The sequence below is a fragment of the Hyperolius riggenbachi genome, chromosome 9 (genome assembly GCF_040937935.1).
Source record: "Hyperolius riggenbachi isolate aHypRig1 chromosome 9, aHypRig1.pri, whole genome shotgun sequence".
Taxonomy (NCBI): domain Eukaryota; kingdom Metazoa; phylum Chordata; class Amphibia; order Anura; family Hyperoliidae; genus Hyperolius; species Hyperolius riggenbachi.
The window spans coordinates 95,952,360-96,096,538 of record NC_090654.1 but is presented as its reverse complement, the minus strand read 5'-3'; the positions used below and the strand labels follow the sequence as shown (position 1 = coordinate 96,096,538).

The 144,179-nt window shown below is 44.4% G+C and overlaps 2 protein-coding genes across 2 annotated transcripts; both read left to right on the top strand.

Annotated features, from left to right (window-relative positions):
- The first annotated feature begins 52,982 nt into the window (after positions 1-52,982).
- LOC137533492 (collagen alpha-1(IV) chain-like) lies at positions 52,983-59,201 on the top strand. The gene is made up of 3 exons (XM_068254871.1): positions 52,983-53,607; positions 54,027-55,052; positions 58,555-59,201. Exons 1-3 carry the CDS (start codon positions 52,983-52,985, stop codon positions 59,199-59,201), a joined length of 2,298 nt encoding a protein of 765 aa, XP_068110972.1.
- Positions 59,202-79,485: 20,284 nt separating this feature from the next.
- Positions 79,486-143,073, top strand: VPS45 (vacuolar protein sorting 45 homolog). The gene is made up of 15 exons (XM_068253230.1): positions 79,486-79,668; positions 81,386-81,520; positions 83,904-83,964; positions 86,441-86,520; positions 90,800-90,868; positions 94,145-94,282; positions 98,515-98,625; positions 98,821-98,955; positions 103,345-103,458; positions 106,215-106,382; positions 118,614-118,772; positions 121,010-121,117; positions 123,447-123,568; positions 126,913-127,044; positions 141,587-143,073. Exons 1-15 carry the CDS (start codon positions 79,576-79,578, stop codon positions 141,672-141,674), a joined length of 1,713 nt encoding a protein of 570 aa, XP_068109331.1. The 5' UTR covers positions 79,486-79,575; the 3' UTR covers positions 141,675-143,073.
- Positions 143,074-144,179: the final 1,106 nt, after the last annotated feature.

Genomic DNA, 144,179 nt, shown 5'->3' with positions numbered 1-144,179 from the left:
GCCAATACAAGTGCCAAGCTAAATGGAATATTTAGCCAAGGGAGCCAGTTAAATCATGTGTGTATGATGATCTGCATATCTCATAGACTATCATTGCAATTTGCAGGAATGGATTTTTGGCAGGAACAGATCTTTTACAGATACTGATCTTTTGTGTCTGTACAGCATCTGTGTGTGCAGCATCTTGCAAAGATTTTTTTCTGATGGGGAGTTCAGCTCCTTTGAAAAGACTGTGTAGGTACGGCTCTCATACTACATGAAGGGTGGTAAGATTGGTCTGTGATCTTTCACTTTCCAAAGACTATAGTCTGATGTGTGTATGTACCTTGAGTCCCAGTCCCCCTGAATATCACATGGGTCAGAGCAACAACCCTGCTTCAATTCCCATAGACTCTGCCTGTGAAGAGACTTTAATGAATCAGAACAGTATTCCTGCTGTAATAGATCAGATCAATATCTCTGCTTTAATAAGTCAAAGCTACATCCCTGCTTCAAATGGTCAGATCAACATCCCTGCTTCAATGGGTCACAGCAACACCCCTGCTTCAATGGGTCATAGCAACACCCCTGCTTCAATGTGTCAGAGCAACACTTCAGCTTCCATGGGTTAGAGCAACACCCCTGCTTCAATGGGTCAGAGCAACACCCCTGCTTCAATGGGTCAGAGCAACACCCCTGCTTCAATGGGTCAGAGCAACACCCCTGCTTCAATGAGTCAGAGCAACACCCCTGCTTCAATGGGTAAGAGTAACACCCCTGCTTCAATGGGTCAGAGCAACACCCCTGCTTCAATGGGTCACAGCAACACCCCTGCTTCAATGAGTCAGAGCAACACCCCTGCTTCAATGGGTCAGAGCAACACCCCTGCTTCCATGGGTCAGAGCAACACCCCTGCTTCAATGAGTCAAAGCAACACCCCTGCTTTAATGGGTCAGACCAACGCCCCTGCCTCAATGAGTCAGAGCAACACCCCTGCTTCAATGGGTAAGAGCAACAACTTGTTTCAATTGGTCAGAGCAACACCCCTGCTTTAATGTATCAGTGCAACATCCCTGCTTCAATGGGTCAGAGCAATACTCCTGCTTCAATGGGCCAGAGCAACACTCCTGCTTCAATGGGTCAGAGTAACACCCCTGCGTCAATGGGTTAGAGCAACATCTCGCCCTCAATGAGTCAGAGCAACACCCCTGCTTCAATGGGTTACAGCAACACCCCTGCTTCAATGGGTCACAGCAACACCCCTGCTTCAATGGGTCAAAGAAAAATCACTGCTGTAACTGATCACTGCAACATTCCGGAAGATATTCCTGAGAAAGTTGAGTAAAGAAGTGTTTTTAGCTGTATGTTTGTATATAAAAGCTATCTGGGTATGATGATGAAAATCAAATTCCCATAGACTCTGCCTGTGAAGAGACTTTAATGGATCAGAACAGTATTCCTGCTGTAATAGATCAGATCAATATCTCTGCTTTAATAAGTCTAAGCTACATCCCTGCTTCAATGGGTCAGAGCAACATCCCTGCTTCAATGGGTCAGACCAACAGCCCTGCTTCAATGGGTCAGAGCAACATTCCTGCATTAATGGGTCAGAGCAACAACCCAGCTTCAATGGGTAAGAGCAACACTTCAGCTTCAATGGGTCAGAGCAACACCCCAGCTTCAATGGGTCAGAGCAACACTTCAGCTTCAATGGGTCAGAGCAACACCCCTGCTTCCATTGGTCAGAGCAACACCCCTGCTTCCATTGGTCAGAGCAACACCCCTGCTTCCATTGGTCAGAGCAACACTGCTGCTTCAGTGAGTCAAAGCAACACCCCTGCTTCCATGAGTCAAAGCAACACCCCTGCTTCCATGAGTCAGAGCAACACCCCAGCTTCAATGAGTCAGAGCAACACCCCTGCTTCAATGAGTCAGAGCAACACCCCTGCTTCAATGGGTCACAGCAACACCCCAGCTTCAATGGGTCACAGCAACACCCCTGCTTCAATGGGTCAAAGAAAAATCACTGCTGTAACTGATCACTGCAACGTTCCGGAAGATATTCCTGAGAAAGTTGAGTAAAGAAGTGTTTTTAGCTGTATGTTTGTATATAAAAGCTATCTGGGTATGATGATGAAAATCAAATTCCCATAGACTCTGCCTGTGAAGAGACTTTAATGGATCAGAACAGTATTCCTGCTGTAATAGATCAGATCAATATCTTTAATAAGTCAAAGCTACATCCCTGCTTCAATGGGTCAGAGCAACATCCCTGCTTTAATGAGTCAGACCAACACCCCTGCTTCAATGGGTCAGACCAACGCTCCTGCTTCAATGGGTCAGACCAACGCTCCTGCTTCAATGGGTCAGACCAACGCCCCTGCTTCAATGGGTCAGACCAACGCTCCTGCTTCAATGAGTCAGACCAACATCCCTGCTTCAATGGGTCAGACCAACACCCCTGCCTCAATGGGTCAGACCAACACCCCTGCTTCAATGGGTCAGAGCAACACCCCTGCTTCAATGGGTCAAAGAAAAATCACTGCTGTAACTGATCACTGCAACGTTCCGGAAGATATTCCTGAGAAAGTTGAGTAAAGAAGTGTTTTTAGCTGTATGTTTGTATATAACATCTATCTGGGTATGATGATGAAAATCCTATTACCATAGACTCTGCCTGTGAAGAGACTTTAATAGATCAGAACAGTATTCCTGCTGTAATAGATCAGATCAATATCTCTGCTTTAATAAGTCAAAGCTACATCCCTGCTTCAATGGGTCAGAGCAACATCCCTGCTTTAATGAGTCAGACCAACACCCCTGCTTCAATGGGTCAGACCAACGCTCCTGCTTCAATGGGTCAGACCAACGCCCCTGCTTCAATGGGTCAGACCAACGCTCCTGCTTCAATGAGTCAGACCAACGCTCCTGCTTCAATGAGTCAGACCAACATCCCTGCTTCAATGGGTCAGACCAACACCCCTGCCTCAATGGGTCAGACCAACACCCCTGCTTCAATGGGTCAGAGCAACACTCCTGCTTCAATGGGTCAGAGCAACACCCCTGCTTCAATGGATCAAAGAAAAATCACTGCTGTAACTGATCACTGCAGTGTTCCGGAAAATATTCCTGAGAAAGTTGAGTAAAGAAGTGTTTTTAGCTGTATGTTTGTATATAACATCTATCTGGGTATGATGATGAAAATCCTATTACCATAGACTCTGCCTGTGAAGAGACTTTAATAGATCAGAACAGTATTCCTGCTGTAATAGATCAGATCAATATCTCTGCTTTAATAAGTCAAAGCTACATCCCTGCTTCAAAGGGTCAGAGCAACACCCCTGCTTCAAAATGTCAGAGCAACACCCCTGCTTCAATGGGTCAGAGCAACACCCCTGCTTCAATGGGTCAGAGCAACACTTCAGCTTCAATGGGTCAGAACAACACCCCTGCTTCCATTGATCAGAGCAACACCGCTGCTTCCATTGGTCAGAGCAACACCGCTGCTTCAATGAGTCAAAGCAACACCCCTGCTTCAATGAGTCAGAGCAACACCCCTGCTTCAATGAGTCAGAGCAACACCCCTGCTTCAATGAGTCAGAGCAACACCCCTGCTTCAATGGGTCACAGCAACACCCCTGCTTCAATGAGTCAGAGCAACACCCCTGCTTCAATGGGTCAAAGAAAAATCACTGCTGTAACTGATCACCGCAACGTTCCGGAAGATATTCCTGAGAAAGTTGAGTAAAGAAGTGTTTTTAGCTGTATGTTTGTATATAAAAGCTATCGGGGTATGATGATGAAAATCAAATTCCCATAGACTCTGCCTGTGAAGAGACTTTAATGGATCAGAACAGTATTCCTGCTGTAATAGATCAGATCAATATCTCTGCTTTAATAAGTCAAAGCTACATCCCTGCTTCAATGAGTCAGAGCAACATCCCTGCTTCAATGGGTCAGAGCAACATCCCTGCTTCAATGTGTCAGAGCAACACCCCTGCTTCAATGGGTCAGACCAACGCCCCTGCTTCAATGGGTCAGAGCAACACCCCTGCATCAATGGGTCAGAGCAACACCCCTGCTTCAACGGGTCAGAGACACACCCATGCTTCAGTGGGTCAGAGCAACACCCCTGCTTCAATGGGTCAGACCAACGCCCCTACTTCAATGGGTCAGACCAACACCCCTGCTTCAATGGGTCAGACCAACACCCCTGCTTCAATGGGTCAGACCAACACCCCTGCTTCAATGGGTCAGACCAACACCACTGCTTCAATGGGTCAGAGCAACACTCCTGCTTCAATGGATCAGAGCAACACTCCTGCTTCAATGGGTCAGAGCAACACCCCTGCTTCAATGGGTCAAAGAAAAATCACTGCTGTAACTGATCACTGAAGTGTTCCGGAAGATATTCCTGGAAAAGTTGAGTAAAGAAGTGTTTTTAGCTGCATGTTTGTATATAACATCTATCTGGGTATGATGATGAAAATCCTATTACCATAGACTCTGCCTGTGAAGAGACTTTAATGGATCAGAACAGTATTCCTGCTGTAATAGATCAGATCAATATCTCTGCTTTAATAAGTCAAAGCTACATCCCTGCTTCAATGGGTCAGAGCAACACCCCTGCTTCAATGGGTAAGAGCAACACCCCTGCTTCAATGGGTCAGAGCAACACCCCTGCTTCAATGTGTCAGAGCAACACCCCTGCTTCAATGGGTCACAGCAACACCCCTGCTTCAATGAGTCAGAGCAACACCCCTGCTTCAATGGGTCAGAGCAACACCCCTGCTTCCATGGGTCAGAGCAACACCCCTGCTTCCATGGGTCAGAGCAACACCCCTGCTTCAATGAGTCAAAGCAACACCCCTGCTTTAATGGGTCAGACCAACGCCCCTGCCTCAATGAGTCAGAGCAACACCCCTGCTTCAATGAGTCAGAGCAACACCCCTGCTTCAATGGGTAAGAGCAACACCCTTGTTTCAATTGGTCAGAGCAACACCCCTGCTTTAATGTATCAGAGCAACATCCCTGCTTCAATGGGTCAGAGCAATACTCCTGCTTCAATGGGCCAGAGCAACACTCCTGCTTCAATGGGTCAGAGTAACACCCCTGCGTCAATGGGTTAGAGCAACATCTCGCCCTCAATGAGTCAGAGCAACACCCCTGCTTCAATGGGTCACAGCAACACCCCTGCTTCAATGGGTCACAGCAACACCCCTGCTTCAATGGGTCACAGCAACACCCCTGCTTCAATGGGTCAGAGATTCCTGAGAAAGTTGAGTAAAGAAGTGTTTTTAGCTGTATGTTTGTATATAAAAGCTATCTGGGTATGATGATGAAAATCAAATTCCCATAGACTCTGCCTGTGAAGAGACTTTAATGGATCAGAACAGCATTCCTGCTGTAATAGATCAGATCAATATCTCTGCTTTAATAAGTCTAAGCTACATCCCTGCTTCAATGGGTCAGAGCAACATCCCTGCTTCAATGGGTCAGACCAACAGCCCTGCTTCAATGGGTCAGAGCAACATTCCTGCATTAATGGGTCAGAGCAACACCCCAGCTTCAATGGGTAAGAGCAACACTTCAGCTTCAATGGGTCAGAGCAACACCCCAGCTTCAATGGGTCAGAGCAACACTTCAGCTTCAATGGGTCAGAGCAACACCCCTGCTTCCATTGGTCAGAGCAACACCCCTGCTTCCATTGGTCAGAGCAACACTGCTGCTTCAGTGAGTCAAAGCAACACCCCTGCTTCCATGAGTCAAAGCAACACCCCTGCTTCCATGAGTCAGAGCAACACCCCTGCTTCAATGAGTCAGAGCAACACCCCTGCTTCAATGAGTCAGAGCAACACCCCTGCTTCAATGGGTCACAGCAACACCCCAGCTTCAATGGGTCACAGCAACACCCCTGCTTCAATGGGTCAAAGAAAAATCACTGCTGTAACTGATCACTGCAACGTTCCGGAAGATATTCCTGAGAAAGTTCAGTAAATAAGTGTTTTTAGCTGTATGTTTGTATATAAAAGCTATCTGGGTATGATGATGAAAATCAAATTCCCATAGACTCTGCCTGTGAAGAGACTTTAATGGATCAGAACAGTATTCCTGCTGTAATAGATCAGATCAATATCTCTGCTTTAATAAGTCAAAGCTACATCCCTGCTTCAATGGGTCAGACCAACAGCCCTGCTTCAATGGGTCAGAGCAACATTCCTGCATTAATGGGTCAGAGCAACACCCCAGCTTCAATGGGTAAGAGCAACACTTCAGCTTCAATGGGTCAGAGCAACACTTCAGCTTCAATGGGTCAGAGCAACACCCCTGCTTCCATTGGTCAGAGCAACACCCCTGCTTCCATTGGTCAGAGCAACACTGCTGCTTCAGTGAGTCAAAGCAACACCCCTGCTTCCATGAGTCAAAGCAACACCCCTGCTTCCATGAGTCAGAGCAACACCCCTGCTTCAATGAGTCAGAGCAACACCCCTGCTTCAATGAGTCAGAGCAACACCCCTGCTTCAATGGGTCACAGCAACACCCCAGCTTCAATGGGTCACAGCAACACCCCTGCTTCAATGGGTCAAAGAAAAATCACTGCTGTAACTGATCACTGCAACGTTCCGGAAGATATTCCTGAGAAAGTTCAGTAAAGAAGTGTTTTTAGCTGTATGTTTGTATATAAAAGCTATCTGGGTATGATGATGAAAATCAAATTCCCATAGACTCTGCCTGTGAAGAGACTTTAATGGATCAGAACAGTATTCCTGCTGTAATAGATCAGATCAATATCTCTGCTTTAATAAGTCAAAGCTACATCCCTGCTTCAATGGGTCAGAGCAACATCCCTGCTTCAATGGATCAGAGCAACACCCCTGCTTTAATGAGTAAGACCAACGCTCCTGCTTCAATGGGTCAGACCAACGCCCCTGCTTCAATGGGTCAGACCAACGCTCCTGCTTCAATGAGTCAGACCAACGCCCCTGCTTCAATGGGTCAGACCAACATCCCTGCTTCAATGGGTCAGACCAACATCCCTGCTTCAATGGGTCAGACCAACACCCCTGCCTCAATGGGTCAGACCAACACCCCTGCCTCAATGGGTCAGACCAACACCCCTGCTTCAATGGGTCAGAGCAACACCCCTGCTTCAATGGATCAAAGAAAAATCACTGCTGTAACTGATCACTGCAGTGTTCCGGAAAATATTCCTGAGAAAGTTGAGTAAAGAAGTGTTTTTAGCTGTATGTTTGTATATAACATCTATCTGGGTATGATGATGAAAATCCTATTACCATAGACTCTGCCTGTGAAGAGACTTTAATAGATCAGAACAGTATTCCTGTTGTAATAGATCAGATCAATATCTCTGCTTTAATAAGTCAAAGCTACATCCCTGCTTCAAAGGGTCAGAGCAACACCCCTGCTTCAAAGGGTCAGAGCAACACTTCAGCTTCAATGGGTCAGAACAACACCCCTGCTTCCATTGGTCAGAGCAACATCGCTGCTTCCATTGGTCAGAGCAAAACCCCTGCTTCAATGAGTCAAAGCAACACCCCTGCTTCAATGAGTCAGAGCAACACCCCTGCTTCAATGAGTCAGAGCAACACCCCTGCTTCAATGAGTCAGAGCAACACCCCTGCTTCAATGGGTCACAGCAACACCCCTGCTTCAATGGGTCACAGCAACACCCCAGCTTCAATGGGTCAGAGCAACACCCCTGCTTCAATGAGTCAGAGCAACACCCCTGCTTCAATGGGTCAAAGAAAATTCACTGCTGTAACTGATCACCGCAACGTTCCGGAAGATATTTCTGAGAAAGTTGAGTAAAGAAGTGTTTTTAGCTGTATGTTTGTATATAAAAGCTATCTGGGTATGATGATGAAAATCAAATTCCCATAGACTCTGCCTGTGAAGAGACTTTAATGGATCAGAACAGTATTCCTGCTGTAATAGATCAGATCAATATCTCTGCTTTAATAAGTCTAAGCTACATCCCTGCTTCAATGGGTCAGAGCAACATCCCTGCTTCAATGTGTCAGAGCAACACCCCTGCTTCAATGGGTCAGACCAACGCCCCTGCTTCAATGGGTCAGACCAACACCCCTGCTTCAATGGGTCAGAGCAACACCCCTGCTTCAACGGGTCAGAGACACACCCCTGCTTCAATGGGTCAGACCAACGCCCGTGCTTCAATGGGTCAGACCAACACCCCTGCATCAATGGGTCAGAGCAACACCCCTGCTTCAACGGGTCAGAGACACACCCATGCTTCAGTGGGTCAGACCAACGCCCCTACTTCAATGGGTCAGACCAACACCCCTGCTTCAACGGGTCAGAGACACACCCCTGCTTCAATGGGTCAGACCAACGCCCGTGCTTCAATGGGTCAGACCAACACCCCTGCATCAATGGGTCAGAGCAACACCCCTGCTTCAACGGGTCAGAGACACACCCATGCTTCAATGGGTCAGACCAACGCCCCTACTTCAATGGGTCAGACCAACACCCCTGCTTCAATGGGTCAGACCAACACCCCTGCTTCAATGGGTCAGACCAACACCCCTGCTTCAATGGGTCAGACCAACACCCCTGCTTCAATGGGTCAGACCAACACCCCTGCTTCAATGGGTCAGAGCAACACCCCTGCTTCAATGGGTCAGAGCAACACTCCTGCTTCAATGGGTCAGAGCAACACCCCTGCTTCAATGGGTCAAAGAAAAATCACTGCTGTAACTGATCACTGAAGTGTTCCGGAAGATATTCCTGGAAAAGTTGAGTAAAGAAGTGTTTTTAGCTGCATGTTTGTATATAACATCTATCTGGGTATGATGATGAAAATCCTATTACCATAGACTCTGCCTGTGAAGAGACTTTAATGGATCAGAACAGTATTCCTGCTGTAATAGATCAGATCAATATCTCTGCTTTAATAAGTCAAAGCTACATCACTGCTTCAATGGGTCAGAGCAACACCCCTGCTTCAATGGGTAAGAGCAACACCCCTGCTTCAATGGGTCAGAGCAACACCCCTGCTTCAATGGGTCACAGCAACACCCCTGCTTCAATGGGTCACAGCAACACCCCTGCTTCAATGGGTCAGAGCAACACCCCTGCTTCCATGGGTCAGAGCAACACCCCTGCTTCAATGAGTCAGAGCAACACCCCTGCTTTAATGGGTCAGACCAACGCCCCTGCCTCAATGAGTCAGAGCAACACCCCTGCTTCAATGAGTCAGAGCAACACCCCTGCTTCAATGGGTAAGAGCAACACCCTTGTTTCAATTGGTCAGAGCAACACCCCTGCTTTAATGTATCAGAGCAACATCCCTGCTTCAATGGGTCAGAGCAATACTCCTGCTTCAATGGGCCAGAGCAACACTCCTGCTTCAATGGGTCAGAGTAACACCCCTGCGTCAATGGGTTAGAGCAACATCTCGCCCTCAATGAGTCAGAGCAACACCCCTGCTTCAATGGGTCACAGCAACACCCCTGCTTCAATGGGTCACAGCAACACCCCTGCTTCAATGGGTCAAAGAAAAATCACTGCTGTAACTGATCACTGCAACATTCCGGAAGATATTCCTGAGAAAGTTGAGTAAAGAAGTGTTTTTAGCTGTATGTTTGTATATAAAAGCTATCTGGGTATGATGAAGAAAATCAAATTCCCATAGACTCTGCCTGTGAAGAGACTTTAATGGATCAGAACAGTATTCCTGCTGTAATAGATCAGATCAATATCTCTGCTTTAATAAGTCTAAGCTACATCCCTGCTTCAATGGGTCAGAGCAACACCCCTGCTTCAATGGGTCAGAGCAACATTCCTGCATTAATGGGTCAGAGCAACATTCCTGCATTAATGGGTCAGAGCAACACCCCAGCTTCAATGGATAAGAGCAACACTTCAGCTTTAATGGGTCAGAGCAACACCCCAGCTTCAATGGGTCAGAGCATTACCCCAGCTTCAATGGGTCAGAGCAACACTTCAGCTTCAATGGGTCAGAACAACACCCCTGCTTCCATTGGTCAGAGCAACACCGCTGCTTAAATGAGTCAGAGCAACACCCCTGCTTCAGTGAGTCAAAGCAACACCCCTGCTTCAATGAGTCAGACCAACACCCCTGCCTCAATGGGTCAGACCAACACCCCTGCTTCAATGGGTCAGAGCAACACTCCTGCTTCAATGGGTCAGACCAACACCCCTGCTTCAATGGGTCAGACCAACACCCCTGCTTCAATGGGTCAGAGCAACACTCCTGCTTCAATGGGTCAGAGCAACACCCCTGCTTCAATGGGTCAGAGCAACACCCCTGCTTCAATGGGTCAGAGCAACACCCCTGCTTCAATGGGTCAGAGCAACACCCCTGCTTCAATGGGTCAGAGCAACACTTCAGCTTCAATGGGTCAAAACAACACCCCTGCTTCCATTGGTCAGAGCAACACCGCTGCTTCAATGAGTCAAAGCAACACCCCTGCTTTATTGAGTCAGAGCAACACCCCTGCTTCAATGGGTCAAAGAAAAATCACTGCTGTAACTGATCACCGCAACATTCCGGAAGATATTCCTGAGAAAGTTGAGTAAAGAAGTGTTTTTAGCTGTATGTTTGTATATAAAAGCTATCTGGGTATGATGATGGAAATCAAATTCCCATAGACTCTACCTGTGAAGAGACTTTAATGGATCAGAACAGTATTCCTGCTGTAATAGATCAGATCAATATCTCTGCTTTAATAAGTCAGAGCAACATCCCTGCTTCAATGGGTCAGAGCAACATCCCTGCTTCAATGTGTCAGAGCAACACCCCTGCTTCAATGGGTCAGACCAATGCCCCTGCTTCAATGGGTCAGAGCAACACCCCTGCTTCAATGGGTCAGAGCAACACCCCTGCTTCAATGGGTCAGAGCAACACCCCTGCTTCAATGGGTCAGAGCAACACCCCTGCTTCAACGGGTCAGAGACACACCCATGCTCCAGTGGGTCAGACCAACGCCCCTGCTTCAATGGGTCAGACCAACGCCCCTGCTTCAATGGGTCAGACCAACGCCCCTGCTTCAATGGGTCAGACCAACGCCCCTGCTTCAATGGGTCAGAGCAACACTCCTGCTTCAATGGGTCAGAGCAACACCCCTGCTTCAATGGGTCAGAGCAACACCCCTGCTTCAATGGGTCAGAGCAACACCCCTGCTTCAATGGGTCAGAGCAACACTTCAGCTTCAATGGGTCAAAACAACACCCCTGCTTCCATTGGTCAGAGCAACACCGCTGCTTCAATGAGTCAAAGCAACACCCCTGCTTTATTGAGTCAGACCAACGCCCCTGCTTCAATGGGTCAGATCAACGCCCCTGCTTCAATGGGTCAGAGCAACACCCCTGCTTCAATGGGTCAGACCAACACCCCTGCTTCAATGGGTCAGACCAACACCCCTGCTTCAATGGGTCAGAGCAACACTCCTGCTTCAATGGATCAGAGCAACACTCCTGCTTCAATGGGTCAGAGCAACACCCCTGCTTCAATGGGTCAGAGCAACACCCCTGCTTCAATGGGTCAGAGCAACAGCCATGCTTCAATGGGTCAGAGCAACACCCCTGCTTCAATGGGTCAGAGCAACACCCCTGCTTCAATGGGTCAGAGCAACACCCCTGCTTCAATGGGTCAGAGCAACACCCCTGCTTCAATGGGTCAGAGCAACACCCCTGCTTCAATGGGTCAGAGCAACACCCCTGCTTCAATGGGTCAGAGCAACATCCCTGCTTCAATGGGTCAGAGCAACATCCCTGCTTCAATGTGTCAGAGCAATGCCCCTGCTTCAATGGGTCAGACCAATGCCCCTGCTTCATTGGGTCAGAGCAACAACCCTGCTTCAATGGGTCAGAGCAACACCCCTGCTTCAATGGGTCAGAGCAACACCCCTGCTTCAATGGGTCAGAGCAACACCCCTGCTTCAATGGGTCAGAGCAACACCCCTGCTTCAATGGGTCAGAACAACGCCCCTGCTTCAATGGGTCAGACCAACGCCCCTGCTTCAATGGGTCAGACCAACGCCCCTGCTTCAATGGGTCAGACCAACGCCTTTGCTTCAATGGGTCAGACCAACGCCCCTGCTTCAATGGGTCAGACCAACACCCCTGCTTCAATGGGTCAGACCAACACCCCTGCTTCAATGGGTCAGACCAACACCCCTGCTTCAATGAGTCAGAGCAACACTCCTGCTTCAATGGATCAGAGCAACACTCCTGCTTCAATGGGTCAGAGCAACACCCCTGCTTCAATGGGTCAGAGCAACACCCCTGCTTCAATGGGTCAGAGCAACACCCCTGCTTCAATGGGTCAGAGCAACACCCCTGCTTCAATGGGTCACAGCAACACCCCTGCTTCAATGGGTCACAGCAACACCCCCTGCTTCAATGGGTCAAAGAAAAATCACTGCTGTAACTGATCACTGCAACATTCAGGAAGATATTCCTGAGAAAGTTGAGTAAAGAAGTGTTTTTAGCTGTATGTTTGTATATAAAAGCTATCTGGGTATGATGATGAAAATCAAATTCCCATAGACTCAGCCTGTGAAGAGACTTTAATGGATCAGAACAGTATTCCTGCTGTAATAGATCAGATCAATATCTCTGCTTTAATAAGTCTAAGCTACATCCCTGCTTCAATGGGTCAGAGCAACATCCCTGCTTCAATGTGTCAGAGCAACACCCCTGCTTCAATGGGTCAGACCAATGCCCCTGCTTCAATGGGTCAGAGCAACACCCCTGCTTCAATGGGTCAGAGCAACACCCCTGCTTCAATGGGTCAGAGCAACACCCCTGCTTCAATGGGTCAGAGCAACACCCCTGCTTCAACGGGTCAGAGACACACCCATGCTTCAGTGGGTCAGAGCAACACCCATGCTTCAATGGGTCAAACCAACGCCCCTGCTTCAATGGGTCAGACCAACGCCCCTGCTTCAATGGGTCAGACCAACGCCCCTGCTTCAATGGGTCAGACCAACGCCCCTGCTTCAATGGGTCAGACCAACGCCCCTGCTTCAATGGGTCAGACCAACGCCCCTGCTTCAATGGGTCAGACCAACGCCCCTGCTTCAATGGGTCAGACCAACACCCCTGCTTCAATGGGTCAGACCAACACCCCTGCTTCGATGGGTCAGAGCAACACTCCTGCTTCAATGGATCAGAGCAACACTCCTGCTTCAATGGGTCAGAGCAACACCCCTGCTTCAATGGGTCAGAGCAACAGCCATGCTTCAATTGGTCAGAGCAACACCCCTGCTTCAATGGGTCAGAGCAACACCCCTGCTTCAATGGGTCAGAGCAACACCCCTGCTTCAATGGGTCAGAGCAACACCCCTGCTTCAATGGGTTAGAGCAACACCCCTGCTTCAATGGGTCAGAGCAACACCCCTGCTTCAATGGGTCAGAGCAACACCCCCTGCTTCAATGGGTCAAAGAAAAATCACTGCTGTAACTGATCACTGCAACATTCCGGAAGATATTCCTGAGAAAGTTGAGTAAAGAAGTGTTTTTAGCTGTATGTTTGTATATAAAAGCTATCTGGGTATGATGATGACAATCAAATTCCCATAGACTCTGCCTGTGAAGAGACTTTAATGGATCAGAACAGTATTCCTGCTGTAATAGATCAGATCAATATCTCTGCTTTAATAAGTCAAAGCTACATCCCTGCTTCAATGGGTCAGAGCAACACCCCTGCTTCAATGGGTCAGAGCAACACCCCTGCTTCAATGGGTCAGAGCAACATTCCTGCATTAATGGGTCAGAGCAACACCCCAGCTTCAATGGGTAAGAGCAACACTTCAGCTTCAATGGGTCAGAGCATTACCCCAGCTTCAATGGGTCAGAGCATTACCCCAGCTTCAATAAGTTAGAGCAACACTTCAGCTTCAATGGGTCAGAGCAACACCCCTGCTTCCATTGGTCAGAGCAACACCCCTGCTTCAATGGGTCAGAGCAACACCCCTGCTTCAATGGATCAGAGCAACACTCCTGCTTCAATGGATCAGAGCAACACTCCTGCTTCAATGGGTCAGAGCAACACCCCTGCTTCAATGGGTCAGAGCAACATCCCTGCTTCAATGGGTCAGAGCAACAGCCATGCTTCAATGGGTCAGAGCAACACCCCTGCTTCAATGGGTCAGAGCAACACCCCTGCTTCAATGGGTCAGAGCAACACCCCTGCTTCAATGGGTCAGAGCAACACCCCTGCTTCAATGGGTCAGAGCAACACCCCTGCTTCAATGGGTCACAGCAACACCCCTGCTTCAATGGGTCACAGCAACACCCCCTGCTTCAATGGGTCAAAGAAAAATCACTGCTGTAACTGATCACTGCAACATTCCGGAAGATATTCCTGAGAAAGTTAAGTAAAGAAGTGTTTTTAGCTGTATGTTTGTATATAAAAGCTATCTGGGTATGATGATGAAAATCAAATTCCCATAGACTCTGCCTGTGAAGAGACTTTAATGGATCAGAACAGTATTCCTGCTGTAATAGATCAGATCAATATCTCTGCTTTAATAAGTCTAAGCTACATCCCTGCTTCAATGGGTCAGAGCAACAACCCTGCTTCAATGGGTCAGAGCAACACCCCTGCTTCAATGGGTCAGAGCAACACCCCTGCTTCAATAGGTCAGAGCAACACCCCTGCTTCAATGGGTCAGAGACACACCCATGCTTCAGTGGGTCAGAGCAACACCCCTGCTTCAATAGGTCAGAACAACGCCCCTGCTTCAATGGGTCAGACCAACGCCCCTGCTTCAATGGGTCAGACCACCGCCCCTGCTTCAATGGGTCAGACCAACGCCCCTGCTTCAATGGGTCAGACCAACGCCCCTGCTTCAATGGGTCAGACCAACACCCCTGCTTCAATGGGTCAGACCAACACCCCTGCTTCAATGGGTCAGACCAACACCCCTGCTTCAATGAGTCAGAGCAACACTCCTGCTTCAATGGATCAGAGCAACACTCCTGCTTCAATGGGTCAGAGCAACACCCCTGCTTCAATGGGTCAGAGCAACACCCCTGCTTCAATGGGTCAGAGCAACACCCCTGCTTCAATGGGTCAGAGCAACACCCCTGCTTCAATGGGTCAGAGCAACACCCCTGCTTCAATGGGTCAGAGCAACACCCCTGCTTCAATGGGTCAAAGAAAAATCACTGCTGTAACTGATCACTGCAACATTCCGGAAGATATTCCTGAGAAAGTTGAGTAAAGAAGTGTTTTTAGCTGTATGTTTGTATATAAAAGCTATCTGGGTATGATGATGAAAATCAAATTCCCATAGACTCTGCCTGTGAAGAGACTTTAATGGATCAGAACAGTATTCCTGCTGTAATAGATCAGATCAATATCTCTGCTTTAATAAGTCTAAGCTACATCCCTGCTTCAATGGGTCAGAGCAACATCCCTGCTTCAATGGGTCAGAGCAACACCCCTGCTTCAATGGGTCACAGCAACATTCCTGCTTCAATGGGTCAAAGAAAAATCACTGCTGTAACTGATCACCGCAATGTTCCGGAAGATATTCCTGAGAAAGTTGAGTAAAGAAGTGTTTTTAGCTGTATGTTTGTATATAAAAGCTATCTGGGTATGATGATGAAAATCAAATTCCCATAGACTCTACCTGTGAAGAGACTTTAATGGATCAGAACAGTATTCCTGCTGTAATAGATCAGATCAATATCTCTGCTTTAATAAGTCAGAGCAACATCCCTGCTTCAATGGGTCAGAGCAACATCCCTGCTTCAATGTGTCAGAGCAACACCCCTGCTTCAATGGGTCAGACCAATGCCCCTGTTTCAATGGGTCAGAGCAACACCCCTGCTTCAATGGGTCAGAGCAACACCCCTGCTTCAATGGGTCAGAGCAACACCCCTGCTTCAGTGGGTCAGAGCAACACACCCCTGCTTCAACGGGTCAGAGACACACCCATGCTTCAGTGGGTCAGAGCAACACCCATGCTTCAATGGGTCAAACCAACGCCCCTGCTTCAATGGGTCAGACCAACGCCCCTGCTTCAATGGGTCAGACCAACGCCCCTGCTTCAATGGGTCAGACCAACGCCCCTGCTTCAATGGGTCAGACCAACACCCCTGCTTCAATGGGTCAGACCAACACCCCTGCTTCAATGGGTCAGACCAACACCCCTGCTTCGATGGGTCAGAGCAACACTCCTGCTTCAATGGATCAGAGCAACACTCCTGCTTCAATGGGTCAGAGCAACACCCCTGCTTCAATGGGTCAGAGCAACACCCCTGCTTCAATGGGTCAGAGCAACACCCCTGCTTCAATGGGTCAGAGCAACACCCCTGCTTCAATGGGTCAGAGCAACACCCCTGCTTCAATGGGTCAGAGCAACACCCCTGCTTCAATGGGTCAGAGCAACACCCCTGCTTCAATGGGTCAGAGCAACACCCCCTGCTTCAATGGGTCAAAGAAAAATCACTGCTGTAACTGATCACTGCAACATTCCCGGAAGATATTCCTGAGAAAGTTGAGTAAAGAAGTGTTTTTAGCTGTATGTTTGTATATAAAAGCTATCTGGGTATGATGATGACAATCAAATTCCCATAGACTCTGCCTGTGAAGAGACTTTAATGGATCAGAACAGTATTCCTGCTGTAATAGATCAGATCAATATCTCTGCTTTAATAAGTCAAAGCTACATCCCTGCTTCAATGGGTCAGAGCAACACCCCTGCTTCAATGGGTCAGAGCAACATTCCTGCATTAATGGGTCAGAGCAACACCCCAGCTTCAATGGGTAAGAGCAACACTTCAGCTTCAATGGGTCAGAGCATTACCCCAGCTTCAATGGGTCAGAGCATTACCCCAGCTTCAATGGGTCAGAGCATTACCCCAGCTTCAATAAGTTAGAGCAACACTTCAGCTTCAATGGGTCAGAGCAACACCCCTGCTTCCATTGGTCAGAGCAACACCCCTGCTTCCATTGGTCAGAGCAACACCGCTGCTTAAATGAGTCAGAGCATCATCCCTGCTTCAATAAGTCAAAGCAACACCCCTGCTTCAATGAGTCATAGCAACACCCCTGCTTCAATGAGTCAGAGCAACACCCCTGCTTCAATGAGTCAGAGCAACACCCCTGCTGCAATGAGTCAGAGCAACACCCCTGCATCAATGAGTCAGAGCAACACCCCTGCTTCAATGGGTCACAGTACCACCCCAGCTTCAATGGGTCAGAGCAACACCCCTGCTTCAATGGGTCAGAGCAACACCCCTGCTTCAATGGGTCAGAGCAACACCCCTGCTTCAATGGGTCAGAGCAACACTTCAGCTTCAATGGGTCAGGGCAACACCCCAGCTTCAATGGGTCAGGGCAACACCCCTGCTTCAATGGGTCAGAGAAACACCCCTGCTTCCATTGGTCAGAGCAACACCGCTGCTTCCATTGGTCAGAGCAACACCGCTGCTTCAATGAGTCAGAGCAACACCCCTGCTTCAATGAGTCAGAGCAACACCCCTGCTTCAATGAGTCAGAGCAACACCCCTGCTTCAATGAGTCAGAGCAACACTCCTGCTTCAATGAGTCAGAGCAAGACCCCTGCTTCAATGAGTCAGAGCAACACCCCTGCTTCAATGGGTCACAGCAACACTCCTGCTTCAATGAGTCAGAGTAAAACCCCTGCTTCAATGGGTCAAAGAAAAATCACTGCTGTAACTGATCACTGCAACGTTCCGGAAGATATTCCTGAGAAAGTTGAGTAAAGAAGTGTTTTTAGCTGTATGTTTGTATATAAAAGCTATCTGGGTATGATGATGACAATCAAATTCCCATAGACTCTGCCTGTGAAGAGACTTTAATGGATCAGAACAGTATTCCTGCTGTAATAGATCAGATCAATATCTCTGCTTTAATAAGTCAAAGCTACATCCCTGCTTCAATGGGTCAGAGCAACACCCCTGCTTCAATGGGTCAGAGCAACACCCCTGCTTCAATGGGTCAGAGCAACACCCCTGCTTCAATGGGTCAGAGCAACACTTCAGCTTCAATGGGTCAGGGCAACACCCCAGCTTCAATGGGTCAGGGCAACACCCCAGCTTCAATGGGTCAGAGAAACACGCCAGCTTCAATGGGTCAGAGCAACACCCCTGCTTCCATTGGTCAGAGCAACACCGCTGCTTCAATGGGTCAGACCAACGCCCCTGCTTCAATGGGTCAGAGCAACACCGCTGCTTCAATGGGTCGGAGCAACACCCCTGCTTCAATGGGTCGGAGCAACACCCCTGCTTCAATGGGTCAGAGCAACACCCCTGCTTCAATGGGTCAGAGCAACACCCCTGCTTCAATGGGTCAGACCAACACCCCTGCTTCTATGGGTCAGAGCAACATTCCTGCATTAATGGGTCAGAGCAACACCCCAGCTTCAATGGGTAAGAGCAACACTTCAGCTTCAATGAGTCAGAGCAACACCCCTACTTCAATGAGTCAGACCAACGCCCCTGCTTCAATGGGTCAGACCAACACCCCTGCTTCAACGAGTCAGAGCAACACCCCTGCTTCAATGAGTCAGAGCAACACTCCTGCTTCAATGAGTCAGAGCAACACCCCTGCTTCAATGAGTCAGAGCAACACCCCTGCTTCAATGAGTCAGAGCAACACCCCTGCTTCAATGAGTCAGAGCAACACTCCTGCTTCAATGAGTCAGAGCAACACCCCTGCTTCAATGGGTCACAGCAACACTCCTGCTTCAATGAGTCAGAGCAACACCCCTGCTTCAATGGGTCACAGCAACACCCCTGCTTCAATGAGTCAGAGCAACACCCCTGCTTCAATGGGTCAGAGCAACACCCCTGCTTCAATGGATCAGAGCAACACCCCTGCTTCAATGGGTATGAGCAACACCCCTGCTTCAATGGGCCAGAGCAACACCCCTGCTTCAATGGGTCAGAGCAACACCCCAGCTTCAATGTGTCAGAGCAACACCCCCTGCTTCAATGGGTCAGAGCAACACCCCCTGCTTCAATGGGTCAAAGAAAAATCACTGCTGTAACTGATCACTGCAGTGTTCCGGAAGATATTCCTGAGAAAGTTGAGTAAAGAAGTGTTTTTAGCTGTATGTTTGCATATAACATCTATCTGGGTATGATGATGAAAATCCTATTACCATAGACTCTGCCTGTGAAGAGACTTTAATGGATCAGAACAGTATTCCTGCTGTAATAGATCATCTCAATATCTCTGCTTTAATAGGTCAAAGCTACATCTCTGCTTCAATGGGTCAGAGCAACATCCCTGCTTTAATAGTCAGAGCAACACCCTGCTTCAATGGGTCAGAGCAACACCCCTGCTTCAATGGGTCAGAGCAACACCCCTGCTTCAATGGGTCAGAGCAACACCCCTGCTTCAATGGATCAGAGCAACACCCCTGCTTCAATGGATCAGAGCAACACCCCTGCTTCAATGGGTAAGAGCAACACCCCTGCTTCAATGGGTCAGAGCAACACTTCAGCTTCAATGGGTCAGAACAACACCCCTGCTTCCATTGGTCAGAGCAACACCGCTGCTTCAATGAGTTAGAGCAACACCCCTGCTTCAATGAGTCAGAGCAACACCCCTGCTTCAATGAGTCAGAGCAACACCCCTGCTTCAATGGGTCACAGCAACACCCCAGCTTTAATGGGTCACAGCAACACCCCAGCTTTAATGGGTCAGAGCAACACCCCTGCTTCAATGGGTCAGAGCAACACCCCTGTTTCAATGGGTCAGAGAAAAATCACTGCTGTAACTGATCACTGCAACGCTCCGGAAGATATTCCTGAGAAAGTTGAGTAAAGAAGTGGTTTTAGCTGTATGTTTGTATATAACATCTATCTGGGTATGATGATGAAAATCCTATTACCATAGACTCTGCCTGTGAAGAGACTAATGGATCAGAACAGTATTCCTGCTGTAATAGATCAGATCAATATCTCTGCTTTAATAAGTCAAAGCTACATCCCTGCTTCAATGGGTCAGAGCAACACCCCTGCTTCAATGGGTCAGAGCAACACCCCTGCTTTAATGGGTCAGAGCAACACCCCTGCTTCAATGGGTCAGAGTACAACCCCTACTTCAATGAGTCAGAGCTTTAAGGAATTGTAAGCATATACACTGTCAGCCATTTTGTCTGCAAGCTGCCATGTTATATTCTTAGTTTTTAAGTCTCTAGCTACAGATGAAAAAATGTATCTTTCATGCACCACTTCACACATACTTCTGCTTTTCTTTCCCTCTCTGGGCATACAGGAAATTCTTAACCACATTGGCTTTGCGAAACCGATAGTAGCTTTGGGCGTTCGCCCTAAATGTCAGGACACCTGTAACATCTGTCACATGGTTTTATGGGGATTTTCCTCTGTAATTAGGTGAAAGGTTTTTATCATCTGCGCCTGTGCAAACTAACATGATTTTTGTATAAAAGATGCTGGGTTTTTTTCATTAAAGGAGAATATGATTTTCAACTACAAAACTGTCTGTGTGTCTCATTGTGGTTGATTCAGGTTCTAAACTGGTACCAGGTAGAAATCACACCCATCTTCAATGGGTCAGAGCAACACCCATCTTCAATGGGTCAGAGCAACACCCCTGCTTCAATGGGTCAAAGCAACGCCCCTGCTTCAATGGGTCAGAGCAACGCCCCTGTTTCAATGGGTCAGAGCAACGCCCCTGCTTCAATGGGTCAGAGCAACGCCCCTGCTTCAATGGGTCAGAGCAACGCCCCTGCTTCAATGGGTCAGAGCAACACCCCTGCTTCAATGGGTCAGAGTAAAACCCCTGCTTCAATGGGTCAGAGCAACACCCCTGATGCAAAGGGTCAAAGAAAAATCACTGCTTTAACTGATCACTGCTGTGTTCCGGAAGATATTTCTGAGAAAGTTGAGTAAAGAAGTGTTTTTAGCTGTATGTTTGTATATAAAAGCTATCTGGGTAGGATGATGAAAATCAAAATTCCCATAGACTCTGCCTGTGAAGAGACTTTAATGGATCAGAACAGCATTCCTGCTGTAATAGATCAGATCAATATCTCTGCTTTAATAAGTCAAAGCTACATCCCTGCTTCAATGGGTCAGAGCAACACCCCTGCTTCAATGAGTCAGAGCAACGCCCCTGCTTTAATGAGTCAGAGCAACGCCCCTGCTTTAATGAGTCAGAGCAACGCCCCTGCTTCAATGGGTCAGACCAACGCCCCTGCTTCAATGGGTCAGACCAACACCCCTGCTTCAATGGGTCAGACCAACACCCCTGCTTCAATGGGTCAGAGCAACACCCATGCTTCAATGGGTCAGAGCATCACCCATGCTTCAATGGGTCAGAGCAACAGCCATGCTTCAATGGGTCAGAGCAACACCCCTGCTTCAATGGGTCAGAGCAACACCCCTGCTTCAATGGGTCAGAGCAACACCCCTGCTTCAATGGGTCAGAGCAACACCCCTGCTTCAGTGGGTCAGAGCAACACCCCTGCTTCAGTGGGTCAGAGCAACACCCCTGCTTCAATGGGTCAGAGCAACACCCCTGCTTCAGTGGGTCAGAGCAACAACCCTGCTTCAGTGGGTCAGAGCAACACCCCTGCTTCAATGGGTCAGAGCAACACCACTGCTTCAATGGGTCAGAGCAACACCCCTGCTTCAATGGGTCAGAGCAACACCCCTGCTTCAATGGGTCAGAGCAACACTCCCTGCTTCAATGGGTCAAAGAAAAATCACTGCTGTAACTGATCACTGCAGTGTTCCGGAAGATATTCCTGAGAAAGTTGAGTAAAGAAGTGTTTTTAGCTGTATGTTTGTATATAACATCTATCTGGGTATGATGATGAAAATCCTATTACCATAAACTCTGCCTGTGAAGAGACTTTAATGGATCAGAACAGTATTCCTGCTGTAATAGATCAGATCAATATCTCTGCTTTAATAAGTCAAAGCTACCTCCCTGCTTCAATGGGTCAGAGCAACACCCCTGCTTCAATGGGTCAGAGCAACACCCCTGCTTCAATGGGTCAGAGCAACACCCCTGCTTCAATGGGTCAGAGCAACACCCCTGCTTCAGTGGGTCAGAGCAACACCCCTGCTTCAGTGGGTCAGAGCAACAACCCTGCTTCAGTGGGTCAGAGCAACACCCCTGCTTCAATGGGTCAGAGCAACACCACTGCTTCAATGGGTCAGACCAACACCCCTGCTTCAATGGGTCAGAGCAACACCCCTGCTTCAATGGGTCAGAGCAACACTCCCTGCTTCAATGGGTCAAAGAAAAATCACCGCTGTAACTGATCACTGCAGTGTTCCGGAAGATATTCCTGAGAAAGTTGAGTAAAGAAGTGTTTTTAGCTGTATGTTTGTATATAACATCTATCTGGGTATGATGATGAAAATCCTATTACCATAGACTCTGCCTGTGAAGAGACTTTAATAGATCAGAACAGTATTCCTGCTGTAATAGATCAGATCAATATCTCTGCTTTAATAAGTCAAAGCTACCTCCCTGCTTCAATGGGTCAGAGCAACACCCCTGCTTCAATGGGTTAGAGTACAACCCCTACTTCAATGAGTCAGAGCTTTAAGGAATTGTAAGCATATACACTGTCAGCCATTTTGTCTGCAAGCTGCCATGTTATATTCTTAGTTTTTAAGTCTCTAGCTACAGATGAAAAAATGTATCTTTCATGCACCACTTCACACATACTTCTGCTTTTCTTTCCCTCTCTGGGCATACAGGAAATTCTTAACCACATTGGCTTGGCGAAACCGAGAGTAGCTTTGGGCGTTCGCCCTAAATGTCATGACACCTGTAACATCTGTCACATGGTTTTATGGGGATTTTCCTCTGTAATTAGGTGAAAGGTTTTTATCATCTGCGCCTGTGCAAACTAACATGATTTTTGTATAAAAGATGCTATGTTTTTTCATTAAAGGAGAATATGATTTTCAACTACAAAACTGTCTGTGTGTCTCATTGTGGTTGATTCAGGTTCTACACTGGTACCAGGTAGAAATCACAGAACATATTTTCTAGGTCATTCCTGATGGTTAGTTAGTCCTGAAACTGACCAATCCTTTCAGCTGGGGGACTCGTCCGGAATTATTTGAACACTTCACTGCTTGAGGTGAGTTCTGTGTGTCTTTTTCTTCTGACTTCTAAAGAGGAATTGACTCTTATTTCTCACCTAAAGCTTGTGTGTGTCAAATCAGGTAAACCCAGGTTTGGATAATATTCAGACTTGGTGTCTAAATTTTTGATAGTATAATTTTAAGTATATAGACCTTAATTTGGGGGGAGGGAGGGGGGAAGGAAAAATAAGGTTGACTTTTGATAAGTCTAAATTTAAAATTTTTTCAGACTTTTAGGTAAAGTTTAAAACAAATTGGTTGTCAGATTTTTGGTAAATTTGACAAAATAAATTGTATGTGCCCAAGTCTGATCAGCTCAATAATACTTTCTTTTGGTAAGAGAGTTTCTTTAGATGAGAAATAATTCTTTTTGGTAAGGAATATAAGAAATAAGGGTTTGCTAGGCACCATAGTACATATTGGTTATGTAACTTTAATGGTCTGTGATTTCTATTGTGTTTTGTGGTGTCTATTATGTGGAATTTGTCTTAAAATTCTCTCATATATATATATATATATATATATATATTTGTGTCATTCTGTCTGTCTGGTTGTTTTGTAAATCTGTGTCAATAATAATTTGAGGAATTATAACGAATAGATTGAGTTTAGAAAGGATCCCTAGACTTGGATAATATATAAATTATCTTTTATTATCTAGATAAGAATTGTCTAGTGGTACGACAATTTCTTATATTTATGTTTGACACATAGGTTTAATAAAATGGCCAAGAAATTATATTACAAAACTGAAACTAGTCCAATGGGGCAGACTAGTGTTAACATGTTTCCTTCTCCTACCCCTATGATTTTTGAAACATGTATAGATTTTGTTACAAGAGTATCTGGAAAGGAATATTTTGTTCATTCTTGGTTAGAAAATATAGTAGATTGGACAGAAAAAATGAATTTTAGTCCACAATTTCCTTTAATTGGAAGTAATAGTCTAATCCATATGGAATTGATTAAAGACATGTTTAAAAGGTACAAAAGATTTGTCACATAATATAAATTGGGATAATCAGTATATGTGCAAAGGGGGTAAAAATTGGTTAGAATTTGCTCCTCATTATTATTACAGAATAGCATAAGTTCTTATATACTGTATGTATATTTGTTATCTATGTCCAAATTAAGATTGTCTGTCTTCTGTAACAGTGTGTTTTTATGTACGTATGTTATCTGAGGATTGGTTGCGCCAGCGATGATAAATTGTTATAGATCCTTACTGTATTTCTGAGAAAAATTTATTAGTAAAATATAAAGACACTCCTGAAATTCAGATAGAACAGTCACTTGGCAAGATCATCAGTATAAGTTCTATGTACATACAAACTGGTTTCAGATGCCACCTTTGAAAAATATCTGATTATACTGAGATTTGTAGAGATCGACCGTCAAAAGTATCTGAACAAATTAGGTGTGTCATCTTGTTTATGTCTATTTGTAAGTGAAAATCTCAGAAATAGAGTAATGTAATTAATTGTTGCAAACTTAGTTAATGTTCATAAGGATATAGAATAACATTTATTATAATGTATTCGTATGTGTTGTGTGTAAATTGAGAGTTGTATTGGGAAAAAGTTAAGTACATAATTGGGACAATTTGTATGTGGAAAATGCCTAAAGGAGTGTGATATGTGAGGTATGAAAGTATGTGTGAAGTGATGTTGAAATTGTGAGTATATTTGTCTCATAAAATAATACTTTTTCTCCCTCCTTATTAGAAGAGTGTTCCTTTAAACCCTTTATTCTCAAATAGTTAGTTAGACAGACACATGTTCCTTTGGGTAATGATTTTTGGATAAATGCAGATGTATTTTTGAAATAGGTAGAAATAAAAAAGTTGTTAATAGTTTTGATAGTGTCAGTTTCCTTTTTAAGTTAAGAAAGGTTAAAGATGCATTGGGACATGTCAGTTTCTGGCAAGGCATGATTTTTTTCTTTAGTGGTCTACGCCAAACATCTGTTTGTGAGAGAGAGAAATGAGGAAGTAAAAAAAGTTTGTCACTTTTAATCTAAAAAGAAAAATGTGTTGAACATTAAACATTAGATTCATTAAAAACCTATATGTATGTACATGTTTTGATAGATAGATAGATAGATAGATAGATAGATAGGAATATAGTATAGTAGGTCTACCAAAATCTATCTTGCATATAGAAGTAGATAGGAGTTCTATATGGGTTTTTTTTAATTTAGAAATGTCATAAAGTAACAAAATATTTAGGTAATTTTTTAGAATTTTGTAGGCTGATTAAGAAGTTAGAGTTTTTTTTATTCTTTCTTAAAATTCATATTATGGAAGTGGTTATTTAGGTAAGTTTTTGTAGTAGTTTTATTCCTATGGAGATTATTTGAAACCATGAATAGTCTATGTTTTTTGGTAAATTTTTTGAGATGTAAGTTGATTGTCATTTTTTTCTAACAACATCTTAGTTTTCTTTTCTTAGATAAATGTTAGAGGTTAGTAAATAATGAAATAATAGGTTTGGAAAAAATATCAGTATGTTTCCTTCTTAGTAGAATCATACTGTTAGTGAATATACCTGCTTCTGTGTTCACTACACATGTGACTATTTTTAAACAAGTCCAAGGTTTAGTGTATAGGAAGTTTTTTCTTTAAGAAGGGTTTTCTACAGTGTAGAATCTACACAACCTAATGCCCTTAATTTAAATTGGATTAATTAAGTAATGGCATTTGTCACCCAGATTTATACAAGTGAAAAGAGTTAAATTATTTCCCGCGTATTGGTAGTTTTCCATAAGTTTGATAGAGTAATGTTCATATTTGGACAGAATTTATATAGCTTGTAACTTTGAAGCATATAGATTCAAATGATTTACTCAATAGTTCTCCATGGATAGTTCCTTCTTGAATATTGTAACATAGTTGTTAGGCTGTATTTTTGCCAAATTCTGTTACAAATCGCAGCAGAAAAGGCATTTAATGTTGTTTGCAACTCATTGTTGAAATGTTACTTGTTCTTGTAACTAAGCCATGTCTGATTTTAATTCTTCACTGGCCTGGTCACCCAGTGTTAGAGATTTTCTCTGCCTCTGAGCCACACAGAGGTTAATAAAAGAACTGCTCCTCCTCCAAGCCACACTGATAAAGCACAGTTATTTTAACATCAATATTTCTAAATGCCATGCCACTACTGAAAAAAAATACATTGTATACTGTTTGTACTTATATTTTAGAGAGTATTGTAAAACTATGAAAGCCATATTCATCTGGGAAAAATGTATGGAAAAACATTGAGGTTACTAAATAGTCAGGACCGGTATACCGTTTTAGGTCAATTAAGGTCGCATGTATAGTTCTGGGTCACACTTGCTGTTTATTTCATATCACCCTTTGTATCCTTTATGAATTGGAATTATTTCCCAATATTGGGGGTTTGACCTTAATAACCCCTCTTCCCCTTAATATCTCCTCTTTGGTTGCCACAACATCTGTGTGTGTATGTAATTAATGACATGCATTAGCAGAGAGCCATTTAAGGCTGCACATTTATTACCCTAAGTCACTCTTGTTTTCATTTCCTGTTTTTAGTCAGTTTTAAAGGGAACCTAAACTGAGACGGATATGGATTTTTCCTTTTAAAATACCAGTTGCCTGACTCTCCTGCTGATCCTGTGTCTCTAATACTTTCAGCCACAGCCCTTCAACAAGCATGCAGATCAGGTGCTCTGACTGAAGTCAGACTGGATTAGCTGCATGCTTGTTTCAGGTGTGTGGTTCAGCCACTACTGCACTTAAAGAGATCAGCAGGGCTGCCAGGCAGCTGGTATTGTTTAAAAGGAAAAATCCATATCCCTCTCAGTTTAGGTTCCCTTTAAGAATGTATGTTTTTTTTGATAAGCCCAAAATCCCTACACTCAACATAGAAAAATAAGATATTCTAGTTCCCAGAAGCATAGTTTTTAGTTAGTTTAAAACTTATTTTTGATAACAGATAAATGATGCAAACTGCAAAATCATTTGATGTTGTTATGACAATTATACTGTAGATTTTCCACTGTTTTAAAGAAAGGGAAAAAGTTAGCCTCCAGAGAAAGACTGTCTAATTTTATAATGTGCTGATTAGAAACTATCTCTGACAGGATTTTAATTTTAGCTTTACTTGTTCTGTAGGCTAGTGCCTATTTATTTAGTAAGGAGATCTTGGGCTAGTCTCTCTAGTAGTGGTGTTCCTGCCTATAGAATGTGTCCCAGGGACTACTGCAGCTTTAGCATCTTGAGCCCACTGTGGGAAAAGAACACTATAAATGTTCTGTGTTTCATGTTTATTCGTATATGTTGACCTGGCTGAAATCCTGAAAGGGACCGAGTCCTACTATAGGATGACAGTACAGGGCCCAATTCATATTATCCCCCTCATAATTGTCTTTATAGTTTGTTACTAACTCTGACAAAATATTAAAGTAATATATGGTCAAAGGGGGGGGGGGGGAGACTGCGAGGGGGATTTTAGAATATGGGAACATTTTGTGAATATTTGGTGTGATTTTTGTTAATTTGTTGTCTATACACATGTCCTGTCTTTTCCAGGCCTATTGGTCTGTCATGTCATTCCATTTAGTGGTATAGTAAGAAGAGGTGTCGAGGTAGATATTGCATTAGAGCCACCCAAGCTCTTTAAATACATCACTATTTAGGGTTTGTAGTATGATTGTGGAATGTCAGGTATGATGGAATGAGAGTGTAATGAAAATGGATATGTGACTTGTAATGGAAGAATGAAAAATGGGAATTCATTATGGTGTAAAAATCCATTGGGAATGAATCCTCTCTGCCATGTATGGAGTCACATACTCGCACGGGTACAGCTACATCATAAGAACGGAGTATTGCGAGAGATCCGCTGGGATCATAGAAGATCCACTAAGTATGTTTTGAAGTTCATGGTGGAGAGTATGAATAATATTAGTATTACAAGAACTAGAAAAAAAAAAAGAATTTATTGGATTTTTGCAAAAAGTGAAATAAATGTTGCTCGCACTTTTTCTTTTCCTTTCTTCACAGAAACAACTTGCCAGACACCTATCCTGAGGAGGGTAAAAGCATCCAGAGGTAATCTGACCAGAGGGAGCCTGTCCAGAGGGATCCATCCAGAGGGAGTCTGACCAGAGGCTATCTTCAGGCTATCTTTACAGAGGGATATCCTATTGGATCCACAGGTAAGATTGGGTGAAGCAGGTCGACTAAGTCCTGAGTGATTGGAAAGAGACTTTTCATCAGGTGAACAGGGACAGCGCGCTAAGACGCATTCCCTGATAGAAGTTTCAAAAGTTGTTCGTGTCATCTATTGAAGAATGGAACAAGATCTGGAAACCAGGCTGACTCATATCCATCTGTGTAGCTGTCAACGCATAGCAATGAAGCCAAATGTTACCTACCCTGTGTTTTTGGAACATGTTTTGCATGGTTGATATTCATGGAAACTTTCCTTTTTTTGTTACAGATGTCTGAACGACAACATGAATATCCCCTTGATGAGGATCAGCTGTTCCAGTTCATTGAACTATATCATTCTTGTTTAGCATTGTAGAAGGTGAAAAGTGACGAGTACCGTGATCGCACCAAGAGAAATCAGCAGTACGAGTTGCTAGCACAGTATCTACGCACCATTCACCCACGTGCAACAGTTGCACTTGTAAAGAAAAAAATCGCAAACTTGCGATCAGTGTTTTCAAAGGAGACACACAGGTTGGAGGGACTCAAAGAGATCTGGGGTTGGTGTAGACAGTGCAATAAAGCCACGTTTAAAATACTATGAACAGCTGTCCTTCATCAGAGACCTGCACATCCCTCGGCCAGGACAATCCACAATTGCTCCAGCACATTTGGCAACGACTACGGCAACCTATGTGGCCCTTCCATCCCAATCAAACTGATGTTGAGTTGACCAGCAATAACTGTGAAAACAGCCCGGACGAAGATTTGGCGCTTGAAAGCAGCGGCATGGTAAGCTATTGTTTTAACACATTGTTGCTGATTGAATTCCCCTTGTATGTCATGCTACAGCATGGGCCAGCCCTACATTTTTTGCCACCGTGTTCAGACCCCCCCTAAAAGTAGTAGTAAGCACGGGCGTGGATGACTCATGACTCACCGCTTCTGCGTTCCATTGTTGACACTTCCTGCAATGCCGTCCACTTACAATACAGTGGGTCCAACCCCCCCTCCCCACTAAGAGGCCCGCTAACCCCTCACTGGCCGCTACCCCTTCCTGCCCGCTACCCCTCCAGGTCCGACCCCCCTCCCCGCTACAGGCCCAATACCCCCTTCCTGCCTGCTACCCCTCCCGCACCCCCCCCCCCCCCCCCCCGTGTTATGAAATAGTAGCACATGGTACAAAATACGCCAGCTGTATTAATAAGGGCCTATATGTTCATTTTAATGCTGGCTTCACCATTGTGAGTCAAAAAGCCACGTACACTTCCAGCGCACCAAGCGTATATATACTGTATGAGATTACCTACTTGCTGATGTTTGTTGTATTTCATTGCCACAGGTGGACAGCCAGGAGGAATTGGACATGACAACCCCGAATTTCCTGAGTGGTGAGACTTCTGCTGAAAGTGTGGCTCAGAACACCCTACCGCAAAGAAAAGCCAAGCGGAAACGCACAAGTGCAGCTGCAGCGCCAGAACAGTCTCCTTCCTGGCCATGGCCTCCAACCTCATTTCACAAAGAAATGACATTGAGGACTCTTTTGCCAGGCACATGGCGAATCAGATGTGCCGAATGAAGGAGGATCAAAGACTAATTTTCGAAATGCTTGTGCAAGAAAGTATGTACAAGGGGCTGCAGGGAACTTTAGTTGATGCAACCGCCAACGAGGTGAGCGTGGCTAATTGCGCACGCTGTCAACGCATGAGGTACAGCAGCTCTTTCAGCAAGGATTGCATCCCACCGTCTCAGAACGTTGAGTATTCGTACCACCAGCTATGACGCACCTAGCAACTGCATAAGCACCTGTTTTGTCAATTTTCACTTCCTTTTTTTTAATTTGTTGTTTATTTGAATATAGTATTGGTATTTTATAATACTAATAGTAAGTTATTGTTTCTAAATTCTTTTGAAATAAAGATATTTTTGATAAAGTACCATTACAGTTATTGTAAAAGTATTGTTATTTTATTGTATTAAGTTATTATTCTTCATTGATTATAAATTATTTTTCAATAAACTTTACATTGTACACAACATTTGCACTTTATTTGATGTATACTGGTCACCCACTGCATGGCTAGCATATATTTTATTATTGTTCACTTCCAAAGCGCCAACATATTCCGTGGCGGTGTAGAAACAAACATGGGGTACAATTGTGTGTGTGTATTCTACGCCATCCTGCTTCCCAAATATATATATGTTTGGGAGGAAAACTGAGTACCCGGAGGGAACCTACGGAGACACGGGGAGAACATACAAATTCCTTGTTGACCTGACTGGAATTCAAACCGGGGACCCAGTGCTGCAAGGCAAGAGCGCTAACCACTACGCTACTGTGATAGATATATATATATATACACACACACAGCATTCACAGCCATTCCATTCACAGCCAGTATTTCCATTCACAGCCAGTATTTCCATTCACAGCCATGTACTCTACTCTGTATACTACCACTGTAGATAAGGTGTAGAGTATGGGAAGGTTTATGTCAATGCTACTCGACCGTCTGGTCGAGGCAATAGATCGAAATGCGAAGAAAACGCTCGATTATGTGTATTTCGATCGACTATTTCCAACATGCTCGATTACATTTCGACCGATGAAATAATCGAATCCGTGGTACTTTTCAATTATATCTCTCGATTGCCAGCATGGATTTATCCTCGATTCGATCAATTTTATCGATCGAGCAAGAAATCGAGCGGCAAAACGCAGTGTGTATCCAGCTTTAGACCCAGGAAGATTGTATGGATTGTGGAACATCCTTATGTGTATTGGGCTCGTATGAAAGCTATTAATAGTAGCTATGGGGAAAATCTTGGTCTATCTAAAAATAACTTTTTGATTTATTGGTTCAGCACTAGAGGGATGGTTTGGAATATGTTTTTTGGTAGGGTTACTTCTTTAATGTGAAACTTTCCTCCACCAGACATTCTTATTTGTCATTTGGGTGGGAATGATGTGGGTAAAGCTAACACTATTGATTTGTTACACCGTATGAAATATGATTTCATGCGCATCCATGAGATTATCCCCCAATGTGTACTGATCTTTTCTGAAATCATTCCTAGACGGTTGTGGATTTTCCCCAGGATAGATTAAGGGTAATTAAGACATTTATTAATAGGGCATTATGTAGATCCCTGCCAGCTATAGGTGGATTTTCTTATTGGCACAATAAGTTTGAAAGTTCTCGGCCTAACTTTTTCCGCTCTGATAGGGTTCACTTGTCTGATCAAGGATTGGATATTTTTTATGCCGATCTTAGATTGATAATTGAGTCAGCCACTATGAGGGATGGGCTACGGTATTAAGGATATTATAGATTGGGAGTTATGGTAAGTCACATTATGGGTTAATGCTTTCTAATAGTAAAAGGTTTATTTCTATTATCTCATCCTTTAGGTAAAGATTGGGATGAGGGGTTTTTGTAAGTAAGATAATGGGTTGATATGTAATGAGCTGATATTTTTATAAGTAGTACCGTATATATATAGAGCAAATTTTGGGTAAGGTCAAAAATTAGGATCTCTTCTGAAGTATGTAATTATCAATTACTAAATAACGCCAAGTGCTGTTGATCCAGGGATTTTTTCTGATTGCCATTCTGGAGTCGGGAAGGAATTTTTCCCTTTCTGGGGCAAATTAGACTATGCCTTGTAAGGGTTTTCTCCTTCCTCTGGATCAGCAGTGAAATGGGCTGGTGTTGTACTTTGTTCTCTGGTTATACTTCATGTACACACATCTTCTTTCAACCCAAAAAACTATGAAACTGTATATTTATCAGACGGCAATACACATGTATCTGTGTTACTACACATATAATTCAACAGGCCTAATCTCAGTGGGAGATAGTCTCCTACTTTTTGATACCTTGGTCTTTAGTAGATTCAATTTGGCCATAATTGTTTGCTACTGTGGTTTTTTTTTATCCTGATTGTGAATAGTTGCTGAGTGTACAGATGGGTGATTAACAGAGTCCTTCTAGTATAGTTACATCTGAAGGTAGCCATCATTACAGTTGTCCTGCTAGTCCTGACCTTGCAAGAGTAACTATGGCAGCGGTTGCTATTAGTTACATCTTTTTCTGCTTTGATTTGTAGTGTCATTGTGGTAAAAAGTCTATTAGCTAGCAATCCCTTCCCATACTAAATCAGAGTTTATCTGTTTGTCTGAGCAAGCATAACAGGCTTTGGTCAGTATGATTGGTGTAATGGACTACAATTTCACAGCACCTTAGTTGCCCTGAGCAACCGGATTGGTATTTAATATGGGATAATTGGAAGGTCAGAGATGTTGATGGTCTTATGTAGCCTTGTTCCCTAGTCTAGGTGTTATCTTTCCACCCCCTGTTTTAACAGGAGTGTGTAACTTAAAGTAAAGACTATGGAAATAGATTGGAGTACAGTGGCTGATGGAAGGTGAGAAGTCTGCCATGCCTCACAATCAGTTTGTAAATTAAATTGTATAGTCAAGACCACTCTTTCTCAATCTCATATTTTGTTGCATAGCCACTTTATGCAGGGGTTAGTTGTTATCATAAGGATTTTTGGCCTTGGCCTATCTGAGGCTTAAGGTAGCCATACACTGGTCGATTTGCCATTAGATCGACCAGCTGACAGATCCCTATCTGATCGAATCTGATCAGAGAGGGATCGTATGGCTGCCTTTACTGCAAACAGATTGTGAATCGATTTCAGCCTGAAACCGATCACAATCTGTTGAGCTACTCCTGCCGCCTGTCCTCCCCCCCCCGTATACATTACCTGATGCTGGCTCCCGGGCATCTTCTCCGCGCTGCACGGCTCTGTTCCGGCTCCATCCCGGCGCTTCCTGTGTCGCTCCATGACCAGGAAGTTCAAATAGAGTGCCCTCTATTTGAACTTCCTGGTCACAGAGTGACACAGGAAGCGCCGGGATGGAGCCGGAACAGAGCCGTGCAGCGCGGAGAAGATGCCCGGGAGCCAGCTTCAGGTAATGTATACCTGATCGGATCGGCCGTCGCTAGCGACGCGCTCCCTACCCGCGGGCGATCGAGGGTAATTTCCCACACGGCGCGATCGACGGACCGATCCGATTTCGGGAGGAAATCGGATCGGCGGGTGCGTTTACCGCAAACGATTGGCAGCAGATTCGATCCCAGGATCTAATCTGCTGTCGAAACGGCCATGAATCGGGCCAGTGTATGGCCACCTATAGTATTCAGACAAGCCCTTTCTAAAATAGAGCAGATGGAAGTTTCTCTTAAAATAAGTGCTGAGATAAGAACGCTCATATTGGTCTGAGAGAAATATTCCTGCCGCGGACTAAGTTAAACACAGGAGTGCACATATGCAGCCTGCGTAAGATTTCTGTTAGATATATCAGGAGAAATAATTATTGGGTTTTTTTAAGTCATTTTTCTGATTAAATTTTGTCTGATTTTTCTGATTTGTTTGACCATGAGATTGGTCAACATTGTTTAAATGGTTGTTTAAGATTAGTTGGCTAATCATTTGCTTTGCTAGAGATATTTTCACAACTAACTTTTCAGGTTATGTCCATTATTTTATTAGGAGACTGTGACCAGAATCTCACCCACTGATATGCTAGTTCTGTGTAAAGCTAGATAATTGGCATTAGTATGTGTGAGAAATCGCGGAAAAGCTGCCACATGTGCTACTGAGCAGGCGGCTGATTCCGCTTCCAGTGCGGCGGTTTGCACGCGGAAGCGTGTGTTTGGTAGCAGGGCAGAACGCGGAAAAGCCGCCGCATGCAACAACAGTAAGGCGGCTGATTCCGCGTCCAGCGTGGCGGTTTGCACGCGGCAGCGTGTCTGGTGTGGCTGAGTCTGTTAGTGCACATAGACTTAGGAATGCGCGCGCGCTGAGAGGCAGAATTCTTATACTAAGCAGGAAGAGTCGGCTGACCACGCCGATCAGCTGACTCCTGAGCGGGATACTATTGGTTGAGCAATTAGGGGTGGTGCTGGAGAGCACTACTCCATATAGTTCCTGCTGGTCACTTGCAAGTGGTCTGCCGTTGCGATCAGTACGTGGAAGCACTCAGACCTAGTCAGATCCTCAGTGTGTTTGAACCAGGTGGACCTGGGAATACACACTTAGCCAGATTATTTGAACTAACTGACCCGCGGCGTAGTATACGCCGCATAAGAGGGTAGAGGGCAGGAAGGGGGTATTGGGCACAGCGGCGGGGAGGGGGGTTGGACCCCCCCTCAACTGGGTTCCCCATGTGTGCTCTACCTCCAGCTTAAGCTCAGCAGGAACCCCCCCTCACCTGAGCCCCCATGTGCGCTCCCCCCTCCTGCTTAAGCTCAGCAGGAACCCCCCTCACCTGGGTCCCCCATGTGCGCTCCCCCTCCTGCTTAAGCTCAGCAGGAACCCCCCCTCACCTGGGTCCCCCATGTGCTCTCCCCCTCCTGCTTAAGCACAGTAGCAGCCGCCACTATTAGTAAGAGGCAGCGGGTGGGGATGACTCACCTCTTCCGTGTTCCATCGTGCGTTCCACTGTCGTCACTTCCTGCAATGCCGCACACTGTATTGGCGTAATTTGCCTTTTTAAAACAGAAGGAAATCTGCAATAATTCAGCTTTAAGTGAACATTTGTGGTTACCCACAATGCACTGCTACTAAGTATGCAAATTATCCCTTTTCACCCTTAGTAAGCCAAGCAAGCATCCAGAACCGCTGGTGTATAGCAAGCCTATAGCTTTAAATTTTACACAGCCATATCAAACCCACATGTGACAGCTTGTTTCAGACTTTTGGTCCTCATCTGTACATGGCAAGGATTGATATGGCTGTATGAGAAAGGGCTTGGACCAGTACAACAGAGTAACCAAGCAGCTCAGGGTGACCCAAACCACTCGGAATGTATAGGTGGATAAAAGGGACCAAAAAGACCTGCTACTAAAAAAATCAAAGCTTGGTGTAATTTGCCTTCTTAAAACAGAAGAAAATCTGCAATAATTCAGCTATAAGTAAAACATTTGTAATTACCCACAGTGCACCACTACTAAATATGCAAATCATTCCTTTTCACCCTTAGTAAGTCAAGCAAGCCTATAGCTTTAAGTTTTACACAGCCATATCAAACCTACATGTGACAGCCTATTTCAGACTTTTGGTCCTCATCTGTACATGGCAAGGATTGATAAGGCTGTATGAGATAGGGCTTGGACCAGTACAACAGAGTAACCAAGCAGCTCAGGGTGACCCAAACCACTCGGAATGTATAGGTGGATAAAAGGGACCAAAAAGCCCTCCTACTAAAAAAAAGCAAAGCTTGGTGTAATTTTCCTTCTTAAAACAGAAGCAAATCTGCAATAATCCAGCTATAAGTGAACATTTGTGGTTACCCACAATGCACTGCTACTGATTATGCAAATAATCGCTCTTTGCCCTTCGTTTCATATGACACTACTTCTTGCTTGGACCAGCCCCTTCTTGCTTGGACCAGCCCTGGGGGCAGGACGCAACTTCTTCTTTTTGCTTGAAGGTTGATGCACTTACTCCATTATATATATAGATTGTATTCTGTTTATGCTTAAGCTAGTTCCAGGGTGTAGAGACCAAGGACCTCACACCCAGCTTAGGGAACTGTGTTATCTGTGTTATACTTCAGACTAGTTCCAGGGTGCTGAGACTACGGACCTCGCACCCGGTTTAGGGAAAACTATTATTATCTGTGTATTCTTCAGACTAGTTCCGGGGTGCTGAGACCAAGGACCTCCCACCCAGAATAGGCACTGTTTGATATATGTTATGACTTATAGCTTTTCTGACTACTCCTCTGTCTTCTGATTCGGTACCTCGTATATCTGATATTCCGTTGCCAGACCCTGCTCGACTTGGATACCGAATCAGCCTTCTGTCTTTGTACTTTATCTGTCAGTGTGTTGCCAACCCGGCGTGCCTGACCTCGAGAGCTCTCTTTTCCCTTCAAGAGATAGTCTCCAGAACAGATAGTGACATCCATCTTAGGTGTCACTCACTCCTAGGCCCTTCCCGTCTCCAGCCTGACTCCTCCCCACGGAGAGCCTCAGGCTGCTGGAAGGTTCCTGTGCTCCCAGAAGCAGTGTCTCTGTATTGTATATCGCCTGCTCAGCAGGTACATTACTCAAAGTATTACTGTTACACCACACACTCCCATATCCATAGGTGTCCAGAGGTTAGCAATATATCTGATTATCGGTGATACTGCAGATCATCAATGATCGGGTATATACTGTATCTGCATTCTTGGTGATACTGCAGATCATCAATGATCGGGTATATACTGTATCTGCATTCTTGGTGATACTGCAGATCACCAATAATCAGATTCTCTCTGCGTGCTGACACCAATCGTTACAGTGTGATTATCTTTTTCAGGGAGATACAATTAGATTGTATCAAGAGAAACATGAATTGGCATCTCTCTGTCCCTGATCTGTTTAGACATTAAATTAAATCATTAGTTTGTTAAAGGTATTCTACAGACACTTAACCATGTTTTTTGTCTACTACTTTGTATAACCTAATCATAATCTCACTTATTATGATGCTAGTTCCACTGGTAAGAGAACCAGTGGAGATAAGAGTCATAATTTCATCTCCCATGATGCTAATCCTGAGGGGACAACGCTAGTGTAGTCTGTGTAGCCATTTTTCCTTTGGAAAATGTCTAAAAAGGAGGGAATTGTAAGCATAAGCATATACACTGTCAGCCATTTTGTCTGCAAGCCGCCGTGTTATATTCTTAGTTTTTAAGTCTCTAGCTACAGATGAAAAAATGTATCTTTCATGCACCACTTCACACATACTTCTGCTTTTCTTTCCCTCTCTGGGCATACAGGAAATTCTTAACAACATTGGCTTGGCGAAACCGAGAGTAGCTTTGGGCATTCGCCCTAAATGTCATGACACCAGTAACAGCTGTCACATGGTTTTATGGGGATTTTCCTCTGTAATTAGGTGAAAGGTTTTTATCATCTGCGCCTGTGCAAACTAACATGATTTTTGTATAAAAGATGCTGGGTGTTTTTCATTTAAAGGAGAATATGATTTTCAACTACAAAACTGTGTCTCATTGTGGTTGATTCAGGTTCTAAACTGGTACCAGGTAGAAATCACAGAACATATTTTCAAGGTCATTCCTGATGGTCAGTTAGTCCTGAAACAGACCAATCCTTTCAAGAGCAACATCCCTGCTTCAATGGGTCAGAGCAACACCCCTGATTTAATGGGTCAGAGCATTACCCCTGCTACAATGGGTCACAGCAACACCCCTGCTTCAATGGGTCAGAGCAACACCCCTGCTTCAATGGGTCAGAGCAACACCCCTGCTTCAATGGGTCAGAGCAACACCCCTGCTTTAATGGGTCAGAGCAGCATCCCTGCTTCAATGGGTCAGAGCATTACCCCTGCTACAATGGGTCAGAGCATTACCCCTGCTACAATGGGTCAGAGCATTACCCCTGCTACAATGGGTCAGAGCATTACCCCTGCTACAATGGGTCAGAGCATTACCCCTGCTACAATGGGTCAGAGCATTACCCCTGCTACAATGGGTCAGAGCATTACCCCTGCTACAATGGGTCAGAAACAAATCCCTGTTTCAATGGGTCAGAGCAACCTCCCTGCTTCAATGGGTCATTGGGTCACAGAAAAATCCCTGCTGCAACTGATCAGTGCAGTGTTCCAGGAAGATATTCCTGAGAAAGGTGAGTAAAGAAGTGTTTTTAGCTGTATGTTTGTATATAACAGCTATCTGGGTATGATGAAAATCCAATTCCCATAGACTCTGCCTGGGAAGAGACTTTAATGGATCAGATCAATATCAATGCTTTATTAAGTCAAAGCTACACCCCTGCTTCAATGGGTCAGAGCAACACCCCTGCTTTAATGGGTGAGAGCAACACCCCTGCTTCAATGGGTCAGAGCAACACCCCTGCTTCAATAGGTCAGAGCAACACCCCTGCTTCAATAGGTCAGAGCAACACCCCTGCTTCAATAGGTCAGAGCAACACCCCTGCTTCAATAGGTCAGAGCAACACCCCTGCTTCAAAAGGTCAGAGCAACACCCCTGCTTCAATGGGTCAGAGCAACACCCCTGCTTCAATGGGTCAGAGCAACATCCCTGCTTCAATGGGTCAGAGCAACACCCCTGCTTTAATGGGTCAGAGCATTACCCCTGCTACAATGGGTCAGAGCAACACCCCTGCTTCAAAAGGTCAGAGCAACACCCCTGCTTCAATGGGTCAGAGCAACACTCCTGCTTCAATGGGTCAAAGCAACATCTCTGCTTCAATGGGTCAGAGCAACACCCCTGCTTTAATGGTACACAGCAACACCCCTGCTTCAATGAGTCAGAGCAACACCCCTGCTTCAATGGGTCACAGCAACAACCCTGCTTTAATGGGCCAGAGCAATACCCCTGCTTCAATGGTTCACAGCAACACCCCTGCTTCAATGGTTCACAGCAACACCCCTGCTTCAATGAGTCAGAGCAACACCCCTGCTTCAATGGGTCACAGCAACACCCCTGCTTTAATGGGCCAGAGCAATACCCCTGCTTCAATGGTTCACAGCAACACCCCTGCTTTAATAGGTCACAGCAACACCCCTGCTTCAATGGGTCAGAGCATTACCCCTGCTACAATGGGTCAGAGCATTACCCCTGCTACAATGGGTCAGAGCATTACCCCTGCTACAATGGGTCAGAGCATTACCCCTGCTACAATGGGTCAGAGCATTACCCCTGCTACAATGGGTCAGAAAAAAAAATCCCTGTTTCAATGGGTTAGAGCAACCTCCCTGCTTCAATGGGTCATTGGGTGACAGAAAAATCCCTGCTGTAACTGATCAGTGCAGTGTTCCAGGAAGATATTCCTGAGAAAGGTGAGTAAAGAAGTGTTTTTAGCTGTATGTTTGTATATAACAGCTATATGGGTATGATGAAAATCCAATTCCCATAGGCTCTGCCTGGGAAGAGACTTTAATGGATCAGATCAATATCAATGCTTTATTAAGTCAAAGCTACACCCCTGCTTCAATGGGTCAGAGCAACACCCCTGCTTCAATAGGTCAGAGCAACACCCCTGCTTTAATGGGTCAGAGCATTATCCCTGCTACAATGGGTCAGCGCAACGCACCTGTTTCAATGGGCCAGAGCAACACCCCTGCTTCAATGGGCCAGAGCAACACCCCTGCTTCAATGGGTCACAGCAACACCCCTGCTTCAATGGGCCAGAGCAACACCCCTGCTTCAATGGGTAACAGCAACAACCCTGCTTCAATAGGTCACAGCAACACCCCTGCTTCAATAGGTCAGAGCAACACCCCTGCTTCAATAGGTCAGAGCAACACCCCTGCTTCAAAAGGTCAGAGCAACACCCCTGCTTCAAAAGGTCAGAGCAACACCCCTGCTTTAATGGGTCAGAGCAACACCCCTGCTTCAATGGGTCAGAGCAACATCCCTGCTTCAGTTATATCAATAAGCAGCGCTCAGAGCCTCTAATCCCAGAACAAAACTGTGTGACCTTATATAAATTGACAAACAGTCCCCAGTCCACGTTTATCAAAGATGCAAATATCCAGGTTCTTTCGCCAGTTGTTCACATAGGGCCAACGCATTACATGCAAGAAGAGAGAGAAAAAAGACCAATAGCGTAACTCCGTCACTAACCAGGATCCACCACCACAGTATACACTAATGGCCAGCTGACCGTGGGATTAAAGTTACAATTGCACCTCTGGTGAGCACCCTGACACTCCCCCAAAATGTCCGCACTCACCCCGTCAACCTCCAATGATCTCCGGAGGTAGGATTAATCGTATGGGGGAATAAATCCACTTGGAGTCAGATCAGTAGTATCACTCTACAACTAAAATGACAGCTCATAGCGTAAAACCATTTAATAACAAAAGTTAAAAATATCAGATCCACTCACAAAGGAAGACTTGGGTAAGCGCATAAGTAACAGTTGGGTCCCGGGTGACCTTCCGTACAGCTGCAGCTTTAAGATCCCCGCGTCCTCTGTGCAAAAACGTTCCTTGCCAGCAGCGTCCGACGTAGCTCCGCCCTACGCGTTTCGTCAGAGGTTCTGACTCATCAGGGGCTTACGTCAGACGCTTATGCTGTCCTCTAAATACTCTATGCTTCCTTTACTTCCCATCACGTGGTGTGATACGCGCCACCCTCCGCGTCAAGCGCCTCTACGTCATGCGCCTCACTCCCCGGAAGGGCAGCCATCCCCATTCATTCCTCGGAAAGCCGATGCGTAGGCGCCGCACGTGACATCCATCACGTGTTGCCCAGGGCGTCATGCGCATCACTGTCAAAAACTAAAGCAATCCGTGGAGCGCAAACAGCGCGCACACTCCCATCATCATCACGTGGGTTGTATTCCCCCCTCTATTTACCCATCGCCTAGTAACCCGATCTATACATCTTTAGTTATCTGTCCTCATCTGCTGCATACGTACATATCGCAGCAGACATGGACAGTCCGCCCATGGCTCCTAGACAATACAGGAAGGGGATGTATTTAGACCTAAATGCTAGCCTCAAAAATAAAAAATTATATAAAAACACCAAAAAAGTGTAAAAACTATACATAAAATGATACATAAAAAACTTTTACACCCGTAAAACCGCGATCTCAAACTAACAGCTGACAGGAGAATCACTTACATCTTAGATATACACAAACATTGGACAGGAAAATGGTTTGTATCAGTACATCACATATAATACAAGACCCCTCATATTTACCTAACTACTAATCATCAATCATTTCTAATGAAACAATTTAAATCGAGGTCTACATTCAGTCCACATGGTACCAATGTATCCAGCTCAAAAATCCACCGTGTCTCTTTTTTTGAGATCTCCCTTACCCTATTCCCACCCCTCCATGCCAGTACCAACTTCTCAACTCCACAAAACCGCATACTTTTAGGGTTACATGAATGTTTTTGCTTAAAGTGCATAGAGACACTATGTGACTCAAAGCCCCTTTGGATGTTAGATATGTGCTCACTGATCCTTTCTTTTAGTGATCTGGTGGTGCGACCCACGTATTGCAGGCCGCACTCACACCAGATCACGTAGACCACACCCACTGTGGCACAGGTAATAAAATTACTTATCTTAAACATCCTCCCATTAGTTGCTGAACAAATACTTACCTGTTTTCCACTTCTGGTTTCAGTGCAGCCCCTACAACTTCTACACGGGAAAAAACCCGGAGTCTGCCACCCTACCAGTTGTCTTTGAGATGGGGGGGCTACACAACTAGGGGCTAGCACATTTTTCAGATTCGGGGCTTTCTTATAGATAAAGAGGGTTTTTCAGGTAATACTTCTCGCAATATATGGTCACTTTTTAAAAATACCCCAATGTCTCCCAAAAATACGTTCTACCTGTCTAAACTGAGTAGAAAATCCTGAGACAAATGCAAATGGCTTCACTTCCGTAGTTTGGGCCCGCTCTCCATACACTAATTGATATCTATCTGACTGTGCCACTTCCTCTCTAATTTTCTCCAGCCATAGTTTGTCATATCCCTTCTCTTCAAATCTGGTTTTAATCACATTAGACTGTTCATAAAAATCATCGTCAGAACAATTTCTCATAACGCGTGTAAATTGCCCTTTAGGGACCCCTTTCAACCACTGCGGATGATGGCAACTCGTGGTCTCAATGTATCGGTTGCGATCCGTCGGCTTAAAAAAACATTTTGTCTTAAACCCAGATTCCGTTCGAAAAATATCCAGATCGAGAAAGTGGATATGGCTTCTACTATATTCGGCTGTAACTTGGATATTAGATTTAAGGGCATTGATTGTTCCAATAAACTCTACAAAACTTACCTCATCGCCTTCCCAGAAGATCAGAAGGTCATCTATGTACCTTTTCCATAGACAAAGCTTATTACCCCCTATCTTAATCGCCTCCTCCTCCCACAAGGCCATGTACAGATTTGCCAGACTTGGGGCAAACGAAGCCCCCATTGCGCATCCGAAGGTCTGCCTGAAGAAATCCCCCTTGTGCCAAAAATAATTATTCTTTAGGGCAAACTCCAGTAGGTCCAAAACAAATTGGATAAGGATAGATGACAAGTTCACCTCATGATCAAGGTAGAAACGGACCGCCTCTATGCCTTCATCATGGGGGATATTGGTATAAAGCGAACTCACGTCAGCTGTCGCCAATAATATATCACCCTCTATCTGGAGTTGTTCCAGAATCTGCACCGTATGTTTAGTATCAGATAGTACGTGTGGGAGACCTTTTACACAGGGTTGGAGGAAGTGATCCACAAATTGTCCCAACCTATGAGTGATTGAGCCCACCCCACTTAGAATTGGACGACCCAGGGGGTTAACTGGATCTTTGTGTATTTTGGGTAGTTGGTACATAACTGGCACTCTGGGGGCCAAAGGCACCAAAAACCCCATTGTTGCTTTATCCACCAGACCATTAAACAGGCCCTCATCCAACATGAGGGTCAACTCCCGCTTAATTTTCAAGGTGGGGTCCGAAGATAACCTCTCATAAGTTCCTTCATCATACACCAACCTATCCAATTCTCTAAAATACTGATCTTTACTTAACACAACCACCCCCCCCCCCCCTTTTATCTGCTGAGCGAATGACCAAGTTCTTTTCTTTTGTTAGACTTTCTATGCTATTTATATCACATCTTTGTTTATTTATTTCCAAATTCTTCAAATCATGTATAACCCTATCCTTAAAAATCTCGACTGCATTCATATTCGACAGATCCTGTGGATTAAAAGTGGAGGCATTTCTAAATTTTGAAGGGAGGGGTATTGTATTCACCCTTGTTGTTGGTCCTTCCTTCTGTAGGAAATATTTTTTTACATTAAGCTTTCTTGTATATTAATGTATATCAATGAAAGTGTCAAATTTGTTTAAACTCCTCTTAGGGGCATATTTTAACCCGTGATCTAATAATAACAGTTCTTCCTTGTTTAACTCCACACCACTCAGGTTGAATACTCCCTTTCCCACTATTGCCTTCTTCTTTTGTTCCCTCTTCCCAGCTCTACACCCCCTTCTGGTCTTCTTTTTCTTGGGGTGTACCTTGGGTCGTCCCATGGATCTCCCTCCCCTCCTCTCCAATCCTCCCTCCAGGTGCAGGGGCGCGGGGCTAAAAAATGAGGCTGTTCCATATTTGAATTTTCTAACAGGGGTTGGAATCTATTATAATTATTAATTGGCGGTTGATATCTCACAGGGTCATTTCCCCCATTATAAGTGTTAATTGGCGGTTGATATCTCACAGGTTCATTTCCCCCATTATTCCATGGGCCCTGCCCTCTTGGTCCATTAATTCCTCTCATCCCACCCCCCCCCCCTCTCGCTCCCCTTTTGGGCAGTGGTTGAGGATTAGTTAGATGGGTAGGGTTCCCAGACCCCGCCCCACCTTGCCGATCCTGGTCAACGTTTGTAGTGGGATTACTTTGCATATTAGCAGTTTCAGCAGTTTTTGTTTTCTTTTCCTCAATACGCTTTGCAACTACTGGTTGCCATTTATACGCCAACTTTTTTCTATGTGCATCTAAATCTCTAGCAAATTTACGCTGTTTATCTACAATTATAATTTTTTCACTGTTACCCAACTGCTCTTTTAATTTCTTAGATTTGTTCTGATATACCTCACTATTTTTATGCTTCAATGGGTCAAAGCAACATCTCTGCTTCAATGGGTCAGAGTAACACCCCTGCTTTAATGGGTCAGAGCATTACCCCTGCTACAATGGGTCAGAGCAACGCACCTGTTTTAATGGGCCAGAGCAACACCCCTGCTGCAATGGGTCACAGCAACACCCCTGCTTCAATGGGTCACAGCAACACCCCTGCTTTAATGGGCCAGAGCAACACCCCTGCTTCAATGGTTCACAGCAACACCCCTGCTTTAATGGGTCACAGCAACACCCCTGCTTTAATGGGTCACAGCAACACCCCTGCTTCAATGGGTCACAGCAACACCCCTGCTTCAATGGGTCACAGCAACACCCCTGCTTCAATGGGTGAAAGAAAAATCACTGCTGTAACTGATCAATGCAGTTTAAGAATATTCCTGAGGAAGGGTCAGAGCATTACCCCTGCTACAATGGGTCAGAGCATTACCCCTGCTACAATGGGTCAGAGCATTACCCCTGCTACAATGGGTCAGAGCATTAACCCTGCTACAATGGGTTAGAAAAAAATCCCTGTTTCAATAAGTCAGAGCAACCTCCCTGCTTCAATGGGTCATTGGGTCACAGAAAAATCCCTGCTGTAACTGGTCAGTGCAGTGTTCCAGGAAGATATTCCTGAGAAAGGTGAGTAAAGAAGTGTTTTTAGCTGAATGTTTGTATATAACAGCTATCTGGGTATGATGAAAATCCAATTCCCATAGACTCTGCCTGGGAAGAGACTTTAATGGATCAGATCAATATCAATGCTTTATTAAGTCAAAGCTACACCCCTGCTTCAATGGGTCAGAGCAACACCCCTGCTTCAATTGGTCAGAGCAACACCCCTGCTTTGATGGGTCAGAGCATTACCCCTGCTACAATGGGTCAGAGCAACGCACCTGTTTTAATGGGCCAGAGCAACACCCCTGCTTCAATGGTTCACAGCAACACCCCTGCTTAAATGGTTCACAGCAACACCCCTGCTTAAATGGTTCACAGCAACACCCCTGCTTCAATGGGTCAGAGCAACACCCCTGCTTCAATGGGTCAGAGCAACACCCCTGCTTCAATGGGTCAGAGCAACACCCCTGCTTCAATGGGTCAGAGCATTACCCCTGCTACAATGGGTCAGAGCATTACCCCTGCTACAATGGGTCAGATCATTACCACTGCTACAATGGGTCAGAGCATTACCCCTGCTACAATGGGTGAGAGCAACACCCTTGCTTCAATGGGTCAGAGCAACACCCCTGCTTCAATAGGTCAGAGCAACACCCCTGTTTCAATGGGTCAGAGCAACATCCCTGCTTCAATGGGTCAGAGCAACACCCCTGCTTCAATGGGTCAGAGCAACACCCCTGCTTCAATGGGTCAGAGCAACACCCCTGCTTCAATGGGTCAGAGCAACACCCCTGCTTTAATGGGTCAGAGCAACACCCCTGCTTTAATGGGTCAGAGCAACACCCCTGCTTCAATGGGTCAGAGTAACATCCATGCTACAATGGGTCAGATCATTACCCCTGCTACAATGGGTCAGAGCAACACCCCTGCTTCAATGGGTAACAGCAACACCCCTGCTTCAATAGGTCACAGCAACACCCCTGCTTCAATAGGTCAGAGCAACACCCCTGCTTCAATGGGTCAAAGCAACATCTCTGCTTCAATGGGTCAGAGCAACACCCCTGCTTTAATGGGTCAGAGCATTACCCCTGCTACAATGGGTCAGAGCAACGCACCTGTTTTAATGGGCCAGAGCAACACCCCTGCTTTAATGGGTCAGAGCAACACCCCTGCTTCAATGGTTCACAGCAACACCCCTGCTTCAATGGGTCAGAGCAACACCCCTGCTTCAATGGGTCAGAGCAACACCCCTGCTTCAATGGGTCAGAGCAACACCCCTGCTTCAATGGGTCAGATCATTGCCACTGCTACAATGGGTCAGAGCATTACCCCTGCTACAATGGGTGAGAGCAACACCCTTGCTTCAATGGGTCAGAGCAACACCCCTGTTTCAATGGGTCAGAGCAACATCCCTGCTTCAATGGGTCAGAGCAACACCCCTGCTTCAATGGGTCAGAGCAACACCCCTGCTTCAATGGGTCAGAGGAACACCCCTGCTTCAATGGGTCAGAGCAACACCCCTGCTTTAATGGGTCAGAGCAACACCCCTGCTTTAATGGGTCAGAGCAACACCCCTGCTTTAATGGGTCAGAGCAACACCCCTGCTTTAATGGGTCAGAGCAACACCCCTGCTTTAATGGGTCAGAGCAACACCCCTGCTTCAATGGGTCAGAGTAACATCCATGCTACAATGGGTCAGATCATTACCCCTGCTACAATGGGTCAGATCATTACCCCTGCTACAATGGGTCAGAGCAACACCCTTGCTTCAATGGGTCAGAGCAACACCCCTGCTTCAATAGGTCACAGCAACACCCCTGCTTCAATAGGTCAGAGCAACACCCCTGCTTCAATGGGTCAAAGCAACATCTCTGCTTCAATGGGTCAGAGCAACACCCCTGCTTTAATGGGTCAGAGCATTACCCCTGCTACAATGGGTCAGAGCTACGCACCTGTTTTAATGGGCCAGAGCAACACCCCTGCTTCAATGGGTCAGAGCAACACCCCTGCTTCAATGGTTCACAGCAACACCCCTGCTTCAATGGGTCAGAGCAACACCCCTGCTTCAATGGGTCAGAGCAACACCCCTGCTTCAATGGGTCAGAGCATTACCCCTGCTACAATGGGTCAGATCATTACCACTGCTACAATGGGTCAGAGCATTACCCCTGCTACAATGGGTGAGAGCAACACCCTTGCTTCAATGGGTCAGAGCAACACCCCTGTTTCAATGGGTCAGAGCAACATCCCTGCTTCAATGGGTCAGAGCAACACCCCTGCTTCAATGGGTCAGAGCAACACCCCTGCTTCAATGGGTCAGAGCAACACCCCTGCTTCAATGGGTCAGAGCAACACCCCTGCTTTAATGGGTCAGAGCAACACCCCTGCTTTAATGGGTCAGAGCAACACCCCTGCTTTAATGGGTCAGAGCAACACCCCTGCTTTAATGGGTCAGAGCAACACCCCTGCTTCAATGGGTCAGAGTAACATCCATGCTACAATGGGTCAGATCATTACCCCTGCTACAATGGGTCAGAGCAACACCACTGCTTCAATGGGTAACAGCAACACCCCTGCTTCAATAGGTCACAGCAACACCCCTGCTTCAATAGGTCAGAGCAACACCCCTGCTTTAATGGGTCAGAGCATTATCCCTGCTACAATGGGTCAGAGCAACGCACCTGTTTTAATGGGCCAGAGCAACACCCCTGCTTCAATGGGTCACAGCAACACCCCTGCTTCAATGGTTCACAGCAACACCCCTGCTTCAATGAGTCAGAGCAACACCCCTGATTCAATTAGTCAGAGCAACACCCCTGCTTCAATGAGTCAGAGCAACACCCCTGCTTCAATGAGTCAGAGCAACACCCCTGCTTCAATGAGTCAGAGCAACACCCCTGCTTCAATGGTTCACAGCAACACACCTGCTTTAATGGGTCACAGCAACACCCCTGCTTTAATGGGTCACAACACCCCTGCTTTAATGGGTCACAACACCCCTGCTTTAATGGGTCACAACACCCCTGCTTCAATGGGTAACAGCAGCACCCCTGCTTCAATGGGTAACAGCAACACCCCTGCTTCAATGGGTAACAGCAACACCCCTGCTTCAATGGGTAACAGCAACACCCCTGCTTCAATGGGTAACAGCAACACCCCTGCTTCAATGGGTGAAAGAAAAATCACTGCTGTAACTATCAATGCAGTGTTTGAGAATATTCCTGAGGAAGGTGAATAAAGAAGTATTTTTAGCTGTATGTTTGTATATAATAAGCTATCTGGGTATGGTGATGAAAATCCTATTCCCAAAGACTCTGCCTGTGAAGAGACTTTTTGGATCAGAACAATATTCCTGCTGTAATAAATCAGATCAATATCTCTGCTTTAACAACTCAAAGCTACATCTCTGCTTCAATGGGTCAGAGCAACACCCCTGCTTCAATGGGTCAGAGCAACACCCCTGCTTCAATGGGTAAGAGCAACTCCCCTGCTTCAATGGGTAAGAGCAACTCCCCTGCTTCAATGGGTCAGAGCAACACCCCTGCTTCAGTGGGTCAGAGCAACACTCCTGCTTCAGTGGGTCAGAGCAACACCCCTGCTTCAGTGGGTCAGAGCAACACCCCTGCTTCATTGGGTCAGTGCAACATCCCTTCTTCAGTGGGTCAGAGCAGCATCCCTGCTTTAATGGGTCAGAGCAACACCCCTGCTTCAATGGGTCAGAGCAACACCCCTGCTTCAATGGGTCAGAGCAACACCCCTGCTTCAATGGGTCAGAGCAGCATCCCTGCTTCAATGGGTCAGAGCAGCATCCCTGCTTCAATGGGTTAGAGCAACACCCCTGCTTTAATGGGTCAGAGCAAAACCCCTGCTTCAATGGGTCAGAGCAACACCCCTGCTTCAATGGGTCAAAGCAACATCTCTGCTTCAATGGGTCAGAGCAACACCCCTGCTTCAATGGGTCAGAGCAACACCCCTGCTTCAATGGGTCAGAGCAACACCCCTGCTACAATGGGTCAGAGCAACACACTTGTTTTAATGGGCCAGAGCAACACCCCTGCTTCAATGGGCCAGAGCAACACCCCTGCTTCAATGGTTCACAGCAACACCCCTTCTTTAATGGGTCACAGCAACACCCCTGCTTCAATGGGTCACAGCAACACCCCTGCTTCAATGGGTCACAGCAACACCCTTGCTTCAATGGGTCAAAGAAAAATCACTGCTGTAACTGATCACTGCAGTGTTTGAGAATATTCCTGAGGAAGGTGAATAAAGAAGTATTTTTAGCTTTATGTTTGTATATAACAGCTATCTGGGTATGATGATGAAAATCTTATTCCCATAGACTCTGCCTGTGAAGAAACTTTTTGGATCAGAACAATATTCCTGCTGTAATAAATCAGATCAATATCTCTGCTTTAACAATTCAAAGCTACATCTCTGCTTCAATGGGTCAGAGCAACACCCCTGCTTCAATGGGTCAGAGCAACACCCCTGCTTCAATGGGTCAGAGCAATACCCCTGTTTCAATGGGTAAGAGCAACACCCCTGTTTCAATGGGTCAGAGCAACACCCCTGCTTCAATGGGTCAAAGCAACATCCCTTCTTCAGTGGGTCAGAGCAACATCCCTTCTTCAGTGGGTCAGAGCAGCATCCCTGCTTCAATGGGTCAGAGCAGCATCCCTGCTTCAATGGGTCAGAGCAGCATCCCTGCTTCAATGGGTCAGAGCAGCATCCCTGCTTCAATGGGTAAGAGCAGCATCCCTGCTTCAATGGGCCAGAGCAACACCCCTGCTTTAATGGGTCAGAGCATTACCCCTGCTACAATGGGTCAGAGCAACGCACCTGTTTTAATGGGTCAGAGCATTACCCCTGCTTCAATGGGCCAGAGCAACACCCCTGCTTCAATGGGCCAGAGCAACACCACTGCTTCAATGGGTCACAGCAACACCCCTGCTTCAATGGGTCACAGCAACACCCCTGCTTCAATGGGTCAAAGCAACACCCCTGCTTCAATGGGTCACAGCAACACCCTTGCTTCAATGGGTCAAAGAAAAATCACTGCTGTAACTGATCAGTGCAGTGTTTGAGAATATTCCTGAGGAAGGTGAATAAAGAAGTATTTTTAGCTGTATGTTTGTATATAATAGCTATCTGGGTATGATAATGACAAGCCTATTCCCATAGACTCTGCCTGTGAAGAGACTTTTTGGATCAGAACAATAATCCTGCTATAATAAATCAGATCAATATCTCTGCTTTAATAACTCAAAGCTACATCCTTGCTTCAATGGGTCAGAGCAACACCCCTGCTTCAATGGGTCAAAGCAACACCCCTGCTTCAATGGGTCAAAGCAACACCCCTGCTTCAATGGGTCAGAGCAACACCCCTGCTTCAATGGGTCAGAGCAAAATCCCTGCTTCAATGGGTCATAGCAACACCCCTGCTTCAATGGGTCAGAGCAACACCCCTGCTTCATTGGGTCAGAGCAACACCCCTGCTTCATTGGGTCAGAGCAACATCCCTGCTTCAATGGGTCAGAGCAACACCCCTGCTTCAATGGGTCAGAGCAACAAACCTGCTTCAATGGGTCAGAGCAACATCCCTGCTTCAATGGGTCAGAGCAACACCCCTGCTTCAATGGGTCAGAGCAACATCCCTGCTTCAATGGGTCAGAGCAACACCCCTGCTTCAATGGGTCAGAGAAACATCCCTGCATCAATGGGTCAGAGCAACATCCCTTCTTCAGTGGGTCAGAGCAGCATCCCTGCTTTAACGGGTCAGAGCAGCACCCCTGCTTCAATGGGTCAGAGCAACAACCCTGCTTCAGTGGGTCAGAGCAGCATCCCTGCTTTAATGGGTCAGAGCAGCATCCCTGCTTTAATGGGTCAGAGCAGCATCCCTGCTTTAATGGGTCAGAGCAGCATCCCTGCTTCAATGGGTCAGAGCAACACCCCTGCTTCAATGGGTCAGAGCAAAACCCCTGCTTCAATGGGTCAGAGCAACACCCCTGCTTCAATGGGTCAGAGCAACATCCCTGCTTCAATGGGTCAGAGCAACACCCCTGCTTCAATGGGTCAGAGCAACACCCCTGCTTCAATGGGTCAGAGCATTACCCCTGCTACAATGGGTCAGAGCAACCTCCCTGCTTCAATGGGTCAGAGCAACCTCCCTGCTTCAATGGGTCAGAGCAACCTCCCTGCTTCAATGGGTCATTGGGTCACAGAAAAATCACTGCTGTAACTGATCAGTGCAGTGTTCCGGGAAGATATTCCTGAGAAAGGTGAGTAAAGAAGTGTTTTTAGCTGTATGTTTGTATATAACAGCTATCTGGGAATGATAAAAATCCAATTCCCATAGATTCTGCCTGTGAAGAGACTTTAATAGATCAGATCAATATCTCTGCTTTATTAAGTCAAAGCTACACCCCTGCTTCAATGGGTCAGAGCAACACCCCTGCTTCAATGAGTCAGAGCAACACCCCTGCTTCAATAGGTCAGAGCAACACCCGTTTCAATAGGTCGGAGCAACACCCCTGCTTCAATGGGTCAGAGCAACACCCCTGCTTTAATGGGTCAAAGCAACACCCCTGCTTCAATGGGTCACAGCAACACACCTGCTTCAATGGTTCACAGCAACACCCCTGCTTCAATGAGTCAGAGCAACACCCCTGCTTCAATGGGTCACAGCAACACCCCTGCTTTAATGGGCCAGAGCAACACCCCTGCTTCAATGGGTCACAGCAACACCCCTGCTTCAAAAGGTCAGAGCAACACCCCTGCTTCAATGAGTGAGAGCAACATTCCTGCTTCAAAAGGTCAGAGCAACACCCCTGCTTCAATGGGTCAGAGCAACATCCCTGCTTCAATGGGTCAAAGCAAGATCCCTGCTTCAATGGGTCAGAGCCACACCCCTGCTTTAATGGGTCACAGCAACACCCCTGCTTCAATGGTTCACAGCAACACCCCTGCTTCAATGGTCCACAGCAACACCCCTGCTTTAATGGGCCAGAGCAACACCCCTGCTTCAATGGCTCACAGCAACACCCCTGCTTTAATGGTTCACACCAACACCCTTGCTTTAATGGGTCACAGCAACACCACTGCTTTAATGGGTCACAGCAACACCACTGCTTTAATGGGTCACAGCAACACCCCTGCTTTAATGGGTCACAGCAACACCCCTGCTTTAATGGGTCACAGCAACACCCCTGCTTTAATGGGTCACAGCAACACCCCTGCTTTAATGGGTCACAGCAACACCCCTGCTTTAATGGGTCACAGCAACACCCCTGCTTTAATGGGTCACAGCAACACCCCTGCTTTAATGGGTCACAGCAACACCCCTGCTTTAATGGGTCACAGCAACACCCCTGCTTTAATGGGTCACAGCAACACCCCTGCTTTAATGGGTCACAGCAACACCCCTGCTTTAATGGGTCACAGCAACACCCCTGCTTCAATGGGTAACAGCAACACCCCTGCTTCAATGGGTAACAGCAACACCCCTGCTTCAATGGGTAACAGCAACACCCCTGCCTCAATGGGTCAGAGCAACACCCCTGCTTCAATGGGTCAGAGCAACACCCCTGCTTCAATGGGTCAGAGCAACACCCCTGCTTCAATGAGTCAGAGCAACACCCCTGCTTCAATGAGTCAGAGCAACACCCCTGCTTCAATGGGTCACAGCAACACCCCTGCTTCAATGGTTCACAGCAACACCCCTGCTTCAATGGGTCACAGCAACACCCCTGCTTTAATGGTTCACAGCAACACCCCTGCTTTAATGGTTCACAGCAACACCCCTGCTTTAATGGGTCACAGCTACACCCCTGCTTTAATGGGTCACAACAACACCCCTGCTTTAATGGGTCACATCAACACCCCTGCTTCAATGGGTCACAGCAACACCCCTGCTTCAATGGGTAACAGCAACACCCCTGCTTCAATGGGTAACAGCAACACCCCTGCTTCAATGGGTCAGAGCAACATCCCTGCTTCAATGGGTCAGAGCAACACCCCTGCTTCAATGGGTCAGAGCAACGCCCCTGCTTCAATGGGTCAGAGCAACAACCCTGCTTCCATGGGTCAGAGCAACACTCCTGCTTCAATGGGTCAGAGCAACATCCCTGCTTCAATGGGTCAGAGCAACATCCCTGCTTCAATGGGTCAGAGCAACATCCCTGCTTCATTGGGTCAGAGCAACATCCCTGCTTCAATGGGTCAGAGCAAAATCCCTGCTTCAATGGGTCATAGCAACACCCCTGCTTCAATGGGTCAGAGCAACACCCCTGCTTCATTGGGTCAGAGCAACACCCCTGCTTCATTGGGTCAGAGCAACATCCCTGCTTCAATGGGTCAGAGCAACACCCCTGCTTCAATGGGTCAGAGCAACACCCCTGCTTCAATGGGTCAGAGCAACACCCCTGCTTCAATGGGTCAGAGCAACATCCCTGCTTCATCGGGTCAGAGCAACACCCCTGCTTCAATGGGTCAGAGCAACATCCCTGCTTCAATGGGTCAGAGCAACATCCCTGCTTCAATGGGTCAGAGCAACACCCCTGCTTCAATGGGTCAGAGAAACATCCCTGCATCAATGGGTCAGAGCAACATCCCTTCTTCAGTGGGTCAGAGCAGCATCCCTGCTTTAACGGGTCAGAGCAGCACCCCTGCTTCAATGGGTCAGAGCAACAACCCTGCTTCAGTGGGTCAGAGCAGCATCCCTGCTTTAATGGGTCAGAGCAGCATCCCTGCTTTAATGGGTCAGAGCAGCATCCCTGCTTCAATGGGTCAGAGCAAAACCCCTGCTTCAATGGGTCAGAGCAACACCCCTGCTTCAATGGGTCAGAGCAACATCCCTGCTTCAATGGGTCAGAGCAACAACCCTGCTTCAGTGGGTCAGAGCAGCATCCCTGCTTTAATGGGTCAGAGCAGCATCCCTGCTTTAATGGGTCAGAGCAACACCCCTGCTTCAATGGGTCAGAGCAAAACCCCTGCTTCAATGGGTCAGAGCAACACCCCTGCTTCAATGGGTCAGAGCAACACCCCTGCTTCAATGGGTCAGAGCAACATCCCTGCTTCAATGGGTCAGAGCAACATCCCTGCTTCAATGGGTCAGAGCAACACCCCTGCTTCAATGGGTCAGAGCAACACCCCTGCTTCAATGGGTCAGAGCATTACCCCTGCTACAATGGGTCAGAGCAACCTCCCTGCTTCAATGGGTCAGAGCAACCTCCCTGCTTCAATGGGTCAGAGCAACCTCCCTGCTTCAATGGGTCATTGGGTCACAGAAAAATCACTGCTGTAACTGATCAGTGCAGTGTTCCGGGAAGATATTCCTGAGAAAGGTGAGTAAAGAAGTGTTTTTAGCTGTATGTTTGTATATAACAGCTATCTGGGTATGATAAAAATCCAATTCCCATAGATTCTGCCTGTGAAGAGACTTTAATAGATCAGATCAATATCTCTGCTTTATTAAGTCAAAGCTACACCCCTGCTTCAATGGGTCAGAGCAACACCCCTGCTTCAATGAGTCAGAGCAACACCCCTGCTTCAATAGGTCAGAGCAACACCCCTGTTTCAATAGGTCGGAGCAACACCCCTGCTTCAATGAGTCAGAGCAACACCCCTGCTTCAATGGGTCACAGCAACACCCCTGCTTTAATGGGCCAGAGCAACACCCCTGCTTCAATGGGTCACAGCAACACCCCTGCTTCAATAGGTCAGAGCATCACCCCTGCTTCAATGAGTGAGAGCAACATTCCTGCTTCAATGGGTCAGAGCAACACCCCTGCTTCAATGGGTCAGAGCAACACCCCTGCTTCAATGGGTCAGAGCAACGCCCCTGCTTCAATGGGTCAGAGCAACGCCCCTGCTTCAATGGGTCAGAGCAACAACCCTGCTTCCATGGGTCAGAGCAACACTCCTGCTTCCATGGGTCAGAGCAACACTCCTGCTTCCATGGGTCAGAGCAACATCCCTGCTTCAATGGGTCAGAGCAACATCCCTGCTTCAATGGGTCAGAGCAACATCCCTGCTTCATTGGGTCAGAGCAACATCCCTGCTTCAATGGGTCAGAGCAACATCCCTGCTTCAATGGGTCAGAGCAACATCCCTTCTTCAGTGGGTAAGAGCAACACCCCTTCTTCAGTGGGTAAGAGCAACACCCCTGCTTCAATGGGTCAGAGCAGCATCCCTACTTCAATGGGTCAGAGCAACACCCCTGCTTCAATGGTTCACAGCAACACCCCTGCTTCAATGGGTCACAGCAACACCCCTGCTTTAATGGTTCACAGCAACACCCCTGCTTTAATGGTTCACAGCAACACCCCTGCTTTAATGGGTCACAGCTACACCCCTGCTTTAATGGGTCACAACAACACCCCTGCTTTAATGGGTCACAACAACACCCCTGCTTCAATGGGTCACAGCAACACCCCTGCTTCAATGGGTAACAGCAACACCCCTGCTTCAATGGGTCAGAGCAACATCCCTGCTTCAATGGGTCAGAGCAACACCCCTGCTTCAATGGGTCAGAGCAACGCCCCTGCTTCAATGGGTCAGAGCAACGCCCCTGCTTCAATGGGTCAGAGCAACGCCCCTGCTTCAATGGGTCAGAGCAACGCCCCTGCTTCAATGGGTCAGAGCAACAACCCTGCTTCCATGGGTCAGAGCAACACTCCTGCTTCCATGGGTCAGAGCAACACTCCTGCTTCAATGGGTCAGAGCAACATCCCTGCTTCAGTGGGTCAGAGCAACATCCCTGCTTCAATGGGTCAGAGCAACATCCCTGCTTCATTGGGTCAGAGCAACATCCCTGCTTCAATGGGTCAGAGCAACATCCCTGCTTCAATGGGTCAGAGCAACATCCCTTCTTCAGTGGGTAAGAGCAACATCCCTTCTTCAGTGGGTAAGAGCAACACCCCTGCTTCAATGGGTCAGAGCAGCATCCCTACTTCAATGGGTCAGAGCAACACCCCTGCTTCAATGGGTCAGAGCAACACCCCTGCTTCAATGGGTCAGAGCATTACCCCTGCAACAATGGGTCAGAGCATTACCCCTGCTACAATGGGTCAGAAAAAAATCCCTGTTTCAATGGGTCAGAGCAACCTCCCTGCTTCAATGGGTCATTGGGTCACAGAAAAATCACTGCTGTAACTGATCAGTGCAGTGTTCCGGGAAGATATTCCTGAGAAAGGTAAGTAAAGAAGTGTTTTTAGCTGTATGTTTGTATATAACAGCTATCTGGGTATGATGAAAATCCAATTCTCATAGACTCTGCCTGTGAAGAGACTTGGAAGATTAGATCAGATCAATATCTCTGCTTTATTAAGTCAAAGCTACACCCCTGCTTCAATGGGTCAGAGCAACACCCCTGCTTCAATGGGTCAGAGAAACACCCCTGCTTCAATGGGTCAGAACAACACCCCTGCTTCAATCGGTCAGAGCAACACCCCTGCTTCAATCGGTCAGAGCAACATCTCTGCTTCAATGGGTAAGAGCAACACCCCTGCTTCAGTGGGTCAGAGCAACATCCCTTCTTCAGTGGGTCAGAGCAGCATCCCTGCTTTAATGGGTCAGAGCAGCATCCCTGCTTCAATGGGTCAGAGCACCACCCCTGCTTCAATGGGTCAGAGCAACACCCCTGCTTCAATGGGTCAGAGCAACACCCCTGCTTTAATGGGTCAGAGCAACACCCCTGCTTTAATGGGTCAGAGCAACACCCCTGCTTTAAAGGGTCAGAGCAACACCCCTGCTTCAATGGGTCAGAGCAACACCCCTGCTTCAATGGGTCAGAGCAAAACCCCTGCTTCAATGGTTCACAGCAACGCACCTGCTTCAATGGTTCACAGCAACGCACCTGCTTCAATGGGTCAGAGCAACGCACCTGCTTCAATGGGTCAGAGCATTACCCCTGCTACAATGGGTCAGAGCAACTCACCTGCTTCAATGGGTCAGAGAAACATGCTTTCTTCAATGGGTCAGAGCAACATCCCTTCTTCAATGGGTCAGAGCAACATCCCTTCTTTAATGGGTCAGAGCAACACCCCTGCTTCAATGGGTCAGAGCAACACCCCTGCTTCAATGGGTCAGAGCAACACCCCTTCTTCAATGGGTCAGAGCAACACCCCTGCTTCAGTGGGTCAGAGCAGCATCCCTGCTTCAATGGGTCAGAGCAGCATCCCTGCTTCAATGGGTCAGAGCAGCATCCCTGCTTCAATGGGTCAGAGCAACACCCCTGCTTCAATGGGTCAGAGCAACACCCCTGCTTCAATGGGTCAGAGAAAAAACCCCTGCTTCAATGGGTCAGAGCAACACCCCTGCTTCAATGAGTGAGAGCAACACCCCTGCTTCAATGGGTCAGAGCAACATCCCTGCTTCAATGGGTCAGAGCAACACCCCTGCTTCAATGGGTCAGAGCATTACCCCTGCCACAATGGGTCAGAGCATTACCCCTGCCACAATGGGTCAGAAGAAAATCCCTGTTTCAATGGGTCAGAGCAACCTCCCTGCTTCAATGGGTCATTGGGTCACAGAAAAATCACTGCTGTAACTGATCAGTGCAGTGTTCCGGGAAGATATTCCTGAGAAAGGTGAGTAAAGAAGTGTTTTTAGCTGTATGTTTGTATATAACAGCTATCTGGGTATGATGAAAATCCAATTCCCATAGAATCTGCCTGTGAAGAGACTTTAATAGATCAGATCAATATCTCTGCTTTATTAACCTCCCTGGCGGTTAATTTTTTTGCCAAATTGGCAAAAAACCTTTTTTTAAAATTTTTTTTTTTTTGTTTCATGTAAAGCTACCAGAGTGGTAGCTACTTGAAACACCACTAGAGGGCGCATGTGTCCCTCTAGTGCGATCGTCGCCGGCATCTATAGCAAACAGGGGAACGCGTATATAACTGTTTGGCTTCTCCTGTCGCCATGGCGACGATCGGGATGACGTCATGGACGTCAGCCGACGTCCTGACGTCAGACATCTCCGATCCAGCCCATAGCGCTGCCCGGAACTCATTGGTCCGGGCAGCGCAGGGCTCTGGCGGGGGGGGGCCCTCTTTCGCTGCTGCGTGAGGCCGATCGCCGCAGTGCGGCGGCGATCAAGCTGTGCGCGCGGCTAGCAAAGTGCTGGCTGCGCGCACAGCAATTTACAGCATAAAAATCGCCCCACCAGGGGCTGAGATCTCCCCCTGCGCGGCATAGCCCGAGCTCAGCTCAGGCTTACCGCCAGGGAGGTTAAGTCAAAGCTACACCCCTGCTTCAATGGGTCAGAGCAACACCCCTGCTTCAATGGGTCAGAGCAACACCCCTGCTTCAATGGGTCAGAGCAACATCCCTGCTTCAATGGGTCACAGCAACACCCCTGCTTCAATGGTTCACATCAACACCCCTGCTTCAATGAGTCAGAGCAACACCCCTGCTTCAATGGGTCAGAGCAACACCCCTGCTTCAATAGGTCAGAGCAACACCCCTGCTTCAATGAGTGAGAGCAACATTCCTGCTTCAAAAGGTCAGAGCAACACCCCTGCTTCAATGGGTCAGAGCAACACCCCTGCTTCAATGGGTCAGAGCAACATCCCTGCTTCAATGGGTCACAACAACACCCCTGATTTAATGGGTCACAACAACACCCCTGCTTCAATGGGTCACAACAACACCCCTGCTTCAATGGGTAACAGCAACACCCCTGCTTCAATGGGTCATAGCAACACCCCTGCTTCAATGGGTCAGAGCAACACCCCTGCTTCAATGGGTGAAAGAAAAATCACTGCTGTAACTGATCAATGCAGTGTTTGAGAATATTCCTGAGGAAGGTGAATAAAGAAGTATTTTTAGCTGTATGTTTGTATATAATAGCTATCTGGGTATGGTGATGAAAATCCTATTCCCATAGACTCTGCCTGTGAAGAGACTTTTTGGATCAGAACAATATTCCTGCTGTAATAAATCAGATCAATATCCCTGCTTCAATGGGTCAGAGCAACATCCCTGCTTCAATGGGTCAGAGCAACATCCCTGCTTCAACGGGTCAGAGCAACACCCCTGCTTCAATGGGTCAGAGCAACACCCCTGCTTCAATGGGTCAGAGCAACACCCCTGCTTCAATGGGTCAGAGCAACACCCCTGCTTCAATGGGTCAGAGCAACACCCCTGCTTCAATGGTCAGAGCAACATCCCTGCTTCAATGGGTCAGAGCAACATCCCTGCTTCAATGGGTCAGAGCAACATCCCTGCTTTAATGGGTCAGAGCAACATCCCTGCTTTAATGGGTCAGAGCAACATCCCTTCTTCAGTGGGTAAGAGCAGCATCCCTGCTTCAATGGGTCAGAGCAGCATCCTTGCTTCAATGGGTCAGAGCAACACCCCTGCTTCAATGGGTCAGAGCAACACCCCTGGTTCAATGGGTCAGAGCATTACCCCTGCTACAATGGGTCAGAGCATTACCCCTGCTACAATGGGTCAGAGCATTACCCCTGCTACAATGGGTCAGAGCATTACCCCTGCTACAATGGGTCAGAAAAAAATCCCTGTTTCAATGGGTCAGAGCAACCTCCCTGCTTCAATGGGTCATTGGGTCACAGAAAAATCACTGCTGTAACTGATCAGTGCAGTGTTCCGGGAAGATATTCCTGAGAAAGGTGAGTAAAGAAGTGTTTTTAGCTGTATGTTTGTATATAACAGCTATCTGGGTATGATGAAAATCCAATTCCCATAGACTCTGCCTGTGAAGAGACTTGGAAGAATGGATCAGATCAATATCTCTGCTTTACTAAGTCAAAGCTACACCCCTGCTTCAATGGGTCAGAGCAACACCCCTGCTTCAATGGGTCAGAGCAACACCCCTGCTTCAATGAGTGAGAGCAACACCCCTGCTTCAATGAGTGAGAGCAACACCCCTGCTTTAATGGGTCAGAGCAACACCCCTGCTTCAATGGGTCATAGCAACACCCTTGCTTCAATGGGTCAAAGCAACATCTCTGCTTCAATGGGTCAGAGCAACATCCCTTCTTCAGTGGGTCAGAGCAACATCCCTTCTTCAGTGGGTCAGAGCAGCATCCCTGCTTTAATGGGTCAGAGCAGCATCCCTGCTTCAATGGGTCAGAGCACCACCCCTGCTTTAATGGGTCAGAGCAACACCCCTGCTACAATGGGTCAGAGCAACACCCCTGCTTCAATGGTTCACAGCAACACCCCTGCTTCAATGAGTCAGAGCAACACCCCTGCTTTAAAATCAAAAAAACAATATCAGCGCAGCCAAGCAAATCTTAACATGTGGAACACTACATATATCGCAGCCAAAGTCCAACGTCTCAGCAAAACGTCTTCAATTAACATAAATAGTACACTTCAGCGCGAATTCACTTGTGTCCACCACCGAAAACACCATAAAGGTAATACGCTTACCAGATTATCACAGACCTTAACTACAGGGTCTGCAATATGGCTTAATGAGGTCAGCAGCAGGTATCTTCGCAGCCGGCCTCCTCTCCAGACAAGCCGAGCAATCTAATCCTCAATTGCAGTGTTTCACCAAAAATGAGGCATGCAAAGAGACAAACGCACATCTAAGCGTATCTACAGCGATTTTAATATCATTAAAAAAACATAAAAGTTTTTAAAAAGTCACTCACATCTGGGCCCTTATGACAGGGACCCACAAGGAAAAACAGCACTTAAAACATAGGACGCCGTCCAGCCACACGTCCGCCTCGTCCGACCGGTTTCACTGTCAGAGTTTCATCAGGGACTAAAAGACAAAGTGGCTGGATATACCCTTTTATAGTATTTACCTTAATTAGGTTGCAAGTGTGCAGGGGAAGCCGCTCCGGAGAACGCCATCAGCACTTCCAGGAAGATGGTGGTGCGCTCCACGCACCATCACTTCCGTTTCCGCCTCCCTATGGGAGCAATACGTATTTCCGGAAATTAGTTACATTCCGTATACAGATACAACCCGTACTTCCGGATGTCTATGTATCCGTATATGGCAAACCTCCAAGTTAGTGGGTGTATATAAAATAAAGGATTACACCAAAAGTTACATTTAAAAACTGCCATCCTGTAAGAATGATCTTTATAAAGTAATCATTCCCTTATTTCTAACTTGAATAAACTCATTATTATTATAACGGCGGAATCGTGGGGATGAACGGCGTCCCATTTACAATATTCAAGGCATTTCTTATCCAACACTGCCATCTCCTGGTGGCATAAATTCATTACATATTGAAAAACATTTCATGTGTAAAATCAGTCCATTTCTTGTCCTACACTACCCTCTACTGGTGATAAAATTTCATTACATGCTGGAAAAAAGATTACACATTGGAAATTCAATCACTCTCCAATGTACAATCCAACACTCCCATCTAATGGTTAAAAATTATACTGATGAACTCATCCATAACATCATATATTAGAAATAAAACAGTTCAAATCTAACTCAACATTTAATCCTTGTGGTACCATACAATTCAACTCATATATCCATTTCGTCTCTAATTTTGACACTTCTCTTATCTTATTGGAACCTCTCCAATTCCCCAGATATTTCTGGATACCACAGAAAACCAATCCCGAGGGATCTTTATTGTGTTTTATTCTGAAATGGTCAGACACTGAATGTCCCTCAAATCCGTTCTTTATATTATTAATATGTTCCCCCAGACACCCCTGCTTTAATGGGTCACAGCAACACCCCTGCTTCAATGGGTCACAGCAACACCCCTGCTTCAATGGGTCACAGCAACACCCCTGCTTCAATGGGTCAAATAAAAATCACTGCAGTAACTGATCAGTGCAGTGTTTGAGAATATTCCTGAGGAAGGTGAATAAAGAAGTATTTTTAGCTGTATGTTTGTATATAATAGCTATCTGGGTATGATGATGAAAATCCTATTCCCATAGACTCTGCCTGTGAAGAGACTTTTTGGATCAGAACAATATTCCTGCTATAATAAATCAGATCAATATCTCTGCTTTAATAACTCAAAGCTACATCCCTGCTTCAATGGGTCATAACAACACCCCTGCTTCAATGGGTCATAGCAACACCCCTGCTTCAATGGGTCATAGCAACACCCCTGCTTCAATGGGTCAGAGCAACATCCCTGCTTCAATGGGTCAGAGCAACATCCCTGCTTCAAAGGGTCAGAGCAACACCCCTGCTTCAATGGGTCAGAGCAACACCCCTGCTTCAATGGGTCAGAGCAACACCCCTGCTTCAATGGGTCAGAGCAACACCCCTGCTTCAATGGGTCAGAGCAACACCCCTGCTTCAATGGGTCAGAGCAACACCCCTGCTTCAATGGGTCAGAGCAGCATCCCTGCTTCAATGGGTCAGAGCAACATCCCTTCTTCAGTGGGTCAGAGCAGCATCCCTGCTTCAATGGGTCAGAGCAGCATCCCTGCTTCAATGGGTCAGAGCAGCATCCCTGCTTCAATGGGTCAGAGCAGCATCCCTGCTTCAATGGGTCAGAGCAGCATCCCTGCTTCAATGGGTCAGAGCAGCATCCCTGCTTCAATGGGTCAGAGCAGCATCCCTGCTTCAATGGGTCAGAGCAGCATCCCTGCTTCAATGGGTCAGAGCATCATCCCTGCTTCAATGGGTCAGAGCAGCATCCCTGCTTCAATGGGTCAGAGCAGCATCCCTGCTTCAATGGGTCAGAGCAGCATCCCTGCTTCAATGGGTCAGAGCAGCATCCCTGCTTCAATGGGTCAGAGCAGCATCCCTGCTTCAATGGGTCAGAGCAGCATCCCTGCTTCAATGGGTCAGAGCAACACCCGTTTCAATGGGTCAGAGCAACACCCCTGCTTCAATGGGTCAGAGCATTACCCCTGCTACAACGGGTCAGAGCATTACCCCTGCTACAATGGGTCAGAGCATTACCCCTGCTACAATGGGTCAGAGCATTACCCCTGCTACAATGGGTCAGAGCATTACCCCTGCTACAATGGGTCAGATCATTACCCCTGCTACAATGGGTCAGAAAAAAATCCCTGTTTCAATGGGTCAGAGCAACCTCCCTGCTTCAATGGGTCATTGGGTCACAGAAAAATCACTGCTGTAACTGATCAGTGCAGTGTTCCGGGAAGATATTCCTGAGAAAGGTGAGTAAAGAAGTGTTTTTAGCTGTATGTTTGTATATAACAGCTATCTGGGCATGATGAAAATCCAATTCCCATAGACTCTGCCTGTGAAGAGACTTGGAAGAATGGATCAGATCAATATCTCTGCTTTATTAAGTCAAAGCTACACCCCTGCTTAAATGGGTCAGAACAACACCCCTGCTTCAATGGGTCAGAACAACACCCCTGCTTCAATGGGTCAGAGCAACACCCCTGCTTCAATCGGTCAGAGCAACACCCCTGCTTCAATGAATGAGAGCAACACCCCTGCTTCAATGGGTCAGAGCAACACCCCTGCTTCAATGGGTCATAGCAACACCCTTGCTTCAATGGGTCAAAGCAACATCTCTGCTTCAATGGGTCAGAGCAGCACCCCTGCTTCAGTGGGTCAGAGCAACATCCCTTCTTCAGTGGGTCAGAACAACACCCCTGCTTCAATGGGTCAGAGCAACGCACCTGCTTCAATGGGCCAGAGCAACACCCCTGCTTCAATGGTTCACAGCAACACCCCTGCTTCAATGAGTCAGAGCAACACCCCTGCTTCAATGAGTCAGAGCAACACCCCTGCTTTAATGGGTCACAGCAACACCCCTGCTTTAATGGGTCACAGCAACACCCCTGCTTTAATGGGTCACAGCAACACCCCTGCTTTAATGGGTCACAGCAACACCCCTGCTTCAATGGGTCAAAGAAAAATCACTGCTGTAACTGATCAGTGCAGTGTTTGAGAATATTCCTGAGGAAGGTGAATAAAGAAGTATTTGTAGCTGTATGTTTGTATATAATAGCTATCTGGGTATGATGATGAAAATCCTATTCCCATAGACTCTTCCTGTGAAGAGACTTTTTGGATCAGAACAATATTCCTGCTATAATAAATCAGATCAATATCTCTGCTTTAATAACTCAAAGCTACATCCCTGCTTCAATGGGTCAGAGCAACACCCCTGCTTCAATGGGTCATAGCAACACCCCTGCTTCAATAGGTCATAGCAACACACCTGCTTCAATGGGTCATAGCAACACCCCTGCTTCAATGGGTCAGAGCAACATCCCTGCTTCAATGGGTCAGAGCAACACCTCTGCTTCAATGGGCCAGAGCAACACCCCTGCTTCAATGGGTCAGAGCAACACCCCTGCTTCAATGGGTCAGAGCAACACCCCTGCTTCAATGGGTCAGAGCAACACTCCTGCTTCAATGGGTCAGAGCAATATCCCTGCTTCAATGGTTCAGAGCAACATCCCTGCTTCAATGGTTCAGAGCAACATCCCTGCTTCAATGGTTCAGAGCAACACCCCTGCTTCAATGGGTCAGAGATAAATCACTGCTGTAACTGATCAGTGCAATGTTCCGAAACATATTCCTGAAGAAGGTGAGTAAAGAAGTGTTTTTAGCTGTATGTTTTCATATAAAAGCTATTTGGGTATGATGATGAAAATCCAATTCCCATAGCCTGTGAAGATACTTTGGACTTTGCTGCAATTTATCAGATCAATATGTCTGCTTCAATAAGTAAAAGCTACATCCCAGCTTCAAGGAGTCAGAGCAACATCCCTGCTTTAATGGGTCAGTGGAAAATCCCTGCTTCAATGGGTCAGAGCAACATCCCTGCTTCAATGGGTCAGAGAAAAATCACTGCTGTAACTAACGTGTAGGAAGTTTTCCTTGCCTTTCCTGTTCTGAATGTCAGCATTTCGATAAAGGGATCTACCTTTGGAAATGGGTATAAGATCAGATTTCATCTAACCTGCCAGAGCTCCTATGTTGTTTATTTGCTGCAATGCCCCTGTGGTCTTTAAATAACAAACGGTTTCCCATCCCCTTCTTGCACCTCTGACACTGCAGTTGCCATTGGCAGGTTTTGGTGCGCCGTATTAATTGTTATGTATAAAGTGCTTGGGGGGACCCCATTGCAAAACTTGCATCGGGGCCCACAGCTCCTTAGCTACGCCACTGAGAATGACATTAATATAAGAGGGGTAGAGATAGGAAATGAAAACATAACAATATTGGTATATGCCGATGACTTGTTAACACTGAGAGACCCAAATTTTTCCCTAAAAATATGCCAGGATATACTTGACAGCTATGGTATTGGTTCAACTTCAAGATCAATAAAGAAAAGAAGTGTCATTCTGGATCTGGGCTGCAAGAATAAAACTAAGGAAATAAAAAAAAATGAATAATTTTGAATGGAAGGACACCCTTAAATATTTAAGTAAAATATTAAGCGGCAAAATCAATAAACTTTATGATTTACACTTCAAAGGTATGATTCAAGAGAGTAAATGTAAACGGAAAGGTTGGGATTGTGTGTTCTTAAGCCCCTTAGGAAGAGTAGCAATAATCAAAATGTTCATTTTGAGTAAAAGAGTACAACATAGAAGTAGATTTAGGTGTCTAGATCATTCTAGTAGAACAATGCTGTATAGCCCAGATAAGGTTTGCATAGTTATTACATTCAATGCATTTTGCATAACGTTCCCAAAGAAATAGCCGATGGTTAATCAATGGCCATATGATTTCAATCATTGAAAAACTCTCCTAATGTATAAAATTCAATATCATTTCTAATTAAAGAATCAAAATGATGTTAAAAAATATCTTATTTTAAAGTAGCATTTAATAATTCCTATTAATGTAACTATTCAATGTTATGCTTTCATTAACACTATTTAAAACTGTTTTGTGCCTAACTGCAACATATTTGATAATTCTCAATTATGACCAATTATATGCAAATATATTTACATCAATTTGCATGTCATCTGCATGTGCATATCATTGATTCCTAATTATTAGTACACTGGAAAAAAAACTAACTACTACGTAGCTCCGTGTCAATACATCTCCCAGTGTGGGGGCCCTTCTGTATGCTATCCTTGGAGGTTCCGAAAAGACCTTCTGGAGAGCCGGGTCCCTCATGATCACTGACCAGTGCTTCCTAATGGTTTGCATCAAAATCTTGGACATTGGGGTATAAGTAATGGAAAAGGTAAGTGGGCCCTTGTCCCTGACTTTTGGGTTCCGGGACAGGAGGGATGGGCCAATGGCGGCGATGCTGAGCGTGGCCTATCGGCTTTTCTTGGAAGCCGAGCGCGCCACCGCTGACCCAAGGACTTCAGAGCATGTGAGCAAGCGCCACACTGGAGTGAAACGGCTGTTGTGCCATCCTACATCCCCTGGTCACCGTCTTTCCCACCAACCCTTCACCACCTGGTACTGCAGGTCAGACAAATCTTGCAACCCTTGAATGTATGGAAGTTTTTGTGCTAAGTGATTCCTAATTATGACACAGTTGAAAGAGTGAATTCAATCTTGTACAGGATTCATCTGGGCGACAACCATGTGAAAAAGTGAATTCAAAACATAATATAAAAGGGATGACTGGCGAAAGCTTTCCTTTCTTCTAGATTAACTAGCCAGATAAATACAATGTTATAGAACCGACACCTTCCGCAGTAATAGTCTTAATAGTCTTGCCACTAACTGTCCCTCAGAGAGGCTCACTATCTTAATGCTGGGAATACACCATGGGATATTTTGGCAGATAGATGGTTCAATAGATAATTTCCGACAGGTCCGATTTTATTTTCGTTCATTTTTCTGATCGATTACTCATAGAAATGAATGGAAATCGATTGGAAAATTGATAGAACAGTAAATCTGCTGAAAAATGTCATTGTGTATTCTCAGCATAACCCTAACATAGTCATATGTCCATCATAATCTAGGGCCAATTTTAGGGGGAAGCTAATTGGCTTGTCTCTGTTTTGGGGATGTGGAAGAAAACCCACGCAGACATGGGGAGAACATACATATTCCGTGCATAAAAGAAAAGTACAATCCTGTACAGTTATGTTGGTTCTATTGTTTTATCTATTGACATATAGAGCCTTATGGAATTCAATTTTCCTCTTAAAGGATACCCGAGGTGACATGTGACATGAGATAGACGTGTATGTACAGTGCTTAGCACACAAATAACTAGGCTGTGTTCCCTTTTTTCTTTATCTGCCTGAAAGAGTTAAATATCAGGTAAGTAAGTGGCTGAGTGACTACAGTGTGACCCTCACTGATAAGAAATTCCATCTATAAAACACTTTCCTAGCAAGAAATGGCTTCAGAGAGCAGGGAAGAGATAAAAAGGGTCAGTAGTTCATAAATCTTAGCTCTGGCATACTTCAATGAACGTGTAATTGAGCAAAAACAATAAAATGGTTAAAACTTAAAAAGCAGATTTAAACAAAATAAACCTGGAATATCTTAAGTCATTTTTAGGATGCAATTGTTTATTTCATTAGTTTATTTTTGCCTTTAAGTTTTCTCCTAGGTTATCATTTTTCATATTCTCTTTAAAATAATTTTCAGCACTTCACAATTGAAAATGTACCAAAAGTAGTAGAAAAAGTACTGTCAAAATTATTCTAAGTATTTTCTTGCTTTCTGGGAGGTTAAAATATATTATTGACAAGGTGTGAAAATATCAACTTAAAGAAAACTAAGGAGAAAAAGTGAATTGCATATGGGCCATAGTCTGTGCAAAGCAATGTTATCTTGTGTTCGTATATGTACATGTTTTGTAAAAGATTGCTAATAAAACATTTTAATTAAATAAATTAAAAAAAAAAGTACAACTGAATGCGCATTTGACCCACTGAGCTGATTCAGGTGTCTAGATCATTTTGGTAGTACAATGCTGTACAGCCCAGATAAGGTTTGCATAGTTATTACCATTTGTTGCACTTTGAAAATGTAGCCATTAAAGGGATACTGTAGGGGGGGTCAGGGGAAGATGAGTTGAACTTACCCGGGGCTTCTAACGGTCCCCCGCAGACATCCTGTGTTGGCGCAGCCACTCACCGATGCTCCGGCCCCGCCTCCGGTTCACTTCTGGAATTTCAAACTTTAAAGTCTGAAAACCACTGTGCCTGTGTTGCCGTGTCTTCGATCCCGCTGATGTCATCAAGAGCGCACAGCGCAGGCCCAGTATGGTCTGTGTCTGCGCAGTACACTCCTGGTGACCTCAGCGGGAGCGAGGACACGGGCGTGCAGGCGCAGTGGTTTTCTGACTTTAAAGTCAGAAATTCCAGAAGTGAACTGGAGGCGGGGCCGGAGCATCGGTGAGTGGCTGCGCCAACACAGGATGTCTGCGGGGGACCATTAGAAGCCCCGGGTAAGTTCAGCTCATTTTCCCCCCACCCCCCCTACAGTATCCCTTTAAATACAAAGAACCCATATTAATAACTTATAATGAATAATTTAAGAGATGAAATAATTGATTAATGGCCATATGATTTCAGTGACTGTAAAAATGGTTGCAACAAATTGAATTGTAGAAAAAATATTTCTAATTACAGTTAAGAATTACAAATTAGTTGAATAATCTGTGTGTTTTGATTCAAGTTAATTCAAATTTATAAAATAAAGGGATGAAAAAAAACAACCTAATTTCTTCAGGATTAAATAGCCAGAATAAAACGATGTATAAAGTATACTGTATATATATATATATATATATATATATATATATATATATATATATAATATATATATATATATATATATATTATATTATTTAGTATTTATATAGAGCCAACTTCTGTAGCGCCATACAGACAGAGAATATAACCTTGTCACTAAACTGTGCCTCAGAACGACCCACAGTCTAATCCTTACCATAGTAATAGCAAGAAGTTTTAAAGCAGTATTGTCACCATAAAAATCAAATTTCAACAGCAACTGGTCTGAGTGTATTAAGTGATAAAGATGCTAATCCTTCATTCAAAACTTTTTTCTGCTGTTATGGTTTGGAGTTATTACATACTATAGGAGCACTGGCCCTAGTGCCAAATAGTTGAATGCTGGGAGTTCTTTTGAATGTTGGGAGTTCTTTTTATCCATTATATATCCCTCCTCTTCCATTTATTTCCCTGCCTAGCTGATCACTTGTGTTTACAAGCAAGGCTGAGGTGACTCAGTGAATGGATGTGTAAATAAAAAAAAAAAGACTCTAGGAGGGGGGCAGCTAATGAATACACAACGGGCAAGAGAAGGGAGGGGGGGAAACAAGAGTCAGGGAGGATATGATGTCAGCATTAGTTTGGCAAGATGGCCACTGCCTAAAAATAAAAATGTACCGCACTTTCCTGGTTTTTAGTTGGCCAATAAATTGTATCATCCTGATTTAAAACTTCTTGCTTTTACTGATGGCTAACATGGTACAATACCCTACTGCTACTACCATAGTGATATGTTCATCATAGTGTAGCCCAATTTTAGCAGGAGGCGAATTAATTTATCTTTTGGATTTTGGGCTGTGGGAGGAAACCGGAGTGCTTGATGGAAACTTATGTAAACATGGGGAGCATACACAAAACTGTGCAGATAGTGCACATAGTGCACCCACTATGCCATTGTGCCGTCCATATATATTTTATATATACAGTGCTGCCCATGATTATTCACACCCCTGGGAAATTTTGACTTAAAGTTACTTTTATTCAACCAGCAAGTAATTTTTTGATGGGAAATGACGTAGGTGTCTCCAAAAAGATAAGACAATGTACAAAAGGCATTATTGAGTAAAAAAAATTCTCAGTTATTCAAATTTGAGCAAAAAGTGTCCAGTCCAACATTATTCAGACCCTTCACAAACTGTCAGTCTATAGGAAAATCCTAAGTTCTATACCATTCCAAATAGTCCAAGCTGTTCTCAAGCATCCCAATTACCCTGATTAATTGGGAACAGCTGTTTTAATCAATTCAACAGGTGACAAAGAGCAGCTCTCTGCTGTTGGTTTGTGGACAGTCATGGCTAAGACAAAGGAGCTCAGTGAGGACCTGCGGCTGCGCACAAGTCAGGAAAGGGCAACCAAGCCATTTCTTAATATCCAGTTCCAGTGCAAAGTATTATTAAAAAATACAAGATGTTCTGCACTGAGGAAAAACTCAGAGGATGTGATCAGAAGCCAAAAGTGACACCTGTGCTGCCCAGGAGGATAGTGAGAGAGGTGATAAAGAATCCAAGGATCCCCACCAAGGCCATCCTGGTGAATCTGGGCTCTGCTGGTGGCAATGTCTCAAGGGAGACAATCCAAGGGACAGTGCACACCGTTGAGTTCCACTGATGCAGAACAAGGACGCCACTCCAGATAAGGCACACAAAAGCTCGCTTGGCCTTTGCAAATGCTAATCTGAACAAAGAAGAAGACTTCTGGTCTTCCGTGAAACAAAAATTGAATTGTTTGGTCACAATGATGTTTCCTTCATTTGGCGTGAGAAAGGAGAAGGCTTCAACTCAAAGAACATCATCCACGCTGTCAAACATGGTGGTAGGAACCTAATGCTTTGAGGTTCTTTTTTCAGCCAATGGACCAGGTAGTGTAATCACAGTAAACGGCACCATGAAAAAAAGAGTAATACATGAGGATTCTCAATGACAACATCAGGTAGTCTGCAGAGAAACTTGGCCTTGGCCACCAATGGACATTTCAGCATGACTATGACCCAAAACTCACAGCAAGTGGAGAAATGGTTAGCAGACAACAACATTAACGTTTTGGAGTGGCCCAGCCAGAGTCCTGACTTGAACCCAATTGAGAATCTGTGGAGGGAGCTAAAGATCAGAGTGATGGCAAGAAGACCCTCCAACCTGAAAAATTTGGAGCTCATTTCTAAAGATGAATGGGAAAAATAGCAGTGGAGACATGCAAAAAGCTGGTCTACAATTATAGGAAGCGTTTGATTGCTGTAATAGCTAATAAAGGCTTTTCTATTGATTATTGAGAAGGATATGAATAATTTTGGACTGGCCACTTTTTGCTCAAATGTAATTAGAAGCTGAGAAATGTTTTTCATTTCCATTATTATTCCTCTTGTACATTGTCTTATTATCTTTTGGGAGACACCTATGTCATTTCCCGTCAAAAATGTATTTTCCAGGGGTATGAATAATTATGGGCAGCACTGTATGTATATATAGTGGGATGCGAATGTTTAGGTAATCTTGTTAATCGTCATGATTTTTCTGTATAAATCGTTAGTTGTTACGATAAAAAAAAGTCAGTCAAACATATCATATAGGAGACACACAGTGATATTTGAGAAGTGAAATGAAGTGTATTGTATTTACAGAAAGCGCGCAATAATTGTTTAAATAAAATTAGGCAGGTGCATAAATTTGGGTGTTGTCATTTTATTCATTCCAAAACCTTTAGAACTAATTATTGTAACTCAAATTGGCTTGGTTGGCTTGGTAAGCTCAGTGACTGCTGACCTACATACACAGGTGAATTCAATGAGAAAGTGTATTTAAGGGGGTCATTGTAAGTTTCCCTCTTTTAATTTTCTCTGAAGAGTAGCAACATGGGGGTCTCAAAGCAACTCAAATGACCTGAAGACAAAGATTGTTCGCCATCATGGTTTAGGGGTAGGATAGAGAAAGCTGTCTCAGAGATGTCAGCTGTCTGTTTCCACAGTTAGGAACATATTGAGGAAATGGAAGACCACAGGCTAAGTTCCAGTTAAGGCTCAAAGTGGCTGACCAAGGAAAAAAAAAAAAAAAAAATTATATATATATATATATATATATATATATATATATATATATATATATATATATATATATATATATATATATATATATATATTTACCTGTAGATTGTGCCAACATCTTCTGCAGCACTTTCTAAAGTACATAGTTATGTTTGTAACTGTCCCTCAGAGGAGCTCGCAATCTGATCCCTGCCACAGTCATGTGCCCATTATAGTGTAGGGACAATTTTAGGGGAAAGCCGATTAACTTATCTGTATGTTTTCGGGATGTAGGAGGAAACCCACGGAGACATGGTGAGAACATACATACTCCATGCAGATAGTGCCCTGGCTTTGATTCAACCCAAGGACTCAGTGTTGTAAGGCGAGATTGCCATTTACAACGCCACCCTGCTGCCCATATACTGTAAATATAGATTTACAGTTTCCATTTTAATAATTGTTTTACACTTTAAAAAATACAGGGGAACCTTGGTTTGCGAACATAATTTGTTCCGGAAGCATACTTGTAATCCAAAGCACTCGTATCAAAGCAAATTTCCACATAAGAATTAATGGAAATTCAGATAATTTGTTCCACAGTCCAAAAAGTTATAATAAAATTGTATAACATAAAAAATAAAAATGTAAATATTTATTGTTAAAAAAAAAAACTTAAATAAGACTTTCACTACAACTAACAGAATGATTGCCATCTGTTGGCTCACCACAACCTTTTTTGTTGTTGTGTGGCTTTAAAGCGGGATTGTCACCATAAAAATCACATTTTAGCAGCGACTGGTCTGAGTGTATGAAGTGATAAAGATGCTAATCCTGCATTCAAAACTTTCAAAACCTTTTCTACTGGTATGGTTTGGCGTTATCACATACCTTAGGAGCACTTGCCATTTCCATTGGCTGGCAAAACAGTTGCATGCTGGGGGGTCTTTTTATCTATAATATATTCCTCCTCTTCCCTTTATTTCCCCCTCCTTCTAATGAGATAAGACAGTGCACTTCCTAGTATAGACCTCAGTGGGAGTGTCTGAAGACTCTGGGAGCATGGCGGGTAATGAATACATAATTAGTATGTACATAATTAGAGTGAGGGAAGAAATGATGCAGGATTAGCTTCATTCAAAAGGTAACCAAGATGGAAACTGTCTAGAATAGGATTATCTGCTTTTCCTTTATGAAATTCACAGGAATCATAATGTGGACAGTGCAATTCATCTGTTATGTGCGTATATGCTCTTTGCTTGTATATCAAGTCAAAATTTAATTAAAATGTTTGTTTGTATTTCAAAGCGCTCTTAAACCAAGGTTTTACTGTAATATTAGTAACAGATTAAAATATATTGAATTTCATTGTATATGCCTATAAACCGCATGATCACTAATCCTCTTGTGAAATATGATAATTAAAATAGGAATACTAAATGCATAAATGGAAAAATTACAATTTGTTTGCATTATAAGATTCATTTTATCTTTATTCTATTTTGAACAGGTGACCGTGGATGCACAATGCAAATATGATTACGTATGTAATTTGGTAATCCAAAACAAAGGAAAAACATTACAGTACAAGTGATAAAATAACAATACAATTGAAAGTACATTTGGCCTGTACAGCCAAAGGTTTGTTAAGTTAGCATTTGCTGCATTTTGCACAATTTTTGGGTCATGCAACACCATCAATGGCTCACAAGTGCCACACGTTTATGGGAAATTCTACAACAGAGTTGGGAAGAACTTTCTAAATACTTGATTTCCTTTGTAGAAAGAAAGAAAGGGGAAAATTATATATATATATATATATATATATATATATATATATATATTTATTTAATAAACGGATTAACTATCAAAGTGAACTAAGATTCTAAATGTCACAGATATTTCTAGTAAATAGCAATACAAAGGCTTTTTGTTCATCTTTTCATTTTTTATGTGAAGAAAATGCCATTTACAGAAAACAGTTTTCACTGTGGGCATTACTATAGAGGACTGTGTCCAGCACATCCAGCATACAGAAACAATTGTCACTGGCTCTAATACTGTAAGTCAAATGTGTTCAGAATAATAGAAAGCAGAATATAGCTTCAAATGTGTGTAAATAATCATCAGCTGCAGCTCTGTGTGCTCCTGTCTCTCACTATCTGCCACACAGTCTAAAGTAAACAGTATCTCTATGCATCTCTCCAGTGGCTGCTGGAGATATATGAATAGCGCACTTCACTTGCGTCAGAGTGGCCGCAACTGGCAGAAGTTACGGGACCCGGTACCGGAGCTGAGGGCAGCAGAGGACAGCGGTGCGGGAGCGATCCGTGCCCATGGGGCTGGAGGAAGTCCCAGGTATGTATAAAAAAAGGTAAGCATGTCTCACCTCTGGTTGCCTTTAAAGGATACATCTGGGAATTAACCAGTCCCCCCCCCCCCCCCCCGCTGTACTGTGTATCTACGCCCCTGTGGAATTCACTTCAGAACCCTACTGTTCTACCTATACACATCCTCCATTGGCAAGGTTATCTCCTCCAGGGGTGCAGATACATGTACTGCTGTGTTTACAGCAACAACCCCCCCCCCCCCCCGCAGCTATTGCGAACCCCCTCGTGTCTATCAGGATTCACCCCCCCCAGATTACTGATTAGTACTCACCGAACACTGTCCCAGCAGTGAATCATCTTCTGGTCTCAATGAAATGCCATTGTGATTCACATCTTTTCACAACTTCCTGTGTACCATTCAGCACACAGGATAGCATGGGAACATCTAGTGGCCAAAAATAAAAACACACCTACAAATGTTCCTTAAAGGGGAACTTCAGCCTAAACAAACATACTGTCATTAAGTTACATTAGTTATGTTAATTAGAATAGATACTCACTTACTCTTACTCACCCTGTTTTAAAAGAACAGGAAAATGTTTGTGATTCATGGGGGCTGCCATCTTTTTGGTTGAAAGGAGGTGACAGGGAGCAGGAGACACAGTTCCAACTGCCCTGTGTCCTGATAACCCCTCCCAGCTGCACACACTAGGCTTCAAATGTCAAATTCAAAATGTAAGAAAAAAAATTTGCACCAAAACAGCAGAACGAGAGCAACAACATCAGAAATCCCATCATGCTTTGCCCAGCATCAGGGAAAAAATGCCCGGGCAGTTTTCTTCTGTGCATCTAAAAATGAGGCTTGTATAAGAGAAACAAAGTTCTGATGCTGTGAAACTGTTAAAGAAACACCAGGCCTTTTCAGTGCTGCTGAGTCGATTTTTAGTCTGGAGGTTCACTTTAATACACCTACAGATGTCTATTAATAAAAAAAAATTACACACAATTTTAACCCCTTATTTCCCCCTCCTGTCTGCATAACTATAGTTATTGTGATTGAAAAAAAAAGTGATAGTATAACAACAACAACAAAAAATTTACTTTAGGGGCTTTTTTTTAATATGCATATCACTATTACTTTTGCAAATTAGAACTTGTAATGATTAATCTAGTATAAAGAAATGCAAACGGAAAAAATCCACCTTCATTTCCAAATAAAATATTGTCACTATACATTGTACTGGGGACACAGTTTAAAACGTAATAACCAGGACAAATGGGAAAATAAAACATGTCAGTTTTATCTATCTCAGTACATTTTAATATTATAATGGCTTAAAACTGAGAAATTATTTTTTTTACATTTTTATCTTATTGCTCCTTTTAAAATTCAGCTAAAATAAAATAATTCTTAGCAAGAAGTACCACCCAAAGAAAGCTTAATTTGTGGCAAAAAAAACAAACAATATATAGATCATTTTGGTGTCGTAAGTGGCAATAAAGTTATTGGTGAATGAATGGGAGTGCTCTACTCAGTTCAAGTCTCTCTAAACTGCGGAAGCGCAATGCACTCCCCGCACCCAAGCATGCACAGGAGATCCCAACCCGGCCGCAATTTTACGGAGGGTGAACTGGAGGCCTAGCTCAGAGTGGAACTGCACCGTGGGACCTAACAGACTTCTGGGGCTGGAAGAAGCCCCAGGTGTGCAAAAAATTTTTTTTTTAATTTCCGGATGTATCTTTTAAGCAGAATTTGTATGTACGTTGGAACACTGTGCCATCCTGTGTCTCCAGTGCCTCCCTCTGCCTGCAGTGTGCCACTTGTTCACCACTGAAAATGTCTCATGCAGCTCCGACATGCTCTTCTTCTCTTTCAACGTGGAAGTGACATCATTATGACAGGTGTGCCCCTTATATCAGCCTTTTTTTGTATTATCATGTTGACCCTCCTGATTGTATATGCTACTGTGGATCTTTGCAATGTGAGTTTTTCTTGACCCACACTGTCAACTGTGTTTTGTTGCAGTTCTTAAAATAATTAAAAAAAAAAAAAGTTTGCCCTATCTTACAGCCATTTTGCATTTTTGGTGGCAGGGAGACCACTGCTATTCATGCATTCGACTGTTATATTTATGTATCAATCTTTCGGATCCGCTTCCTACCTGCCCATCAGTGTACAATAGACTGCAACACTGCCACTTACATAAGCTACACCAATTATGGTCTCAGGGGGCATTCAGAGGGAAAGATATTGTGCTCTTAAGCCCACGCTGTGCAAATGTGCCAAAAGTATACCTGTCCACTACCCATGTTAACCAACCACAACAGATGGGAAGGGTGCACACAATTAAAAATGTATGTGCGCGCACATACGTCGGCTATGGCCGTGGTAAAGACTCCACATACGGATGTTGACAGGGGGGTATATAGGGTAGAATTATTAAAAAAAAAAAGAAAAACAGATTATATTTGAGACTGATTCCTTGGGGAGTTAATATGTACTGCTGACTATGATGTATATACTGTTTATCAGCTAATATCCGCTGGTTGGCATCTAAAGTGCACATCGCCACTCTTATTGCAAAGTCTAATCTCCTCAAGCTTAAAGAGAACCCAAGGTGGATTTTATAAATCATATTGTGACACAGGGGCACGTTCTGTATACAATAACCAGCCTCTGTGTCCTTCCAGCGTTTCTCTAGACCCCCCCAGGCTCTGCTCTCCCCCATTAAAAAAAGCACCAGGCTTGCGACACGCAGATTGTCGCTAGCCTGTTATTTACTTCTGCCTGTCATTCACCCGCCGCTCCCCCAGCTCTAGCGACAATCTGCCAGGGGGGGCACAGGAATTTTGATCAGAACGTATATGGTCTAATTATGATGGAGTTAATACTCTGACTCCTTTAAGCATTGGTGGAATAATAACCTTTGTAATGCTTTGCGTGTGCTGGGGAGGAGGGGCGGCAGCATGGGGGCCTACTCTTCCTCCCCATTTATCAGAGTAACGCAGAGAGCAGTGCATCCTTTAGCTGCTTCCAGCCCTGCAGGTCTCCTCCGTGCTTTATGGACGCTATTCACACTACGCTGCTATTCCTCCTTTCATAACTTTCCCTGGTGGCCAAGTGGGTTCCTAGTGGTCCCCCTCCCCCCAACACAGCTTTCCCTATTGGACTAGTGCTCACTCCTATAAAGCTTTCTCTACTGGACTGCGAATCTGCCCACATTGCTTTTCCTGGGGGTCTAGTGGTCCTCCTCTCCCCCTCTGTATGACTTTCCGTGATGTGGTCTAGTGTTCCCATCCCCCTCTACTAGCTTTGCCTGGTGGTTTTGTGTTCCCCCTTGTATAGGTTTCCCTGGTAGTCCGCCTTGCATTGCATTCCCTAATGGACTAGTGGTTCCCTCCCCTTTATAATTTCCCTGGTGGACTAAGGCCCACCCTATTTAGCCAGGACAGTTGAGCCGCTACACTACTGAAGACTCTGCAAGGGCCCCAGGGACCATAGGCAAGGAAGGATGGAGAGTGAGAGCTAACAACTGGGAGGACCTGGGGAAAATTTAGTAAAAATAAAGGGGGCACTAGTCTAGTTGTGGGGACCCAGCAGGAAACATAATAGGCTGCAAACAATTTTGGTTGGGTAAATTAATTTGTAAGAAATAGGGACCCAGTGGAAACACTGAGGGCCTATCTCCAATCATTTTTTTCTGCATAAGTTGTCTAAGGGCTCTTTCACATTAGGGCAGATTTTCTGCGTTTCAACGCAAAGGATAAAGTTTGCGTTACCCAAGGTGAAATGAAAGTCCATAGACTTTCATTTTAGCTTTCACATATAACGCAGCCTTTTTGTGCGTTGCGTTCCACTGCACCCAGGCGCAGTTTTTTGGCCAACGCTAGCTTTATGCGTTACAATGTTAGTCAATGTAAAACGCACACTATGCGCGTTTTTAATCCGTTAACGCAGGCAATCAGTCCCAGAATGCAACAGAGGAACAATGTAGAAAGTTGACAACTAAAGAAAAAAAAAATTACCTGCGTTTTTCTATGTGCAGTAACGCATTGAAAACGGATTAAAAACGCACACTCACTGCAGTGCAACGCATATCAAAACGCAGTAAAAGGCATACAACAAAACGTATGCTTTGAGCGTTCTCCAACGCAAGCTCTGATGTGAAAGAGCCCTAAAGGTTTTGCATTGCTGTCAATTGTTTTTTCTGCATGTGAAAAAATGCATACAAGTGTGAACTAGCACATCGATTAACACTGGTTGCAGATTTCCTGTGCAGAAAATGCACAGAAATGTTCCTATGAGACTATGGCCCATATGCAATTCACTTTTCCACCTGTGTTTTTTCCTAGGAGATATTGTTTCATCTTGTATTTAAAATTATTGTTCACACTTTGCAATTGAAGTACATGAAAAGGTACTATCAAAAGTATGTTGAGAATTTTTTTGCTTGCTGGTGGTTTAAAAGACATTTATTGTTAAAGGGAACCTGAACTGAGTAAAATTATGTAAAATAAACATCCGAGATAACTTCAAATGAACATTACATAGTTGCGTTGCCATCAGTTCCTCTCAGAAGCTCACCACTTTCTTCTGACATCAATCCTTTCCAGTTCTGACAAAAATTTGTCAGAACTGAAATATATCAGTTGCTGTCAGTTATATATCAATTGCTGTCAGTTATGGCCGAGAGGACAACTGACAGGACAGGTAATGTCCATGTTTCCCTATGGCTCAAGTGGGCGATGTTACAGTTTCACAGTGTGCTGACCAGAAAGCTGTTATGGGGTAAAGGCCATTTTCAGAATAGAGGACAGAGAATTCCCTTGATCACAGTGGACAAATGGGATGCAGGACAGGAGAAATAGATTGAGTAGTCTACACAGGAGGTAAGTATGACTTGTGTATGTTTATTTTGACTTTTAATTTTCACTTCAGGTTTTCTTTAAATTTTGAAAAGATCACCTAAGAAAAAAATAAGGTGAAAACTTTTTCACTGGAGTTTTCTCCTAGGAGGTAATTGTTCAACTTCTATTTAAAATAACTTTTCAGCATTTTTTAATCTAACACATACCAAAAGGTAAATAAGAAGTATTATCAAAATTATTTTCAGTATTTTCTTGCTTGCTGGTGGTTTTGAAGGTATTTTATGACAAGGTGTGAAAATGTCAGCTTGGAGAAAATTATGAAGTAAAAGTGAATTGCATATGTCTTGCACTTTTCGCATGAGCTAATTTGTGATGCATCACTAATGCTTACATGCTGTAATTGTTTACTTTGTGCTGATTATTCTCATGTAAAATTTTCAACTTAAAGTATTTAAAATAAAATACAAAATGCACAGAAAAAGAGTAGAGACAGGCCCTAATGTTAAAATTGCACACCAGAATTTTCCACTGCTGAGTTTTGGGCACAGCACTTGCTTCTGTTACCACCTCTGCTTGTGCAACCTTAATTTCTAAATTCTAAACCTAATTTGGTTGATGGCATGGACAGCGTTTCCTTCTCTGTACCCCATTTCTTAAAAATGTGTGCTTACGACCAAATAGCCATGGACAGTTACGGGGCCCCTCAACAAGACTAGTGCGTGAAAGGGCCCATAATGCAACTTTAAGCAACAGGGCCCTCATGTTTATTTTTTTCGGGGCCCGTTGCACCTAGAACCAGCCTGGTTGTCTACTAGTATCCCTTCCAAAGCTTTGCTTGACCGTCTCCCTCCCTTTCCAAGCAGAGATCCCCAGAAAGAAAGCGACGCTGGGTAAGAATCGTACGATCCCAGCGTCTCCTGCCTGCGCTGGCTGCACCGTTGTCCGAGCTTTCCTTCCCTATCTAGCCTGCGTCTCCCATCTGCACTCCAGCGCGCCTACTAGTGACGTGTGCGGCGGTCACATGACTTTGACGACGTCACTAAGGTCCTTTCACCCATCAGGAACTAACATTTACTATAGTGGTTGTAGTGGGGGAGATCTGAGCAATCATGAATGTGGTGCTGGCAGTGAAGCAGTATGTGTCCAGGATGATAGAGGACAGCGGACCTGGCATGAAGGTGCTGCTGATGGACAAGGAGACGGTAAGAGGCAGCACCTCTCATCAGGTGTATGTGTGTGGTACAGGGGGTGATGATGTGTGTAGGGGGGAATCAGGTGTAGTATGTGGGTTGGGTGTGTCTGCAGTATAGTACAGGGGGTGAGTGTGTGGGAGGGGGAGGAATCAGGTGTTTCTGTAGTATGTGATGGGGTTATCTCAGGTGTGTCTGTGGGACAGGGGGTGATTGTGTGTGTCAGATCAGGTGTTTCTGTAGTATGTGATGGGGTTGCCTGAGGCGTACCTCCCATTTTTGAGATAAGAAAGAGTGAAATTTAAAGGGCAACTGAAGCAAAAGGGATATGGAGGCTGACATTTATTTCCTTTTTAACAATGCACATTGCCTGGCTGTCTTGCTGATTTTCTGCCTCTATTACTTTTAGTCATAGAGCCTGAGCAAGAATGCAGCAGATCTGGTGTTTCTGACATTGTCAGATCTGACAAGATTAGCTGTGTGCTATCTTGTGGTGTGATTCAGACACTACTGCAGCCTAATAGAGCAGCAGGGCTGCCATGCAACTGGTATTGTTTAAAAGGAAATAAATATGGCAGCCTCCATATTCTTTTCACTTCAGTTCCCCTTTAAGACCTGCCTCTGCCACACCCTTAATCACGCCCCCAACACACCCTTAGTCACACATACCATAAAGGTTTCATAAGAAAAATATGTTGTTTTGTAATTCAAACCACACAGGTCCATTATCCTTCATATTAGCATTTGAACATAAGAACTATATATTTAAAGCATGGAAATAAGGTTTAGAGTCAATCAACTCATTTTTCAGTAGATAAATTACATATATTTATATAGATCTGTACATCAGTCCTGAAAGAGGGACAAATGATGAAGAAAGGACAGTGGGACATGGCTCCCAAAGAGGGACTGTCCCTCTAAAAGAGGGACAGTTGGGAGCTATGCCTGAGGTGTGCCTGTGGGACCCCCTGTCCCACAGGCACACAGTTTATGTATGTGTCTCATATCTTACAAGATTTCACGAAAAGACATTGACAGAATGGGCTCTATTCATAAAACTGTTCTGCAAGTTTTCCGCTCTAAACAGATGACTTTCCGGACCATTTAGCACAGTGTGCATTCTTAACAGCTGTTTCTGCAAGAAAAGTTACAATTCCCCAGCAGAGCGATAAATTTCCGCCTTGTGCAGTGATTTTCTAGATTTATCTAGAAAAGGTAGCAAAATGTCCATTCATAAAGATTAGAAGAAGCGGTATGTGGACGGGAAATACCGCTTCCTCTGATGTAGCGAGAAGCGTGCAGAATACATACAAGTGAATGGGACAGACCTCCCAAGCAGCAGCAGAGAGCGCATCGCACGGAGGGACTCTGCCTGCTTCTGTGTTTCCGACAGCCTACCGCCAGCCTACAGCGGGCAATCTCTGCACTCTATCGCAGCTGTCAAGATTTTTTATGAATAACCACCCAGAAGTCTAAAATACTGATGCGGTATTTTCCCTCCACTAATTTTTTCGCCCCAAAGGTTTTATGAATAGAGGCCTTTGACATAAAGTAGATCATTTTTCTATGCAGTCTATGCTGAAACAAATGGCTCAAGAATTTACTATACTGGGAATAAAAATACATTATAGACAATTGTTTGGCTATGGCAGCTCTGGTATTTTCTTTTTATTCTAATTTTAAAATGTATTTCTATGCACAATGGTGACTATGACCCATCTTCCGGTAGACAAGCTTTGTCAGCATGGTATACACGCAGTCAGAGATCCTACAGAAAGAAGTCTATCTGTTTGAGCGCATTGACTCAGCTAACCGGGAGAGCATGAAGCACCTCAAAGCTATCTGTTTCCTCAGACCCACCAAGGTAAGTGTCACGCCGCAGATTCCCCAATCATTACTGCTTGCATATAGTACATAGAGATAGCTATTAATTACAGCTTCCATGGAAATGTAATCAAAGTTGTATTGCAGTATGGGATTGGGCCTTGTTGATTACTACTGTGGCTTAACAGCATTCTAGAAATATCATATATATGTTTATGTGGTGTGTCCAGCTGTTTATCCTGAATTCTTCTGTAAAGCAGAACTACAGTGTAATTTAACATCCAGTTAAAGTTAACCTGTGAGGGAAAAAAGGCTGAGTTAGATACTTACCTCCATAAAGGGATCCTCCCGAGGCTCCTTTGATCCTTCTCGAGCCCACTGGTGGTTGCACGGACCATCTCCTTTGCTGCCTTGCTCCAGTCCATGACCGAGAGCAGCACCACTGATGATCGCGCGGACCAAGCCACTTGTGCACAAGCCGCTCCTCACTACTGCACAGGCTGTCATGCGCATGCACATTGAGGCCGTGCCCGGTCATGAAAAGGAACCTATTTACAAGCCTTTGACGAATAGGTTCAGAGGGTCCCAGCGTTGGAATGGTTAGCTCGAGGGAGATGGTGGAAGACTGGATTATCCTCTACTAAGGTAAGTATCTAACTTAGGCCATTTTTTCTCTACAGGTACACTTTTTAAGAACCTGTACCGTAACATCTTGTTGTCTATATAGTTATTGTACCTGCCTGTGGTTCAAACTAATGTCATCTCTGTTAATATCACAATTGCTCTCCCTGCCCCCATCCCATAGTCAGCATGTAGGATACAACCATCTTGCATAATAATGTAATATACCATTCAATCCAAAAGCTTTGGGGAATGGAAAAGTGAGGAGAATGGAATCCAAAAGTGAGGGGAATGGAATTACAATAAGTGTAGCTTGCACATAAAAGCTGGATAAGACACACAACATGAGGATGTCCCCCTGGGGGATTTAAACATATCTGCAACATAACTGTAGCTGCTTCTACAAAACATTTACAGAGGTCTAACATCATATTAAGACATTTACAGATGTATAAGGGCCTGTTTCCACTACACGTAGATTGGATACAGAATGGATGCAGAACAACTGACTCCAATGAATGCCTATGGGAAAATCTGCATCAGAAAAATCGCATTTAGTGGAACCAGGCCCATAGGCAATCATTGGAGTCAGTTTTTCTGCATCCAATCTGCGTGTAGTGGAAACAGGCCCTAACATATTATATATTGTACCTACGCTCCTTTTGACATCTTTTCCCCACCAGGAGCGTAGATACACGCACCCACCGCCGCTGACCGCGATCGTGCACGCCGCCTGGAGATCAATAAACAGGAAAACTGTCCCCGTTCGTTGATCTAACTCCCTACAGCAATGATCGGCAAGCTTTCGTGAGAAGCTGCGCGATCATTGTAAAAAAAAAAAAAGTTTCCCAGCTTCATAACACTTCCTGTAAGCGTACTTCCTACGCTTACAGGACGTATTCACAAAAAAGTACTGTGGCCATCTTGTGGCCAAATAGTAAAACTACATCCAAAAACATTTTTCATATACAAATACCTAGTTTTACATTATAAATTAACTCATTACCTCCCACACTCCCCAATTAATTTTTTTTTTTTTTTTGTAATAAAAAAGAAAAAAAATTACAATAAAAAAAATACATAAATAGTTACCTTAGGGACTGAACTCTTTAAATATTTATGTCAAGATGGTATAACACTGTTACTTTATAAATTATGGGCTTGTAATTAGGGATGGACGCAAAACTGAAAAAATGCACCTTTATTTCCAAATAAAATATTGGCGCCAAACATTGTGATAGGGACATCATTTAAACGGTGTAATAACCGGGACAAATGGGCAAATACATTTCATGGATTTGAATTACAGTAGCATGCATTATTTAAAAACTATAATGGTCGAAAACTGAAAAAAGAAATTTCCCACATTTTTTCCTATTTTTCCATTAAAACACATTTAGAATAAAATAATTCTTGGCATAATGTTCCATCTAAAGAAAGCCTAATTGGTGGCGAAAAAAACAAGATATAGTTCATTTCATTGCGATAAGTAATGATAAAGTTATAGACAAATGGAAGGAGCGTTGAAAGGCGAAAATTGCTCCGGTGCTCAAGGGGTAAAACCCCTCAGTTGTGAAGTGAAGTGCACTTACACATACCAGCCTGCTAATCAATGTAAGCATCCATATTATGGAGTATGACTTGGTAGCATTTTTTAAAACCTAGACTTCTAGTTAGAATGGTTTGACAAATCTGTTGGCACAAAATAATTTTAAATGCAATTGCAGTCTAAACACATTGCCAAGCCTGATGCATGCTAGGCAATCTTGATTTCTAGTGTAATGTTTGTTTCTTTCGACTAGGAAAATGTGGAATATTTGATAAAGGAGCTTCGCAGACCCAAGTACAGCGTCTACTTCCTCTGTAAGTACAGCTACGTATCATTTGGAAGAGGTGATACTCCTAATAGTTCATAACCATACATTGATTTGTTTGCTTCTGGTCACGTGTATGACTCTTCTTAACCAGTTACCATTGTATCCTAACATAGTTGTGGCTCTCACACCTTATCACTATCTCCATAGGAAATATACTGTAGATTTTGCCACCTTAAAGAGGAGCTGTTAGGTATAGGGTTTTAGAGAAAAAAAACATATATCAGTAGCTAAAGATTGGCTGTACTTACATTACATATGCATTTCACTGTCCACGTTTGGATTTCACAGAATTTTTATATAGTTTTTGCAGAGAATGATGCTCCTGACAGCTCATGGCAGGTTCCATGTTTGTCTGTCTCCAATGAAGCCAAATGTGTCGTCATGTCCTCCTTGCTTCCTGATGATTCGACTCAGAAAAAAGACAACACTACTGTGCAGTGAATATTAATTAGCCATGTGGCTAGGAACAATAGCGGACTCATGCAGTATACTCTGCCCCGAGATTTTTCAGTGCTGTGAGCTGGACTGCTTTGTAACATGAGCCTGTAACTTCTCACTAGCAGCCGAGGGGAGGGCCCCAGAATGCTTTGCAGTATGGTATGCGGCTCTCGGCCTCTAAGAGCTTGGGTCTAACAGCCTTGCTGTTTAGCACACATCAAAAGTAAGAGAGATTTTTAACTTCAGTATTGCCTTTTTGGCTTCCTTCTAAACTGTTCAACACAGGAGAATAGAGGTTTAAATTAGCTTTTGCAGCCTGACAGTTACTCTTTAAAGTTAATGTAAAGGCAAAAAGGAAAAAACAAGTCAGATACTTACCTATGGACTGTGAAGGCCCTGGATCCTATAGAGCTTTCCCTGTCTTCTCTTGCTCCCCTTGTTCCTGCGTTGTTGCCCCCATTGTGCACTCGACCAAATAGTCAAATACATGTCTGTGAGCCTTTGGGAGGCTTCAGAAGCACTCCTGTCGCCAAGTGCTTCCGAAGATGGCGGCTCCGTACTACACATGCGTGAGCGCTCTTCCGCACTCCGTGGTACAGAGCTGTTCGTCTTCAGAAGCACTCGGGGACATGAGTGCATCCAAAGCATCCCGGGGCGGCAATTTAAACGGGGATGATGGCGCTGGATCAAGGGGTGCAAAAGAGGAACAGGGAAGGCTCTGCAGGTTTCAGATCCTTCCCTGTCCATAGGTAAGTATCTGACTTTTTTTTTATTAGGCCTTCACATTTACTTTAACACAGAAGTTATCTGCAATAGTTTAGATATGAATGATTATGCTTTGCTGACTATGCACAGTTGGCCAACTATTAATATTTGCATGCTGATTTTATTTTCAAAGGCTGGTGGTAGTTGGATGTGTTTTGCTGCTGTTCAATACTTTGCCGTAAGTAGCATTATCAGAAGGGAGTCAGTGTTGGCTCTTGCTGTGCTTCTCAATTCATGCATCAGTCGTGTCTGTGTCACATACAGTAAGCAAGCATTCAGCAACTCCAGTCAAACTTTATGTAAAAATGTAATGTGCAAGCCTACACAACGTCTATGGCTTAAAGCAGTGTTCCCCAACCCTGTCCTCATGGCCCACCAACAGTACATGTTTTGTGGAAACCACAGAGGTAGTTAATCAGCTCTGCTGAGACACAAATTACCTCACCTGTACATGTTTGTGGTTTTCTGCAATACATGTACTGTTGGTGGGCCTTGAGGACAGGGTTGGGGAACTAGGGCTTAAAGGATAACTGTACTGAGAGGGATATGGAGGCAGCCACATTTATTTCCTTTTACACAGTACCAGTTGCCTGACTGTCCTGCTGATCCTCTGCCTCTAATATTTTTAGCTATAGACCCTGAACAAGCATATGCAGATCAGGTGTTTCTGACATTGTCAGATCTGACAAGATTAGCTGCGTGCTTGTTTCTGGTTTTGTGTTGCAGACACTACTGCAGTCAAATAGATCAGCAGGACTGCCAGGCAACTGGTATTGTTTAAAAGGAAATAAGTAAGGCAACCTTCATATCCTTCTCGTAACAGTTGTCCTTTAAGCCATCGAACCTGAACAGGCTTGCAGATCAAATGTTTGCGTAACGTTTGACTAGATTTGCTGCATGCTTGCTTCCTTGTCTTTGTTTAAAAGGAAATAAATATGGCAGCCTCCATATCCCTCTCACCCTGAGTTCACTTCAAGTTCTTTGTTTGGGACATGATTTCTTCCCAAATGCAACCTTTTAGGAATCGGAGGGCTGCCGTAATAAACTGCAAGAAGTTCAGGTCTGCACTGCAGAGTTCCTTGCGCCAAGTGGAAATGGAATTCTTACTTCTTTCTTAATAACAAAATGGATATTTGGTGTGGATGTATACAGTTTTCTACTTTGCTAACAACTCTCTTTTTAAGAATAGACTTCAGTGTGGTTGCTGTCTTTGCTGTGTTTTCTTAATAACTCTCCCTTTCCTGTTCTGTCTTTGGCAGACTTTAGCAATGTGATCAGCAAGAGTGATGTTAAGTCTCTTGCAGAGGCTGATGAGCAGGAAGTGGTGGCTGAAGTCCAGGTAAGACCATTTATGGTTTATGGCTTATTAACATTAGATTACCTTTGTTGTAGAAAATAACTATGGGATAATGCACTGCAGGAGATAAATAAGGTTCCTGATAAATACTAACTCCACCCTAGAGGAGCACTATAGCAAAAAAAAAAATATTTTCTGAAAACTTTACTAACACAAACATAGGAATGGCATTCCTCTTTCAGCAGAATTTTGTGTTTATACGTTTTGTAGAGGTGATTTACAATGTATGACCGCTGTTCTACCATCAGTAAGGTGGCTTCATGACTTGGAGTCTCCTCCCCACTTGGTTTGCTTTAACTTCTTTTTGTATTTCTTTACTGAGTACATGTAATTCTCTCTTCTACCTAAAGTCCTTCTCTCTAACGGGCATAAGCCAATGTCTAGAGGTAGAAAATCTGCCTCTGAAGCACAAGGTTGTGAGTTCAAATACAAAGAAATTTTAGCTGCCTGCTTACTTACAAATGGATACAGTTTTCAACAATAAATGCACAGCATACTCGCAGAGCCCTGGGTGGGGGGAGGCAGTCATGTGGCAAATGGCTGCTATTGTTTTGTAAAGAGACACAGAAAGCAGTTAGAGCAAACCAATGGGGTTGGAGACCCCACGTCTGTAATCAACCTTACTGATAAGAGAGCAGCTGTCATATATTGAAAATCAGCATTTCTTCAATACATACTGTATATAAAGAAAACTCTGCAAAAAAAAAAAAAAATATAGGGCCTTTCCTACTATGTATATTTTAGTAGAGTTATCAAAAAAAAATGTTTTTTCCCGCCATAGTGCCCCTTTAAATGGTACCAGAGCTGATAACCTATACAAGTTTTATAAGTACCTGGGGCTTCCTCCAGCCCCATAAGCTCGGATCGCTCCCATGTAAGAGAAGTGGGCTCTTTGCATATATCTCCAGCAGCTGGAGAGATACGTAGGAGTGCACACTTCACTTGCGCAGACTGGCTGCGATTGGAGGAAGTAACGGGACCCGGTACCGAAGAGGGGGAAGACTGAGGACGCCGGCGTGGGAGCGATCCGCGCTTATGGGGCTGGAGGAAGCACCAGGTATGTATAAGATATACATATCTTATCAGCTCTGGTTTCCTTTAAAGCGGATCCGAGATGAAAAATTAACTATATCAAGTAAATTATCTATATATCTTATCTAAAGTTTAGATCGTTTACATAGCAAATCTAGCTGCAAACAGCTTCAATAGTTTATGATTATTTATCTCTGTGATACAATGAGGGCAGCCATGTTCTGTTTGTCACAGGCTGAGGGCTGGAGATGCTATCCGTTTGCCTGTGTGTAAATTCAGTCCCCCCTCCTCCTCCCCTCTGCCTATGAAATCAATGGCTAGTAACCTCCTCCTGCCCAGACTGAGCTCCCATAAGCCCTTGCTACAGTGCCAAGGCACTGTAAAAAGCTGTGGGCGAGGCTTGTTTAGTTTGTAGGAAATTAGAGTATTAAAACAAAACAAAAAAAGTATTTGGCTTGAGGAATGCCCCATAAATTATATGAAAGGAACTTAACTATGCAGTGAGTAAAAGTTTATCTCGGATCCACTCTAAGCACATTTCTACTTGTGTTGTGAAAAACTGAGATCCCGTTTCCACTATCGCGAATCTGCATGCAGATTCGCATAACCAATACAAGTGGATGGGCCTCTTTCCACTTGTCAGAAATCCTGAGCGTTTTTCTGTGCAGAAAAAATCTGCACGGCAGAGCCATCAGAATTTGTGTACCACTTTGCGATTCGCATACAATGTATTTAATAGGAAATTCGCATGCGGTTTTGGTATGCAAATTTTCATGCAAATCCGCATACGATTTCGCATAGAAACAATGGAAAAGCACACAGGCACTGCCATGTTTAAATTTGCATACATAGTCATTCATGCGAAATCGTATGCGAATTTGCATGAAAATTCGAATGCAACCGCATGCGAAATTCGCATTCTCATGCAAGTTTTTTTCTGCAGCGATTCCCACCGCACAAGTGGAAATGGGCCCTGAATGTTTTGGCTCTATATTTTGTAAATATTAAAGTGGAAGTATAGTATGTTATAACATGCAATTAAGAACCTGTCTTTCAACTCCTTGTGACCTATATAGTTATCCTACTTGTCTTTGGGCCCAAATTAATGTCTTTCTCACCATCACATTCAGCTAATGAAGAAGCTGAGATCTTTCATAATAATGTAATATCCGATTCGATCTGTAAGCACAACACTGCCGGTTTTCAGACTGTCTGGCTTTTTTTTTTTTTTTTTTTTTGTAGCTTGCATGCTGAAGCCCACTCTATTCTTATCTTCTACATTTAGAGAAGAAGGAACAGTTGGCGGCCTGGAGAGCTCAGTGCTGTAGCTCCGTGCCTCCCAACTTGGTGATTAGGAAACTAAAATGATTGACTCTTTCAGACACTTAAATCAAGTTTGTTCTTAGAATGTATAATGGTGTGGTTAAAGCGGATCCGAGATGAAAAACGAACTATAACAAGTAACTTGTCTATATATCTTATCTAAAGTTTAGATGGTTTATACAGCAAATCTAGCTGCAAACAGCTTTAATAGAATATGATTATTTATTCCTGTGATACAATGACAGCCGCCATGTTGTTTGTAAACATTACACAGAGGCAGGCTTATCTGTATCTTGAGCCATCAGCCTAATCCCCTCTCCTCCTCCCTCCTCCTCTCTGCCTCTGAAATCAATGGCTAGTAACACCTCCCCCTCCTCCTACCCAGACTGAGCTCCCATGAGCCCTTGCTACTGCCAAGGCTCTCTGAAACCCTGTGGGCGTGGCTTTTTTAGTTTATAGGGAATTAGAGTATTAAAAAAAACCTAAAAAGTATTTGGCTTGAGGAATGCTCTATAAACAATAGGAAAGGAACACCATTATGCAATATGTAAAAGTTCACCTCGGATCCACTTTAATCTATAGGTGCAGAGAGGAAACTTTGACTGTAGTTCCGCATTAATGGCAAACATTTTTATGCTTTTTTGTGTGTGTATATAAAGCACAGTTCATTTTACCATTTGTTTCTAACAAATGGTATTTGATAGGAGTGTCAATGTTTGCTGCCAGCCAGTGGATTAATGCCAGTGTTGAAATAAAGCTTTATGCCATTTATACCCAAGAAGATGGGCACTTGGACAACAAGTACAGTAATCTATTTTTTCTGATCTGAAATCCATCTTTGAGTAGCTTCCATTTTATTGCCTTTCACCACTTGATTTTGATTAGATTTGCATTGATCAATCCAGTACAAAGCTATACAGGTTTTGAACGCCCACTCCATGTGGGAGGAAACTGGAGTACACCTAAGAAAACCACACAGATATGGGAAACCGTGCAGGGTGATGCACCTGGCTTTGTACCTAGGGTTTCAGAACTTGTTTGTAAATACCAGTATTTTGATTTGCCTTACCCTTGATATTTTAAGGCACTTAAAATTGTTTATTCTAGTTAGGGAGAGTTCACATTTGTTAACACAGCGTACCTGTTACGGACATTTTTTAACCTCTGCTCAGGTGCAGGAGCGGATCCTAATGTTAAAAATAGGATCCATTACCACTTGTACAAAAAAAAAAAAACCTCATCCGTTTGCTGCATTGCAGTACAGTATATGCTGTTGTTGGAGATGTTTAAAGGGTCCATGCCCAGAAACGGTGGGGGCGAGGAAGTTCTATACTTACCTAGGTAGAGAGAAGCCTCTGGACAGTCTAGACTAGAGCACACATGTCAAAATCTGGCCCTCAGAGCCATTAAATTTGGCCCTCAAGTGGTTTCCCCACTTTGCATTATGTTTGGCCCACTCTAGACCACCAGGGAAGCTATATTGCAGGTCAAGCCCTAGAACACCAGTGAAGCCATATGGAGAAGGTAGGGGAAAGCACTAAACACCAGGGAACTGTATAGGGTAGGGTGGGTGCCTGTAGACACCAAGGAACTGTATAGGGGGGTGGGGGGGAGGGTTCACTACACACCAGGGAACTGTATTTGGGCTGCAGGGAGGCCATTAGACACCTGCAAATTTATAAGGGAGGAAGGTGGCCAGTAGACATTGAGGTTGGCCCACGACTAGTTTCCAGTGTACAGTTTCGTCCCACTTTGTATTTGAGTTTGACACCCCTGGTCTAGAGGCTTCCCTCTACCTAGGTAAGCATCTAACTTTTTGGAGGGGCTGCCTCAGGTTCGCTTTAAAAGTAGGTTCTACTTTTTTGGGACTTGAACTTACTAACTATACTTTTATTTTTTATTTCAGGAATTTTATGGAGATTACATAGCTGTGAATCCCCATGTCTTCTCCTTAAACATAATGGGTTGCTATCAGGTAAGATGCCCCTTATTTTCCCCTGAGTGCATAGTAGCTGAGCATACAGTCAGGACATTAACGGTAATTCAGTGATTATTATTAGCAACAGAACCTAATCAGCACTAGAAATGATCCATAAATTGCATGTTTTTCCAACCTACTGCAATTTTTTTTTTTTTTTTATTTTTTTTTTTTTCGGTCCGTCCAAATGCTTTTTCTACCAATTTGGATCGGTCTAGGTTCTATCTGCTTACAAATTGCAACAAAAATTAGCATCAAGTCAGAAGGATTATTATCTCTAATCAGCACTTGTACATAAAAGAAAGTTTCACATTGTGAACTTACGCTGGAGGTCTGATTTAAAGAGGAACTGCAGTAAAAATATCGTAATGAAAAAAGTGCTTAGTTTTTATAATAATTATTTACAGGGCTGTGGAGTCGGTACAAAAATCATCCGACTCCAACTCCTCAGTTTATGAAACCTCCAACTCCTACTCCAGGTACCCAAAATTGCTCCGACTCCTTGACTCCGACTCCACAGCCCTGATTATTTATAAATGATTCTTAGCATTTGCCCATTGTAAAATCTTTCCTCTCCATGATTTACTTTCTGAAATGTATCACATGGCGATATCTTTACTGCTGGCAGGTGAGGTCCATGGAAGGAGATGCTGCTTCTTTGGCAGTTGGAAACAGCTGATATGTCCCACAATGCAGCAAGGCTCCCACAGTGTGAAGTCAGTACCTAGGTGCTGACATCACACTGTGGGAGGGGTTTCACCACAATTTAAGCCATACAGAGCCCCCTGATGATTCGTTTGAGAAAAGGTTAAGATTTCTAGTGGGAAAGGGGGTATTGGCTACTGATTGGGATGTTACAGTTCATTTTTAAGGAAGCTTATGCTCTGTCTACATTATGACATGCTGTGCATGTTGATGACATATGCCCTTTCACTGCCCACAGCTTGCACCCCTTGTTTAGTGTCTCTGTTTTGTCTGTTGTATTGAATATGTCATACTTTAAATTGCTATTATGAAACTTCTGACTTTGTCCGGTATCTGTAAAATCCTGATGACTGGGACATTGCATTCCAGATGGAGCAGATGTTTTGGTAAACTGAGCCTATATCCAACATGTCTTTTTGTCCAGTGTGATGTGTTCCTTGATTTGGACAGTTCTGTGCTCGAGTGGGAACCAAGCCTTTTTCTTTATTCCTATCAAGGCTTCCATGAGCTCTGCTCAACATACCTTATATCACTTAACTGTTTACTGCAAGATTTATGGTGGATACTATGTGTGGGCAATTGGGCCGTGGCGTCTGTACAAAAATCCTCCGACTCCGCAGGTTAGGATTCCTCCGACTCCTCTAATTTGCATATTACAATTTTGTTGATTGAAAGTATTTAACATGAAATACATCTCTTAACTGCCAACGCTTAGGAATTTTAAAATACAACTGAAATGAGAGGGATATGGAGGCTGCCATATTTATTCCCTTTTAAACAATACCAGTTACATGGCTAGCCGGCTGATCTTCTGCCTCTTATACTTTTTGTCATAGACTAAAACAAGTCCTTGGTAAGAGTACTTGTAGAAGACAGGAACAAAGAACATCTATCAGGCCCTAGGCAATGTAACTGTGGGTACATGTAAGAGTGATGTGCAGGTACTCTGCAGGGGAATAAGAATATTCTTCCTCTATTACGCATTCTTCATGCACAATCTGAACCAGGTTTATGGGTGATAGACAACACCTCTGTGTTCAATGTGCACAACATTCTCAGTGGATTCCCTGCAGCTCTGTGGAGAGAGCATATGTAGAGTATAGTACTACTGTGTAACAAAGTAAACCTGAGGCAGATGAAATTAAAGTTTTATACATACATGGAGCTTCCTCCAGCCCCCTTCAGGCTCATCAGTCCCTCGCTGTCCTCCTCTGCCACCTGGATCTTCTGCTATGGGTCCAGATACTTGAGCCAGTCGGGCGTAGTGCGCATGCACACACTCATGCGCTGGGAGCGTACTACACCTGCGCAGCACTATTGCGCAGGTGCAGAATGTTCCTGGCTGTGAGAGCAGCACATGGCCGGACTGCGCTGACTGGACTGGATTAGCCTAAAGAGGGCAGGAGGAAGCCCCAGGTATGTTTTTCTTTTTATCCGTCTAGGTTACCCTTTAATTCGTAGGCCCAAACCAAATTTTAACAACCTATCAAATTACTTGATTTCATGAGCAAAGAGCGTGCATACATTTGCATAAATCAGAATCAACGCAGAATTATTTCCATCTGATTGACCATCTCTATTAGTGACACAGCTACACATCAGGCTTTATTCTTATAGCATAGATGTTATTTAGTGTATATATGAGATTCCTGTGTACACATCATATATACTGTACAGTCACAATCAGATATGTATAGCTGACTTTAAAAATATGGGGACTGCTTTATTGAAGCAGCACAAGTAACTAATTTTTGATTGGTTTATTTCATTTTTGTGGACTAAGCACAGCTATTACTGTATATATATAAATTATTTATGATGACTATTATCTAAGAAATAGAACATTTTATTATATTTTCTATTTTAATTACAGTTTAAATTCATTAGGAGTCAGTCGGTGCATTTTCTCCCGGCTCCGGGTACCCAAAAATTGCCCCGACTTCGACTCCACAGCCCTGTATTTAATGTATATAAACTCCCTACATGTATGCATCTGTGGTGTCAGACATACTGACTGTGTACTGGACAGGGTACTGGTTAAGGGCTCTGCCTCTGACAAAGCACTGCTACTGCCTACTGAGCACTCCCTAGTGGCTGCAGTTCTGGCTCTTTCAATCCAACTGGAGAAAAGCGTGATATTAATGTTCTGTGTCTGTGTCTTACTATATTTAAATGCAGTTATTTTTACAGCATGTTTTATATGAATCTATAGAATTAAAGGGAACCTAAACTGAGGCAGCAAAAACATTTTTCACTTACCTGGGGTTTCCACCAGCTCCCTGCAGACGTCCTGTGTTCCTGTGCCATCACTCACCGATCACCCGGTCGCCCGCCGTGCCTCAGTTTAGTTTTTGCAGTGCGCCTGCGCGGCCCTGGTTGTGCGCGTCCTCAATCGCGCTCTCGTCCGTGTGACCGTCCTGTGCATGTGCAGTATTATTAAGTAATGTAAAAAATAAGTCGTTTTATTCATAACGTTATTTTCAGTACAGTTCCTCTATAAGAACACATTCGCTGCACAAACGTTTTGGCATATAGATCTGGTCACTTACGCTGGTTGCTTTGTTTCAGGGTCGGAACTGGGATCCTTTCCAGCTGTCTAGAGCTACACAAGGCCTGACGGCTTTGCTGCTGTCCCTGAAAAAATGTCCCATGATTCGATATCAGCTCTCCTCCGACATGGCCAAGAGGCTGGCAGAGGGCGTTAAGGTGAGCAAGCTTTTATGGTGGATTCTGCTATGTCTGTCCTTTTTTTTTTTTTTTTTTTCTCTTTTTTCTTTTTTGACTAGTTATGTATTTATATAGTGCCAGCATACAGTGATGTGAAAAACTATTTGCCCCCTTCCTGGTTTCTTATTCTTTTGCATGTTTGTCACACTTAAATGTTTCTGCTCATCAAAAACCGTTAACCATTAGTCAAAGATAACATCATTAAACACAAAATGCAGTTTTAAATGATGGTTTTTATTATTTAGTGAGAAAAATAACTCCAAACCTACATGGCCCTGTGTGAAAAAGAAATTACCCCCTGAACCTAATAACTGGTTGGGCCACCCTTCGCAGCAATAACTGCAATCAAGCGTTTGCGATAACTTGCAACGAGTCTTTCACAGCACTCTGGAGGAATTTTGGCCCACTTATCTTTGCAGAATTGTTGTAATTCAGCTTTATTTGAGGGTTTTCTAGCATGAACCGCCTTTTTAAGGTCATGCCACAACATCTCAATAGGATTCAGGTCAGGACTTTGACTAGGCCACTCCAAAGTCTTCATTTTGTTTTTCTTCAGCCATTCAGAGGTGGATTTGCTGGTGTGTTTTGGGTCATTGTCCTGCTGCAGCACCCAAGATCGCTTCAGCTTGAGTTGACGAATAGATGGCCGGACATTCTCCTTCAGGATTTTTTGGTAGACAGTAGAATTCATGGTTCCATCTATCACAGCAGGCCTTCCAGGTCCTGGAGCAGCAAAACAACCCCAGACCATCCACATACCACCACCATATTTTACTGTTGGTATGCTGAAATGCTGTTACTTCTACACCAGATGTAACGGGACACACACCTTCCAAAAAGTTCAACTTTTGTCTCGTTGGTCCACAAGGTATTTTCCCAAAAGTCTTGGCAATCATTGAGATGTTTTTTAGCAAAATTGAGACGAGCCTTAATGTTCTTTTTGCTTAAAAGGGGTTTGCGCCTTGGATATCTGCCATGCAGGCCATTTTTTCCCAGTCTCTTTCTTATGGTGGAGTCGTGAACACTGACCTTAATTGAGGCATGTGAGGCCTGCAGTTCTTTAGATGTTGTTGTCCTGGGGTCTTTTGTGGCCTCTCGGATGAGTTTTCTCTGCCCTCTTGGGGTAATTTTGGTCGGCCGGCCACTCCTGGGAAGGTTCATCACTGTTCCATGTTTTTGCCATTTGTGGATAATGGCTCTCACTGTGGTTCGCTGGAGTCCCAAAGCTTTAGAAATGGCTTTATAACCTTTACCAGACTGATAGATCTCAATTACTTTTGTTTACATTTGTTCCTGAATTTCTTTGGATCTTGGCATGATGTCTAGCTTTTGAGGTGCTTTTGGTCTACTTCTCTGTGTCAGATGGCTCCTATTTAAGTGATTTCTTGATTGAAACAGGTGTGGCAGTAATCAGGCCTGGGGGTGACTACAGAAATTGCACTCAGGTGTGATAAACCACAGTTAAGTAATTTTTTTTAACAAGGGGGGCAATCACTTTTTCACACAGGGCCATGTAGATTTGGAGTTTTTTTCTCTCACTAAATAATAAAAACCATCATTTAAAACTGCATTTTGTGTTCAATTATGTTATCTTTGATTAATAGTTAATGGTTTTTGATGAGCAGAAACATTTAAGTGTGACAAACATGCAAAAGAATGAGGGCTCGTTTCCACTATTGCGGTGCGGAATCACCTGGATTTCACCGCTGATGAAATCGCATGCGGATGCGATTCCGCATGCGTTTTTTGCCGCGAATTCGCATAGGTGAGTGTATATGCGATTTTAACCATGTCACTGCCTGTGTGAATTAACATTGGTACCTATGCGAATTCGCTGCAAAAACGCATGGACACGCATGCGATTTCCCTATTAAATACATTGTGTGCGATTCGCCTGCATTCCACACGCAGGCGAATTCTGAGGGCTCTGCCGTGCAGAAAAATCCTGCACAGAAAAACGCACAGCAAAACTGACAAGTGGAAACGGCGCCATCCACTTGTATTGGCTGTGCGAATCTGCATGCAGGAAACGCATGCAGATTCGCGATAGTGGAAACGGGCCCTCAGAAATCAGGAAGGGGCAAATAGTTTTTCACATCACTGTATATGACACTCTATAGACTACATGGGACCAGTCACATTTGTTCATGTTTTCAAAAGGGCTTATAAACTAACAGTAGGGAGGATCTGGTCAGATGGCAGTTTTGTAGGAGGAAAGCAGACACCCCCAAAAAATGAACGTTTTGTATTTATTGCTGATTTTAGGCATTATATGTCTGTCTTTCAGGCCTTGTTTACACAGATGGGTTTTATAGTGCTTAAAGTGTACATTGGGTGACACGTCACATTAGAAAGATGTGTATATACAGTGCCAAGCATACTAATAAGTAGGCTGTGTTCCTTTTTTCTTTTTCTGCCTGAAAGAGCTAAACATACCGGTATACAAGTGACAGTTTCTCTCCAGCTGGGACCTTGTTAGACTACAGCATAATTACAGCCATAAAACTCTTGCCTGGCAGAGACCAGCTTCTGAGTGCAGGGGTAGATTTAAAAAAAAGTCAATAGTTCATAGTTTGGGACTCTGTACTGTGTCAGAATGTGTGCAAGGCTGTATCAGTCATATGTATCATACATGTATCATTCAAGGCTGTATGAAACATTAAACCCATGTTTTTAGCTTTTAAAAATAAAATCCTGGGATTCTTTAAAAAAAAAAAAAAAAAAAAAGTCATTTTCAGGAGTAGGATGATAGATACAGTCTATCTCATCAGTTTATTTTCACCAAAGGTTTCCTTACTTTGTCCACCCCTTAACTGTGCATGTGTGAAATCTCCAGTTGTCAGGGTGCTACTATACACAAGAGAGGTGGCTGCAGGCAGTGCCAGCATAAGCTAAATCCTGACACAGCCATCCTGACACTGCAGCTTTCACACACTTCTGCCACCCAAGGGGCCTGATTCACAAAGCGGTGAAAACTGTTTGCACGGCAATGAAAAGCCCTTTATCACGCCTAAACTCAGTTTAGGCGTGATAAGAAGAAACTCGCGCAAAATTCCCGCGCGCAGCCGCACAGCGCGATGCGCGAAAGCGCCCATTAAACCCTATGGGCGCTGCACGCGCAAAACTTTGCACGCGATAACCAGCACAAATCGGTGCTAACTCAACGGTGCAAAGGTTATCACGCCTAAAGTCTTTTAGGCGTGATAACTGAGTTATCACCGCTTTGTGAATCGGGCCCATGGAACAATGGCTGCCAGCACTGTACATTATTTCCTGTACTCTCCACAATTCAGTGCACAGGAAGTTATTTTGCATATTAATAGTATTCCTCATGCACCGTAATGTGCTATTTAACCACAGTCAGTGAGCTACATACAATGTGTGCATTTTTGAAGTTTTTTTTTTGTTTTTTTTTATAAAAAAAATCCATATAAACAAAGCCTTAGGACTCTTTCACATAAGACAACGCGTGCAGGAGCCATTTCCTGCATGCGTTGAATAGCCTGCGGCGTGTCGTCGGGAATCTGCGGTGCGACGCAATCAGCGGTGGTAGTGATTAACTCGATGGGAAAACGCCGGTTCCCGACAATAAAAAGCTCCCGGGTGTGTCGTACTGCAACACATCGAAATGCAGCGCCGGGTGTGAAAATGAAAGTCTATGGGCTCGATTGATAAGAGGGTGCTAACTCAGTTAGCACGGGTAAAAGCTTTGGGCGTGCTAGCTAGGGTGCTTAGCAGCTAGCACGGCCAAAGCTTTTATTGATCACGCGCAAAGTTTAGCGGTGCGCGTGAAAAGTCGCACCGGGTGCTACTAAAACGGTGCACCAGGTGCCCCTAAAATGTTGCACCTGGTGCGCCCCAAATGTGGCACAGTGCGCCGTTTCGGGCACACCAGGTGCAACGTTTTAGGGGCACCCGGTGCGATGTTTCGCACGCAACGCTAAACTTGCTATGGCATGCTAAGGGGCTTTTAGGCATGCTAACTAAGTTAGCACCCTTTTGTGAATCAATACTTTCATTTTACCTTGGTTAACGCAAAGTATCAACTTTTGTGTTTGAACGCAGAAAAAGGGCTCTAATGTGAAAGAGGCCTTAGACCTCTGACTATAATGAACAGAAATGTAATTGTTTTCTGTTATTTTACTAATAAGTTTCCTCTGTCTCCACCGGTAATTGTATTAATCTTTCTTCTGTAATCATCTATTTTCCAGCAAGTTATTACGAAGGAGTATGAGCTGTTTGAGTTCCGCCGTACTGAGGTACCACCCTTACTCCTCATCCTGGACCGCACTGATGATGCTATTACACCCCTGCTTAATCAGGTGGGTGTAACTATGTTTTACCAACAGAGACAATGTGCAGACATTGGGAATTGCAGCCAAGGCCCTGGTGATGCAAGAGCACAGTACTACATTTTAAAATCATCTTGTAAACGTTATTTAATTTGGTTATGGAAATGTAAAGCAAGAGCTGCAGCATTGATTTGTCTATCTCATCTTGAACTTTTGTGATTCCAGTGGACGTACCAGGCCATGGTGCACGAGCTGCTGGGCATCAATAACAATCGCATAGACTTGTCCCGGGTGCCGGGCATCAGTAAGGATCTGAAGGAGGTGGTGCTCACTGCAGAGAATGATGAATTCTATGCTAATGTAAGTATTGACAACAGGGAGGAATGACACTGGGCATCACAAGGGAGACTACACTATAAGAAAACCAAGTGCATTTCTTCACCCTAATCATTTTAAAAGAATATTTAGCTTTATTTATTTATTTTTGATGTATAGAATGGTCTAAAGCAGGGGTCTCAAACTCCATTTACCTGGGGGCCGCAGGAGGCAAAGTCAGGATGAGGCTGGGCCGCATAAGGAATTTCACAATCGCGGCGCATCGCCACCTCTGCCCGCCCCTCTCACTCTTCCTTTACAGAGAGGGGCGGGGAGAGGCGGCGATCCGTGCGGCGATTGACGTCAGGAGGGGCAGAGCTGAAGCTGAAAGCTCTGCCCCTTCCAGGAAATGCCGGCGGATTGCCCCCCGGGCGATTTGGGGGCTCTGCAGCCCTCGTTTAGCGGCGGGGATGCGGCGGATTACTTGGGAGCACTGAACCGAACTATAAGGAAGCTTTTGCCGGCGAGGGCCACAAAATATTGTATCGAGGGCCGCAAATGGCCCGCGGGCCGCGAGTTTGAGACCCCTGGTCTAAAGTAAGATTTTATTTTTAATCTGAGAGTTAAAATATTACCAATGAATATATTCATTATTTCTAAGCCATCAGGTGGTGAAGTTGCTAACACTCTCTGTAAGCTGGATAGCGGTCTGGTTTTACTATTGGTGTACTGTTTTTTTTTTTGGGGGGGGGGGGTTTGTGTTGTTTTTTTTTTTTTTACTTTTGTAATTCTCGCATTACTAAAATGGTAAAATGGCTTTGATTCGGTGAAAAATAAACAAGCAAAGTGGAGCTATAGTCTCCAAATAAAATTTCCGCACAATGTTCTGCTATCTTTCTCTCTTGTCACCTCTTCTCACTTCCGCTTACAAGACTTCTCTTGATCCTCTCCCCTCTTCTGGAACACCCTACCCTCAACACATCTACCACTCACCCACACTTAGGGCCCTTTTTCACTAGCAATCGCTAGCGTTCACGCTGAACGCTAGCGATTGCTGAATCGCAATTACCGGCGATTCCCCGACGTTCACGGCCGCGATTTTGCTATGCTATGCACTGCATAGCAAAATCACGGCAAATATCGCTCCGCCGCGCGTTCGCGTTCCCGGCAAAAACGAATCGCGGTAGTGGAAATGACCTACCGCGATTCCTATGTTAAAAAGCAAACCGTAGCGATTGTAAAATCGCTAGCGGTTTGCGTTTTTGCGATTCAGCCAGCGCTGGTGGAAAAGGGCCCTATTTACACTTAGGCACAACCCGAAGGTTTACCTATTCAGGCAAGCATACTCTCCTACCTAGGACACTTCGGCCACTGACCACCATTTATACCATCTCGTGCACAACTTCCTTCTACCTCTTAAACCTTTAGACTATAGGGCCTTTTGGCCAGGGCTCTCTTCCCCTTTAGTCTCACAATGCTGTGTAATTTGTGTGCATTCCTCCATACAGGGGTGTGCAACAATCTGTAGATCTGTTCACTGCATCAGCGGTAATCCACCATTGTCTTGTATTGTTAACTGTTGTGTTGTTTGTTTTGTTCTAGCTGATGGCCCGTGTTGCCTAGGTATGTATTTGGCTGGTGTTGGCTGCGCCCACTTTTCTAACCCTAACACTCAATTACTCAATGACTAAGTTTGTGAGTTTTGCCATCTTTGGCATCAGTAATTTTGCATTGAAATGAAACAAATCTGATTGCCTGTTTGTGGCTTCACCCCTGTTTCTGAATTTGAACCCCAGTCACCCAATGACCAAATGTACCAGGTTTGCACCGTTAATGGCATAAGCCTCAAACTTGGTACAGTTGGTCATTGGGTTATTTCAGTGGGAAAATAAAAATGATTGATGCCACGGACCCCAAAGTTACAGACCTTAGTCATTGAAAGTTTGTGCGTTATGGTTAGAAACAGCGGGCAGAGCCAACAGCAGCCAAATATATACCCAGGCAATGCCAGGTTATCAGCTAGTTTATAATATTAGTGAGATTAATATACCCTGTATTCTGTTGTACAGTACCACGGAAGATGCTGGCACTATATACAGTAAATTAATAATACTAATAATAGTCCCCAAATACAACAGAAATCATGCTTTAGTACAGTGGGAAGCTCTGAATAAAACGTCTGATTGAACAAGCCAGTAATGGGGACAGGGGTTGTCTACAGTGTAAAAACAATCTCCATGCAGAAATAACTAGCAGGAAATAGTAAAGGTGTCAATACATTGGCAGATGGCCAGCAGGTATGACCATTAGATTGAATTTGATTGAATTTGATCAGAGAAGGATCTACTACCTGCCACACACTGCAGACAGATTTCCAATTTATTTTAGCATGAAATCTATTGGAAATCTGTGGTGCTGTCTCCACCTGCCAGACCCCCCAGGTCTCCCCATCTATTGTATGTGCTTCCCGACACTGATGGAGAGAAGACACAGGAGGAGGCTAGCCAGCAGATAGGCGAGTGTATGCTCTGCTGCAGGGGCTGTGCTGAGTGTTGCAGCAGAACGTACGCTCACCTATCTGCTGGCGAGCCTCCTCCTGTGTGACTATGCACATGTCATCTGGTCACAGGGAACAGGCGCCCTGACGGTGACAAGACACAGTAGGAGCTTGCCAGGTGATAGGTCTAAACTTCTCTGCAACACTCGCCACGGGTCTGGGGGTTACACCTTTGAGATGGGGAGACACCAGCTGGGGGTTCAACGGTCATCTCAAAATTGAAACGTCACTACTGCTGCCGCACAACTGACTTTTCCCTTTCGAGTGAAATCTGTGAGGTTGAAAATTCTGATTTGGGTGGCCATGTTGCAGCATTGATCTCTGCTAGCAACTGCCGGGAAAATGGAGTAATGGGCACTTTAACTGCAACCAGATATCAGCGAGGCTTGACCAGGGCTTCTGTCCCCGGATATTGAGTCCGCACAATTGAGGCAAGTAGATAAAGCCATCCAGATTTCTGTGATTGCGGTAGGCATTCAGATTTAAACCAGAATCGCATCTGTAATGTCCTCATTTGTGCTACTGTTTATCTTTGACCTATGATGTTATTTTGAAGTGTGTATAGAAATGCTTTTTTGGACAATTCTTCACCATCCTTTCACTGCTCAGTCATGGTGTAGTAAGCTGGCAGATATCACAGGAAGCTGCCAAAGCAAAACAGGAAACAGTGCAGTTGTCTAGCTAGCTTTACTGTGTAGCAGGACTCCAGAAATCACAAGACTAGCCAGACATTATACAGATACTTCAGTAAGTAAAGAAGATGATTTAGTAAGCGTGTAGTTAGCTGTTTGGATCGCCACCTGTGCCACTGCCTGGGTATGCATGCTCTTTGCCTTTGCTGGGACCGCCACCAATGTGACCGCCGGGGTATGCATGCTCCTTGCCATTGCTGAGAACGCCACCAGTGTCACTGCCAGGGTATGCCTGCTCCTTGCCTTTGCTGGACTTGCTACTCATGCAGTGCATGGCTTCCTCTGATTTTTTTCTCTTCTGACACCAGGTCAATCACTGAGAACCCAAATAGCTTCCTCCATGATTGGGCATTAGATTGAATGAGGCAGTATTGAGTGGAAGCTGCATATCTGGTACATAGCTGAACAGGAAGGAAGGAGCATTATGTGGCATGGATCAGATGAGCAACTCACAGGTGGAAACGTGTCACTGGCAATCACACAGGCAGTCTCCATTTATCCCAATAGTTCAAGGTGGCCCTGCCATTCTCCTAGCAGTGGCAGGAGGCCCCTCATTATCACAATTTCCAGTTTCAAGTGAGACTTCAGGCATTACTATATGAATGACCCCAAATGTTTCTACACCAATACAGGTAAGAAATAAGGTGGTTGTCTTAATTTTAATTCTAAGAAAAGCATCGCTTCCTGCCATTTTAGGAGTATGACTTGGATCCCAACCTGACTGATGGGCCGAGCTAACGATGGAGAAACGGCCCCCACTCTTTTCCATTATAGGGTCCCAAATAACCTCTAAATCGCAAATATACATTATATAGCCATTAAGATCCATATTGATTATTTTTTTTCTAGCCAATTCCATCACTGTGCTGAATCTATTGCTCCCAGCATATCCGGTCAGTTGACTTTTTTGAAATATTTTGGGCAGTTTACAGATTGGATATATTGGTAAAAATCCCAAGCAGGCAAGGGAGGAGTGATGAGGATGAATACACTGCATTGGGCGCTAGAACGCTTGCAGATCTAGTAGTAAAATGCCATTCGATTTTAGCTTGACCGTGTTGGTAGCTGTACTGTCCCATTCGAGTGGGTGGAGATACATTTGGGATCATCCATAATTAGGATATAGGCAATCCTGTTGTCTTGCATAACACAGTAATCCGTATATTACTTGTTTGTCCCTCACAGAACATGTACATGAATTTTGGAGAGATTGGCACCAATATAAAGAACCTGATGGAAGATTTTCAAAAGAAGAAACCTAAAGAACAACAGAAACTGGAGTCTATTGGAGACATGAAGGTAGACCCATTAAGGCCACTGTAGTAACATGGGAGAGAGCAGCACACAAGTGTCACAGAGCAGCAGCCAAACACTGGGCAGCCTGTTTTAGGGTCAGAGTATGTAGAGTTCCCCTTTACTCTTTATGCACTTCATGTCCCAGCTTTTGTATTGGAAACTAGATTCGACCTGGAGACATAAGTCCATGTACACTGCCAACAGCAGTCAATTCCATGCTAAACTGCTGTTAAATGGAACTCAGAGGTCTATGTACATTAGCCCTTAAAGCGCACCTAAACTGAGTGGGAAATGGAGACTGACATATTTATTTCCTTGTAAACAATGCACATTGCGTGGCATCCTGCTGATCCTCTGTCTGATAGTCTTAGCCATAGACCCTTGTTTCATGTGTGTGATTCAGACACTACTGATGTCAAAGAGATCGGCAGGGCTGCCAGGCAAATATTTTTTGTTTAAAAGGAAATAAATATGGCATCCACTATATCCCTCTCACTTCTGGTGTGCTTTAATGCGAGCAATCTTTCACATGATCAATCAGTGAGAATGATCAGAAGATAAATTTGATTGATTATTTCCATTAAACATAATCATTTTTCATTTGTTCTGGTCAATGCTTTGAAGACAGATGATCCATTAACCGATTATTCAATATTGGTTAGGATATTTTTTATTTTTTATTAGATTGAGTGATCAATACGATCACATCATTGAATTAATCGTACTGTGAGACCGTTAACTTGTGTTGTGTATGGCCACCTTTAGACTGATAACTTGACAGGTCTGCAACGGCATAATACAGTGGGGTATACTCACCAAAGCTCAGTAAATCAATGTGTGCAGACAGCAGGTGTAATGTTTTCCAGGCTTTATGCAATGTTCTTAGCAAGTGGCGTAAATTACGTAAAGCCTGCTAGACCAGCTATGTAGGCACTGCATGCATAACGTGAGTTCTACTATTTGTTTAACTCTCTACATAGGCCTTAATTCACTAAGCTTAACTCCTGTCTTTAATAACTCTTCAGAGCTGTTTTACAGTTATTACAATTATATCACCATGGTGATAACTGTAAAACAGCTCAGAAGAGTTATTAAAGACAGGAGTTAAGCTTAGTGAATTGAGGCCATAGAGTGTGTAAAGCCTGTAAACTTTACGTGTGCGGTCAGCACATTTGTGATTATTCCCCAGTGTAAGCTGTATGAGATGGGAATGATTACTTATACATATAGCTTCTCTGTCTGGGGGGCCTATTTTGGAAGATCCTGATCTATATAGTCTGTAAAGCACTGCAGAAGCTATAAGCACTATGTAAAAACACAATAATAATTATATTTATACATACAAAATTCTTGTACCTCTCATCCTTCTTGAATTGACCTCAACATGTTTTGCAGCTGCGCAGTCTTTATTTCTGCCACTAGATGGCAGATGTTTCCTTGCTAATATCCATCTAACTATTTGCACTACTGAAACCTACAGGAATGTTGAATACTTGTTGGAGAGAACATAGGATGGCTATGGCCATGGGTAAAGGGGTATATGGGGTGATGTCTCTTCTTATTTTGTCCATTTTATCAGTGAAATATGTGGCAGTGTCTTTCGCTGATCAGGGGGCGTGGTTGATTACGCACAGCTGCTATGTGACATTTCATGTCGTGGTTTACTATGTTTTATTAAATCTATTATTGCTTTACTCTCATCTCCATGTTAACATGAGGTTTGCACTACCTCATTCATGTCCAAAGTCTGGCCCATTGGCCAAATGTGGCCCACTGAGTCTTTTTTATGGTGGCCCCCAAAGCTCTCTACAGTTAATTCCATGGGGCCCGCAGGCCATAGCTGCAGTGTCGCATGCAGTGGGCCACCTTGTGTTGCGGCTCTGCCTCCGCCTTTGGTTACCTGTATCTTATTAGCCTCCACTGTAACAATAGCAGTAACAGCCACTGTGTCGGCAGCAGTAAGGGCCTGAGCCAACTGACGCGGTTTTATCCGCTTTTCGGCATCTCTAACATGATGTGTAAGGGAAAAGCGGACACTACTGCATAAGTGGGTTCAGGCCCTAACAGACCACTGATTAGCAGCTGCCCCTGTGGTAACTACATACAGTATATGGGCTACTTCCAATGGATATGTTTTATTTGACAAAATGTCACAGGCATAGTGTACATAATGGCAATCAGCAAATACTGTGTTTAATTTCGCTAGTTTGGCCCCCTATCACTCTCAAGAATGGAGATATGGCCCTTGGCCTGAAAGGTTTGGACACTCCTGCTCTCAGAGATGGATTAAGATGTAATGGGGCCCTAGGTAGTAGATATGGGGCCCCCTTGTGGTCCTTTTGGTAGGCTGCAGTGGAGAGAGATCAGAGAAGGTGGCTGGTGTGCGCCTTGACACCCACTAGGTCCCAAACACCTGCCTAGGTTGCCTGGTGGATGATCCTGCTCTACATGCTGGACTACTCCCGAACAGCTCCATTATATGGAATTACATGAAATTGTGTTTTATGCCAGCTTTATTTGGTTCATTTGACTTCACAGTGTTTTAGTCATGGCTTCTATCATCATGGTTATGGTTTCATTTATGACTTGGGGGTTTGTACACAATCCTTGACCTAGGAGGTTTCTCTAGCTTGATTCACATTTTTTTTATCCATAAGGTATTAAGCAATGTTCCTGGGGGTAAACCATGTTTACAGTCATTTAAGGATTTTGTTGTTTTTGTATGTAAAATTTAATTACCTCTTTCTTGTCTTTCTTAGGCTTTTGTCGAAAACTACCCTCAGTTCAAGAAGATGTCTGGAACGGTGTCCAAGCATGTGACTGTGGTGGGGGAACTATCAAGGCTGGTCAGTGAGCGCCATCTAATGGAGGTGTCTGAGGTGGAGCAGGAATTGGCTTGTCAGAGTGACCATTCCAATGCCCTGCAGGTAATAGGACTCCTTCAAGTTATGATCATACATTGTGTTGAAGTCATATGAGTTGTTTAAAGGGACTCAGAGATGAAAAATTCAAAAGATTTTATACATACCTGGAGCTTCCTCCAGCTCCATCCGCTCCGATCGCTCCCACGCCACCATCCTCCGCTGCCCACATCTTCAGGAAGCCGGTCCCGTCACTGACGTCAGTCGTGGCCAGCTACGCAGGAGAAGTGTGCCCTCCACGTATATCCCTCCAGCTTCTGCTGGAGAGCTATACAAACAGTGCACTTCTCTTATGTAAGGGCTTGTTTCCACTGTTGCGACGCGATTTCGCCGGCATTCCGAAGCTTGTAAAAACGCATGCGGATGCGTTTCCACATGCGTTTTTACCCGCGATTTCGCGTGCGATTTCGCATGGCAGGGTGCCATGCGAAATTAACCATGACACTGCCAGGGCAAAATAAAATTGAAAAAGGTGCGAAATCGCGGGTAAAAACGCATGTAACAAACGCATGCGTTTTTACTATTAAATACATTAGCGGCGATTCGCATGCATTCCACTCGCAGGCGAATTCGTTGGCTCTTTTGTGCGTTTTTTTACCGCTGAAAAAAACGCTCCTCAACAACGCTACAGTGGAAACAGGCCCATCCACTTGCATTACATGTGCGAATCCGCATGCATTGGACGCATGCGGATTCGCGATAGTGGGAACGAGCCCTTAGACTGACTCCGACTGACGGAAGTGCGGGGAGATATGCAGTGTTAGGGCTAGTTCACACTACAAGAGCTTTTCTAAGCGCTATGTGATTTAAAAGCTTTTGCTAATGTAATGTTTGTGTTCTCACTGTAGGGATGTGTTTTTGTTTTGTTTTTTAATCCCCCATAGCATAGCATTAGCAAGAGCTTTTAAAATCTCTAGTGTTTAAAAAGTTCTTGTAGTGGGAATCGGCCCTCACTGAAGAAACTGAAGTGAAGAGACCAGCAGTAACATGCAATGCATGAAAGTCGCATCTCTCGTTTAGAAAGATTTGTTGACATCTGCAGGAGACTGGTAAAAGCCCCAGGTAAGTGAAACCTTTTTTTTTCAGTTTGATTTAGGTTTCCTTTAGGCTTCTTGCACACCAAGACGTTGCATTAGGTGCCACGTTAAAGGGAAGGTCCAAGCAAAAAAAAAAAAATGAGTTTCACTTACCTGGGGCTTCTACCAGCCCCATGTAGCCATCCTGTGCCCTCGTAGTCACTCACTGCTGCTCCAGTCCCCCGCTGGCAGCTTTCTGACCTCGGAGGTCAGGGCCGCATTGCATACATTTTTACGCATTCCAGCTAGTGCAGGAACAAAAATGTATGCGTTGCACCACTAACGCGTAAAAATGTATATGTTAATGTTCCTGCACTAGCGGGAATGCGTAAAAATGTACACAATGCGGCCCTGACCTCCGAGGTCAGAAAGCTGCCAGCGGGGGACTGGAGCAGCAGTGAGTGACTATGAGGGCACAGGATGGCTACATGGGGCTGGTAGAAGCCCCAGGTAAGGCAAACTCATTTTTTTTTTTTTTGCTTGGACCTTCCCTTTAAGGTCGCATAACGTGCACCTAACACAATGTATGGTGCTGCAAGAGCCGACGGTAGAGTGAGCCGCGTTAGGCGGCTCGATTCCTATAATGTCTCCCAGAGTGGCGCTGATTGGCCAGCGGGACCACGTGATGCGGAGCGAGACACTCCGCATCACGTGGTCCCGCCGGCCAATCAGCGGCCGCCAGTGCAGTGAATATTAAGTAGCCATGTGCGCGGCTACTGTAGCTGGCTCTCCCCGCCTCCTCTCCGCCCCCCACTGCGCATGTGCAAACAGTCTAACGCGGCTATAGCCGCTCCAACGCCGTAGCATGCTGCACTTTGAGCAGAACGTGCAGCGTTACATGTAACGCAACGTGGGCTGTGTGAACAGCCCACTTGTGTTACATTGCTGTGCGTTGGGGGAGCGTTACAGGCGCACTAACGTGCGCCTGTAACGTCTTGGTGTGTAAGCAGCCTTAAGGCTCATACACACCTTTAACTTTATGCGTAAAGTTGTTTACCTGAAAAGTACATATACACACTTGCCAACTAACTAAGCTACCAACTCCCTTAAAGAGACACTGAAGCGGAAAAAAAAATATTATGATTTGTATGTGTAGTACAGCTAAGAAATAAAACATTAAGATCAGATACATCAGTCTAATTGTTTCCAGTACAGGAAGAGTTAAGAAACTCCAGTTGTTATCTCTATACAAAAAACCCATTAAGCTCTACGACTTTCAAAGTCGTGGAGAGGGCTGTTTTCTGACTTTTATTATCTCAACTGTTTGTGAACTAATGACCTCTCCTCTGGCAGAGGAAAAGTAAAAAATTAACTGACTGCTCTGAAAGAATGATTTTGAATGCTGAATGTTGTGTAATCTGCACATATTAGAGAATGATGCAATGTTACAAAAAACACTATATACCTAAAAATAAATATGAGAATATTTTCTTTGCTGCTAATCTTCTAGTAATTATTCATAGTACACAACCAATTCATTATATCATATATTTTCTTTCGCTTCAGTGTCTGTTTAAAGGAAACATCAAGCTAAAAAATGAAAAATCAGCTTTACTCACCCCGAGGTCATCCTTACTGCGCCTGCGTGAAGCTCCGCTGTCAATCATGAACACGTGGTCCGCGGCGTACTGCGCAGTACGCCACGTGGCCATGATTGACAGCGGCGCTTCATGCAGGCGCAGTAAGGACAACCTCGGGGTCGGCCTGAATACCGTGCGCGGAGACCGGGACAGCGGCGGAGAGCGGAGCAATCCGCGTGGGACAGTCGACTGCAAGTGGCTGGAGAAAGCCCCAGGTGAGTAAAGCTGATTTTTCATTTTTTAGCTTGATGTTTCTTTTAAATACTATGCGTGTAAGCTAAAGGACAAACTGCACAACAAGTCCGCATTCAAAAACAAGGTTGTTCAAAAGACTTGTACACACCTGGCCAACCCCAATTCACTTTGAGAAAGCCCCGTGGGCGGGGCGAAACGCGTCAGTGGGCGGGGACTGACCAGCACACGTGAGCGCTTACGAAGCCCGGGACGCCGGGCCGCACCATGCAACTTCACGGCGGAAGATGATGGCAGCAGCAGGAAGCGGAGCAGAGTGAGGTGATGCGGTATCCGCGTCGGGCAGTTACTGGAGCCCTGAGCATTGCTCCCTCGTGCACGCTGAGAAGCCAGAGATGTGTCCGTGAGTAGTGGGGAGTATCCCAGCCAGTATTAATGCAACCCTAAAAGGCGGAAGAATTGTATGCTCTCAGCCAGGCAAAGTGGCAGTTGGGCCAGTCATCAAACAAAAGGGTAGCGATATAGCACGTAATGAAGAATGAGTCCATCTGTTTAAGCGAAGAGAGGGTTAAAACCATTGTGCTATACCCCCATTACAGTGAGCCCAACGGGGTGTCAGTAAGTGGAAACACTTCATGTAATAAGAGACTTGCCGGCCAACATTGAGCGACAGTGCGCTGCAGCAGGGGGGTGCATGTTGAGGCCTCATGGTGTGCGCCTGGTGGTGGGCCCACGATTGTCACAATGTGATTTGATAACTGATTGGCTTGCATAGGCTGAGGCTGGGCGGCCAATTTGGTACTATATTTTCACAGTGACAGTGGGATTGAAGTAAAATGCAGTTCCAGTGCTGGTCTTTAATGGTTTTTGGAAGTTTTCAAATGTGTCTGTGATTCGCCTTTTGTATGATGTTTTTGCAAGTTGAAATTAAACAAAATTAAGCACATAAAGACTATCTGGTATACTAAATTGGTAGGCAACCTGCATGATAGTTGGGAAGGTTGATCCACCTTTTGGATCTGGCAAACCACCTGCTATCAGTTAGTCATTTGGTTGTTTGCCAGCCGTACACACGCTCAACTTTTCTTCCAGCAGACGAGTTTGGAAGGTAGTTGGACAAATTGTTGGTACATGTGTATGAGCCTTTACACACAGGGAATGCTTCAAAATATTTGTTTATGTAACTAAAGCCAGCCATACACACTGGTCGATAGCCACCAGATTGATCAGATTAGATTAGAGAGGGATCTATCTGTTGGCCAGAGAGGGATCTATTGGCTGCCCACACTGCATACATATTTTGAATCAATTTCAGCATGAAATTGATTCAAAACCTGTGGAGCCGCTGCCGCCTGGCTCGCCTCCCCCCATTCGGGCTCCCCTGGGCAGCAGCAATAATATTACGAGTCCGCAGGTCCATGCTGTCACTTCTTATGGCGTCTTTCTCCGTGTCTTCTTCACTTCCTGTCCCATCCTGTTCCAAGCCAAAGTTCAAACAGTAGATGGCGCTCTACAGTTTGAACTTTGTCTTGTCACAGGACAGGACAGGAAGTGAAGAGGACATTGAGAACAAGGCCGACCAGAAGAATTGACACCACAGATACGGAGGACTTGCGCTGGCGGACTGTTGATATTATTGCTATGCTATGCGAATGAAATGCTGCTAGCGACCTGGCCTGCCGACGATCAAGCAAAATTTTCCATCTGGACCAATCGACTGAATCGACTGATGTCAGATGGAAATTGGTCGATCGGTCAACGTTTGCGTTAACTATTTCACAGCAGATTCAATCACAGTGATTAAATTTTGTGTATATCTACGGGAAGTTGAACAAGTGTATGGGTATATTAAAAGTAGTTGTTAAAAATTGTAGTTTAGGGCGTATAGTCCCAATTAAATATACTCTGCATAGTGGCTGCTGGAAGCGCATGAACCTTTGTTGGCATTGCTCACACTTGCTGAAGGAGGGCAGCAGTAAATAAAGGAACTGAAAACCGTTCATGTTCATGTAAATGATATTGACATATTCTACATTCAGGATTGCTTAAGACTTTAAAGCAAAAATATTTGCGTTTTTTTGGTAACATTGCAACATCTCCTTTCATGTCATACTTCCCAGTGTATTCTTTACACCCCAAAAATCCCCAAAACACACAAATGCAGTCCATTTGAATTCCTGTCCACGTCCCTGTCCCTCTGTGGAAGATGGGCGCTGTTTCCCAGGTCATTCCACAGAGAGGAAAGGAGGGGGCCAGACTGCCACTTGCCTCCCTTACACAGATGGTCTGGTTTGGTGTTGAGCTTCAACTATTTTTCCTCTCTCTACTGCGCTGGGAACCTATAGGGCACCTGTACAAAAACACATGGCTCCTGTGTTGTCCTCCTTTGCAGCACTCAACCTATTCAACTAGACTTACTGGTACAGCATTGTGTTGCACATCGAAATGCATGCAGCAGTGTGACAACAGAACTTACTGATGCAAAAAGACCTTAAAGTTTTTGAGAAAATAGATTTAAAAAAGAAAAACTGGTGATACATTGGTCCATGCTGCACGGGGGAGGGAGAGGTGACAGGTGACACAGTGTGGAGGCAGAGGTGGTACAGAGGGGGACGCTGAAGACAGGGGAATGGAGATGACAGAGGAGGTACAGGATGGCACAATGTTTCCACTTGCGGACAGATTCAGGTTAAGAACAAAACTACAGTCCCTATTTTGTACGTTAACCGTGGACTACCTGTGCATATATATACAGTATTTTTGGACTATTTAAGACTTACTTTTTCTCGTGCAGTTGATGTGCCTCGGTCAGGTCTGGCAGCAGCCCAGAGTAAACTTGTGTAGAAAGGTATCAGACCAGCACCATCTGTAGAAAGGTATCAGACCGGCACCATCAATGTGGTGTCGGTCTGATACCTTTCTGTAGTCCAAATGCAGGAAGTTCCTGACTTGTGAATGTCTGCCAATACGAACCTCCAACCCGCCGCAATGTCAGGGACTCCCTGTACTGTGCCCATGCAGCGGAGGACAGAAGGGGACAAACTGAGGATACAGTGGGACACAAAGGGCCATAGAGGAAGACAGAGGCAGACAGAGGATGACAGAGGGAGACACATTAGGTACAAGGGGGCATAATCCACAAGATGCCCCTTCACCATGGATGCACCAGGTCCTTGTTTAGTATATATTTCCGTCCGTCCGTGTCCCCCCGCCCCCGGTTTTGTGTTCTCTAAACCTAGGTGCGTCTTATGGTCAGGAGTGTCTTAAAGTCGGAAAAATGTGTGTGTGTGTGTGTGTGTGTGTGTGTGTGTGTGTGTGTATATGCCCCCCACTTATAAACAGGTTTCTTTTAGGAAATTGTAAGTTGAGTCTTGTGTTAAACATGGTAAAACTTGCGTGGATAAAGAATTTTTGTTTGGACATCTTTGGATTTGGACTTATAAACTGTTTTTTTTTAATTGTTTTCAATATGCTTTTAAAGTGTTTTAAACTACTTATAACAGTTTAAACCATACTGTAGCATTTAACAACAAAAATATGTAATAAAAAAAGTATTGTGTATTATATACATTAAGACGACTGTATATCTGAAAAGTTGTAGCTGGAGTTGTTTGTAAGTGAGGGACTGTTTGTATACCTATATTACTTGGATGATCTAGGTTATGAAAAAGTTATTGCTGTTTCAATAGCGACAGCTGAAGTGTAAAACTTTTTTTTTTTTTTTGGTCAGCTGCTCCCACTTTACAGCTTTGCTTTTGGTGTATATGCAGAGCTTCCGTTTGGGTTCAAGGTGCGTTTGCAGTTTCTGGGGGGGCTCAGCGAACCTCTGATTCGAGGCCATTTGGAGGCGGCCTGGTGATGCGCTGATCCACCTTTTGCGCAATTTTGCGTGAAGTGTAAAATTTGTCAGGGCCATATGGGGCAAAAACCCCAGAATGCAAAGTGGTTAGGGTTCTTAGAAGGCAATTTAGGAGAGTTGAGAAGAGTTATTTCTTAGTGTTTTATTTGAGTGTTTAATTTTCAACTTTTAATTTGTATAGTTTGACAATTGAAATAACTTTTGCAAGATGTAAATCACACACGCAGAGAAGCAAATACAAACTGACCTCTGATTCAAATGCGTGACTAATGATCGTTCCAAAATAGCTACAGTAAGCTTGTGCAAGAACACTGAACCGAGAAGTCAAGTTCCTTTCCAATTCTTCTTTACTTGATGATGGTATACACCAGAAATTCTTATCCTTTTCAGCCTAGATCAGGCATGGGCAAACTTGGCCCTCCAGCTGTTAAGGAACTACAAATCCCACAATGCATTTGCCTTTGAGTCATGACTGTGGCTGTCAGACTCCTGCAATGCATTGTGGGACTTGTAGTTCCTCAACAGCTGGCGGGCCGAGTTTGCCCATGCCTGGCCTAGATAAATGTTGGTAATTCCTGATCTCAGGTGGCTGATAATGAAGAACAGGAAAATAAGAGGCACTGAAATACAGTATAATAAAAAATTTTGAAAGACTAAAGGTGGCCACACACCATACAATATTTTAAATATCTGTTCAATTCAAGAATAGCAAACAATTTTTCTGTCTGATTGTAACAATTCAAACATCTGACCAATGTACCACACACCTAGGTTCAATTTTTCACCAATCAAGAATAAAATAATTGAAAGCTCAGAAAAAATTGATTGGTACTTAACATTGGAACTGAAGTTATTGACAATCCATCACACACCATACAATACTTGATAAAGTTGGTCTGAAATTTCCAACATGTCCAATCTCCAAAAAATGAAAAAAACGGGAAATTCTGATTTATTGATCGACAACAAAGGCAAGCTCTCGATTTTATTTATTTTTTTGATTTTTTTTTTTTTTTTTGGGACAACCACTAAAAAATGACGAATTGGTGTAAAATTGGATCTATGAATTGCATGGTGTGTGGCCACCTTTAGTGTTGGCTTAACTATCTATGGATGGATCAAACTGGTAATAGTGATGTAGGGTCATCTGTACTATGTCTCCAGCGTTGTAGTCCTTGTTGACTGCTGGCAGACTGTGTAACTACCTGTAAGAAAGTGGTTTGGAAGATGCACACCTTGCCATAGGTGGTTGGGTGCATAGCCAGGATGCAAGCCACATCCAATTTCATACAAACAGTGCAAAGTTGGCTAGCACACAAAATGTAGTTTGCAGATATTATTTCTCAATGCATGTGTCAACTCGTGATAAGACAATTGTTTCGGGGCCACGGAGGATCCGCTTCATCAGATTGTGCAGACATACGTATGAAGAAGGGGACCCTCCGTGGCCCTGAAACAAATGTCATACCTTGTATGACACATGCATAGAGGAATAAAAATCTCTGCAAACTACCTTTTGGTGTGCTAGCCAACCTTGCACTGTTTGTGTAACTACCTGTGTCTGCTATCAGAGGTTGATGGCCACCTGCCAGAATTTTCCTTAGTTTGAGGTCTAGTTCCCATTCAATTTCAGTTATTTTTCATCAAAATGTAGAGGTGAGATCCAGATGCCCTGTGCTTCTGCAGCTTCATTTGAGCTGAATTTCCTCCCTAGGCAGAAATAGTCAGTTATTAATATTTAGTATTTATGTATCGTTGACATCTTCAGCAGCGCTGTACATTGTATATTGTCTTGTCACCTAACTGTCCCTCAGAGGGGCTCACAATCTAATCCCTACCATAGTCATATGTCTGTGTATGTATCTTGTAGTGTATGTATCATAATCTTAGGGCCAATTTAGGGGGAAGCCAATTAACTTATCTATGTTTTGGGGATTTGGGGGAAAACTGGAGTGCCCAGAGGAAACCCACAATTCAGCACTTGAACAATTTATTGCAAAGTGTTCACCATGAGCTTCCCAAAGAACTCAGAAAACAGAATAACTAAAAAATGGGGGTAAAAAAAGTTTGTTTCCAACTAATAATTACATTGAAATGGGAAGCTAGTTGTCTTAGGAGACGGTAGATTTAACATTACCTTTTTTTCACTGTATTTTGCATTTTACATTCATTGTAATCCAAGTTTCAACGATGACATTTTTATGATAAAAAAAATCATAAATGCCAGGAAAAAGCTACATGTCTTCATACTATTCCCATTTTACTACCAGTGGTTTACTATATCAGAAGTATATTACATCAGAAATTGTCCTATAAATGACCCAACATGCCCGGGTACATTCGCTGCTGCAAAAGAGCAACTATGTCCTCCCATTGGAGGTACAGTACAAGCACTTGCACATTTAGTGGACTACAAGGTTAAGTATACCTTATGGCCACATAGCCAGGCTGGGCAAATCACTGGTACAGTATCCAGGTCTCCGTAAACATTGCATCAGTCACTTCCTGTGACTGGCTCCGATACATCCGTGGCCGGGACGTGCAGCACCAGCCTGAAGAGAGCAGCTGACCATGGGGTTCACACTGACATATGATGCATGCACCGCCCACTATTTACTATATCCAGAGGCAGCGTCATATAGGGGCCAAAAACATGTTTAATATAACATAACTTCTATTGTATCTGGGTTTACTATACCAGGCGTTGCTCCCATAGACTTATGATGGAGATAGGCTGGGACCTGGAGAGGTAGTTTACTATACCCAAATGTTTACTATACCAGAGTTTATTATATCAATATTATACTGTACTTGTAAACAAGGGAACTTTTTACCTCCGTTATGCAGTATATGACATATTTCTATGTCCTGTAGTGGGTTGCTGCACATCTAACTGGTGGTAAGGCAGAATGCTATACTTTTCCCACCTCATCAGTAGTGCCAGTAATGGAGCACTGCTGAGTCTTAGCAGGTTCCTTAAGTCCAATTAGAATCTGACTATTGACTTAACTACCAAGCCCTGTCTCCTTTCCCATCTGACAGCTTCTTGGCTGCTGCATTAGCACAGAGGTCAATAGAGCATTCTGGGATACAGTCAGTGTTGTGGGAGGCTGGGACTAGGAGTTGCTTGGGTCAGAGAAGGTTGAAAAGGCATGAGGCCAGGCTTCTGAAAATGGAGCAATGGAATCCCTCCATGGCTTCATTCGATTGGTTCATTTTTAATCAGCATACATTTGCATAATCCTGCACCAGCCCAGAATTATTTTCACCTCTTGACCATCCCTAGTCCAGACAAATTTGAGGGCTCACTGGGGCTATATTAGCCATGCTATTAACAGTCAGCCCTGCAGAGCTGTTAAATGGAACCAAGCACCACTTTGTTTCCTGGATTCTAACAACTATAGGAGCTGCCATGTTCCCCTCTCCCCTTCTAGCAGCCCATTATTTATCCAGGAGAGGGTGTGAAGATGGCATCTTTGGGTATCATTCATAAACAGGCTGTCGGTAGTGCGGGAAAACACCGTTCTTCTCCGCAACCGGTAATTAAGACTTCTGGGTGGCCATTCATAAAGAAGTCTGCCTGTTGCGGAAGAAGTGCGGAGGTTTTCTGGAGGAAGCTGGCGGCAGCGTGGCGGAAGACATGCGGAAACTTAAAAGCTGCCCGATTCCCTCCCTGCGCTGCTCTGTCTGATGCTGCTTGGGAGGTCCCTCCCATTCATTTATATGTATTCCGCCCGCCTATCGCTACTGTCGAGCAAGCGGTATTTTCCTTCCGGATACCGCTTGCTCTAATCTTTATGAATGGATGTGTTTGTTACTTTTTCTAGATTAATCTAGAAAAACTCCGCACAAGGCGGAAATGTATCGCTCTGTCACCTTTTCATGCGGAAAGAGCCTTTATGAATGGGGCTTATGCTGAGTGGTCGGGAAAGTCACCGGTGTTAAGCATTTCCGCATGCGGAAATGCTTTATGAATGATACCCTTTGACTTCTGTGACCCCCCCCCCCCCCCCCCCTTCATGTATCAGGTGTAACAAAGAAATGTTTTTCTTTAAAGGTTATTGGGCTGTTGCGGAAGTTCTGAGTTCAGGTCTGCTTTAAGACTGGCATACTGTGCAGCCTGTTTACCGGTTAGATATGATGCATTCCTTTACAGGATCACTTTACAGCACATGTGTCGAACTCCAGGCCTGGAGGGCCAGATCCATGCCAGTGTTTAGGATGGACTGAGAAAGAAAGGAATGTGTTCTACCTGATAACCCACACCTTTCCTGATTCAGACCCATCAATTCAGTTGAGCTGTATCAAAAATGTGTGAGGATCTCGGCCCTCTGACCGTTTTGACATACCTGCTTTACAGCATAGTATCATATGACTGTATGTACACTGTAGGACTTTTATGGCCATATTCTAAAATGGATGGAAGGCCAACAGGTAAATGTTTATAATTTTATCTACACTTCTTTTCTTTTTCTTTCTTTTTTTTCATTTCCTCCTTCAGTAAAGTCATGTAATTCTCTTAAAAACTTAGTTTGGCTGTTGTGTCCCTTTTTATCTACACATAACAATGGCTGCTTGAAGATCACCAGGCCTCATCTGAAGCACTTCAAAGACATCCACTAGAAGTTATAAATCGTGCTCATTGTGAGTTCTTCACAGTCTAATGCCACACAAAGCCCCAGTTAACCATCTGTATGCCCTGGTCTGGCTAGGTCAGTTCAGGCTTTCCCTCAGTCACTGGGGCACAATGACACAGCCTTGTGTCTGGGCTGAGGATGCTGAATGACACTCAGTCTTTGTCACCATGGAGCTGGCCTATGAATAAGATCCCAGAGCTCTGATAGATACATGTGGACAATAGCTTGGCTGTGTAATGAGCACAAATTGACGTCACTGGCACACTACGTCCTTTAAATGCTTCTGCTGCGTGACTGCTTGCAGAAGGTTACATACCAACTGCATGATGGCAATAAACCCTCTGCAATTCACGTTTTTACCATACTTCTGTTTTAAAGGGTCACTTTATTTTTTTATTTATTCAATATTTCACAATAATTAGATCTGCTTCCAGTCAGAATTACTTCCATCCCATGGTGCCTCAACACTTAAAGTGAACCAAGTTGAAATGTAAGATTATGAGATAGACCTCTGCATGCACAATGCCACGCATACAAATAACTAGGCTGTATTCCTTTTTATTATTTTTTTTCTTTCTGCATGAAATAGTTAATGTTCAGGTATGCAAGTGACCATTTCTCTCCAGTTTAGATTCAGTTTGAGTATAGTGTAACGCTCACTGATAAGGAATTACTTATACGTATTCACTGCCCGAGAAGAAGGGCATTTGGCAGACATTTGTTTTTAGAAAGGGCTGCCTGTTGGTACTTTATTGAAATAAAAAAAAACACTTGTGTGCCAATGAGATGTTTTCAATTATTTATTAAAAAAAAGACAATGTTTGTTTTCAGTCTGTTTCGGTTTAAGCAAGGGGGGAGACAGCATGCAATAATTTAATGCTTTCTCTCTACAGAACGTGAAACGATTACTGCAGAACCAGCGCCTATCAGAATTGGATGCTACCCGTCTGGTGATGCTGTATGCTCTGCACTATGAGAGGCACAGCAACAATGCTCTGCAGAGTCTTATGGCCGACCTCCGCAGCCGCGGTGTGTCTGAGAGGTACCGCAGGGTGAGTGCCAGTGCAATGCTGGTCAACACTCCATATTTGACTAGTGACAGTATCTTGGAGGGGTTGCTAAAAAGTTTTTCGGTCAAACTTTCCTTGGAAATTCTAAGCATAAGTTTTGTCACTAGCTGAAAAGAGTGGTAATTTATATTGTAAAGTGCCAGTATGCAATGTTGCGCCATGTTTTGAAATTTCTCGAATCATCAACAGACCCACATCTATGACAGTTTAAACTTCTCAAGTATTGAACTCTGTGCCATCTTGAAGTTCCTTCGGGAAACAAAAAGACCCGGTTCACATCTGCGTTTTTTTGCGGAGCCGGCCGTACAGATCCGCCATCAGGATTAGGTAAAAACGGTCAGTTTTTACAGTCAGTGTGCTGTAAACTGTAGTTTTCTATTTGTTCCTATGTAGCTGCAAAACCTTTTGTTTCCATTCCGCTGAGCGAAATGGGTCCTGCTGCATTTTTTTTGTCCATTTAGCAGAACGGACCACGGAACCGTACGTCCGGTTCCGTTGGCAAATGCAGATGTGAACCGGGCCAAACAGTTGCAGAGACGCTAGAGATATCCATAGGGATTGGATTTATAAATTAGTTCCTTGGTTGGTATGCAGAATGTTGGTAAGTGGGTGCCAAAACGTTTGATTGCTGGCAAGACACTAAACCAAGTTGACAGCTCAGAGTTGATTCTGCAGCATTTTGAACAATCTAAGAATTGTTTGGGATGTGTTGTTACGGTTGATGGAACCAGTGTGTTATGGAGAGCATAAGAATTCTCTTTTATTATCTTCAGAAACACCAGTTACTGCAGAATACTATTCTAAGTTACTGTGCCAATTGAAGGGGGCAATAAAATAAAAAATGGAGAAGATGGCTACAGCAAGGTGTTCCCTTTTCATATGATAATTAACATGCTGGCAAGATAATGTCTAGAAGATTGTGTGGTTTGATTGGATTGACCATCCACGTTGCTCACTTGAACTTGCTTCATCTGCCCATCTCCAGTTCCAAAACCAAAGGAGTTGGTTTCTTCCTTCTGAGGCGAAAACTGCAGCAGAGCAGTTGTAGAGTGACCAAACAATAGATTTTTTTGAAAGGTTAAAGAAACTTGAGGAATGTTGTGTCAAGTGTGTTGAACTCGAGGATAAATATGTTAAATAAGATTTTAAATTCACGGCTGTTTTTCACCTCGTATGTGAAAAACAACTAGCATTTGGGCAAGGATTTTTAACTTGTTGTTTCCCATAAACATCACAGTGCCAGATATATCTGCAATGGAACTCCTTGTCATTAGATTGTCGCCTGGTTACCTGAAAACACGCCAAATTTAGTGACCATGGGTTCTTGCTAGAATATGAGACGAAGGAAAGCAGCCTTAATAATTTGGTGGGCACTGGCCTATGCACTAAAAGCAACACCACTGCTTAAACTACAATATTATCCACACGTTTTTTTTTCTAGATTCAAACTGGCCATTGATATGATACTTAGATCTTTGAGTTGGTAGGCCAGCATGCATCTACTGGCAGCTTATTCTGTGCACACTAGTGCTGAGACACTGCACAACAAATATTTCAGATAACAACCAGTGACTTAAAGTGAGCTAATGCAGCAGCCAATGGAGTTCTTTCACCCACTGCTGTGTGAAATGTAACACTAAAGCTGGGTGCACACATATAAGTATCTGATTCTGATTCTGATATGAGTATCACCCAACAGGGATCAGGATTTGATCCCTTGGGTGACGGTTCAGAATGTGTTCTGTAGCTATGGAGGGCTGAGTGCAGTGGACAGCAGAGAACAATGCCCTCAGATCGACCACGGTGCATCGAGGATGTTGGGGGCCGCTGTTCTCATGCTATATTCTTGACTACTGCAGCCCCCACCAGCCGTCTTGGCCAAGAACAGTCATTCGGGTGTACATAATAGGGTGTACCCAATGCTTGGACAATGAAATCCATGCTAAAGGTTCAGGATTTTGACCAGGGGTGATCTTTTATTTATCTAATAAAATATATTTCTTACAGCAAATGGCCAACAAAATTATCTTGTCTTCAGATACTTTAAATTTAACCATTCCTGTAAGTTTCTGTCATTCGTACACTTTGGTCTCTTGACAAACCTGATCTGCAGACCACATGAGTGTTGATCTCTTCCTCACCATAGGTTTGTTCAGCTTAGAGTTCTGCCTTATTACCACTGGCCAGACAATGTCTTATTCCTCTTTCTCCCGATGCAGCTGGTGTCTGCGGTGGTGGAGTTTGGTGGAAAGAGAGTGAGAGACAGCGAACTCTTCAGTCCAAAAGATGCAGTAGCCATCACCAAGCAGTTCTTCAAGGGACTGAAGGTAGGTAAAATCCCAATACAGTACGAAGACTGTAGACTTCTTTATGACACTCTTAAAGTCAGTATGTTAAGCCTAGTATTCCCAAATACAAAAGATCGAAACAGGAAAAAAGGGAGCCGCAGGTTAGGCGTCAAAAGCTGATTTGTGACAATGACAGTAAAGTTGTGTCCAGGGCTTCTATTGTTAAAAAAAAAAAAAAAAAATTAATAAAAGTTGGGCGCAGGGAGGCGCCCAATAAAATAGCTGGTGGCGCAGTTTCTATAGTGGGAAAATTTGGCGCCCGTTATTTTATCAGGTGCCTACATGCAGCCAACTTTACTGTCATTGTCACAAATCACAACTCTGCAATGGGGGGATGCGAGGAATGTTGAGGTTTTGGCACCACTGGGGGGGGTTAGGGTTAGGTGGCACCAGGGAATGGTTAAGGATTAGGCATAGAGGACGGTTCAGCGTTGAGCATCAGTAAAGAGTGAGAGTGTGAGAGTAGGGTAAGGTTTAGTTATAGTAAAATAAAGATGACTGTTATTTTACTATTAGAGTTCAGTAGTGAAATATTGCTAATTTTAAAGATATTCCACTAGTGCCAATCCCCTGTGACCTATTTTTTTTTCCAGACGCCTTTTTTCCATGTACGCATAAAAGATACTGATAGGATAGTTGCACTCCCAAGTAGCAACACATGATCATGACTCTGCATAGCTTTGCACCACATCGGGCAGGATAAAGATAGCAGGTACAGCCATTAGATCAATATAGATCAATATTTCTACAGAAATCTTCTCTATTATCTAATTATGCAGTGTCGCAGAACTGGTAAAAGAATGATATCTGAAAGATATCAATCTGGAAAATGTTGATCTTCTATATGATCTACCACTAATCTAATAGTGTATAGCCATATATCTTGTTTGCAGGGGAGTTCTTGAAGGTGTCCATACACTAATCAATTTTCCCCAGCAGATTTCATTACTGTGTTCGAATCTGCAGGAGATCAATGTCCCAACATGGCCACAAGATCATAACTTTGATCGATTTTTGTTCCAAATGGATCGAAATTATTGATCAGTCTGGTTTGAATATCTAGCTCAAATGGGCACAGCAACATGGCAGTAGGCAATTGCCCAGGGTGGTGATGGCCTCCCAGCTAAAAGTGGTCTACTGGGGCCCCTGCAGCATACATGCCGCTGGGTCATGGAGAACAAGCGCTGGGGAGGTGACGGTAGAAGGACACAGACTAAAGCAGGTATGTCAAACCGAGCCTACGAGGGCCGAGATCCTCACACATTTTTGATACAGCTCAAATGAATTGATGGGTCTGAATCAGGAAAGGTGTAGTCCATCAGGTAGAACACATTTCTTTCTTTCTCAGTCAATGCTAAACGCTGGCATGGATCTGGCCTTCCAGGCCTGGAGTTCGACACATGTGGACTAAAGGGAGCACAACTGCCTTACAAGTGAGTGGTGAATGCACTCCGCTGTTGCGGGTAGTCTGCAAGAGCATCGGGGGATGATAGCCCATCACTGTGTGGAGGTGATGGGGGAAGGACACCAACTGGAGGGAGCACAACTGCTGGACAGGTGAGTGGTGAGTGCACTCTTCTGTTGTGGGTAATTTGCAGGAGCACCAGGAGATAACACACCACTGATGTAGCAGATGCTTAGTTGACAGAAGGAACTGAGTTAGTTTCAAAAATTAACTTATGCTGGGAATACACCATGCGTTTTTCCAAAAGATAGATGGTTCGCTAGATAATTTCCGACATGTCCGAACACACGTTCGATCATATTTACCGCTCGATTTCTCATAAAAGTGAATGAAAAAAGGTAAGAAAAACAAGCAGAATATAAGAATTGAGTGGAGAATCGAAGGGAAAAACGCATGGTGTATTCCCAGCATTATATGCTATGTAGCCCCTACCAAGAGGCAGAATTTGGGATTTGCATATCATATCACAACTTGAAGCTACTGATCCAGTTAACCAATAGCTGTGTTAATAAATCAGTAATTAGATAGTTCTAACTAATGCTAGTTTACATATTATGCTGGGAATACACGGTTCGTTTTTGAGCCATTTAGATGGCTCGATAAATAATTTCCGACATGTTCGAACTCCGGCCCAATCGTTTCGTCGCTCGATTCCACATTGAACACAATGGAAAAAGGTAAGAAAAAAACGAGCAGAAGATAAGAGAATCGCCTGCGGGATCGAGCGGCAAAATCAAGCCGTGTATTCCCAGCATTAGAAGGATATTTTGCTCATCCCTGAGGAAATTATCCCTGCTCTTGCATTCCCTGTTGTAAATACACCATCATGTTGCTGTATTCTAGGGGGTGGAGAATGTATACACTCAGCACCAACCCTTCCTCCTGGAAACCTTAGACAAACTTATTAAAGGAAAGCTAAAAGACAACACCTACCCTTATGTCGGGCCCAGCACACTGCGGGACAGGTAAGACATGTCAGCCATACTAAGATGTATAGAATGTGTCCGAGCCAGAAAAAACAATTTCCTATTTATATAATACGTTAAGCTGATGTGTCATACTGTCTGGTCAGCCTTATGGTACAGGTATCCCGGCCACACAGTAGAAGCAGGAATTGCAGCTTTGTGCCAACACTTTTCTCCCTTCAATCTTGGAGCCCACCACTGCTGCAGGAGCTTATTGGATATGTTACCAAGTCTGTGCTCCCTTCAGTGTATGAGTGTGGTCATACTGTTCCTGCACAGTTAACCAAAGCGGCTCCTTCATGCACAGCTTCATGCTACTGCATAGGTGTGGCCGTCCTCAGCTGTACATCATTGCTCGTACATGGAGGGGAGTGGGGCTGTGAAAAATAAGAGGGTCCTTGCCATCAGTGGTGGGGTTGAGGGGGACACAGCAAGCCTCTGGACCATCCGGAGACTTCCCTCTGTGTTGGTTAAAGGGATACTGTAGGGGGGTCGGGGGAAAATGAGCTGAACTTACCCGGGGCTTCTAATGGTCCCCCGCAGACATCCTGTGCCTGCGCAGCCGCTCACCGATGCTCCGGCCCCGCCTCCGGTTCACTTCTGGAATTTCTGACTTTAAAGTCAGAAAACCACTGCGCCTGCATTGCCGTGTCCTCGATCCCGCTGATGTCATCAAGAGCGCACAGCGCAGGCCCAGTATAGTCTGTGTCTGCGCAGTACACTCCTGGTGACATCAGCGGGAGCGAGGACACGGCAACGCAGGCGCAGTGGTTTTCTGACTTTAAAGTCAGAAATTCCAGAAGTGAACCGGAGGCGGGGCCGGAGCATTGGGGAGTGGCTGCGCCAACACAGGATGTCTGCGGGGGACCATTAGAAGCCCCGGGTAAGTTCAGCTCATTTTCCCCGACCCCCCCCCCCCCCCCCCCCCCTACAGTATCCCTTTAAGTATCTAACTTACAGGTTCGCTTGAAGAAACAAAATGTGATCAAGTGAAATAATGTTTGCCGTTAGTCACTGCAGTATTTAGAGCCAAACGGAGAGCAACTTATGGGTTAAACAATTTTGTCTGTAGTCCTAATACTAAATAGGAATATCCTTGATTTCCAGAGTCCTATTTTGGATCTAAAAGTTGAAAATGTGGTTTTAATTTTTTGCTGTCTTAGGTGAATAGTGTTTTCAGCTCCCACACTGACAAATCTTGAACTCCTGACCTTTTGTTATCTTTTTTTCTGCCCTCCGAAGTATTGAGAGTGGACCTGAGCTCTTGCACAGGACAGAAGGAAAACGCAGGGAAATGCACCCTGTATGTATTTAGAGAGTTCAGCCTGTCTAATTCCCCCTCATCTGTGACTTATCATAAGTTGTAATTTGATCTCTCCCCTGTGTCAGCTGACTGCCATAGCATATAAGCTAAATTGAAAGCACAGGATGTTAACAATGTGTGGTTCCATGAAAGCAGGAACTAGACACTGCAGATTTATTGCAGGATTTGTATCAGCTGTAACAAATGTTTTTCTTTAATAGTTTTAATGCTGTTGCATATTTTTTAGGGCAGAAAAGAAGTTCTGAGTTCAGGTCCGCTTTAAAGAGACTCTGAAGTCTCATTAAAATCAAGTTTATAATAAAAATGTCTTTAACATGATTGCCCTAACTAAAACGCTGCATCCCCGCGGCTGAAATCTAAACTAAATCCCCCCCCCCCCCCAAACTCCCCCTTGTAAAATCCACGACTTTCTTGGTTGTGGTTTTTTCTGTCCTGTGCGCTTCCGTGAGAGGCAGAGCTTTCAGCTGCAGCTCTGCCTCTCCACGCGTCTATCAGCGCCGGATTGCCGCCTCTGCCCACCCCTCTCAGTCTTCCTTCACTGAGAGGGGCGGGGGAGAGGCGGATATACGCGATGATAGACGCGTGGAGAGGCAGAGCTGCAGCTGAAGGCTCTGCCTCTCACGGAAGCGCACAGGACAGAAAAAACCACAACCAAGAAAGTCGTGGATTTTACAAGGGGGAGTTTGGGGGGATTTAGTTAGATTTCAGCCGTGTGGATGCAGCGTTTTAGTTAGGGCAATCATGTTAAAGACATTTTTAATATAAATACTTGATTTGAATGAGACTTCAGAGGGCCAGATTTATCAAGAGTGTCTGAGACAAAATATTAGTAGGTTTTTAGAAATCCGTGCAGAACTGTCTCAGACATTTGCTCAGACATCATAGGTAGTGCAGATTCCTTCTTAAACTGTGAGGAATAGAAGAAGTTAGGAAGGTCTCTCAGTGCAGTGTGTGAGGGGAATTGCTGTTGCTGAGGTAACCAGCAATGTCAGCAAGCTCTGAGTGAGGGGGGAGGAGCCCTCCACAAATCACATCTAGCCTGCGCTATCTGAAGAACTGCTAATGCGCACTTCTTAATCTGCAGCAGTTAAGGAATGGATTTGCACCTTTCTTAACTGTAGTGTAGCTCTAGAAATCCACCCTAAACTGCCACTATTACATAGGCTTTTGGAAGTTTTAGAAGAAAAAACTGTAATGCGTTGATGAATCTCCCCCAGAGTCTCTTTAACCACACAGTTTTATCAGCTTTAGTTGGTCATCAGTAACAAGACTGCAGTCTGACTGCAGAGAACCTGTCATTTTAAAGTGGACCTGAACTCAGAACTTCTTCTCTTGTCTAAAAGACAAGCAACAGCTTAATAACCTTAAAAACATCTCTTTGCTACAGCTGATACAAATCCTGCAATAAATCCGCAGTGTGTCTGCTTCCATAATTATTGTGTGTTTACCAAATAGCTCTCTGCTGAGGCAGCCAGCTGACACAGCTGAGAGGTGAAATTACAGTTGTGATTAGTCACAGATGAGGGGGAATTAGGCTAATCTCTCTAAATACATACAGAGTGCATTTCTCTATGCTTTCCTTCTGTCCTGCTCAGGAGTTCAGATCCACTTTGAAGCCCGGGATTCTTAATCTTTACAGTGAAGGAAAAAAAGAACACAGCTTTCACATGTTGCTTCAGGTTCCCTTTACAATGAATCTTTGTTGATTATGTGGGTTAAATCGTGATGTTTCATTACAAATATTTCCTGGAGCTCAGTTTTAGCAGTTGCTCATAGTTGTGTGGAGCTGTGTCAGTGTTACATGACAGTAGTGAGGCAGTTATGTCCCGCATGAACATGCAATAAGTGTGCTAGAACAGATAGATTTACCTCAAATGGCAATGCGCTCCTCCACTCCTCCTTCCTCCCACATCCCAGCCTCCCTCTTCACATTACTGCCAGCTACTAATTATAAGCAAGCTGCTGATTCTCTGCTCGCCTCCACTTTACACCTCCGCCTACTCACTACTGTTGTTTTCAGGCCGCAGGATATCATTGTATTTATTGTGGGCGGAGCCACCTACGAAGAGGCTTTAACTGTGTACAACCTGAACCGAACCACTCCAGGGGTGCGCATCATCCTTGGCGGGACCGCCATTCACAACACAAAGACGTACGTATGGGATTCTGTCTGTATGTCTGTATATAATATGTTAGCTTTGTAAAAACAAACCTGTAAACAATTGTGATGTCTGTAAATACATTAAAAAAAAAGTGCAACTCCAGGCAACAATGGAGAATACAGTATGTTATCTGAGATGCTTGTCCTAGTTGGTAAGACACTGACACGTTCTGTTTGATACTAGTGTAGCAACCTGCCAGTGGCTATAATGTAGCCATCTGGTCAGGGCCGGCGCTTTAAGTAAGGCAAATTTCCCCTGGGCCCCAGAGTCCATAGGGGCCCTCAAAGCGTTCGCCCTTTAAACATTTTTGGGGCCATGGGTACTGTCGCATGGGTGGCGTGTAAGGAGTGGTGCTGGTGAGCAGCAGCATGTGATAGCAAGGGAGAGCTATACTTTACCTGATTCCACCGCGCTGGCCCGGATGCCATGGTTTCCTTCCGCCTTTCTTCCTGGACCTTGTGGTGAGACGCACCGTGCACGGCAATTGCGACACTCTCTCCCCCTTGTAATGTAAGCATGTGATGTCACGTCAGTCCATCCATGCCTTCAAGGAGGGAAGAGGCAATTGTGTGTGCATCTTGGTAAGGGTGCAGTTGAAGAACCAACCGTGGGGAGGGTGGGGGACGGGGTATTGGGAGGGGGGTGTCTAAGCTGGCTCGGGGTCCCAGGGGATAATTTGCTGGGTGGGTATGGGGCCCAAGAGTTCCCTTTGCCCCAGGGCCCCATGCCACTTAAACCGGCTTTGCATCTGGTAAGTGGGTCAGGAGGCGAGTGGGAATTGTCAAAATTTTGACTCTTAAATGCAAAAATCTGCCTGGGCTTTAGAAGTTAGAATTTTAGATCTGCAGCCTTACCAGTGTGTAACTGTTACTTTGTCACTTCACTTAAAACTATGCAGGAAGGCTGTCACAAAAATCAAGATTATTATTTTTTTATTTATGTAGCACTAACAACTACCATAGCGCTGCACATAGTACAAAACAAACCTTGGGAAACAGATACATGGGAAGTTCAAAACTCTGTACAATCAGGACATCCATCAATATAAATACATACATAGCTGCTGTGTGGTTTGAGATATCACTAAAAATGGTACACATTCATGTGATAAGTTACAGCAAAATAAGAAATGATAGATGACTACATTTGGTGCTCTGTGGTGACAGGAGGGATATTTGACTTGAATGGCTGCCGCTGCTTCACCATATCATATTGGTGTCAGTGGGAGTATGTAGCTTTCTGCTGCCTCCCCATCCCGAACACTCACAGACCTGCAGATCAGTGGCAACAGGAACAGAGGAGAGAGGGGAGTTGTGACCACGAGGTACACTTCAGATGCGGAGGTGAGTTCCTTGCTCATTTCCTGCATTTGAAGTGTGCAGCATGTTAACTGTGTGCTGCTCTCCTCTCTTCGGGTTGCCATTGATCTGCAGGTCTGTGAGTGTTGAGAATGGGGAGGCAGCAGGAAGCAACATACCACCACTGATACCAATGGAGGGGGACACCTTTGATTTAAGGTTGCTAGGGGTAACCAACTTTTTTGGCACCAGCAGCCTGCACTTAGAGACTGGACATTCCACAGCCCGGCAGACATCTGTTGTGGACAGCAGATGTTTCAAGGTTTAATAAAGCTTTACTTGGCAAGTGCAGGAATACAGGTGCATACATCATCAGCAGCAATCTTTGTTACTTCAGTAAAGCACGAATATGAAGCCCAGTTCAGGTCTTGGCGGTGCATTGCAGTGCTTTCATAAGTCAATTCTGTCAACTGACTTAGGTTCTGCCTTTAGAATTGGCTATGCTACATTACACTAAGAAAAACTACAGCATAAAGGAAAGTTGAAGAAGTAGTAGTGAAGTAAAAGGAAGTGAAGGTAACCCCCAGAATCTACCAGTAGGTAAGCTGTTATATACCACCTCAGGTCAGATATCTCAGTTAGAAGTGACTGTAGATGAGGGGTCTTGTTCACCATTTTTGAGACTTTTAGCTAAATAAAACACAATTGTTGCTGACTGCACCTAGGTACAATACACCCATTTAGTGAAATAAAGCATATCACATGTGAAATAAACTGTTGTTAATTTGCATATATTCAGCAGTGATGCACTGGGAGACATCTCAAGCTCACTCCAACCTGAATTATCGCAAATTCTTTCTGTTTTAAGAAAGCAAACTTTTGTTTTTCTTAACATCTTAGTAAGGGGGCTTTTAGGACCATTGTAGTCCCTTACACACTCCAATGAGTTCTGGGTCACCATGAGCTTGCTGGTTAGTCTGTACCTCTCGGTGTTATAAGCCCTACTGCATAGAGCCAAATTAATCCATGCCATGCACTGATGAGGATCAAACAATCCAAAACAGTCTGTATGCATGTTGGATTATTATGGCTCTGTACAAATTAACAAGCTGACACATCATTGCATTCCAGCGGTTCTGGAGGTGTGTTTAGCTTCTAAGGGTACAATGGTTAATTTGCATATATTCAGCAGTGATGCACTGGGAGACATCTCAAGCTCACTCCAACCTGAATTATCGCAAATGCTTTCTGTTTTAAGAAAGCAAACTTTTGTTTTCCTGTAATATGTGGAGACATACTGTCCCCTACAGTGTGTAGCAGAGAAAAAAAATCATAATGTGCTATTTCACATCTCACTTCAATCTTTGCAAGAGCCCCACATTTCACACATGCTACCACAGTCTCCGAGGCTCCACATTTCACACATGCTACCACAGTCTCCGAGGCTCCACATTTCACACATGCTACCTCAGTCTCTGTAAGGGCCCCACATTTCACACATGCTACTTCAGTCTCTGTGAGGGCCCACATTTCACACATGCTACCCCAGTCTCTGTGAGGCCCCACATTTCACACATGCTACCTCCAGTCTCTGTGAGGCCCCACATTTCAAACATGCTACCTCCAGTCTCTGTGAGGACCCCACATCTCACACATGCTATCGCTGTCTCTGTGAGGCCCCATATTTCACACAAGCTACCTTAAGTTCTGTAAGGGCCCTACATTTCACACATGCTTCCTTAGTCTCTAAAGGCTCCACATTTCACACATGCTATTTCAGTCTCTGTAAGGGCCCCACACTTCACACATGCTACCTCAGTCTCTGTGAGGGCCCACATTTCACACATGCTACCTCAGTCTCTGAGGCTCCACATTTCACACATGCTACCTCAGTCTCTGTAAGGGCCCACATTTCACACATGCTACCTCAGTCTCTGTGAGGGCCCACATTTCACACATGCTACCTCAGTCTCTGAGGCTCCACATTTCACACATGCTACCTCAGTCTCTGTAAGGGCCCACATTTCACACCTGCTACCTCAGTCTCTGTAAGGGCCCACATTTCACACATGCTACCTCAGTCTCTGTAAGGGCCCACATTTCACACATGCTACCTCAGTCTCTGTAAGGGCCCACATTTCACACATGCTACCTCAGTCTCTGTAAGGGCCCACATTTCACACATGCTACCTCAGTCTCTGTAAGGGCCCACATTTCACACATGCTACCTCAGTCTCTGTAAGGGCCCACATTTCACACATGCTACCTCAGTCTCTGTAAGGGCCCACATTTCACACATGCTACCTCAGTCTCTGTAAGGGCCCACTTTTCACACATGCTACCTCAGTTTCTGTAAGGGCCCACATTTCACACATGCTACCTCAGTCTCTCTGTAAGGACCCACATTTCACACATGCTACCTCAGTCTCTCTGTAAGGACCCACATTTCACACATGCTACCTCAGTCTCTCTGTAAGGACCCACATTTCACACATGCTACCTCAGATTCTGTAAGAGCCGTCTGTGTAACAATGCAGTCCCGATCAATTTCAGCATGAAATCTCTTGGGAATCGGTCGAGCCCGCCACATCCGCTGCTTTGCTGCTGTTGTATACATAATGTGTGCAGTTGTATTTTACGTGTCCCGATGCCCGTCCGTCTTCTGAATCCTCCACTCATCCATAGCCGCATACACGCTGCCAGCATGGCGTGTGATGTGACGGGCACCAGCAGCGTGTATGGGGCTAACAGAAGAGCGGGCATTCGGAAGATGACTGGACACCGCGACATGGGTCGGGTAATGTATGAATGTACACATTACATACACCTTTATACGTTGCTGGAACCGGGGGTTTTGTCGCTTGTTCCGATACCGCTCGCCTTTATGACCTAACACTCGACCGACCACGGTGGCCCGACATCTTGCAGCATGTCCAACTGATATATGATATGAGATATTATATATATATATATATATATATATATATATATATATATATATATATATATAATTTATTTATTTTTTGGCCCCAAATTGGTCGCATTGCCGGCCAGGTATGCACTTGGCTTCACAGATTTTATCCGATTTTATAATATTCGAATTGTATGGTCGATCAGCAGCCAATTTGTCTGATGTATCGCCACCTCTAAAGGCAGAGGATCAGCAGGAGAGCCAGGCAACTGGTGTTGTTTAAAAGGAAATAAATATGGCAGCCTCCATATCCCTCTACAGTGTGAACTTTATCATGGAAACTATAGTGAAGAATCCCCTAGGTTCCTTGCAATTGCTAGACATAAGAAAACCGTGGACAGGCCTTAAACAACCGCCACGTTCTTAGTTATGCTGTTAGCTGCCCAGTAATGGCACAAAAGCATGAGGAACCTAAGCCAAGCTATTCCAGAGTCTGCTATGTAATATGCTAGCAGTCAAGCTGGACAAACCGTCCTGTGTAACCAACGCCACTTGTGAGCTGACACTGGAGCCCAGCTTAAGCGCGTACTTTCCAGGCCTGTCGTCAGCAGCATGGTGAGCCAGAGGCATCTGGTTACATGCTGTGTGTAATGGGGTCAGCGCTTGGTGTTTTCCAGTGAATTGCCTGATGGGTTTGCAACTTACTCGGGTGAATGGGAAAGCCAGAATATATATTGTTTATATATGACATGATAGTATATTTTAGTACTATAGTCAGTGTGTAAAGGAAATTTCTCTTGTTATAATTCTTTTTTAATAAACTGGCGATGTTATTTATGGCAATTTTACATAAGCATTTCAGTCTAAAGTCAGGTAATAATTTGCAATGCTGACATTAAAGGACAACTGAAGCGAGAGGGATAAGGAGGCTGCCATATTTATTTTATTTTAAGCAATACTAGTTGCCTGGCTGTCCTGCTGATCCTCTGCCAATGAGGGTGGTTTCACACTGGGGCAGTGTGGTATTTTTACTGCAGCCCAATGAAAGTCTATGGGGCCGTTCATATTGACAGAAATTGTGTTTTTTCGCCATATCATGTAAGTCTATGGCCAATCCCGGTGTTTAAAAAAATTACATGGTGGTGTTGCGGTGCGCACACACGGAAGTATATTTTCCACGCACTTCCGTATTTCTGAAACAGGAAGTGCATGTACCACATGCCTTGAGAAAGGAGGGCCCTGCGAGGCCCCCGAAACAGTTGTCGGAACCAACTGTGAAATAATTGCACAATAAAAGTGCAGAGTATTTGAAACTGTTATTGGTGTGCTGGTGAATGGTGCTTATGATTGTTAAAACGGGACTTAGTCACCTCACCAAGCACCCAGAAATTAATGGTGTGCCTGCTTCACTGGAAAAACTAACCGAAACAGGAAGTGAGCGCAAACGAGCGTCACTTCCTGTTTGGCTGTAATCCAGAAGGGGATTACCGCATATTAACGCAGTAATCCACGAAGGCTGCACCGCTACTGATGATCTGTAGTCTGAAAACGGCATAAAACTTTTAGCCACAGACCCTTTCTAGCTGATATACATTTATGTGATCTGGCCAAAATATGGGGTGAGCTCCTTAGATTTATAGATTACATTTAGCAGTTTGCAGCTCTCACACTTGCCATAGTTTTAAAAATCAAAACGTGGCGGAGCTGTTCCTACATAGTTACTTTGCTCCTTAACGGTATACTGTATTTTGCATTGGTAATGATTTTTACAAACAAGCCCCTAAATCTGCAGTGAGTCAGAAGTGCTTATCTTTGCAGTACCTGCTGTACCGGTTCCAGGAGCCAGAAAGAAATGTCCACAGGCTTATAACTGCTCCTTCATTCAGTGCACAGATTACTATAAAGTCCGGTGTTCTGCAAGTGAAAACGCTGCCAATATGACCCGCCACTTAAGTGCTGCTAAGCCCTAGACATACACAGATATATTAAGATATTAAGTGATTAGTAACCTGCCAGTCAGGTTCCCAGCCATGATGTCACTCTTCCTCTTCAGACATATAGAGGCGGCATAGGGCAGCTTCTTAGAATAGGCTTAGTGTGTTTTGTATGGGGGAACTCAACCAGAAATGCAAACATTTCATTCATTGATAAATACAGATGTGTCTGCTGAAAGTGACCCTGTCGTGAGAGAGATATGGAGGCTGCCATATTTATTTCTGTATATTCCACTCTTACCACTAACCTTACTGATGACATAGTATCGGTAATGAGGATCTTAAAGAGAAACCGTGACCAAGAATTGAACTTCATCCTAATCCTAATACCCCCTTTTACATGAGAAATCTATTCCTTTTAACAAACTGATCATCGGGGGTCAGTGTGGCTAATATTGTGGTGAAACCCCTCCCACAGGAAACTGTAAGGATCATGGTCCTGGCAGTTTCCTGTCTGTGAACCTCATTGCATTGTGGGAAATAACAGCTGTTTTACTGTTTACAGCTGTTTCCAACTGCCAAAAAAGCAAGCATCATCTCCTGTCACTGACATCACCTGCCAGCAGTAAATGTCACCATGTGATAAATGTCAGAATATAAATCAGGGAGAGGAAAGATTTTACTATGGACAAACACTGACTAAATCATTTATACAAAATTATTGTAAAAATTAAGAATTTTTTTTTTTATTATTTGATTTTCACTGGAGTTACTCTTTAACATTTTGATCAGTAGTGAGGGTTCTCTGCATTTCCTGGCAATGTGGAGCTTAGTGGCCTTTGCTGTATGCTGCAATAGAAAGTTTCACCCCAGTGGTGTACCTGCAAGGAGTAAGGCCATAGGAGCTTTTCACACTTGTCACGCTGCAATGGATCCACGGGATCGTGGCAGTAAACGGTCCGCACTTCTGTGCAGTCCGCAATAATCCCAAGCATGTGGATGCGTTCCCCCATGTAGCCTATGGGGGTAACGCAACTGCAACTGGGCTGCAGCCGGACCATCAGAGTGGGCATTACACCATTTGCTACCGCTGGTTCGACACAAATGGGAACCGGCCAGAGAGGCCACATTTGCTGTTTAAGTGCAAGTATAAATAAGTGTATTGATAAATAGAGACTGTGTGTGTGTGTGTGTGTGTGTGTGTGTCACCCTCCGTCACTCAGCGAAAGCCTCTATCTCTGACTGTACCTGACCAACCTGACATACTGTATTGTGATACGCATGCACAGTATGTCAGGTCAGTGCCTTGAGACCATGCTCCCCATTCGTGCACATAGACTAGCAGGAAGCACGATCGCATGCGCAGCACAATACAGTATATCCGGGTCAGAGGGCGCCGACCTTTCAGAGACTGAGGGTGACGCCGCTACACGGGAGGTGCGGTAAGCACGCAATCTGCGCCACTGATCCCATGTACTACAGTGAATGGGTCCGCACTGCGCATTGCCAAAAAATGTGCAATAGCGCATCGCACTGCTGCGCAGACCATCTAGTCTGAACAGACTGTGCAGTCTAAAAACTTCTGATGTTCTTGCTGATCGCACCCCATACGCGTTGTCGAAATGCAAACAGCAATGCTTATAGTGTGAGGGAGACTTAACAATCTGCTTGCATCACTTGGTAGCAAGAAAGAAGTTTGCCCTCTTAAAACAGAAGGCATTTGCTGCTATTCAAGTTGGAGGGAGCATATGTCTTCTCCCACGATGCATCACTGCTGAATATGCAAATTACCCTTTGTTGTCCTTGTAAGCTAGCCACACTTCCAGAAACGCTGGAATGCAATGTGTCGGCTTGTTAATATTACAGAGCCAAACTAATCCAACATGCAAACAGACTGTTTCGGATTGGTTGATCCTCATCAATGCATGGTTTGGATCGATATGGCTCTATGGGGTGGGACTTGAAGCACCAAGAGTGACAGATTGCCCAGCATGAGCTTGCTGGGCAATCTACCGTAACTCTTGGCAGCAAGAATGACTCTTCCTTTTAGACTTCATTGCACTGCAGTTCAGCATGTCTGTTCTTCTGGGTGGTCTCGGCACAGGGCATACAGTAACCCCTCAGGTTGTGTCCCGCTCATCAGGTACTGTCAGGGGGTCAGAGGAAGGAATGTTCCCTGCACTGCTCAGGTCTCTGCTCTCAATTATTTACATGCACAGCCAGCTCATGTGACTCCATTTGCATGAAGCGTAGAAACCCTAACCGCTCACACACCAGGACATCATTAACCACTGGATGGCCTGTCACTGCACACTTCATAGAAGATGCTGCTCTTTTAAAGAGTTACTCCGGGGAGCAGATCTAGTAAACCAGGGAATGCTTATGCTCTCCGGGAAAAGTCTATTTTATGGTTTCGATATTTGTGCAAAGGTTCCATGATGCATTTTAGCGGGACAATAGCCTATCGCCTCCATTCACTGAAGGGCCATTTGCTTGACTTATGACACATTTGAAGCCACTCTGCAAGAATGATTCCGGCCACTTCCGATGCATTAAAAGAATAGCATTGTAGTAGTTTTAGCCCCCATTTGTGTATATAGCAGCCACCCCTTGTATGTATAGCTGCCCTCTTTTCTGTGTGTAATATCTATGAACAGCTCTTTCATGTTCGACTCCCTTCTTCCAAGTGCTGCTCCCCAGTTGCAGCCTCCTTATTCCATTTAGAGCAGGGGTCCCCAAACTTTTTCGGTCAAGGGCCGGGTCAACATAATTCAGACTGCTGGGGGGTCGCACATACATGAAATGATACTGAAAAACATTACATTGAATCTAGGTATTGATTTCCCCAATCATGCCCAGATGAGAACTCCCAGCAGCAGCCATTTCAGTCATGCGGCGCCCGATGAACGTCTTTATGCACCAGACAGTGGAGTATACCAAGGTGACCAAATGACTGCTGGAAGCCAGCAAATGACTGCTCGCTGACTTCTACAATATGTGAATGGATGGTGCCAGCACTGCTATTCTATATGCGGGCCGTCGATATGTAAAGGTGCAGTGGGCCACATCTATAAGTTATATATTTTGTGTTTGGGGGCCAGTAAAAATGCGTCGGAGGGCCGCATTCGGCCCGCGGGCCATAGTTTGAGGACCACTGATTTAGAGCTTCCTCTACCATGTCCCTCTCCTCTATACCACCCACCGTGATGCTTATGCAGAAATCAGTCTCTAGCTCAGATCTTATCCCTCCCAGCTTAAAGCAGAGGAAGCCTCATAGACGCACTAGATGATTCTTGACCGCGGTGGACGCTTGGGGCCTTCGCTGCTGAGGATGCATACTGCATGTTGTGTACAGTTTCTCCGATGCATCGCCGAGAGATCCGGAGTGCCAGACAGTCAAGTGCATTGTTAGCGCCTTTTCCTCCCACTGGAAGCTCCTCCGTAGTGCGTCGCTACATTGTCTCTCCTTCCACAGCAGCAGAACTGCATTATCGTCTGTACAGCATTCTGCTCCAAACTGTCACACAAGTCCTGATCTCTGCTGGCCACATCTTCATGCGTGTGCAGGCCTGGGGCCCACTAGAGTGATATCAGCTGCACTTTGGGATTGCCGATAATACCAAAAAGCGCTATGCTGATGAAAGTGAATGGAGGTGAACCCTCAGGAGTGATTGTGATTTGGCCAAATCGCAGTCGTGGGTCCTGCAGCATCTCTGGCGTGATTGCACTCCAATGCAAAAAATAGGAGAGCACTGCAAAATAGCTTTTGAATTGCTTTTTGTGGGTGAAATTCATGTGTAAATAAACCACTTCCAGGACTCCCACGGTCCATTTTTGATGGCTTCCAGTGCGTAGCTCCGCCCCCTCGCACAAAAGATCATCGCTACGTCTCTACTTGTGCTAAAGTAGTTTAAACTTTATTTACACAGGATACAAAAGAAAAAAAAAACACGGAAGTGCTCTACAATCGTCGTACAAATTGCCACAGAAATCGCTGTAGCAAATGCTAGCAAAAACGCTGAGCGTTTGCTTCAGTGATTGGCAATCTATAGTGGTCCCCTGGCCTTTTACCTTCAGAGCACCCCGAACTGACTTCTGGGAGAAGTTGTGACCCACTCTGCTACTTACTAGCGCACTCAGTTCCTCTCCTCCCTATTGCTGACTATGGAGGAGGCTTGCCTATAGATGGGCAGCATTGTCTGGACAGCCTTTCTCCCAGAGGGCCAAGCGTGTGTCTGGCAGCCCACTCCTAAGCGCAGGTCAGGTTATCTTGCATTCGCAGTTCAAAATTCAGGTCTGCCTAAAGTTTATATTAGCTGCACATGTAGATTCATATACTGCGGGGAGAGCAGCAGCCCCCTAGAAGAACGCCATGAGCTGGGCTTTCATTTAAAGCAGACCTGAACACACAACTTCCTCTCTGCTCTGAAAGATAAGCAGGTGCATAATCATCTTTAAAGAAAAACATTTATTTGTTACAGCTGATACAAAACCTGCAATAAATCTGCAGTGTCTACTTCCTGCTTTCATGGAAGCAGACATGGAGTTTACTAATAAGCTGCTCTGCTGACAACTGCCGAGATTCCTGAGCTGACACAGCTAAGAGTTCAAATTACACTTGTGATTAGTTACAGATAAGGGGAAATTAGACAGGCTAAACTGTCTAATTACTTATAGGGCGCATTTCTCTCAGTTTTCCTTCAAGTGAACCTCCGGACTAAAAATCGACTCAGCAGCACTGAAAAGGCCTGGTGTTTCTTTAACAGTTTCACAGCATCAGAACTTTGTTTCTCTTACAAGCCTCATTTTTAGCTGCACAGAAGAAAACTGCCCGGGCTTTTTTTCCCCTGATGCTGTGCAAAGCATGATTGGATTTCTTTTGTTCTCGTTCTGCTGTTTTGGTGCAATTTTTTTTTTTTTTCATTTTGAATTTGACATTTGAAGCCTAGCGTGTGCAGCTGGGAGGGGTAATCAGGACACAGGACAGTTGGAACTGTGTCTCCTGCTCCTTGTCACATCCTTTCAACCAAAAAGATGGCTGCCCCCATGAAATCACAAACATTTGCCTGTTCTTTTAAAATAGGGTGGGTAAAATATTATATTACATATCTATTCTAATTAACATAACTAATGTAACTTGATGACAGTTGGGCGGTGGTCCTACAATACATTTAGATTCAGAGAGAGAAGAGTTTGAATCTGGAATATCTGGGCTGCAGAATCACTTGTGATAACGTGTTTTCAAATCACCAGATTACCAACAGCCAGAGGTTGTGACAATGAAGGGATGCTGCAATCAGAGCTAGTAAAAGTCTGGCACAAATAGAGAGAGCAGGTAGCTGGTAAATCCACTTCATGTATGTGGGCAAATGGCATAATTAGTGTAGAATATTTCTTAGACTTTTCTCTATCAAATACTGCATTCTGATATTTCTTCAGACTGCCGTTCTTCATTAAGAGGTGTATTTTCTTTTAACCCCTTTTCTCCCTGAGGTCTTCTCGTCTGCAGGATTAGCAGGCAGATCTCATGGAAAACAGGGGGATTTTAGCCCTTAATACCCCCCCCCTAAGCTGCCCTTATAAGAAGCATCTAATCCCTTTGGCCTGATTGTTATTTCCAGCTCAGCTTACCACATTCATCTCTGATTGACATGCTATGATAGCCCCTCCATGACAGGTCACTGCCAGTCATCAGCACCAGCGATTTCTGTGTATAGGGACATTTCAATGCTCTGTGTGCGCCACATTGGATCAGATCTTCCACCTTACACATAGCTCTGGGCTGACAGAATGGGTCTCCCGAAAGCTAAGTACACACATGCGACCACTGTCGCCTGGCAGGGATCAGGAATAGATTCCCTCAGGCTACAGATCAGGGCCGATTGCTGTACAGACACAGTTGAGGTGATCCAGCATACCGGATCTCTCACCGATGCATCAAGGAGAGTCGTGGACCTCTGTACATACATAAGATTCTCAGCAGAGGTAGTTTTTACTGAAGAGAACTTGTCAGATTTGATAAAGTTTGTGAATGGAGACTGCTTGCTTAATGCTAGGTACACACCATACAATTTTCTGGCAGATTTACCTGCCAGATCGATTATTTCAAACATGTCCGATCTGAATTTTGATTTTCCGTTTTTTTTAATCATATTTTCGGCTCGATTTTCGTTCAGTTCTATGAAATTCGATTAAAAATCTGAAAAATCAATCGAAATTCAGATCGGACATGTTGGAAAGAATCGATCTGGCAGGTAAATCTGCCAGAAAATTGTATGATTAACTTTTGTCCTTACCCTTTTTGAAAATTCTTCACTCTAAGGAGGGCTTCTGATCGCTGGGCAAGTTGAATATACTGTAATGCGTTTGTAACTGTTGTTTCTATCCTACCCTCACTGACACTTCAGTAGCCAATCACATTGCCATGTTTGGTTTTGCTGCAAGTCAGAGGTGTGAAGTTTTCTTTCTCTAGTGCCTGGTACACACCATGCAATTTCCCGTCAGATTGACGGTCGAATCTGTAATTTCCAGGTCCAATCTGATTTCTGATCATCGTTTTTTTCTGATCGATTTTGTTTAGACGTAATTGGAAAATTGCTGGAAACCTGAGGCGATCCTCGGCCTTTGATACTCTTAGTCACAGACACTGAACAAGCATGCAGATCAGATATTTGATTGGATTGGCCACATGCTTTAGGTTTTAGGTGTTTGATTCAGACACTACTAACGCCAGAGAGATCAGCAGAACTGCCAGGCAACTGGTATTGTTTGAAACAAAGGTGTCAAACTCCAGTCCTTGAGTGCCATATCCATGCCAGTGTTTAGGAGGGCCTGAACCGCACCCTTCCTGATTCATACCCATCAATAAGTTTGATTTGTGGCAAAAATGCGTGAGGACTGGAGTTTGACAGGAAATAAAAATAGTGGCCTATAAACCACTCAGGAACAGCGCTTGATGCAGCAAGTCCACAGGTATCAATAAAGTTGGCAGAAAAGTCCACTTTAAGCGTATTCAAAGGCACCATGACAAACCTAGGATTCTTATTGAGTGATCACCACCATCTCACCCCTAGAACATTCACCATTACGATATGACCCTCTATGAGATTGCGTCTGCAGTGCTTGCAGGGTCATTAAAGGCCACTATCTGCCTATCATAATCCTACAACTATTATTATTATTGATTTATAAAGCACCAACATATTCCATGGCGCTGTACAAAGTAAGAAACAAACATGGGGTACATAATACAGACAATGGTGTACACTAATATACAAGATACATAATTAGTGACAAAATACAAAAAATGATACAACATACAGAATACAAAATACAGAATTGGTAATGACAGTGATAAAAGTAACATGATGAATAAAATGTATAATGATTTCCAAGACACAAAAGGGGGAGAGAGCCCTGCCCTTGTGAGCTTACAATCTAAAGACTACATCAATATCTTCTGTTCTACATACAACACCTAAAAGATAAAAAAAAAAACACCATAGCGTCCCAACCATTTATTATTTTATTAAGTTATAAAACTTGCATATTAAGATCTTGCATTTCAAACAAGGGGCTTAATTCCCTAAGACAAATAGTATGCCTTATCAAAGTTAACACACCTTATCAGAGTAGCTTAGCGAGCGCTGCGAACCCGCAGGGGCTCAGGGCAGGACAAGTGGATTGCCAATTAGCAGGCATAAGTTCATAGCGCTCACTATGCTTCTCTGATAAGGCGTGTTAACTTTGATAAGGCCTGCTATTTGTCTTAGTGAATCAAGCCCATAGAGTTTATATGGATCTCCCCCTCAGGATTGGTCGCCTGTCCGACCCAGGATCACACTGCTAGATCTTTGCGTTAAACCCACGCCGCCGCCACCACGTCAGCCAGTTTCTGCATATTGGCCCACCTTACTAGTTTCATCAGTATATGACTCATCAGAAGCATCTGTTCTCAAAAATAGAGGCCTCCACATGACTTTCACCTCAGGTTCCCTTTAATAAAGCTCAACATCACTTCTGTATAGGAGAGTCCTCAGCCGTTTATATAAACTCCTGGATATTCCCTCACCTTATTTGAACTGTCGAAACTGCCTTATTTTCTTTTGGGTATGTATACAGAAGATACATACTGCTGGGATTGTCTAGACCTAACTACAGCTATCAGTCATGCACAGTTCAGGTAAGGGCAGCTTCAGACACATTGGGATACCTGAAAAAAATAATTTCATATGTCTGCTAATCCAACATCGGAACAGGGAAAAAAGTGACAGAGAGTAATGTTAGAAACTGAAGTGATGATGGTAATATGGGTTGTGTAGCTAACAAAAAAATATTGCTGCTGCTACTTCATGTATTCATCCTGCTGTATTTTATATCTTTAATACAGCTTTCTGGAAGAAGTCCACGCAGCTGGTTTCCATAGCCGCACTACAGAACCCTATCAGGGGTCTATGAGGTCCACAACCAGACGATGAAGATGAAACCACGCCCTTCACATCTGGCTTTATTCATTCCTCTTCTTCCACGGGGGTCCATGTGTCTCACTGTGAGCAAAGACGCTCCTCTTCAAACAACCTCACCCATTTTAGGAATTTTAAGTTACATGGTTTGTCCTTGCTTCATCTCTAAAGTTTAGAGATCCTAAACTCAAAGCATATAAATTATTTATTTTTAATGCGGTTGCCATGTGGATTACAAGAGCAGTCTCTCCTAGAGTGTTGCAGTGTTGTGGGTGTGAGTGATGGAGGACAGACTGTGGTCCTGTCACCCAGAAGACCACACTGTTTTATATGTCTGTTAGGGCACATTCCCGCATTCGTTTGGGAAACAGACACCCAGGCTGGTGCAAATTCGCATCCGTATTCCTATGCCATGCCATGCACGGCTATGGGGATTCAGATGCTTGTTGCGTAAAACTGCAGGATGCATAATTTTGTTTTTGGGAGCATGAGATTCGGATGCAGCCTTTCAATAGGCATCCAAAATTGTGTGCAGAAAACTGCCACAATTCACAGTTGGTGGAAATAGGCCCTTAAAGTGGGATTGTGCTCCTAAAACGAAAATTTCATTAACTACTCTGGAGCTACATACTCACCTAGCGATGTTCTTCCAAGCTCCGACCCCCAAGGGATTGGATACCGATCCCTACTGGGCAGCAGAGCAGCCGCGATGCTATACATTGCACCATCAGCCTCTGGACGTGGAGGTATGAAAAGCACGAGTGACAAATCGGTTAAAACAATAGCATCATGTGGTGCTCGGGCGTCGGACATTGCTAAAGATCTGACATGAGTGATCTTTAGCGATCGTCACTCTTTATTTCTACACATCCACCCAGACCCGCTGTTATTGGAATGGTTCATCGTTCGTTTCCTGTGATTACTTTGTTCCTTGGCTACGGGCCTTTTATGTACATAAAATATCATTTGAAAGCACTCCCAAGTATTCCTTGTGTGTAAAAACATTTACTTTCACTACAGAGAGCAGTAGAGGCTTGCTTATCTTGGCTAATCAGTAAATGTTATCATTGCTGGCAACAAATTCTCTGCCTGTGTCTTCACTCTGCCCCTCTCCTTTTCTACTGAAGTTGCCAGAGCAATGTGTCTATTCAGCAGAGGGAGGGGGGAGTATAATCAAGACACAGACAGAGCATGTCTCCTGGCCAACAATTATTACATTTGCTGATTAGCCAGAGATAAGCAAGCATGTACTGCTCTCAGTAGTGAATGTAAACGTTTCTACACACAGAGAATGTTTGGGAATGCTTTCAAATCTTTTATTTATATAAGAGTAGTTACTGAAATTTTTAGTTTTGGGAGTATAAACCCGCTTTAAAGAGGAACTGTAACTCACCTCGGGTGGGGGAAGCCTCAGGATCCTAATGAGGCTTCCCACGCCGTCCTGCATCCCTCGGGGGTCTCGCTGTAGCCCTCCGTACAGCCATGACGCAATATTTACCTTCCTGGCTCCTGCGCAGGCGCTCTGATGGCTGTCGGCTCCGAAGTAGGCGGAAATACCCGATCACCGTCGGGTCCGCTCTACTGCACAGGCGCAAGTCTCCGGTGCCTGCGCAGTAGAGCGGACCCGACGGAGATCGGGTATTTCCGTCTATTTCCGAGCCGAATGCAGCCACAGCGCCCCCGCTGGAGCCAGCAAAGGTAAATATTGAAATTACAGTCGGGCCTGTCGCCGGCTGTTCAGAGGGCTGCAGCGAGACCCCCGTGGGACGCAGGACGGCGTGGGAAGCCTCATTAGGATCCGGAGGCTTCCCCCACCCGAGGTGAGTACCCCCCGGGGATCTTTTTCAAGTTACAGAGTCTCTTTAAAGAACTCAAGGTTGATTTTAGGCACTCCCTCCTTCCAAAGGTGAAACTGAGCAGAGCGAACACGCTGAAACCAGCGCAGGATATTTGGGCGCAGCGCTGGAGATTTGGGCGCAGCCGGCGCCACCATAGGCCGTAATAGGAGTTACAGCTATAGCAGGCACAGGGAGTAACGTCGGCGCCATCAGAAGACGGAGCTGACGTTACTTTTAAAACCTAATAATTCGTTCATTCCCCACTATCCATGGCGGCCTGGAGGGGGAATAATATTTAATACGGCCTGGACTTGTGCGACAGCAGGATCAGCTATATACCGGTCTCCAGTGCTGTTATCTCTCGTACGCGAGCAGAGTGTGTTAATGTCGTCAGTTTGTTTTTTTTTTTTTTTTGCTTGTAGATCTCTGAAAGGGAATGGTTTGAAGCACCTTATTTTGATTTTCAATTCTGACGTTCAGCTTTAAATATATCCAAATTTTCAACCATACATTTTTTTTTTCTCCTCAGCCAACCGCTGTTGAACACTAAGTAGCAGAATAAAACTCACCCCACGCTTGCTTTAGATCATATTGCCCAATTGGTGGTTTGACGTTACAACTTGGCAAGGTTTTTATTGTTATCTTTGTACCTCTCAGAGAGATTTTTCCTTCCTCATATCCT

Excerpts from the sequence above, each read along its gene's own strand:
- LOC137533492 (XM_068254871.1), top strand. The coding sequence starts at position 52,983 with ATGGGTCAGAGCAACACCCCTGCTTCAATGGGTCAGAGCAACACCCCT. Across the intron at positions 53,608-54,026 it reads CAAAACCCCTGCTTCAATGG|ATTCTGCCTGTGAAGAGACT; the intron begins GTCAGAGCAACA and ends CAATTCCCATAG. Across the intron at positions 55,053-58,554 it reads CAACACCCCTGCTTCAATGG|ATCAATATCCCTGCTTCAAT; the intron begins GTAACAGCAACA and ends GTAATAAATCAG.
- VPS45 (XM_068253230.1), top strand. The coding sequence starts at position 79,576 with ATGAATGTGGTGCTGGCAGTGAAGCAGTATGTGTCCAGGATGATAGAG. Across the intron at positions 94,283-98,514 it reads GGCTGGCAGAGGGCGTTAAG|CAAGTTATTACGAAGGAGTA; the intron begins GTGAGCAAGCTT and ends TCTATTTTCCAG. Across the intron at positions 123,569-126,912 it reads CCCAGCACACTGCGGGACAG|GCCGCAGGATATCATTGTAT; the intron begins GTAAGACATGTC and ends TGTTGTTTTCAG.